The sequence below is a fragment of the Hippopotamus amphibius genome, chromosome 2 (assembly GCF_030028045.1).
Source record: "Hippopotamus amphibius kiboko isolate mHipAmp2 chromosome 2, mHipAmp2.hap2, whole genome shotgun sequence".
Lineage (NCBI taxonomy): Eukaryota > Metazoa > Chordata > Mammalia > Artiodactyla > Hippopotamidae > Hippopotamus > Hippopotamus amphibius.
The window spans coordinates 144852339-144973500 of NC_080187.1; the positions used below are offsets into that span (position 1 = coordinate 144852339).

Genomic DNA, 121162 nt, shown 5'->3' on the forward strand with positions numbered 1-121162 from the left:
AGTGAGAGGGGAGGAACAGGGGACACCTCAAAAGACATAGACCACCCCCCCACCACCACCCTGGGAACATGCAAGCCCTCAGCCTTTGAAAACTCTCGTCTGGAGAGAAGGGGGTCCTGGGATCGACTGAGATCAAACTGCATGAGCCTGGTAGACCGAGGGCCCAAAACGGAAATGTACTTGAATGAAGGGAAAATAGAGAGGGTGCTATTTCTTTCACTCCTGAGCTATGGATTGAGATTCACACCTCCTCCACATGTTTGGGAAAAGTCGGTTCTTTGCCAGGCAGAAACTTTGCCATGTGAATAATCTGCTGGAATAGCTCTGGAAAAATCTTTTCCGGTAGAATGAGTCTCTGAGGTTAGCTTTTCCCCCAACAGCCAGGAACACAAGCATATCCCCTCAGCTGCCTTCTGCTTAGAAGGCCAGCCCCGCAGAAGAAAAGTGCCTCTTGGGTTAAGAAAAGCTTCGGTATTGACCCCATCGAGGCAGATGGTGACCCGCTGGAGGGCAGATGACCCCTAAACACACCAAGCGTGGGCTGCCCTGAAGCAGGAACTGGAAACGCTGGCAACCCCTACTCCCACCCCACCGAAACCCTCACTCTGTTCCAAAGGCTTCTGTGCTTTAGTTCAGGAAGCTGCCCTGGAGAACATGAACCTACCCTCGGGGAGATCCAGAGTTTCCCAAGTATCCTAAGACACACAGGGCTTCTGAAAGATTTTTGTTGACTTAAAAACAGACACAAACATTTTACTGAACTATGTATTTCTACATATACAACTCTGTTACAACAAAATCAGGTAAAATCCATAAAGGTATACAAGTTTTTAAAGGAAAATATTTTTTCCCTTAAGTACAAAAAGATAATTTGCCAAATAACATCATACTGAAACACATAAAGCAAAAACCGTTAGAAACACGAGAGAAATAGAAACACGATAGCAGTGGGAGACCGACATACCTTCCTCAGTCTTTAATGAATCAGGTAAGCAACAAGCAATAACAGGATAATTAAGAAGGTCAAATTTAATACATGTAAATTGAATTTTGTTCCCTTCTGAGAACATAGCTTCTTTTCCAGTTTCCTGGGAATATTTATTAAAATTAAAAATTTATTAGGTCAGGTCCCAAGAAAACATCAATAAACTCCAAAATGCAGAAATTGTACAAGCCATACCCTCTTTGACAACAAGGCAGTAAAACTAGAAATTTATAAAGAATGTTAAAAACAACAAAAAGTATCAAACTATCCAGAAATTTAAAAGTATAATTTTAAGTAACTCTTAAGTAAAAAATAAAGTCAAACCTGAAATTACAAATTATCTGTAACTTAGAACACCATACCTAAAAATTTAAGGGATATGGATAAAGAAATATTCAGAAGAAAAGTCACGTAGCCTTATGAGCACTAGTAACCGTATCTACTATTAAACAGGAAAAATTTTAAATGGCATTCAACTTGAGGTGAAAAAATAATAAAATGAAGAAATTCATAAGAAAACAAACCAAAAAAAAATCATAAAATGGTAAAACAGTAAATTAAGATTTAAGTCTCAGAATAAAAAGGGGAAGCATGGACACAGAACGTCATGAATGAGAAAAGAAAATACAATAGTTCCAGGCTAGCAAATTTGAAAATCTTAACAGAATTATTATTTAGGAAGTTTAAATTGCCAAAAACTTACAGACTAGAAGGAAAGTTTAAAGAGACTAATGAGCATGGAATAACATTGAAAAAATTGTCAAAGAATTATTTCCTAAAAAGGCACTAGACTTGGACAGATTTATACATATTATAAAAACTTCAAGGAGCAAAAAATTCTGAACATTATTTAAACTGTTCCAGGCATAGAAAAAAAGAGAGCGTCTCAAGTTGTTTTTTTTTTTTAAGTTAACACAAGCGCAACACTGATACTTGACAAAGACAGCAGGAAAAAAAAAATTATACAACTATCCACCTTAACATTTGAAAAACTCCAAAATAATAAGAGCAAACCAAATCCAGAGTATTTTTCTTATTTTAAAGCTCTTACTATTATTATGCAAGTAATACAAGAGCCACGTAGAAAAATCAGAAAATACACATAAGAACGCAAAATAAAAGTCTACCATAAATCAACCCATCACAAATAACCACTGTAAACACTGAATGGAGATGTATATTGAAAGAATAACATACCATGACTAAATCAGGTTTTTCTACAAATGCAGAGGATCTGACATTAGCAAATCTATTAAAATTATTCATATTAAGTCATGATACAGAAAAACCATTTACCATCTTGAGAGATGTGAAAAAAAAGGCATTTAATAAAATTCCAACATTCATTACTGATAAAACTTGCAGCAAACTAGAAAGAGAAGGGTATAACTTTAATATCTAAATTCAAATATTAAGAAGATCTCATACTAAGAGTCAAATTTGCACTTCTGGAGAAACACTAGAGGTATTCTCTCCAAATAAAAAACATATATAAAGAAGAATGTACAATATCGGCACAATGTATATAGGTATTATTTACCGTTGTTCTAAAAGTGCTGGTCAATGTGATAAGGAAGTGAAATAAGATTATTAAAAATATGGAGGTAAAGTTATCATCACTACTCAGAACTATTATCTATATGAAAAAGGCAAAAGAATTAGCAACAACAACAAAACTATTAAAATGAAAGGAAATTCAGTAATTGGCTAGCTACAAAACAAACAAATAACCAATTGTCAAGTTAAACTAGTAAACAACCACAGAACTCTCTATGCAGAGTTAAGAAGAATGAGGTAGTTTGATATGCACTGACAGGAAGATGTCCAAGATCTGCTACCAAGTGAAAAATGCAAGCAGCAGAAGGGGCCTATCATATGGTCAAAATAGTAAAACATATTTTAGGAAAAAAAGATTTGAGGATTGTGAGTCAACTGCCGGCTGTTTACCTTGGGGGCAGACGGATTTTAGTTACAGGGGACTTTCAGTTTCTATATTATGTTGTTTCATAATGTTTACATTTCCATAGCTTTTATTTAATATTTTAAATCAAAAAAACCAATGGATCTAATTTTCATTAAAAAATAAGTAGTGGTGTACCTTTATACTAACAATAAGCAGTTGGAAACATAATGGACAAAAGAGCTCATGTACCATAGTAACCACAACTACAAAAAACTACCTATACTAGAAAAAATATACTGAGGAACATAATACTTTATAAAGCTATTGAAATGAAAGGTTAAATATTATGAAGATGTTAATTCTCTCTATAGTAACCTATAAATTTTACACAAGCCCATTTCCAATTCTTCTAAACGTTACAAAATGATCCCGAATTTCTTTTGGAAATACCAACATACAGAAAGTACCAAGACATTTTTGAAGACGTTTAATTAATGGGGACATTTAGTATAAATCTGAGATGACCAAACTATGTGGTACCACTGCCAGAATGTACACAATAGAGCACAATAGAAAGTTCAGAAGTACACTTAATGATATATAAAGATTGGATATATAGCGAAAATGGGATTTTGTATCAGTAGAGAAAGGATTGATTCCCCAATAAGTGATGTTGGGTAATTTAAAAAGCAAATTCCACATGGATCACAGATTTAATTGCTTAATCAAAACAATAAAAGTACAAGAATAAAATACTGGTGAAAATTCATACAACCTTACAACCTTGGAATCAGAATTGCAAAGATCTTCGAAAGCATGACAGCAAAGGCAGCCATCATAAAAGGAAAGGACGATTTGACTAAAAAACAATTTTTTTTTAGTCTAAGCCATACATGCAACTTTTTAAAAATAATATTTATAGGGAAAAAGAAAAATTCTTAGAAATCAATGAGACAGGTAAACACTTTGTGAGAAAACTGGCCAGAGAAAATGAATAGGTAAACGACAAAAGAATATAGTCTCATATATGTTGGCTAGTGAGGGTCACACTTTCATCAAAAAAATGCAGATCAAAACTAGCCCTCTGGCCCCCATGGTAACACCAGAGTGAAAGAGGGAGCTGGACATTCTCAGACATTGCTGGTGGGAATATAATTTGGTATCATCTTTCTGGAAGATTTGAGGCAAGATATATTAAAAGTCCCCAACGTGTGTGTACCTTTTTACTGTTAAGTCAGGAAATGTTATGCTGTGGTAACAAAATAACCCTGACATCCCAATAGTGTAACACAATGTTTATTCTATATTCACATTACATGTCCATGCAGGTGGGGGGGTGGGGGGCATGTCATGATGGGAGAAGCGGAGCTCTCCACGCAGTCACTCAGGGACCCAGGCTGACAGAAGCTCAAGCCTGGGACATCACCTCTTGTGGGGCAAGGCAACAGGGAGACTGCAGATCTGCACGGGGGCACCTCACAGTCTCAGCCTGGACGTTCCACATGTCACTTCTGCTCACACTTCACTGGCCAGAATTAGTACCAGGACCCTGAGTGACTATAGGGGCTGGAAAGTGGCATCTCCTGTGTGCCCAGGAGGGAGAGGAGAAGACGGAGCAGTGCTTGTACTGCCCATCACACTTCTGAGGCAGCAAGCCCCCACTTTAGAAAGTTATCCTAAGTAAATATTCTGAAAAGTTCATGAAGGTGTCAGAAGAAAGGATTTCATCATATCCTTGAGTACAACAGTATAAAACTGGAAACGACTTAGGTACCCAAGGTACAAACTACATAGGTGTTAAAAATGATGCTGTTATATATTTACTGACATAGAAATATATTCACAATATAGTGTTAAAAGGAAAAAAAAGCAAGTTACAAAACAGTAAAATATGTATAATAATGTATAATATGATTGTATCGCATGGAAATTGTAATAAAACAGATATAGATGCATAGAAAAAAGTCTGAAAAGATATGTACCAAAATGTTAACAGGGGTTATAATCAGATGGTGTAATAACGTGATTTTTTTTCTTTTCGCTCATCTGCAGCTTATTCTAAAAAAAAAAAATTATGTATTATTTTTGCACCAAAAAGGCCTTTAAAAAGGGGGGGGAAACAGTATTCTTGGGAGAGTCCACTTAACCACCTCATATTAATCATTAAATTCTTACACTTGATGCAAGAAATGCCTAATGGTCTGCCACACCATATGACATCGCTATAACAATTTATTTAAAATCAGGACTTTATATTAAAAGTGGTCCACAGGGTAAGAACAGTAATACATTCCCCACCTTCCCCACTGCTGCATATCATGGGACCTGTCAATCATCTGCCAAAACGTCCCACAGTCTGGACTCCATCGTGGTTTCTATGGGCTCCTGCCAGATGCACCGGGGGTCTCTGTGGCCTGGGGGGTGGGCACTCTTCACAAGGCTCTGCATTCGTCAAAGAGAGTAGGGCACTGTACAATTCCACTCAAAACAAAAGACCCACAAGCTCTTCTTCTCACAGGTGGATTCCAGAACATAGAACATCCCCACCAGGGTTATTAAAGACTCCTCTTAGCTATACATATACTTTGTAATTGAAAACCCTTCCTTGTTGTTTCTCTCGCATCTCCCTGCTGCTTCCTCCCCCAACACACACACACACACACACACACACACACACACACTCCAAAGTTCACTAGACCAACTGCCAAATTCTTACCATCATCACCTTCTTCCTGGCTGGTTAAAGAGGAACTGGAAAAACCCATATTCTTGAGATAGGTGTATGAAAAAGGCATGTAAAACAACACACATTTCTATACAGGGTTCCCTCTCCATGCCGTCACCCCCACCATCCCCAGAATATATATGTCTTTTGGGGAAACCATGTACTCAGAAATTAGGATTCTTTTAAACCATGCATGTCATTTAAAAATAAATGTGGACGTTGATGGGCAGGCTTCTAGTTTAAATCGCCCGTGCTTCAAACCCCAGTGACATTTCAAGTGAATAAAAGAATCATAGCTTTTAGAAGGACACACGGCGCAGAGCCACTTTCGGCAGTGAGCAGAGAGCCCAGTGGCTGGCTCTGTCTTCAAGGGCAGCCTCTGCCGAGCACCTCTTCTAAGTCCCATCATGGCTGCCTGCCTTCTAAGGGTGCACCTGGCCACACCAGCGGTCCCACGACGAGGCCCCTGGCACACCCTGTGGGTGGCTCTGGCTCTCACCCAGAGTGGCCCCTGATTTCTACAGAAAACGAATGTTTCCTATAGAAAAGGAGTCCTTTGACAATAGGCAGATGGTGATGCCTCTGAGCAGCACGTTCACTATACCCCACCCTTTATCGGATACGTTATGTCAAATGCAGTACATACTGGTCAGGCATCAGCCAACCACTGCCCAGGCTGTGCCCGTGGGCTGCCCGCGTCTAGAGATGTCCATGAGGAGCCTGCAGGATGGAGACCAACTGCCCGCTGTGGACAGTCCTTCCGGGGGCCGGTCAGGTCCCACACACCCTGCTCTAACCACTGGCCGGCCTGCTCCCTCCCCAGTGCTAGCTCCTGTCTGGGACGGGGCTGGGCAGTGACAGGCAATCCTGGCCGCACTCGCCAGCACTCTGTTTACTCTCTGCCGCCTTGGGGCCTTCTGCTTGTTTTGCACAAACTGCTCTGCCTCCCTGAAAGCCATCCATGAAGAACTCAAACTGACTGTGTCTCATCGATCTGGCCTTTCGGAGTGCTGACATCATTTTAACCAACAATCTTGGAAAGATCTCTGCAAAACCAGAATCATTCAAAAGTGGAACTTACTGCTGTAATGAATGTAAACATAATTCTGATTTGCTCATTTATAAGCTGTCATTCGCTAGGGACATATATTAAAACAGTATAACTGCAACGTGCTCTTATCAGGACACGAGATTTTTTTTTTCCTGGCACCCAAAGGTTACCAAAGGGAGAAGGGTGCATGACTCATAGAAAGTCAGTGGACCAGGGGTGCGTGACTCATAGAAAGTCAGTGGACCAGGGTGCAGGAGACCCGGATGCTAGCTCACGCTGCTGCTTACCAGCGGAGTGACTCTGAGTGAGTCACTTGTCTCTGCATCCTCTGCAAAACGGGGAGTGATCTCTGCCCTGCTCTCTCAACCAACAGAGGTCTAAAGTGACAGCACACAGGGAAGTGCGGAACGAAGGACGCACACAAGTTTCCGGGTCTTGTGTGGACGCTGGCTCTCTTTCAAGGTCTGACCACAGTGTTCCAGCCTGTCATTCGGGTGGTTTTCTATTCCCTGAGCATTAGGAAGACTTTATCTCCCCTCGCCGCTCTCAACTGTACCGTGTATCCAGTGGGTCTTTACTTGGAACGAAAGTCATTTTTAAGGATTATTATGGTTAAAGGATTCCAAATTTTATTTTGCTTCTTTTAGGTCCCGGGTTTCACAGATGCAAAGAGAGGGAGAAAAAAAAAAAAAGCTCATCAAGGTTCAGGCAGCCAGTCCTGGATATGTCAATTCAGGAGACATCCCTTGGAAATGAAGATGCAGTCCTGGCTCTGAATCCTCCAGCAGCACAACAGGGCTGGGGTGTCTATGAATGAAGGTTGCCTGCACTTGGCTTAAGATAACAACAGCCAAAGGGCATCAGTGCTGAGACCGGAGCTGGACGTCCTAATAAATGAGGGCCTGGCTCAAGGGAAACCGGGAGGAATTCAGCAGGTCATTCTCATCATATCCAAAAGCTGGCAGATAGGGCCAGCCTCTCGACAGACTGTCTAGGTTGTCCCAGGGCTCCCCCTAATTTTTTTTTAAAGAAAGTACATGAAGAAACGTTAAGATCTTTAGAGAAAAGCAGCAGAAGGAACTGAAAGTCCAGGGCTTCTGTAAAGGTGTGCTTTCCCTGCTGAACCCAGCTTAGCGTCCCTTTTAGAGGAGCCCCTAGTGCACTTAGCTCCGGAGCTGCACAGTTCAGAGCTGGCTGGGGCCGTGTAGTGTAGGGCTCGCAGCTCCTCACCTACCACCCACAAGGGCTCACCAAACTCTCCAACGATCGGGAAGCCGGGGTCATTGGTCTCGCCTGGACGGGGACACAGCAGCCCACCGTGGTAATGGCTCTCCTGCTGCCACTGTTTTCTGCAGCCACTGCTCCAGAACGTGCACGTGGCTTTGGCAACTCTGTCCTCTGATGAACACGTGCCCTGAGCGTGCTCCAGTCAGTCAAGACGGCGCCTTCTGGATGACTAAGCCGCCTCACAGATGGGGTGGTGGGCATTAGAAGACCCAAACTGAGGTTTCAGAACCCCGGTGTCCAATGCTCCTGGGCAGGGGGACTGGCCTGGTCTGAGAAGAATCCTCTGTAGCCCACTGCTGGGCCACGGGGCCGATTCACGGCCAGCCCAGTTCTCTGGTCTCCAGGTCAGTCGCGAGCTGCTACCACCGTCCCGAGAGCCATCTGGAGCTCTGGGGAAGGGGCAGGGCCAGCAATGCCCAATCGCAAATCAGCAGGAGGGCCGACCACGCTCTCCATTTCCGTCCACCTCCAGCCCAGTGAACTCCACCAAAGCTGCCCCACTCAGCCTGCTCGGTCTCCCCTGCGTTCCCTCTTTCCCCATCCCAGATAAGCCCTCCCTGCTCAGGGAGACGGTCTCGGCTACACAAAGGAGAGCAGCAGGACTTGTAAAGTCACCCTGGGGCCTAGGTCACATCCCTGTGTGCCCTGCCCACCTCCTCAGGCTATTTTATTGTTTACGGAAATTCAGCAGAGGGCATTTCTAACGTGTGAAAAAATCCTTCCAACGGGGGACGTTCTCTTCGTGGTTCTCAAAACAGGTAAGGGGGCACCAAAGCCTCCCCCTCCTTTAAAGGCATTTAGAAATGCCTATGGCCAGGGATTCAGACCATCTTGCCATGCATGGGGCAAACAAAATGCCCACCGGCCCTGCTGAGGAACTCAGTAAGCGAGGAGAGGCTTACAGCTCTGGTCCCTTCCTTAGCAGGAACTGGGGCAGGCAGGCCTGGGCACAACTCCTGTAAGGCCAAGGCTCAGCCACTCTGAGCCCACTCTCTCCCTCGTGGGCCTGTGTGATTTCTTTCTCCATTGTCTGAACACAACAGAGGATCCCACCCTAGACCCCAAGCCCTGGGGAGCCCCTATACCAGGGACAGTCAGTGGTCCTGGAATCCCCAGGCCACAGGCCTCACGCCTCGAGAGGAAAGGTGGTCTCAGTGTCAGAGGCCCCCCCCAGGGGCAGAGCACCGTGGATGGGCTCCTGGTGGTGGAGAGGGAGCTCGGACCAGCTCCTGCTGCTTCCACCGCCACCCTCCCGGCCTCAGGGCCACCTGAGTCAACCCATCCGTCTGACCACAAAGTCACATGCATGCCTGATAATGACCCGGTGCACCAGGATGGCGGACTGTCCAACACGGGCTTCATGGGGGGAGGCTGTGTGATGAAAACACTAAATTCTGTTCATACATTTAATTGAACAAATATTTATTAAGCACCTACTTTGTGCTAGGCACCCTCACTGTGTGCTGTCCCCACAGCACAGTAACCTGCCCAGAAATTAAAACCAAGAAAAGGAACATTGTCGCAACCCTACAAACTGGGAGGGTGGGTGGAAGTGGGCGGAGTGGACGCAGGCGATTCCCCTGCCAGAAAATGCCCCCACCAGAAACTTGTTTTCTCTCTTGGGACAAGTCTCTACTAAGTGGTTGTTTTAAAGCATCTCTATATATACTGAGAGGGGAGCTGCTATCACCATGCCCCATGCACTGGTGCCTGGTGGACATTCAAATACTCTGAACACTACTCAAAACAAGGAGTTGGAAAGGGTATTCACATTTGGATTAGAAAATACTTTTTTTTTTCCAGTTCGTATGGTTGCAACAGCCCTTAAGAAAGATATAAACATCCCTGCCCTGACTGCGTAAACATTTACGCAGGTAGACCTAGTCCTGGATTCCTGAGTCAGAATCATCCAGTTGTCCACGACCTCGCAAGGCCAGAGAAGAGAGGGGAGATTTCTATTCCGGAGAGGAGAGTGGACGGCACCCCTGATTTACAAACACGACAAACCGCGCCTGCATTTACAGAAGCCACGCGAGAGGGAGGACGTCCTAGTGCTACTCCATGTCACACACACCCTGGGGACTCACGCGTGGCCCTAGTTGTCGGCGCCCAGCTTGGAGAGGCTCCTGCGGAAGTCGTGCAGGTCGTCGATCTTCCCGTCCAGCACCTCCAAGAAGCTCTTCAGCTCCACCTTCAGGTGGCGCTGGCGGTACTTGCTCTCCTCCATGTCTGCCTTCAGGGACCGCACTTTGTCTTCCAGGTTCTGATTCTCTCTCTCTGCGGCCTGAAGCAAAAGGAGAGAGAAAGAAGGGTCTGGGGACAGAGCGGGAGGAGCCCCACTGAGACCGGTGACAGCCAGACTGTCCGATCCCCGTGGGCGGGCCTGCCTCCCTGGAGGTGTCAAGCTTCCCCTGGCATCAGGTGTGTGCCCCTCCTTCCTGCGGTTCACCAGCAGAGACGCCAACGGCCAGCATCTTGTCTTAAAATCCCACAGAGATGCCCCACAGAGAACAGAGAACTCTTGGCGTCCTGCCCAAGGGAACCTGGTGCTAAGTGACACTTTCACAAAGTGCCCAGCAGAGGAAGCCTGAAATCCCAGCCCATGGGGTTTTCAGCCCCAGGTCCAGGGTGGTCAGTAGAGGCCCCCTTTGGGTTCCATTCTGGGAGAGAGAGAGAAACAGCACAAATGGGAGAGTGACTTGCCCTCCCTGGTTCCACTGAGAAGGCGAGGCCTCCTTGGCCCCAGGCCAGCCTCTGGCTGTCAGAGAGGGAGGAATGGCCATGCCAGACACGGGGACAGTGGGTCTGTGCACCGTCTGTCCCGTGGTGTTGCCATGGAAATGTTCAAGCTCCCAATGGCGGGACCGCTGTGAGTCCTTACGTGAGGCTTCAGCCTTGCACTCTTCATATCAAATAAGAGCTTCCATCTTATGGGTATAAAACGAGATTGTCAGAATATGTGTACAGGAAACAGTTACTGAGGTTGCGTACCTGAACAAAATGCTCTAGAAGTGAGGAGAAACTCGGAGGTGAAGGATGACCTGAAAACGTTCCTTCTGTGGATCGGAAATCTGAGGCCAGCAAGGGCGGGTGGGGCGGGGGCGGGGGGAAGAGGGGTGCTGCTTGAGGTCAGTCCAAGGTCACTGGCTAGGGAGATGGAATAGCCCCTGGGTCTTAGGTTCTCAGCCCTTCCTTCCGTCCCCTGCTTCTCACCCTTCTGTGGGTCTGTAGGGACTTCTGTGGTCAGGAAACAGTCACCCACACTATGGTTACGCACAGGACACCTTCATACAAGCGGAAAACAACAAAAGACAAACACTGCTGAGCCTGCCCCTGGTGCGGCGGGGGGTGCAGAGCCGGCGCCTGGGATGGAGCTACACTGGCTTCTTAGGGAGACGAAGTCACTCTTCTTTACCAAGCCAGGCATGAAAGGGAGAGGCCTCGGAGAAACGGGTGACACGAGGAGTCCGAGAAGGGCATGGATGTGATCCCCGCCCTTACCTCTAACTTCTCCGAGACGTATTCACACTCTGACATGAGCTGAGGTATGATTTCACTTTGTTTTCGGAGGTCTATCAACTCCTAAAGGAGACAGAAATTGGAAAAAGAATGTGAACGCAAGTCGGATGAAACCCATTCTTGAAAACCCCCAACTTGTGCCTATAATAACGGAGGCGGCTTTTGGAACCTGTGTCGTCTGCGTGAATAACAGTGGCGATGATGTTATACTTAACACACATCAGGTAATTCTAAAGGCTGAGTACGTTCCATGCATTAAAGCATGAAGTGCGTACACCACCATGACAAGAGAAGTATGATTCCTACTTCACAGATGGGGAAACCAAGGCTGAGAGAGGACTGGTAACCTGCCCATGGTCTCCAGCCTCTGAGTACAGTAAGTCCCCTACTTAGGAGCCTTCAAGTTGCGAAATTTCAAAGATGCGAACGTGCATTCACATATTCAATCACATAAGTTAGTTCACGTGTCTGGCTACATTGTCACATGCGTGCATCCTCTACAACTGGTTGTGCTTTTGTGTACTTTACTGTATAGTACTGTATAGAGTGTAGTAGTACAGGATCTTTATTTCAAGCCCAGGATGTCTGGAAGCAAGTGTAAAAGCAGCGGTGAGGTAGCTGGTACTGCTCAGAAGCACCAGCTGTTGTGCTGTCCTGCACTTTGCAAGGCACTATACTTTAAGGTTTAAAATGTCTTATTTTTTGTGTCTGTTTTTTATGTATTATTTGTGTGAAAAGTATTATACCCCTATTACAGTATAGTACGATATAGCCGATTATGTTAGTTGGGTACCCAGGCTAACTCTGTTGGATTTATAAACACATTGGGCTTATAAACATGCTCTCGGAATGGAACCTGTTCGCATGCAGGGGACTTACTGTACTTAGCTGTCCTGTCCCCCAGAAAATAAATGACTGGGGGTTCTCGCTGCATTAATTTGACAGCAGAACTCAACTTCTAACGAGAGACTATCTACGAAAGTTTCCGAGTGTTTCTGTCAATGTTCAACTCCCTCTTGGATCTGAGTGACTGACTGCAGAATAAGCGCAATGAGGAGGCTGCAGAGGGTACAGGTCAGGCCTTTGCTCTGGACTACCTGTGCCTCGCTGTGGCTCTTGGCTCTGTCTCTGTGCTGATGTCTGGGCAGCTGCCAGGGCCGGTCACATGCCCCACAGCCAGCTGCCATGTCCTTGGGTGGAGGTCACCTGCCAAGGCCCAGGGGACCCCGACTGGCACCACTCAGAGCTCCACTACCCACCGTCTCCTTTTCTCGGAGTTCCGACTCCAGCTCCTCGATTCTTCTCTTCAACTGGGTAGTCTTCTCCTTCTCTCTGTTTATCTCACTGCACTGCTCTTCCAGCTCGTCAATCTTTAATAAATATCACGTTAAAGCAGGGATGCCAGTTTACTTTAGTCACTGAACAAAAGATCACCACAGCTCTTTTAAAACAAATCATAAATTAACCCACTTATAAATTTTTCCCTGTAGCTACAAACAAACTCCATGGGGCGCCCCCTGGACTGTTTGCCCCTACTGGCACAGGATGGCCTCACTTAATACCAACAAAGCCACAGAAGTCACAACACCTGGCTTCAGGATGCTCTGGGCTTCTGGTTTTCTCTCATGGTAACAGGACAGTAGCTTTAGGTTTGCTTTAAGGATCTATCATGTGGGCCAGATGTCCCATGAATCTATCTGCTTCTTTCTAGAATGATTTTCACATCATTGTGATCAGGCCCTAAATGATTCTCTTGCATTTCAAGGGTTTAAGCCAGCAGGGTAGAGCAACTCTGTGGGAAAGTGGCCACCAGATGCGACACGATGACATTTCAAACATTTTAAATCAAGATGACCTTTCTCCACAGATGCACGCAGAAGAGGCCTGGCCTGTGGGCCTCTTCCTGGAGAGATGACAAGTGCAGGCTGACTTGGCATATCCCAGAGGGCACCTTTCTCTCCTTCCCAAGCCTGACCTCCCCCCCACAAGGGATGCAAAGGCCTAAAAACCCTGGCACTGCTGTCTGACACTGGGCATTTCCCAGGGGCCAAAGCGTGGGTGCAGAGTGGACAGCAGGAGTGGAACCAACAAGTGACACAAGAGCACCATGTTGATGGGGTCCCCGCAAGCGGGCAGCAGCAGTCTTCAGGGTGGAGAGCACTAGATGGTCACCATGCGGACAAGTCTCAGAGGTGACCTGCACCAACCCTCAGGATCTGAACCTCCCCAGCCACAGGAGCTGCCAGAGATCCCACCAACGTGCACAGCCTGCCCTGGAAATCAAGTTCCCGGTGATTCCCATTCCAGGGACGCCGGCGCTCCTCTCGGGAAGCGCCCCACAACCCCGCTCTTTGGATCTTATGCTCAGATGCAAAGCGAGAAACTCAGCTCTTCGCTTGGAAAAAGAACAGGCGATCGATCCCTCTGGCAGGCAGATCTGCCCAGCCTCAGAAGGGAAGCTGCACAGTCAGCACTTGGCCTGCGCCCCTCACCGTCAGCACTTTATGAAAAAACGACATGAGGCAGTTTCACGTGCCACCTGCACCAAAGTAAGACGTGAAACGGGAGTGGTTTCGAGGGGCTCCACTCGGAATGGGGGGGGGGGGGCGGGTTATAAACAGGGACATGTGGGCGAAATCCTGCTTTTACAAATCACTGATGGCGGGGTAAAAGCGCTGACCAGAAAAACAGCACAGCAGCCCCAGGACCTCAACTGGGCACCCCAAAATGACCTTATCAACTCAGCCCAACTCCAGAGAGCGTGCTAATTAAAGGGAAGGGCGCGGGTGAATTCTGAAAAAATCAGAAAGCGAGGCTGTCAAGGTAGGCGGGCAGAGGGCACACGACGGGGGCCAGCAGGCACCTCGCACCTCCTCTCCTCTCTTCCTAACCCATAGTTTTAGAAATAGTGGTTTGCATGGAAGCAGGGTTTCTGAGCAATCGTGCTTCACCATTGCCTGAATGTGTTTTCTTCACTCACCCTCTGGATTCCTTTTCCCTACCAAAGATCACGGAACCACAGAAAATGCCAGAGGGAGGCCGCCCACAAAAGGCCAACCCACAGCTCGTATCAGAGGGTGCTTCTTGTGAGAGAGAATGCTCTCCCACTGATTTGTCTTCTCCTTCATGACAGCAATTTTAAAACTTGGTTCAGTACAAGTACTAAGTCAGCTCTGTGCACGGTGGCGTTCCCACTAAGGCAGGCAGGGAGACGGAGGGGAGGGCCAAGGGAGGGGCAGAGGGTCTTCCTCCTGCCCCTGGGACATGGGATGAAGGCCAAGTGGGAGGCGGGGGCGACAGGAAGGTCAGGGCCACCCTCGCCCCGCCCCCTGCAGGCCGCAGTCCCGCGCCCACCTTGCTACGGAGCCGGTCGTTCTCGTCGCGGCAGTGGGAGAACTGCCTCTTCCACTGCTCCACGCTGGCCGCTGACTCCTGCAGGGCGGTGGTCAGCCGGGCGTTGCTCTCCCGCAGGGTCTGCAGCTCCATCTCCCATTTCTTCACGTTGGCGGCGCTGTGGGGCGGGGGCCAGGCGGTGACTGGGAGGGTGGGTGCCGTCCACTCTGCGGCCCTGGGGAGGGGGACCCAGCCACCCCCCTCAGCCCATCCCTCGGGGCCACACCCTCTCCCGGCGGGGCCTCGGCGGCGAGGACCACATGCCAGTGGGCCTGGAGCCTCTGCAGTGGGAACATGCTGCCTTGCTGGGTGCTTTTCTCCAGGCATCGCTTTAGAAGAGAACAGAATTCTCAGAGAAGGAAGAGATGAAACTAGGAATGAACTCAGCCACACACAAGAAGGAAATCATGCCATTTGCAGCAACATGGCTGCAACTAGAGCTGATCATACTAAGTGAGGTCAGACAGAGAAAGACAAATACCATATGGTATCACTTACATGTGTAATCTAAAATACGACATGGATGAACATACCTACAAAGCAGAAACAGACTCACAGACATAGAGAATGGACTTGTGGTTGTAAAGGGGGAGAGGGGTTGGGGAGGGATTGATTGGGAGTTTGGGATTAGCAGATGCAAACTATTACATATAGTAATGGATAAAAGCAAGGTCCTACTGTACAGCACAGGGAACTATATTCAATACCGTGGGATAAACCATAACGGAAAAGAATATGAAAAAGAATTACATACACGTATAACTGAGTCACTTTGCTGTACAGCAGAAATCAACACAACACTGTAAATCAACTGTATTTCAATTTAAAAAAAAAAGAAAAAAAAAAAAGAAACTAAGAACGAAGCCACAGATTGAGGTAGAGACCACCGCCCCACCCCTGGCCCGCCACCTACTGACCCCTGGCCGTAGGACGGTTCTCTGCTGCCCCATGTCCAGCTCCTTCCTGAAGTAAGCCTCAGGGATGGATGTTCTGAAGTGCAAGGGTGGACCCTGGGCCCTCTGACACGCTCATGAAAGCTGTGGACTCTCTGACACGCTCATGAAAGCTGTGGACCCTTTCAACAATCCTGACACCCCCTCTCTGGAGCCCAATGACCCCAGGTTTAAACAAACAGCCTGGTTCCAGATTTGAGAGCTGAGGACTTGCGGGCAGAGGAGACAGGGGCCGGGAACCCCAAGGGCAGGACTGGGGTCCCCACCACACTGCGTGTGAGGCCGCCCTGGCCGACCCTAGGTCACCTGAGGTCTAAGGGACACCTCTAGGTTATCACCAAACCACATGATAATCTCTCATCTTCTGTGATCAGTGAAGTTGTAAAAAACAAACGAACTGGAATCAGGTTCCCCTCAGTTGCTGTTCCCATTCCCCGTTTCTTTTGTTTCCTTGCTTTGGAGCTCGATGGTCATTGCAGCACTATTTACAATAGCCAGGACATGGAAGCAACCTAGGTGTCCACTGACAGAGGAATGGATAGAGCTGTGGTACATGTGTACAATGGGATACTACTCAGCCATAAGAAGGAATGAAATTGGGTTATTTGCAGAGACATGGATGGACCTAGAGACTGTCATACAGAGTGAAGTGAGTCAGAAAGAGAAAGACAAATATCGTGCAACATCGCTCACATGTGGGATCTAGAAAAGTGGTACAGATGCATTTATTTACAAAGCAGAAATACAGACACAGACGTAGAGAACAAACGTATGGACACCAAGGGGGCAAGGGGGTGGTGGGATGAGTTGGGAGATTGGGACTGACATATATATGCTACCATGTATAAAACAGACAACTAATGAGAACCTACTGTCCAGCACAGGGAACTCTACCCAATGCTCGGTGCTGACCTAAATGGGAAGGAAATGTAAAAAAGAGGGGATAGGGAGGGGATATGGGGATATGTGTATAAATACAGCCGATTCACTTTGGTGTACCTCAAAAGCTGGTACAAGAGTGTAAAGCAATTATATTCCAATAAAGAGCTTAAAAAAAGGGGGGGGGGGATATATGTATACATCTAACTGATTCACTTTGCTGTATAGCAGAAATTAACACAATATTGTAAAGCAACTATACTCTGGTAAAAATGAAAACAAACAAGCAAACAAACCCTCAGACTTAGCCACTCGGGGTGGGGGGAAGGTTTCTGGCTTCTAATCAATATTGCTTGGCTGAGGAGAGTTCTGTCTCTAAAGGCTTCTTCTTCTTTTTTTTTTTTTAATTTTTTAAAAAGTAAATACAACTGTATTTTAATAATCTGCATTATCTTTCATCTGCCTCAAGGTTCTAGGAATATGACTGGAAAATATATACTTTTGGTTTCAAACACCACAGACTGAAAACATAGCAAAACATTATTAGGTGATTAATTTCAGAGTTGATGACTGAGAACTTGAGCTGATTTAGGGAAATGGCTTCACACCCATTCCTGTAATTCTCTCATCCATTAAACTGGGATTTAAAAACATACATTTTTAGGGGTGAAATGTTTTCATCCAGGCAGCCCACCGTGATTTAACCAAAAACAGTCCTCATGACCGCCCGATGAGTAACAGAGACTGGTCACAGTTTTGTCCTCTGAAGTACCTGACAAAACCCACAGTCCAAAGAAGGCGGCTGGATCTAAGGGTCCTACGTTCTTTCTGGAATTCCTAGGTCAAATCACAGGAATTAAGCTCCAAGCACTGGTCGGGCCGGCTGGGTTGCAGAGGTAGGCGCCCACCCTTCAGCTCCCGCTGTGGAACATGACTGGCTGCTTCTGGGAAGATTCCTGGAGAGACTACAGCTGCAGCCTTGAGTAAAGGCAGGCAGTGTGGGGTGGCAGAAAATTTCCCAGCTGTGTGGCCTTGGGCAAGGACTCACTGTACCACCTGGGACTCAGTTTCCTTATCTGTAAAATGGGGGAATTAATATGATAGAGCTCTTAAATGGGACAGCTCTAAGGAAAGCAGCTTTTCAGCCACAAGAGAGACTGGGGGAAGCCAGCCGAGTCCCCTGCACAGGTGAGCAGAATGACCCCAAAAGACAGCAGCTTTGAGGGTGCACATGGGGCCAGCCCACACCATGAGGTCCAACCCAGCCTTTGGGAAACAGGCCACATTCTCAAGATATGAAAACACAAGCACAGCTGGTGTAGTCATTAAAAGTTAAAATCTTGTTGCTATCATTATCAGGATTGTGTTAAATTTACAGATCAATTTAAGAAAAATTGACACTTTTTAAAATATCAAGGCTTCCTACCACGTCCCAACAGATTTTTTTCTATTTGTTAAATTGTTCATGTATGGCCCTCAAAATCATTTGAGCTTTCTTTGAGCTTTCTTCACAAAGATCCTGTACACTTCTTAAGTTTATTCCTATGTATTTTATGGTTCTAATTCATATTGTAAAGGAAATTTCTTCAAGTATATAGTCTATGTAATGTTTGTATATAGAAAAGCTATTGATTTTTGTGAGATTTTATATTTTTTAAAGATAATTTCTTAGGTTTTTGTATGTTTTTCTTGCATGTTCCAGACTCACTCTTATCACATATGAATAAATGATAAATTTGGCTTCTCAAAAAACAAAACAAAATGAAACATAAGCACAGGGGCGGGGAATTCCCTGGCAGTCCAGTGGTTAGGACTCGGCACTTCCACTACAGGGGGCATTGGTTCAATGGCACATGCCATGCTGCATGGCCAAAAAAAGGCTGATGTGGACAGAGAACAGCCACAAAGGCAGTTGTTCTTCCTTTGGCCAGGAGTCATGACTGAATGCCCGGAGCAGGACCCAGTCTCCCTTCCCAACTTCCTGAAACCCTGCCCAGTGGGAAAGGCTTCAGGGAAGTGTTGACCTTGGAAACAACAGCACCTGGATTTGAACACGCTCACCTCTGCGTCAGAGCAATCTTCAGCTTGTCGTTCTCGGACTTGAGGTGTGTGTCAGCAGGACCCGCACAAGAGGCCTTTTCATCGTCTGTCCCGTTGACGCTGGATGCCTGAGTGGAAGATAGGGTTTCACACCCAGATTCCTGGCCAGAGTGAATGACCTTCACACTTTATCACTTGTCCTCACAGCAGCAGCAAATCAGGCATAATGAGGAAATGCATGGTTATGAATATGGGAGAACCAAGGCATCCAACCAGAATGCAACAAAGACTAACAAGTCCACAGACTAATAACAAGATGATCCCTGGAGAGTCCACTTCGAGTCCAGAAAGTCTGTGCATTTTACTCACATGACAGCATCTGGGGCCATTACACGGAATCTTTTCACTCAAACTTTATAGATAAACCTAACAAGCTGGGATACCCAGTTTCCTTAAATATCACAGGACAGAAGCCACAGATTAAAAGGGGTGGGAGGTTTTAGGGACTTCCCTGGCAGTCCAGTGGTTAAGAAACTGTGCTTCCACTGTAGGAGGTACGGGTTCAATCCCTGGTTGGGGAACTAAGATCCCACATGCTGCAGGGCGCAGACAAAAAAAAAAGAAAGAAAAAAAAAGGGGAGGAGGAGGGTCTTATAATAAGAAACAGTGAATGAGTTAAGAGAAAAAGTATGAGAGCTGAGGTGACTTAAAAATCCTGGGGCTACAGAGAGATCAACTACTCATTTAAAAAAAACAAAACCAGGAATCAGATACGGGTGTCTGCTGTCTCCATGACTATTTAGTTTTGTTATGAATATTCTGAGATGTTTTCTGTAATAAGCCACACCACATGGAGGTGAAATCTCATCTGGTCTTGGATAAGATCTTAGAAAGATCTTATTTAGCCTCCAAGAAGCATAAAGGCAAAGGAAGGAACCATGAAGGGAACGACATATGACTAAATTTCTGCATCACAAAAAAGTGCCATAAATGATATTAGAATGTAAACGACAATGTGGGGGAAATATTTGCAGTGGATAATGAAAACAAAATGCTAATACCTTCCCTATATTAAAAAACTGTTAGAGTCCTCAACTTTTAGAGGGACACTCTGAAATATTTATGGATGAAATGATGTCTGAGATTTGATCTAAAATAAAGGTGGGGACTTCCCTGGTGGCGCAGTGGTTAAGAATCCACCTGCCAATGCGGGGGACATGGGTTTGATCCCTGAATTGGGAAGATCCCACATGCCATGGAGCAACTAAGCTCGTGCACCACAACTACTGAGCCTGCGCTCTAGAGCCTGAGCACCACAAGTACTGAGCTCACGCACCACAAGTACTGAAGCCTGAGCGCTCTAGGGCCCATGCTCCACAACAAGAGAAACCACCACAATAAGACGACTATGCACTGCAACAAAGAGTACCCCTCGCTTGCTGCAACTAGAGAAAGCCTGCATGCAGCAACGAAGACCCAACGCAGCCAAAAAACAAAAATAAAATAAATAAAATAAAGGTGGGGGGGGGGTCATAGATGAAGCAATTGGTCATAAATTCCTAATTGTTAAAGCTGACCTATGGATTCATGGGGATTCATTTACCCAATTCTGCCTAGTTCGGTACATGTTCAAGACTAGTCATGTTAAAAAATAAAGTTCCTGGAAATGAACACACAAAAAGGGAAAGGATATGCAACTGACATTTACATAAGAAGAAATACATAGATTCAATAAACAGAAAAATTTAATCTCACTAGTAAAGAAATACAAAATGAAAAAAGCCAATCAAATACATTTTTCTTCTGTCAAATCAACAAAGCTTTGTGGGTGAGGGTGTGGGAGGAAAAAGTGCTCTCATTCACTGCTGGTGGGAGTCAGAATTGTACTTTTCTGTAGGGATATTTGCAGTATGAGTCAAAAGCTCTCAAAACGTCCTACCCTTAACCCAATATTTCCATTTCAAGAACTTACCCTGCAGAAACCATCAAATGCACAAAAGGTGTGCAAGAATGTTTATCACAGTGGTATTCATATTAATGAAAATTAGAAACAATATAGATGTCTCAAATTACAGGAGGTTAATGGAACAAGTTGTGATACAAACACTGGAATACTAACTAGCCATTAAAATAGTTTTGAAAAGGGATATTTGAAAACACAAGGAAAGGATCATAACACACAACTTTTTAAAAAAAAGATTAAAAAGAATAATGCAAAAATATACTGGAAAACTATATTAGGAAGAAACACACCAAAACATTAACAAAATAGCTTTGGTTAGAATATAGGTAATTCTTATTCCCTCCTTTACAGTATGACATATTTTTAATTTCCTCAATAAATACATATTGCTTTCACTGTCAGAAAAAAACACACATTAAATGTTTTCGTAATTAGGTTGTTTAAAATCTTCAAGTATTTAGAAAACTTGGCCAAAGTAGTCACTCCCTAAGAGATTCGAAAAACCAAGCAATTGTATGATTCCTAAGAAAAAGAAAAAGAAAAATGTACAATGATCTCCGTATCTGGGGAAACATCAGGAAGATAAATAAACACTAAAGCTTAGAGACAAAAAGCCGTTTATATATAATTAATACATACCTATATAACAACATCTCCTGTGTATACTTCATTTTTTAAGGTTTAAAATACTTTTGGGGAGAAAATAAACATTAAAATAAAAACTTTATATGAAGAAATTCAGATATTAAAGATATCACCATAAATGGTATTCAGAAGATGGTATATTAGAAACTCTTTATATCATATGATATCACTTATATGTGGAGTCTAAAGAAATAGTACAAATGAACCTATCTACAAAACAGAAGTTGAGTCACAGATGTAGCAAACAAACTTGTGGTTACCAGGAGGGAAAGGGGGGTGATAAATTAGGAGATTGGGATTGACATACACACACTACTACATATAGAACAGACAATTAATAAGAACCTACTGAATAGCACAGGGAACTCTATCCAATACTCTGTAATGACCTATACGGGAAAATAATCTAAGAGTGGATATACGTATAACTGACTCACTTTGCTATACAGCAGAAACTAATACAACACTGTAAATCAACTATACTGCAATAAAAAATTAATTAAAAAGATTTTCCTTCATCTAATAAAAGAAAATTTAGCATTCAAAAAAAAAAAAAAAAAAAAAAAAAAACTCCTTAGACTGTGGACCATTTCAAGTGCCCAATTTTATAGATCCTCAGAGATTACTCAGTACAGTAATTAGACTGCTAAAATAACAGTATCATTTAGATGCTAGTAAAGATTATTTATAAAGATTCAGGAAAGTTCCTGTCCACTTGAAGTTTAATAAACATTCATTTCCATAAATCCATTGAGGCATCTTTTATATGATTCAGCTTCAGCTATCGCTGACAGTCAAGTCTAGGGTGTTGATCTTGACCGCTCAGGATGCCCATGCCTCCTGGTTCTCTTCCCAGCTGCCCCAACATCCATCCATGGCTGGCCCGGCCTGGCTATTCTCCACCCCAACTGCCTCCTCGCCAATCTTCACGTCTTCAGCTGCTCCCTGACTTCCTCACCACCCACATGCAACCCTGATGTCAGTTCCTGACCAGTAACCATAAAACGTCTCCAGTGTCTCCCCACTATCCAATAATAAGTTATTAAATAAGGAATGATCCATTAACAAAGAATTCCAGGTCCTTCACTATACCTCCAAGTGCATCTCTGTTCCTCCTACCACACACCTCATCCCCAGCCAGGCAGACTCCTGGCTGTCTTGCAATTAAGTCATGTGTATTCCTAACCCAGATCCCTGCTCCTACATCTCCTCATCTCTCCCTTTCCCTGTCTCTCCACACATGACTCTGTCACTAGGTCAAGGCTTCCGCCTACCACTACATATCCCAATCTTGACATCAGGAAGGCAGTTATTTTTATTTCAGGCTAAATTAGGTCCCTTTTAGTAAATTATTACACTTTTAAGTAGGTAGATGACTCAGTTCCTGGCAAAGCCACATTTCCTTTGGCTAAACCAGAGCTGCTGGAATATCACCTTCCACCTGACTTTGTTATAACAGGAAGACAGACGAGGACTCTCTGGCATTGATCAACTTTGCTCTGTCATGGGCACAGGTACCTGCATTCATCCAAGAGCATCCTTCACGCAGACCTCACCTCCCAACACAGAAAAAAAAACATGTCATCTTGGCAATGGTATTTAAACAGTGACCAGAGAACATCCCAGAGCAGGGACATGCATTAAAGCTGATCTCATCAAACGTTTTCCATCCTATATCACCACACCCTGAAAAATTCAAGAGTCTCATAAAAACATGTCACATCCATCTCACTGTGAGCAGGCTAATAGTTGAAAAAGCCTTCAAAATGCCCTACTGCGAAAATTTCCTATTTCTCGTCAAAAGTGATAGGGAGGGGCTTCCTAGGTGGCGCAGTGGTTGAGAATCCGCCTGCCAATGCAGAGGACACAGGTTTGATCCCTGCTCCAGGAAGATCCCACATGCCACGGAGCAACTAAGGCCGTGCGCCCAAAAAAAAAAAAAAAAAAAAAAAAGTGATAGGGAAAAAAAGAGTCTCAACCATTGATCACATTTATTTTACGGACAAATTACTTACTTGGGAATGATCGCTCGAGGTCTCGATTTTCTCCTGGGATTTGTCTCTGGCCAGTCTGGCAGCTTCTTTCACTTCCTGGAATTTCTCTGCAAACTGAACGTGAAGAAGAATTATTAGAGATTTCCTTAACCTGATACAGGGCTGATATTCAGAACTCACCCTTATTATTTTGCATTCATTTTAAGCCAATATATTCTGTATAAATCCAGAAGAAGGATTTTATTTGAGATTTAAAAGAAATGAATATAAGGAATGCTTTTTCCAAAAAAACCCCACTATTGGCCAAGGTCAGATCTGAATGAATTTCTAAGATACTGACAGACGTGCACATCTCCTCCCACTTGAAAAAAAAAAATCATGTCAAAGTATGGGCCAAACCTAAGGACCTAGGGAGGTACTGTGGTTAAGTGTCTGAGAGTATTCTGCCCCATCTTTCTGCTTCCTAAGTGTACCTAATTGGATCAGCCTAGGAACTAGATAGAGCATCACTTGGAATGTGAATATTATCCCAGAAGAGATTTTGTGCAGGCACCATAAAGACCTTTCAATCTTATTAGACATGAAAAGATGCAGCTTTTAAAAAGTATTGTCTTAAATGTTTTTGTGCCCCCGTATCAATTAAAAGTCAAACATGATTTGAAGAAAACGGTAATGCAAGTGGTTCTCAATAGACACCTCTGTGAATGGAGTCTGCCCATGCTGTGCTCAGGAAGGTGGGGGCTGGCTCGCTCCCCACAAGCATCTCAATCCTTCACCACCAGGCTCCCAAACCAAAAGCACTGTTTTTTACAGACCCTTCTTGTCCCTGTCAAGGTCTCTTTCTCTCATGGTCTTATTCAAAGTTGCTTATAAACTCGATTGGAAATGTCATCAGCCAGAGTCATGCTTATTCAGTCAACAAACATGGTCTAAGCACCACTCACACCTTCAGCAAACAAATATTTCCACCGTGAGCTGGGCCATGCCCTAAATTGGATGCTGGGGCATGAACACCGTGTGAGTATCAGATAGAGGGCCAGACGTGGGTAGCAGGAGATAGTGGCAAACAAGTCAGTAAGTAAAGACCTGCCAGGGACTTCCCTCATGGTCCAGTGGTAAAGAATCCATCCTGCAACACAGGGGACGCAGCCTCGATCCCTGGTAGGGGAACTAAGATCCCACATGCCATGGGGCAACTAAGCCCGCGCGCCACAACTACTGAGCCTGAGCGCCTCAACTAGGGAGAAGCCCGCACACCACAACAAAGACCCGACACAGCCAAAAATAAAAAATAAATAATAAAAAATAAATAAATAAAGCCCTGCCAGGCTTTGACAGAACAAGCTGCCTCTGGACGGAGCTTGGGGCCTCCATCCTGTCTGTCTCCTCCTACCTGACCCTGAACCTCTGGGATGACTCTCAACTCAACTCACAAACCTTCAGTTCCAAAGGGCCCTTCTCTCTTTGTCCCCCGACACCCACCACGGTGGTCCCTCCAGGTATCCTACAGTTTTACCTTGGGTGGACACACTTCCCCCACACCCTCCTCCCCCACACCCTCAGCATAGCTACATCTAGATGGTGGGGAGTGTAATGGCTTCTTAACACCCATTCTCTTGTTTGCTCCTCGCCACCCTCTGCAGGACAGAAATTCTTATTTATAGTTTCCTGATAAGAAAATGGAGTCTTAGAGAGGTGAAAATTTGCCCATGGTCACATGGCTAGTAAATAATAAACCTGACCTTGAGCCCAGGTCTCGTTTCCACACGATTATCCACACATCAGGTTACTTTCATGTGCCTACAGGAATGCCAGGAGTTTTGCCCACAGCAGTTGCTAAACATTTAATGACCGGATTTTCCATTTGCAAAGAGATGCCCTTACCTTAAAATAGGTTTGTACTCACTTCCTCTTTAAAAGAAAATTCTAAATGCTTTAACTCCAAAACAGGCCTCAGGACCCTTTAAGGCAAAAACAAAGCCTGAGGATTAGAATATCAGATTCTAATGGAATGAGGGGCCCTGGCAACAAGTTCTGATTTTACAGCTCTGCTCAGCTTCACCATTTAGCTGTTCTCCTTCTCAGTTACAAAGGGAGGCAAGGAACAAGTGTCACGCATATGTCAAAACACACATCCTTACAGGACCTCAAGGTGACAGCTCTACTACACAGTCAGACCTCGCTTTATCGCATTTCGCGGATACCTTGTTTTTTTAACAAATTGAAGTCTGGCGGCAACCCTGCATCGAGTGAGTCTATTGGCGCCATTTTTCCAACAGCGTTCTCTCACTTTGTGTCTCTGTGTCACATTTGGGTAGTTCTTGCAGTATTTTAAACTTTCACAGTGATCTGCAATCAGTGATCTTTGTTGTTACTACAATTCACTGAAGGCTCAGATGATGGTTAGCAATTTTTAGCCATAAAGTAATTTTCATTAAAGGTACGCCCATTGATGGTTTAGACATAATGCTGGTGCACACTTAATGGACTACAGTAGAGTGTAAATGTAACTTACATGCACTGGGAAACCAAAAAATTTGTGTAACTTGCTTTATTGCAAGATTTGCTTTATTGTGGTGGTCTGGAACCAAATCCACAATATCTCCAAGGTATGCCTGTGAACAGTAACAGCCTAAAACATCTCAGGAAAGGGGAAAAACAGACATGTATTCTCAACTCCTAGGGATGAGATAAGACAGGTAGTCAGGATGCACTGTCTTACTATGCACTCACAGCTGCCCTGAGGTCCTCTCACTACTGTCAGTATACAAATGGGACACAGATGGGTTTTGTAACTACCCAGGGTCACACTGGGACTGAGCACAGGCCATCTGATGCCAGTGCTGGACACTCCAGGGTCCTATGATTTCCCTGGTTAACTGCTACCTTAGCTAAGATGCCCAGCTCTGACCCTTAACAGCCTTTCAAGTGCACGCAAATGAACTGCCCTGAACCTTGGTTTCTTCATTTACGAAACGTGGATAATAATACAACCTCCATGCTTCACTGGAGGACAAGAGGTGGGTATATGACAGGGGTTCGACAGAGGGAAGCACAGCTTCTCTGGCCTTGATTGGACTTAAAACCGCAAACTTTAGTAAAAGAGCTCCACAAAAGGGTGAATTCACTCATTCAAAAATACTGCCTAGTTATCTCTATGTGCTAGGGACTGTGCTGGGAACACTGAAATACTTAAGAAAGACTTGGTTCCTGTCCTCAAAGGAATTCTGAGTCTGTAGAGGATTTTGTTTTATATTCAAATGGATGAAAATAAAAAGAATTTTTTTTTTCAGAAAATACACTTAAAATGTAATGAAGTAGCATAAGACCTATCAGATAAATTTTAGGTAAATAAATAATCATTTAAAAAGAGGTGGCAAAGTGGGAAAGCAGGGGGTTTTGGAGGGAATGAATTGGGAGATGGGGATTGCCATATATACATTACTAATGAGAAAAAAATATCAAATTGCACGCTTTAAATATATGCAGTTTAGGGACCTCCTAGGTAGCGCAGTGGTTAAGAGTCCAGCTGCTAATGTAAGGGACACGGGTTCAATCCCTGCTCCGGGAAGATCGCACATGCCTCAGGGCGGCTAGGCCCATGTGCCACAACTACTGAGCCTGCACTCTGGAGCCCGTGAGCCACGGCTATTGAGCCTGCATGCCACAACTACTGAAGCCCATGTGCCTAGAGCCCATGCTCTGCAGCAGGAGAAGCCACTGCAATGAGAAGCCCACACACAGAGCAGCCCCCGCTCTCTGCAACTAGAGAGGGCCCATGTGCAACAAAAAAGACCCAATGCAGCCAATAAATAAATAAAAATTAAAAAATTTATTAAAAAATTTAAAAAAATATATGCAGTTTATTGTACGTCAATTGTATCTCAAGAAAAGTTCTTTTTTTTTTCTAAGAACTTTTATTGAGATACAGTTAACAGACAATAAACAGCTTATATTTAGAGTGTACAATTTGGTATCCCCATCTACCAATTCACTCCCCACCAATCCTTCCTGCTTTCCCCACTTGGTGTCCATGTGTTTGTTCTCTACACCTGTGTCTCTATTTCTGCCTTGCATTTCCTCTTTCATAGTTGTTAGCATCTGCCTTATGTATTGAGATGCGCCTATATTGGGAGCATATATATTTATAATTGTTATCTCCTCTTTCTGGATTGATCCCTCAGTCTTTATGTAATGTCCTTTCTTGTCTCTTGTAACATTTTTTATTTTAATGTCTATTTTATCTGATATGACTATTGCTACTCCAGCTTTCTTTTGATTTTCATTTGCATGGAATATCTTTTTCCATCCCCTCACTTTCAGTCTGTATGTGTCCCTAGGTCTGAAGTGGGTCTCTTCGAGACAGCATATATATGGGTTTTGTTTTTGTATCCATTCAGCCAGTCTGTCTTTTGGGTGGTGCATTTAGTCCATTTACATTCAAGGTAATTATCAATATGTATGTCCCTATTACCATTCTCTCAATTGTTTTCTTTTTGTTTTTGTAGGTGCTTTTCTTCTCTTATGTTTCCCGCTTAGAGAAGTTCCTTTAGCATTTGTTGTAGGGCTGGTTTGGTGGTGCTGAATTCTCTTAGCTGTTGCTTGTCTGTAAAGCTTTTGATTTCTCCCTCAAATCTGAATGAGATCCTTGCTGGGTAGAGCATTCTTGATTGTAGCTTCTTACCTTTCATCACTTGAAATATATCATGCCACTCCCTTCTGGCTTGCAGAGTTTCTGCTGAGAAATCAGCTATTAACATTATGGGAGTTCCCTTGTATGTTATTTGTCGTTTTTCCCTTGTTGCTTTTAATAACATTTCTCTGTCTTTCATTTTTGTCAATTTGACTACTATATGTCTTGGCTTGTTTCTCCATGGGTTTATCCTGCCTAGGACTCTCTGCGCTTCCTGGACTTGGGTAGCTATTTCCTTTCCCATGTTTGGCAAGTTTTCAACTATAATCTCTTCCAATATTTTCTCGGGTCCTTTCTGTCTCTCTTCTCCTTCCGGGGCCCCTATAATGTGAATGTTGGTGTGTTTAACATTGTCCCAGAGGTCTCTTAGGCTGTCTTCAGTTCTTTTCATTCTTTTTTCTTTATTCTTTTCTGCATCAGTGATTTTCACCATTCTGTCTCCCAGGTCACTTATTCGCCCTTCTGCCTCAGTTAATCTGCTGTTGGTTCTTTCTAGTGTATTTTTCATTTCAATTATTGTGTTGCATATCTCTGCTTCTTTGCTCTTTACTTCTTCTAGGTCTTTGGTAAACTTTTCGATCTTTGCATCTAGTCTTTTTTCAAAGTCCTGGATCGTCTTCACCATCATTATTCTGAATTCTTTTTCTGGAAGGGTGCCTATCTCCTCTTCATTTAGTTGTTTTTCTGGGGTTTTATCCTGTCCCTTCATCTGGTACAAAGTCCTCTGCTTTTTCATCTTCTCTATCTTTCTGTGGCTGTGGTTTTCAGTTCCACAAGACGAAATACTGCTGATACTGCTTGATATTGCTGTCTGCCCTTTTGTGAAGGAAGCTATCTCAAGAAAAGTTCTTAAAGAAAAAAAAAAAAGAGGTGGCATTATAGGACTAGGCCCTACCATTTATATAAAAATTAGCTATGACAAAGGAGGAATCATACATTAATGGGGAAAATTATCCAAAATATGATTGTGATAATTTTGGTAACTGAGGGGAAATGAACTTAAATCCTTACACAAACCAGCAGCATGATAGATAAATGATGAGTTAAAGGGTAAGTATTTTTTAAAAAATCTCGATGCAAGCAGAGTTGAACATTCATCAAACTTCTGCTTGAGGGGTGAGAAGGTAATTTTCTAAACTTGGAAGAAATAAAAGAAAATACAAAAGTGACAGACTTGACTGCCTAACAATTTAAAGCTTTTGAATATAAAAAGAAAAAAACTAAATCAGAAGGGAAACAACAGCCTGGGGGAAATATCTGTAGCTAGGCTAGCACAACAGAAAAAGGGCCATTATCTTTAGCACAGAAAGAGTTTGTACAAATTGAAAAGGAAAATATGAAAACCCCAACAGATAAATAGCAAAATTCACGAATAAAAAGTACAATAAGTAAGCAACTTAAACAAAAGATCGTTCAGCCTTGCTGGAAATGCAAAGCAAAATAATGGGGCGCCGTTCCTTGCCTGCTAAATTAGCAAACGCTAAATACAATCATAATACCCAGTGCTGGCAAGGTACTCCTAGCAGCGTTGTGACTGGTCCAGCCCCACTGAGAAGCAATTTGGAACCATGTATCACAAGTGAGAAAAAAAATGTTCCTACCCACTGACCTAGTGATATCACTTCTGGGAAACTATTCTACAAAAATAATTGAGAACATGAAAAAAAAAAGAAAGTCTTCAATATAAAGACGTTAATCCTAGCATTATCTACAATCATGAAAAACTGGAAGCAATCCAGGCAGCCCCGGGAGAAGCATGGGAGCTTTCCACTCACAGCCTCCAACTGCTGGGAGAAAAGCAGTCCTCACTGAGCAAGGTGTCAGATGACCATCTTTTGGTGAAAAAGTCCCTCTCTCCAAGTCTTTTTTTTTTTTTTGGCTGCATTGGGTCTTTGTTGCTGGGCATGGGCTTTCTCTAGCTGTGGGGAGCAGGAGCTACTCTTCATTGCGGTGCACTGGCTTCTCACTGCGGTAGCTTCTCTTGTGGCAGAGCACGGGCTCTTAGGCGCGTGCGCTTCAGTAACTGCAGTACGCGGGCTCAGTAGTTGTGGTGCACAGGCTTAGTTGCTCCGAGGTATGTAGGATCTTCCCGGACCAGGGAGCAAACCCGTGTCCCCTGCATTGGCAGGTGGATTCTTAACCACTGTGCCACCAGAGAAGTCCCCCTCTCTCCAAGTCTTAACCTTTCTCATATTTCCTCCCTTATTATAAAAAAGCACATGTGCTTGTACATTTAGTAAGTATAGTCTAGGAAAAAAAATATTTTTTAAACCTATAGTCCTATTAACCACTGCATAAACTTCTGATTTTTTTCTATCTGTATGTATGCATCCACTACATATATTTTTTAAAAATAGAATATTGTACATCTGCTTTTTTTTTTAAAGAACTTTTACTGAGATGCAGTTAACATACAATAAACTGCATATATTTAGAGTGTACTATTTGGTATATCCCAATCTCCCAATTCATTTCCCCGCAACCCTCCCCGCTTTCCCCACTTGGTGTCCGTATGTTTGTTCTCTACATCTGTGTCTCTATTTCTGCCTTGCAAACTGGTTGATTTGTACCATTTTTCTATATTCCACATATATGTGTTAATATACGATATTTGTTTTTCTCTTTCTGACTCACTTCACTCTGTACGGCAGTCTCTAGGTCCATCCACGTCTCTACAAATGTCCCAGTTTCATTGCTTTTTACAGCTGAGTAATATTCCATTGTATATATGTACCACATCTTTTTTATCCATTCATCTGTTGATGGACATTTAGGTTGCTTCCATGTCCTGGCTATTGTACATAGTGCTGCAATGAACACTGGAGTGCATATGTCTTTTTGAATTATGGTGTTCTCTGGGTATATGCCCAGCAGTGGGATTGTTGGGTCATATGTACATCTGCTTTTATAGCTACTTTTGATATTAACAATATGACAATATTTCCATGAAGTTATATGATCTATTACATTATCTGAATTGCTGCACAATATTACCCTGAAGGATATACTGGAATTTATTTAACTAATTTCCTACGGCTTTGTGTTTTTGCTATTAAAAATGCTGCAAGGAAAATTCTTGTAGCTAATTCTCTGGACACAGTTACAATTATTTCCTTAAATAGATTCCTATAAATAAAACCCATGGATCAAAGGATATTCGAACCACAAAGGTTTCTGAATATATGCCAAATTCTTATGTCTTTACTTATTAGGATCATTTTCTATTGTTTTTAAATGTGTGGTAATACTTTTATAATCAAAACCAAAATGATCATCATTATATTATAATAGAAAATGAAAGGCTATTGTTTTATTTCATTTTTTGGGCCTTGGCCATTGAAGACCCTGTGGCAGACACTACCTATTTTGCTTATTCAAAATCCATTTCTTCTTTTCCCTTAGCTTAACAGAATCTCAACTTGTCTAGAGCAGGACATTTCCTAGGCGGTAGAGAATCAGAACTGATCTAAGCTGATCATGGTAACCCATTTCCCTGCCTTTTTTTTACCCCCCGAAGGTGGGTGTGGGAGGGTGGCCTAGGGACCCAAGACTGATAATGGAATCCCAAAAGAAATCTGCCAAGGGAGTTTACAGGGAAGCTGTGTGGTGCCACCCTCCTGCCACAAATGCAGATGTGATGGATAGAGCTTGAGAAGCCATTTTATCATCATGAGGAAAAGGACAATCAAAGAAACAAAACACATAGAGTCCTACACCCAACATCATGGAGCTACTGTACTAATGCTGACAATTGCCTGCCTCAGGACTTCTCTTTTGTATGAAAAGAATAAGCACTGTGATTAGTTCTTTGTTACTTGCAGCCAAAAACATTCTAACTAAAACATATCAAAAGAATGATCAATATCCCCCAATGAAAGACAAATTAGCCTTTTAAATCAGAAAAACAGGAGACAGGGCAGTATTCTCACAACTACACTGAGTTAATGAAGTGAGCACAAGAATATAAATCTGAATTAGAGATGAGAAAACTGAAATGGGTCAGGAATTCCCTGGTAATGCAGTGGTTAAGAATCCACCTGCCAATTCAGGGGACACAGGTTCAAGAACTGTTCCAGGAAGATCCCACATGCTGCAGAGCAACTAAGCCAGTGTGCCACAACTACTGAGCCTGCACTCTACAGCCCACCAGCCGCAACTACTGAGCCCACATGCCACAACTACTGAGCCCACACACCACAACTACTGAAGCCTGAGCACCCTAGGGCCTGCATGCCACAACTACTGAGCTCTCATGCTGCAACTACTGAAGCCAGCACACCTAAAGCCCGTGCTCCACAACAAGAAAAGCCACTGCACTAAGAAGCCCGTGCACTGCAATGCAGAGTAGCCCCTGCTTGCCACAACTGGAGAAAGCCTGTGCACAGCAACAAAGACCCAACGCAGCCAAAAAAAAAAAAAAAAAAAGAAATGGGTCAAAAGTAAATGCCACGTATGGGTCAGGGTTTAGATGGCTCAGTTACAAAGCACTAACAACTCCGCTGTCTGCCATGAGTGAGATGGAGCCAAACAACTCAAGGTCAGATGCCAGAAACCATCTAAACTTTAACAACTGGCTCATTCTTACACTTGGTTCTCCTTCCTTTGATCTCTTCAGAAGCCCTTCCTTTTTCTTTTTTTCCACTTAAAAAAAACACCCTTTATTTTATATTGGAGTGTCGCCAATAAACAATGCTGTGACAGCTTCAGGTGCACAGCAAAGCGACTCAGCCATACATGTATCCATTCTCCCCCAGACTCCCCTCCCATCCAGGCTGCCACACAACACTGAGCCAAGTTCCCTGTGCTATACAGTAGGTCCTTGTTGGTTATCTGTTTTAAATACAGGAGTGCGTACATGTCAATCCCAAACTCCCTGACTATCCCTTCCCCGCATGCTTCCCCCCTTCCCCCATAACCACAAGTTTGTTCTCTAAGCCTGTAAGTCTGTTTCTGTTTTGTAAATATGTTCATTTGTTTCATTTCTTTAGATTCTGCATATAAGTGATATCATACGATATTTCTCTTTCCCTGTCTGACTTCCTTCACTCAGTATGACAATCTCTAGGTCCATCCATGTTGCCGTAAATGGCATTATTTCATTCTCTTTAATGGCTAAGTAATATTCCGTTGTATATATGGACCACATCTTCTTTCTCCATTCCTCTGTTGATGGACATTTAGGTTGCTTCTATGTCTTGGCTATTGTAAACAGTGCTGCAATGAACACTGGGGTGCGTGTATCCTTTCGGACTACGTTTTTCTCCAGATACATGCCCAGGAGTGGGATTGCAGGGTCATACAGCAGCTCTATTTTTAGTTTTTAAGGAACCTCCATACTGTTCAGAACACACAAGTCCCCTTTCAACATGCTTCAGTAGGCTGAGGCAATATGCCCTCCCCAGTGGGTGGACAGAGTCCCAGCTTACCTCTGGGAATATGCAGCTCTTGTTATTTCGGAAAGCCTATATAAAGAGCAGAAAGTGTTCCTATAATACTTTTCGGATTTTGGTGTGACGTGGTCCTTATAATGGGAGCCGTAAAGACCAAGGTATCTATTTTCCTTCCGGGGGGTAAAAAAGAGAAGTGTGTATAAAGTGTTCTCACATGAAACTATCCACACTGGTGCTCCTTTTTCAGGCCTGGTTATAGTGTTTGATTGCCATATCCCCGTTCGGGTCTGCGGGTGGTTGCTCTGTGAAGTCGGGAATATTCAGCCACAGCCACCCCCTCAGCAACACGCCTCGGGAACCCGTGAGGGCGAAGTTCCTCTGTGCTAGCTAAGTGCCACTTGTCGAGACTGTCAGCCTCACTTCATGGTAATTTATCAGTGTGTGGTTAATCGTTCCCTTCAAAGAGAAGGGGAGAAGTTGATTCGAAACATTCTGAACAAAAGAGACATCTGAGGGCTTATTCGATACTTCTTCGTGACAACGGCAGGTCACGGTCACAGAGCAGGACTCCAACGCCGCTAGAGGAGACCAGGTGACTCGGGAAGACAGGGCACTCCTCCTTAATGATAGGACATTTTCTTCTGTCTGGGAAAAATTACACGTGGCCATGCCTGGAAGCACGCGCAGCCCAAGGTCTCTTCAGTTCTTGGAGGCACAAAGAATGGAACTTTAACGACTTGTTCTCAATTTTGTTCTGAGTTCTCCCTTATTTCAATTCTTTTCTTTGAAACATTACCCCTTTATCCTTCCTAGCTACTTTGTGTCCTCCAAAGATTGAAGAAATTGTTCCAGGCAGCTGAGAGTAACCCTCAAACCATCCTGGGCTTCCGTGAAGAACTCCAGCCCTGGGTGGGATCAGAGGCAGGTGGGCCCAGGTGGGCGCAGCCAGGACCCTGTCTCTGACGGAAGCCCCCATCTGACCCTCCTCAGCAGCCTGAGGCTCCCAGCCCTATCAGTCTGGATATGAGACACTAGGCAGGGGAGGCACTGCTCATCTTCTCCCCACCAGGTACTTCTTCAGAGGGAAAAGGCATTCAATCCCCACCAGCCACTTCAGACAGAGGTTCTGGTTAATTACTCTTTCAACAAATCACCACCACACGTGCTTCCACTTTATAGAAATTCTCTCCGACGCTCACAGAATCTGTTCCTCTTCCTCATTTCAGAAAATGGCATCACATCATCCAGCCATCACCACCCCCCAGTCTTCACCTCCCACATCCACTCACCAAGTTCTGCCAACTTAGCTCCTCAATATTTCTTAAATCTCTCCAACTCTTACGCAAACCCTCATCATCTCTGATCTGGACGGAAACAAGCTAATCTGTCTTGATGCCAGAAAAAAAAATCTACCTAAAATGCAAATCTGATCATTTTCTTTCTTGGCTTAAAATCTTTCACAGGCCATGATAAAGTCCAGAAACTCTGGCATGACATAGAAGGCCTTTCGACAGCTGGCCTCTATCAGCCTTACCCACCCCCAAAACCTGGGCACCCTGTTTGCAGCTTCCCTCACACAGTGTCAGGATTTTGCTTGCACTCTTCCTACTGTCTGGAGGATGATGGAAAAGGGAAATCCTCCCTGTGGCACAACTTGGAAAACCTCATTGTCCGGTGTGCACAGGAGAGGTGGCCTGGAGTTGGGATCTACATGGAACCCTGGGGAAACGGCGAAGGGCCTCGTTGCATGGGAGGGATTGGGAAGAAACGACGTGGGAAATGGCTACAACAATGGGCCCAAATAGAACCAGAGCCTGGAGATATTCACTTTCCCCACGAATGCTTGCAATGGACTGAAAGTCTGTATCTCCCTCAAATTCATATGTGGAAATCCTAACTCTCTGGAGCCCACATGGATGGGAATAGTGCTCTTATAAAAGAGACTGCAGAGAGCAGTCTTGCCCTCTTTTCATCATGTGAGGACACAATGAGAAGCTGACAGTCTGCACACTGGAAGAGGGCCTTCACCTAAATTTGACCGTGCTAGCACCCTGATTTCAGACTCCAGTCTGCAGAACTGTGACAGGCTCTTGTTTAAATACCCAGTCTATGGTATTTTGTTATAATAGCCTGAACAGACCAAGACAACGCTCTTCCGAAGCCTCCACCCTTCAGCAGAGAGAATCCTTAGAACCAGGGGCAGGAAGGCTGCTCTGTGGATACCCAGTCATTCTCTTTCACCAGGCAGCCTGGAACTTGCTTGAAAGGCTTATGGACACACTGGCCTTGGTGCCAGGGACAGAACGTGGTGTGGCCTTGACAATACCTACTCCTGCTCCCCATGGCCACCCTGACTTCTGGCCCCGCTGAGTATCAACTGCCAGCAATGGGGACCCGCCCTGAGGCCCCAATTCTGCATCATACTTCTAAGGGATCAGCCAGCTCCCCGGTGGAAAGCTAGTTACACTGGGCCCTTCCTCCAGAGCACTCAGTAATTTACCCTCACTAGAACAGACACTTACTATGAACTGTCATGCCCCCCAGCCCCACCACCCGCAGACTGACTTAATGCCTTCTGCACCACACAGCACCACCTCCAACCAACCAACTTCTCTGCAAGTGAAATGAAGCAAGGCCTACTCGCCACAGGATTCTTGATCCTCCCACGAACCTTATCAGCAGAAGCAGCAGGCCTTCTGGAACTCTGCTGTGCAGGCTGCTAGGACACCGTATCTCGCAGAGCCATGGGACGTGATGCTCGTCCTCAGAGCCGCAGTCCAGGGACTAAGGTATCAGGGATGGAGCTGACATCGCCCATGTTTATACCCAGGAGCTACCCGTAAGATTTCTTGCTTCCTGCCCCATGTTGCTGAGCCCTTATGATCTGGAGATTTTAGCACCCAGGAAAGGATGCTGCTACAAATAGGTGGCATAAGATGTGCAGAGTGCCACCAGCCCATTTTGGGTTTCTTGGGCTTCTAGGGAACAGCGTCCTCAGCAGCTACGGATGCAGAGAAGGACAGTCTGTGGGGCACCCCTTTTTAGGCGGCTTGTTTGTAGCTGGGTGCAGGGTGGCTGGAGGCCTCCTTAGAAATGTGCGCGTGTGTGTACGTATGTGGCGCACACACACTGGACAAACGAAAGGTGCATTTAACAAGTCCCTGCCGGGGTGGCGTCCTAACTCATCTTAATCCCCCTCTGTGATAACTGTCCTCAGTGTACACAGGAACCCAAGCATCCAAGTCTGTAATAAGCAGCTCTGTCAATTCCCCAGGCATCTGGAATTCTCAAGGCTCTCTGAAGATGGGACCACATTTCTGCATCCTCGGTGCCCAGCATGGTGTCAGCACAGCAGAAGCTCAATAAACACCTGCCCAGTAGTCAGTCAGATGGTCAAGGCAATGGTCTAGAACTCCTTTAGCAGAGATTCCCAAACCCAGCCTGGCTCCGGCCCTTCCTGGATTTTCAACTGTCTCTTGGATTCCTTAAGATACTCTGATATTCTTCCAATAAGTTCTTGTATCACATTAAGCAATCTTGCTTGTTTTTGTTTTGTTTTGTTTTTTCGCCTTGTCACAGCAAGCAGGATCTTAGTTCCCCAACCAGGGACAGAACTTGTGCCCTCTGCAGTGGAAGCACAGAGTCCTAACCACTGGACCACCAGGGAAGTCCCTAGGCAATCTTGTTTTTAACCAATACATTCTCAATACCTACACAGGGCTCCCCACCATCCTAAAAGGAAGCCTACTCTCCTAAAACAAGCTTCTGGCCCCTTCAATCGGCTGGGTGACGCCCCTCAGAGGTGGTCAGAGGTTTGTTTCCTCAGTCCTTGGGGTTCTCCAAGTCTGTGGTCAGTCATGCTCTGCTCCTCAACACCTTTCTAACCATCCACAGAGTGCATCCCAGACCCCTTGAACAATCAAAGCAAAGCTATGAACCCTCTCCTTAGAAAAAAAGCAACACACGCACACACAAAACACTGTGTGACATTTTAAGGGTTGCGGGGACTCCAGGTTGAGAACTTGTGATATTGTGATATATAAGAAATATATATCTTGTCTTCCTCCATGGTTCCTGGCTCACAGCTCCTGAGCAGTGAGAGCAATGGTAGCATCTTTTTTCATAATATTTGGTCTCTTGCCCTCAGTTCTGAGTTCAGAGCCATAAAGGTGAAATGCGTGTCTTGTTATTCATAACAAGCCCCCTTCCATCAAAACTAGGTTTATGTCAGTGAGGTGACTTTTGCAAAGAACCTAAGGATGGGGGCTGGATGCCACGGGAACCAATCATGAATAGAGGGGTGGACCCTTCGGTCCCTCCAGGGAGGGGAGAGGGCTGGAGGCTGAATCAATCACCAATGGTCAATGATGTAATCGATCATGCTTAGTTAATAAAGCCTCCATAAAACCCCAAAAGGATGGGGTTTGGAGAGCTTCTGGGTGGGCGAACACGTAGAGATCTGGGGAGAGTGACAGACTTCAGAGAGGGCGTGGAAGCTCTGTCCTTTCCCCATACCTTGCCCTATGCATCTCTTCCATCCAGCTGTTCCTGAGCTATACCCTTTTATTTTTTTTTTTTTTTTTTATACCCTTTTATGATAAACCAGTAACCTAGTAAGTAAATGTTTCTCTGAGTTCTATAAGCAGCTCTAGCAAATTAATTGAACCTTAGGAGGAGGTCACTGAAACCTCTGATCTGTAGCTGGTTAATCAGAAGCACAGGTGACACCTTGGGCTTACAACTGGAGTCTGAAGTAGAGGGGGGGATCTTGTAGGACTGAGCCCTTCACCTGTGGGATCAGACACTGCCTCCAGGTAGATTGTGTCAGAAGTGAGTTGCATTGTCGGACCCCAATTGGGGTCTGAGAACTGCTTGGTGCTTTGGAGAAACCTCCTGCCCTCTCACCAGCATGCGTGTTGGAAATTGGGAGCAGAAACCTTTTAGAACTCTTCCTAAGCATCACCTTACTCCCTGAGGGCTCCAACCCAGAGAGTCACTGACATTAATGGCTGTCAGAGACACCCTGGATGCAGGGAGCAGGGTGGACACCTGGGGAAGGAAATTCCGGCAAAGCTCCGTCCTGAGGCCGCACCCTCAGGCTGTGAAGCAGCATTGTTAGAGATGTTTCCCTTTGCCAAACAACGTCTCCATTTTCAAGGAACCTGCTATTTCTGCGAGGTCCTCTGGTTTGGCAGCCCTGCGGTGCCAGAAGGGCAGAAACTGAAGGCCAGAGAGGAATCTGCCCACCAGTGACAGCGCCGGATCCCCCAGCAGGCAACGACCTACCGAATGAGAAGAGCACCGGACACAGCACTCACGGCGCTGGGGGAAGGACCGCGTTACCTTTGTCAGCTGCTGCTCCGAGGAAAACCCCAAACCGAACACCGTGTTGGCTCTGCTGTCGGCCCACTGCCCAAACTTCTGCGACGTTTTGGTGAAGGTCATGTTGGGTGTGATTGTGCTGTTGATGATCACCTGCAGCAAAACGGCCCAAAGAGTCGACATGTAACCACTGAATTGCATACCAAAGTAACTCCTTAAAAAAATCCTATGCTGGCAAAGCTAGTACACAGAGCCTGTATCCCCACTGTTATATCTGGTCCTGAGTTCTTCCTCTTCTGGCACTTCCCACGCTGAGTCACGTACACACAACCATGATAAGGGGCAATTTCAGAGACTTAAAAACAGACAGTCGGCCTAAAATAAGATCTCACAAGTTATCGGTGGGAGAAAGTCTCTCCTAAGTGGAGGATAGTTTCCAAAACTGCTATTTATTTCCCCAAAGCTGTCGCGTATCCGATTGCCCTTAATGGCCAGCCACGTCACACATCCTCCGAAGAACCACGCTGCACACCTTTTTTACGTGCCTGGAGCCTCAGGGTCCAGCTCAAACCATTTAAAATCTCCATGAGCGATGGGGGCTTGCTGCTTCCCCGCGGCAAAGAAGAGGCACACTGCAACTGGGATCATTTGTGGAGGGTTAATTTATAGACCAATTGGGTAGGTGTGAGCTGGGTGTATGGACGGTGCAGGGACCCGGTGCTAGCTGCTGCCACCACTCCGTGGCTTTAAAGGAGGAGGGGGTGAAGAGGCTATGGGACATGGGAGGAGAGAGTCATGGAGCACAGGATGCCTTAACGAGAGAGGTGACCGTCTGTTGAGGGACACACCAGCACATGGTGACCTCACAGGAGGAGGAGCCAGCAGAAAAAAAAAGCCCTTGCCTCTGACATTCTGGTTTCCTGCCATTGGCCAAACCCAACCAGAAGCCAGAGGCCCCGTGGGCCCATTGATATCATTTGCAGGTCAGTTCCTCAGGGACCAGAGCAGAGTGAAGAAGAGTAGAGGATGAATGTGGAGGTAAAAAGATGTTCCAGCACATGGTACATTCATTCATTCAACAAACATTCACTGAACATTCACTATATGCCTGATATTCTGCTAACCAAAGACACAAACAGGAAGGAGTCAGGATTCCTGGTCTTCAAGTTGCAAGTCATCAGGAAAGGGAGAGACATGTAAGTAAACAATCACTAAACAACTGATCGTGTTACAAAGTATCAATAATAGGCTCACCTGGCAGAAATCCTTGGCAGACTGAATACTAAATATTAAATTACTAAAGACTAAGAAACTACTTACATCAGCTCATTTAAACCTTACAGGAAGCCTACAAGGTATGACTACCACCTTCATTTCACAGGAGAAACTGAGTTGGCAAGTAGCAAAGCCTAGAGATAAAACCCAGATTGTCTGACTTAGAGCCCTGTATTCTGAACTTCTGTATGACATGCTTCTCATGTTATACACGACAGCTCCTGTTCTTGCCCCGGCTATGAGAAGCTGATGCCTTCACTGCACTCCAGGTTGCTTTTCCTTCCTGTGCTAGTTCCTCTAATACCCAACTCTGTATGAGTTAAGACATTTTATCACATTTTTCAGATAACTGAATGCAACACTAGTAAAGAGCTCTGCCCGCTGTCACCAGACACTATCAGGAAATGGGGGCAGGGGAGTGAGGTGTGGAAAACGCAGATCTAAGGGCAAGTACAAAGGAAGGCGTCTGGGACCCCGAAAGCTGGCTGGGTTCTGGCTCAGCTCCAGGCAGGTCCGATGGAGTGGAACCAAGGCAGGCCGAGGGCAGGCATGTGGCTGGGAGCTGGATCAGAGTGGATCACATGATTCCAGGAAGCCAACCCTGATCACCTCTCAATTACCAGAATCCTGGGAGAGCAAAGCAATGACCAGACCCATCCAGAAACTTAATTCATTCTAAATCTTTCTGCTCCTTCACAACAGACCTGTGCCTCTAGGTCAGCCTCCACACTCCCTCCCTGAAGCCCCCTTGAAAGGCAGAGGACAGAGGCAGATACACCTCTGAAGCTTCTCCCAAACAGGTTGTCCCACTGTCAGTCAAGCTGGAAGAATGGTGATGCCCACTGGTCATCTTTAGATCACTTTAGATCTTAACAGTTCCTAAGGTAGTTCTTCAGTCTTTCATCTAATTCCCAGTTTTTTTCTTCAGATCGTTATTGGACTATAATCGCTTTACACTGTTGTGCCAGTTTCTGCTGTACAACAAAGTGAATCATCTGTATTTATACACATATCCCCATATCCCCTCCCTCTTGAGCCTCCTTCACACCCTCCCTATCTCACCCCTCTAGATCATCACCAAACGACAAGTTGATCTCCCTGTGTTATGCAGTAGTTTTCAAATAGTTACCTATTTCACATTTGGTAGTGTATATATGTCAATGCTACTCTCTCACTTCGTCCCAGCTTCCCCTTCCCCACCCCTCCGCTGTGACTTCAAGTCCGTTCTCTACATCTGTGTCTTAATTCTTGCCCTGCCACTAGGTTCATCAGTACCGTTTTTTTAGATTCCATATATATATATGCATTAGCATACGGTATTTATTTTTCTTTTTCTGAATAATACCCATTTTTACAGATGGGGAAACTGATGCTCAACAAGGTCCAATGACTTGTTCAAGGTCTTAAAACTAGTAACTCGTTAAAAAATATATAATATAAGGCAATAATTAACTAAATCTATATTTTATGCTTCTTGGGGGTTCAAGTTCTTAAATCTGTGGACTCATCAATTTTGGAAAATTCATCAGTTTTTGGAAGATTCTCAAACATTCTCTCTATGAATATGACTTCTGCTCCATTCTCTCTGCTCTCCTTCTGGGACTCCCATTACACGTATACTAGATCTTCTGTGTGTGTCCAGCATGATTTATATCCTTAACAGTTTTCACCCCCTGATTCTTGGGTTTCTCCATTTCAATTTGGGTATTTTTTATTGATCTTTCAGTTCACACATCTTGGCTACTGATATATCCAAACTACTGTTACACCTATCCATTGAGTTCTAAATTTCAGATTTTGTACATTTTTTAGTTCTAAAATGTCCATTTGATTCTTTAAAAAAAGTTCTAAGTTTCTGGGAATATCCTTCTTTTCATCTATTTTGCCCATTTTTTCCCTATATTTCCTTGAATATATAAATTATAGTTATTTTTAAATCCTTGATGCTAAGTCTAACATCTGGATTATCTTTGAATCTGCTTCTCTTACCTGGTTTTTGCCCTCTTGATTCTAGGCATCAATTTTGGTAATTTTTTTATTATATGATAGAAAATGGGTATAAAATTGTCAGGGCTCCACATGATTTTACCATCTATCAGACATCATTTTCCCTTTCCTCTGCTAGGCAAGTAGGGTAGACAGGGAATCCCTAACTCACTCAGGGACTAAGGGTCAGTTTCAGTTCCAGTTCCAGTTCCAGTAATGCTCAGCCTGCCTCTGGTTCACCCCTATTTTTAGAGTAGACCCTCCAAAGCTTTCAAGTGAGAGCCTGTTAGGTCTTTATCTGCTCTTCCCTGAAAGAAAGCAGGAGGTTCACTTCTGTCCATTACATGTTTTCAGCTTCGTCCTGTAGCCTTCCAAATTGACACATCTTCAAAATCTGGCAAACCCTGAAAGAGCAACTAGCCATGTATTTGGGGGCCACTCAAGTCTCCAATTTTGTCACTCAAGTTCCAAAATCTCTGCTGGTTTCTCTGTTCCCCAGATGTTGCCTTTCCCAGGAGCCAAGCCTGGCTTTTCAACACCTAGCTGCTCCTAGAATCAGTGAGTGCCCCAGGTGAAAAGGGTACGTAGATGCCCAGTGTCCACTCCCCATCCCCTCTGGGGCTTTTATGTCTTTACTATTCTCTTCTCAGACCCCTTGGCAGGTCTCTGCTTTCTGAGCACTGTAAATCTGAGAGAAATTTCACTCTGCCTTTCAGAAATGTCCAGTTTAACTCGTTACACTGGCACAGACTTGGAATTCAGCAAATGTCCTGAGGGGGTCTGAAGCCCCTTGAGTCTCCACTTTTGTCATGCTAGCCCCGTGCACTGCTAAATGTTTCCTCAGTGTGTCTTTCTCCCAGCAGTACTGCTGTATGTGAGCCAAGCCCCAATTGCAGGCAGCACCCGGCATTGACAAATGCTCCCAAGAGAGAAAAGAGCTGCTGCTTGTCATCTGTGAGTGGTCCTCACCTCTCTGGAATTTTAGTCCCTCTAGGCCTCATCATTTCTACAGTTCTCTGATGCCTTTAAATTGTGTTTATCCAGCTTTTTCTAGTTGCCGTCAGAAGGAGCACTGGCCTACTGGCTTCTACATACCTTACTCAAAAGCAGAAGTGCTGAATTATGGAGATGCGATTTACCATGTGTCTCGAGTGACATTTTTCTCTAATGTTTATGGGAAGCATGCAACGTCTCATAAGGTTGCTGTTCACATCAAGAAGCAAAACTGAACCCCAGCATGACAATATAGCTGATTAGTATGACTTCAAATGGGCAGCTAAAATTAGCTGCAGATATTCCTCACGTGCCCAGATTCCCCCAGGGCTCACTCTAAGCAGCGATTCCAGACCTCTCACCAACTGCACATCTCTTTCCTCCCCTCCTGTATCACATGTGTGTTGGCAGGCAGTGGAGGGTAGAGAGGTGTATTAGAACTCCCAGCCTATAATTTAGTCCTTCAAACCCATCCTACTTCATTTTTTCCAGTCTTAGGAGAGAAGCGTCCTTTCACCTGCCCAGAACTGAGCCTCAGTCCCCAAGGTCCCACCTCCTCACTGCCACCCCCAGGATGTCCCTCCTACCCATACAAATACACTAGGCGTTCACCCCCCACACATCCAGGGTAGACTTCCAGTCTTGCAGGACGTCTTCATCAAAACTTCACAGTGGGAGTGTCTTTGTCCTCTTCATTCCCTACTGACATGCCTGCTCTACCAGGACTGCTTTGATCCCAGTTCAGCATGGCTACCTCTCACTCTGTCACCGGCATCAAGGTGCCCGGGCATTTACCAAACACAACCTATAAGATCCCATGTGGGAAGACATTCTGGAACCTTTTTGAAACATTGAAAATGTTGAAGTATGTGGGCCGAGCGATGGGATTCAGAATGTCCTGCTTGAGCAGTGGAGGAGCTGAGGGTGCGGGGCGTGGAGACTAATATCACCCTGTTTGGTCCTGAAGGATGGCTGGTTAGCCAAAGACGGGTAAGATTCCTCAGAGGAGGAACAACCTAAGACAGGCACAGCCGCAGAGGGGCCAACAGGGGTGGTGCATAGAGCCTTCCTTGTATCACCTTGTTTGGCCCTGGAGGATGACTGGTTAGCCAGAGACGGGTAAGATTCCTCAAGGGAGGAACAACCTAAGACAGGCACAGTCGCAGAGGGGCCAACAGGGGTGGGGCACAGACCCCTAATATCTGAGAGAGGTCTCCTGCCCCCAGGGCTGTTTTGCTCTCCACCCCCAGCTCAAATCCACACCTGCTCAACTCGGACCCAGGAAGTAAACAAAGATAATTGCCTCAGTCATGTGAGGCCTTTGATTGTTTATGAGTGTAACCTGAGAATGTTAGCCCACGAACTCAATAAAAGCAGCCTGGGATGAGTCAGCAGGGCTCTTGATCCTAGAGGTCTTGAGTCCCCTGGTCCCATCTTTCTCTTCAGTCTGTGTCTGTGTCTTCTTCAAGCTTGCGGCACCCGTCACTCACCTCGAGTCGCCGAGCTGGTCTCGGCAATCCCACAAGCTGGAGGTCAGCCAGGAGGGAGAAAAAGGAAAGCCTGCTCCCTTTACTGTGCTGTGCTTGCAATCCCTCAGGCTGCTTCTCTGCAGACTGTGCAATGCCCTGGCTGTCTCCTAAAGGCTCACCAAAGGCTCTGGGACTTCTGGAACTTCCAAGACCCAGAAGGTGGAGGAGAGAGAAGAGAAGGAAAGCCATCATTCGCTCCTACAATATCCTTTACACTGCCATGACTCACCAGAGGTAGCTGGTCTGAACAATTTCAAGGTCATAGCAGTAAACCCATCTCTACAATTAGTGAGGCAACTGGCTGGCCATTCTCCCAGGAAATCCAGTGCACTGACCTTCTCAAGAGCAGCAAGACTGACAGCTGAGGCAATTCAGCTGTCAGAAAATGGTCAATCCCAGAACCTTCTTCCTTCATTTCCCACTAACATGGAAACTCCTGTGCTACCCTTGGCTCAGCCCACCAAGACCAAGTCCTCCTGAGAAGCTGGGCAGATCGAAGATTCTAAGGATACATTCCTTCTGGGTATGTTCCTCTTGGGTTCCCAAATCATTTCTGGCGAACGGCTCTTGCACCTGGAATCCACCTTACTGCCTGTTTCTCTTTCAGGCTCTGACTCATTTCCGACTTTTACCGTTCTCAGGCATGCATGGAGTGAAAGGTCACGTGAAAAGACCTCTTGTCTACTCTGGGTCTGCGATGGTGAGGGCCCAGTGTAGGTATGTGAGTGGGAGGGACATGCTAGGGGTGGGGGTAAGCAGATGGGACCCAAGCGGGGCTTAGTTCTAGGCAGGTGAACAGGCCCCTCTCTTGTGGGACTGGACAGAAGGAGGCAGGTTGAGCTTGACGGACATAAGTTACAAGCTCAATTTCACTAGTAGTGTGGAAACTGCGTTACCATTACTACTATATAGTCACCAAATTCAAAATACATCTGTTGATACCAAGGGTGGGGGTGAGGGTGGCAAAATCGCTTCGAAAACCAATGTGGCTTTCTCGGATAACGTTTAAAACGCACATTACCTGCCAGCCAACAATCCACTCCTAAGTATGTATCTGAGAGAAACCCTTGCCTAGGTACACCAGGAGAAATGCAAAAGGACGTTCCCAGTAGAACTGTTTGCAAACATAAATGTCCCCCACCAGCAGAATGGATAAACTATGGTATAGTCATACAATGAAATACTATCCATCAGTGAAAATTAATCAAATCTATAGCACGGATGACCACAAAAACCTAATGTTAAGTAAAAAAAAAAAAAAAAAAGTCACAAAAGAAGACATACAGTATAGGTCTCTGGTATGATTCTATTTATATAAAAATCAAAAACAAGCATAACTAAATAATATATTTAGGGCAAGCATCAATAATTATAGCCCTCAGGCCAAATCCAGCCTGTTTTTCTAAAGAAAGTTTTATTGGTACACAGCCACAGCCATTCATGTACATATTGGTCTCTGGCTATTTCCTTGCTATTGATACAAGAGAAAAGTTGAATGGCTGTGAAAGAGAATGTACAGCTCATAAGAAAATTACTATTAGGCCCTTTAGAGAAAAAGTTTGCCAACCTCTGGTTTAGGGATATATACACAGGTGGCAAAAGAATAAATTTGCCAACCTCTGGTTTAGGGATATATACACAGGTGGCAAAAGAATAAAGAAAGGCAAAGGAATGCTTAATATAAATTTCAAGAGAGTGGTAAGCTTTTACAGGGCAGATGGCAGGCGCCTATATTAGGGAGAGGCCCAGAAAGGGACTTCTGAAGGACTAGTAGAGGACGGACTTCCTGAGCTGGGTCCTGGGTACATGAGTGTTCACTTTATATCAGACATTAAATGGCACAGATAAACAGTTAAAAATAAAGCACACACAAAGCTATAACAAAGCTGTCACAGAGACTAATCCCCGGGGTGAGCAGAAGCTTGTGAAAAGAGAAAACAGTGTCCTGGGCGTGGGGACACTGGAAAACTGTGTTGGGGGCAGAGGAAGTGGCTGAACCTGTGGGTTCCGGCTTTAGGGCAAAGGGGGACTCAGCAGACTCTGGGGTCACGGGAGTGGAGGATGTCACCCAGCAGGAGGGGACAGAGGTTCAAGAGAAGAGGCCTGGGTAGAAGAGGACTTTAGGAGCATCAAGGCAGAGCCCAAGGAATGCAGGAGTGCAGAAGGCAGTCGGGACAGTCAGGAGGGAACAAGGAAGAATGAGGCCCTGGATGTGGAAAGAAAGGGCACATGTGGGTGTTCAACACAGCAGACCGACTCAGCAGGACCAGAACTGGTGCCTCCCTGGAGACTGGGGGGGTGGGGGGAGGGGAGGGCAGGGGAGTGCCCTTAGAAAGCGAAGCCCAAAAGGGTGACGGGGCTGCTTTAAAGCACAACTGTTAATGTGGGGTCCCGACCCCTGTGCCCACCCCCCTTCCACTTCTTTGTAAATTCTCTCTGAAACTTGCATGGAGAAAAAAAGACTCCCTAGTAAAAGACTCAGTTCCTGCAGATCACTGGAATCAACTTTTCAGAAAATGCACAGAACACATTCAATCAAGAGCTACTTGGAAGAAGCAAAAAGCTCATCTCCTCCAGTCTCTAGTCTGGCTTTGGACTTCCGAGGAAGCTGCTTGTCACAAAATGGGAGGCAGGCCCCTGGATTCCTCTTCAAGGCAAGTTGTCCCAAATCCAGGGAGACAGAAGCTGGAAGAACTTAAAAGTTTTCCACAAGAGGCTGGGAATGAAATTATAAGACTTGTTGCCTGCTTCCAGAAAAGGTATTAATAGATGCTTTTATTCTCTTTTTAAAATCACAGTCAGGGAAGAAAAGAAACCAACATTCATTGGAATCCTACCATGTGCTGAGAATCTTCCATACGTTTGCTCCCTTAAAAGAAGATGCTCTGTGTTTATCCAAAAGAGGAAACTAGGGACTTCCCTGGCAGTCCAGTGGCTAAGATTTCACCTTCCAATGTAGGGGGCCTGGGTTTGATCCCTGGTCTGGGAGCTAAGATCCTACATGCCTCATGGCCAAAAAACCGAAACATAAAACAGAAGCAATATTGTAACAAATTCAATAAAGATGGTCCACATCAAAAAACAAAAAAACCAAAAACAAAAGAGAACCTATAATGATGGGTGGAAGAGGGGACCCTGACTGTGTTCTTAAAAGCAATTTCACATTCCCAGAAGAAAATACCAAACAAGTCAGGGTTTCAGAGGCTTATATCCTTTGAATTGTCGTGATTAGGCAAAACACAGCGGATGCTGCTAAATATTTGTAGAATGGATGACCTCTACGGTCTCTTCCAATACAGGCTTCTGTGATCCTATAAATAGCTGAGAACCAAGGGCAGGAGAGCCATCCAGAGCACCCTGGAGAAACACCTGCTCCAGGCAGGTCTTGTCCACGGGCGCAGGCAATTTCTCATAAGGATGGCAATGATTAACTCAGTCTGCAAAGAGTGCCAACAGCACAATGAAATCAAGTGCTGCGATGGCTCAATTAACCAATGCTCTGGAAATAGAGTCCCTTTTTAATAGAGGTGGCTGTTCTGCGCAAAAACTCGCCATCAGTCACAGGCCTGTTGGTCGCGACTGTCGGTGATGTGCTAGCTCACGTCAGAGCTCCGGGAAGCTGGGAGGCGGGATGTGCCCTCGTGTGGCTCCCATCTGTCCATGCACAGGGCTGACCCTGCGTGACACTCTGAAGTTCTGGTCCTGGTTCCCTCTTGGTGGTGACCCTACTCTTGCCCACTGTCCATCCGTGGACACAGCACACCTCCTGCAGGCCTGGAAAGGATGTTGCTAGGCCTGACCTCATCACCCACCCACATCTATGGTGTTGCCCAGTCTAGCTTGATGCTGAGACTCCAAAGATGAGCCAGGCCCTCAAAGAGTTCAGTCTCCTGGTCGCCGCCACCCCACCCCTCCCCCGCCCCGCAAAATGGATCCACAAAACCCCCAGGCAATACTGGAGCTACGCACCACCGTACTCCCACCCACATCTGTCTTGAGCAGCAGCTGTGACTGACATGTGAAATACTTTCCCTGGAAGAAGGAAACACCTCAGTGTTTCAGGAAGAATGAAAAGGTCTGAGCACAGATTTTTCCTATAACGAGCAGCACCAATGGCTCTTGGGGGAAGGAGAGGGCTTCCCTGCACCCTTCCCCAAGTAGAGCACGACAAATGCTCGGACAGGGCAGAGACGCTTGCTGTGCCTGGTGTGGGACGACAGCTGCTATAGCTGCTGGCAGCACCTCCTTCCTTCACAGGGAGCCCATGCTCTGTGGGCTGCCCGCAGGTGACTCAGCAGCTGCGTCTTCTGTGGCCTCTGCTCACGACCACCTCCAAGTCCCTTCCATACCAGCAACCTGTTCCTGAAGCACATCTCCTTCCAGACCGTGGCAGCCTCCTGCCTTGGGAGGGATAGCTGGCCCAGAAGCACCAAGCAGAAGACTTGATTTGGCCAGGCCAGGAGAGAGAGGCAGGACTGGGGGCCCTAGAGCTGCCCAAGGTAGAGGTGCAGCCCATGGACCAAGACACAGCCCAAAAGCCTAAAAGCATCTGACCATCTGTCATCTTAGTTTGGATCACATTTGGAACCAAAGGCCTAAAACAAAGTGGGGTTGTCCCAATGTGGTGGAACACAAAGATGAGGACCCAGGGGCAGGGGTGGGATGCGGAGGGGCAACGGACAAGAGCCCTGGAACGGGCAGCACTGGCATCAGGTCAGCATACTGAGCCCTACTCCAGCCCCTAGGGCGGAAGCTGGGGCTGGGGGGTCAGGAACTCAGCCATGGGTGGGGAGGAGAAAGGTGTAGAAGACTGGGCGGTGGCAACAGCTGCTCCCACCCTGGGGAAATCACCATGCTGGGGTCCTTCTCCATGTCTCCCCTGACCTGTGAAGCAGCTGGAGGCACAGGGTCTGACGCAGACCTGGCCTGTTGGTTTTGCGCATTGCTGCTGAGCAGCTCCGGGAAAGGAGCAGCAGGGCTGAGGTGGTCTTGGGACCACTGTCTGGTATTCTGTGCTCCAGTTCTCAGAGCAGGACACACCCCCAACCTCGGCCCCAAGTGCCAGTCACAGTCACTAAAGGACGAAGGCTGGTCCCTACCCACTCCCTTGGGCCTTCGGCTCCACCACAGGATGCCCCCTTTTGTAGAACAAGGCCCTGTTACAGTGCCTGTGACCCGCTGGGTGGGCTCCTGGAATGCCAGGTGGTCAGGTGCCGTAGGAGGGGTGGCCAGAGATCTGGGGGTTCCACTGCTGGATTCCAGTGGCACCCCACAGCCTGGGTTCCCAAGTCCCACTTTTTTTTTTTTAAAGAACTTTTATTGAGATACAGTTAACAGAAAATAAACAGCTTATATTTAGAGTGTACAATTTGGTATCCCCATCTCCCAATTCATCCCCCCCCAACCCTCCCCGCTTTTCCCACTTGGTGTCCATGTGTTTGTTCTCTACACCTGTGTCTCTATTTCTGCCTTGCATTTCCTCTTTCATAGTTGTTAGCATTTGCCTTATGTATTGAGGTGCTCCTATATTGGGAGCATATATATGTATAATTATCTCCTCTTCTTGGATGGATGCCTTGATCTTTATGAAATGTCCTTTCTTGTCTCTTGTAACATTTTTTATTTTAAAGTCTATTTTATCTGATATGACTATTGCTACTCCAGCTTTCTTTTGATTTTCATTTGCATGGAATATCTTTTTCCATCCCCTCACTTTCAGTCTGTATGTGTCCCTAGGTCTGAAGTGGGTCTCTTTGAGACAGCATATATATGGGTCTTGTTTTTGTATCCATTCAGCCAGCCTGTGTCTTTTGGGTGGTGCATTTAGTCCATTTACATTCAAGGTAATTATTGATATGTATGTCCCTATTACCATTCTCTCAATTGTTTTCTTTTTGTTTTTGTAGGTGCTTTTCTTCTCTTATGTTTCCCGCTTAGAGAAGTTCCTTTAGCATTTGTTGTAGGGCTGGTTTGGTGATGCTGAATTCTCTTAGCTGTTGCTTGTCTGTAAAGCTTTTGATTTCTCCCTCAAATCTGAATGAGATCCTTGCTGGGTAGAGCATTCTTGATTGTAGGTTCTTCCCTTTCTTCACTTTAAATATATCATGCCACTCCCTTCTGGCTTGCAGAGTTTCTGCTGAGAAATCAGCTATTAACATTATGGGAGTTCCCTTGTATGTTATTTGTCGTTTTTCCCTTGTTGCTTTTATTAACATTTCTCTGTCTTTCATTTTTGTCAATTTGACTACTATATGTCTTGGCTTGTTTCTCCTTGGGTTTATCCTACCTGGGACTCTCTGCACTTCCTGGACTTGGGTAGCTATTTCCTTTCCCATGTTAGGCAAGTTTTCAACTATAATCTCTTCCAATATTTTCTCGGGTCCTTTCTCTCTCTCTTCTCCTTCTGGGGCCCCTATAATGCGAATGTTGGTGTGTTTAACATTGTCCCAGAGGTATCTTAGGCTGTCTTCAGTTCTTTTCATTCTTTTTTCTTTATTCTTTTCTGCATCAGTGATTTTCACCATTCTGTCTCCCAGGTCACTTATTCGCCCTTCTGCCTCAGTTAATCTGCTGTTGGTTCCTTCTAGTGTATTTTTCATTTCAATTATTGTGTTGCATATCTCTGTTTGTTTTTTCTTTAATTCTTCTAGGTCTTTGGTAAACTTTTCAATCTTTGCATCCAGCCTTTTTTCAAAGTCCTGGATCATCTTCACCATCATTATTCTGAATTCTTTTTCTGGAAGGGTGCCTATCTCCTCTTCATTTAGTTGTTTTTCTGGGGTTTTATCCTGTCCCTTCATCTGGTACAAAGTCCTCTGCTTTTTCATTTTCTCTATCTTTCTGTGGCTGTGGTTTTCAGTTCCACAAGACGAAATACTGCTGATACTGCTTGATACTGCTGTCTGCCCTCTTGTGGAGGAAGCTATCTAGGAGGCTGGTGCGTGCTTCCTGATGGGAGGGACTGATGGTGGGTAGGGATGGGTGGGCAGAGCTCAGTAAGACTTTAATCTGCTTGTCTGCTAATGGGTGGGGCTGTGTTCACACCTTGTTGGTTTGTTTGGCCTGAGGCTACTTAGCACTGGAGCTTATAGGCTCTTTGGTGGGGCTAATGGTGGACTCTGGGAGGGTTCACGCCAATGAGCACTCCCCAGAACCTCTGCTGCCAGTGCCCCTGTCTCCTCAGTGAGCCACAGCTGCCCCCCACCTCTGCAAGCAACCCTCCAACACCAGCAGGTAGGTCTGGTTCAGTCTCCTATGGGGTCACTGCTCCTTCCCCCTGGGTCCTGGTGAGCACATTTTTTTGTGTGCGCTCCAAGAGTGGAGTCTCTGTTTCCACCAGCCCTGTGGAGGTTCTGCAATCAAATCCTGCTGGCTTTCAAAGTCTGATTCTCTGGGGATTCCTCCTCCCGTTGCTGGACTCCCAGGTTGGCAGGCCTAACGTGGGGCTCAGAACCCTCACTTTAGTGGGTGGACTTCTGCAGTATAACTGTTCTCCAGCTTGTGAGTCACCCACCCAGCATTTATGGGATTTGATTTTAACATGATTGCGCCCCTCCTACCATCTCATTGCAGCTTCTCCTTTGTCTCTGGATGTGGGGTGTCTTTTTTAGTGAGTCCCAGTGTCTTTCTGTGGATGATTGTTTGGCATTTAGTTGTAATTCCAGTGCTCTTGCAAGAGGGAATGAGTACACGTCCTCCTACTCTGCCATCTTAATCCTATCTCTCTTTTTTTTAAATTATTTTTGCCTGCATCAGGTCTTAGCTGCGGCACATGGGATCTTTTGTTGCAGCACACGGGCTCTTCACTGTGATGTGCGGGTTTTCTTTTCTCTAGTTGTGGAACACAGGCTCCAGAGCACATGGGCTCTGTAGTTCACAGCACACAGCCTCTCTAGTTGAGGTACACAGGCTCAGTAGTTGTGGCGCGCAGGCTTGGTTGCTCTGCAGCATGTGGGATCTTAGTTCCCCAACCAGGGATGGAATCTGCATCCCCCACATTGCAGGATGAATTCTTTACCACTGGACCACCAGAGAAGCCCCCGATTCCCACTTTTGGATAACCTGATGGATCGCCCATCTGGGCCGGAACTAGCTCTATTCTGGAGCTGGGGGCTAGCCCACCCTCCTCCACCCGTCTGATTTCTCAGAGCTGGCTTGTTTGGCTCGGAACCCACCATGGTCACAGCCTTCAGGAGCTGCAGAGCTGTATGATGCAGTGCCTGACACACTGACAAATTACTCAAAGCCCAGCTAACAGGACTAAAGCACTTTCTCTAAGAAGTCATTTTATCTGTATTTAAGCCCACTCCATCCTCGGACACCTCAGCTGACAAAAGTGCAAACCCATCTCAAGGGATGGCAGATGAACTGACAGAATCTACAGATAAAAGCAAGCAACATCAGCTTGATTCACCACCCCTAGCAGAACATCCCGGCCAGAGTCAAGGAGATTCCAACTCAAAAGCACAGAGAAGGAAAGTGGTAATACAACTGCAGTATCACCACGTCGTCCAGAAGAAAAAAAATAAAGGCACCTTTCAGATATTCAATGCTCAAACACAAGGTGCCTACCTACTACGCGCCAGGCAGGTCCACATTTCCTGAATGCTCACCAGAACCCTGCCAAACTCGATCATCCTGCTTGCAGGGGAAGCCTGCTCCAGCTCAGAGGGTTGGGACCTGGTGTCCGAGGAACTGGGTTGCAGGCACCAGCCTGCCAAGCCTCACCGGCAGCGTGAACTCAGCCAGACACTGCCTCTCCTTGATCTCAGCCACAAAATGAAAACTTCTGGGGAGGAAGGGTTGTAGCAACCTGAAGGAAGAGAAAGAGGATCACGAGGCCAAGCTCCTATATCTGCAGTCTCCATGGTTCTGAGAGTACAAAGGAGGCCTTTAGAGAATATAGGCTAAAGGGAGAATTCTGCCTTAAGACAGAAGCCCCATCAGGAGATCCAGAGGTACCACAGGCTTTCACACCTTTCCTGGGGGATTGTCAGTGGAGGCTTCCCATGCCTCTTGCTCTGCGGTTGTGGGGCAGGGGGGTGAGGGGGTGGAGGGAGAAGCCCATAGCCAGGCCATATTCTACTACCCAGCCCCCACCCAACTCCCCAGGAATGCTGACCTAGCAGCAGACTGTAGGTGAGAGGAGGCCAGTCAGAAGGCTACTGCAATGGTCTGAGCAAGACTGTACCAGGACAAGAGTTACAGCCTTGAAACAAAGCATTAAGTATAAACTGAGACACTTGAAAGACAGATTTGTTTGACCGACTGAATAAGGAATGACTGTGCTTTTCTGTTTTTTCCTTCCTTCCTTCCTTCCTTCCTTTCCTTCGAGCAACAAGTGACTGGGAAATGGAAATGGAGAGATGGTCTAGGGAGTGAATAGGGGAATTCAGCCTCAGACACACTGAATTTCAGATGACAGCAGATAATCCACGTTAAAAATGTCCATGAGGATGAACACAGATTAAAGACAGTAAAGAAATTATAAAGCATCAAGTCTACTTTTTTCCTTTTATAAACCTGGTGATATGTCTATTGATATCCCTTCTTTATTCTGTTCCTATAATAATGTAGCAAGAAATACTGAGAGGGGCTTCCTAGGTGGCGCAGTGGTTAAGAATCCGCCTGCCAATGCAGAGGTCATGGGTTTGATCCCAGCTCCAGGAAGATCCCATATGCCGCGGAGCAACTAAGCCCGTGTGCCAAAAAAAAAAAAAAAAAAAAAACATTAAAAAAAAAAAAAAGAAATACTGAGAAAGACAGCAGAATAATGAAAACATCAGGAAAAAAAATTATTTCAAGAAATACTCCAAAACCACTGAATAAAATTCAACTCCCATGCCTAATAACACCGAAACCAGACGAGATATAATACCCAACGCTGTCGGAGGTGCAATAAACAGGCATTCTCATACATGCTGGAAGACAGAGCCCTTTGGAAAGCCATTTGGCAAAATCCACCAAGAGCCATAAAGCATTACTTTCTTGACCTGTAACACTACTTCCAGGAATCTATTCTAAGGAAATATCCAAAAGAAAGCAATAGGCTTGATGAACAAACGAGGGTATCTGTTTCATGAAGATGCGCATTATAATCGTAAACAATTGGAAGCCACTTCAGTATCCAACCATAAGGGGAGAGATTAAGGACATTATAGGCCCTTGGTGGAATTACTCAAATGGCATTAAAATGCTAGTTATGAAGACAGTGTGCTAACAGGATATCTTTTTTTTTCCCATTTGCCATACATTTAAATGAAAAAAGAAAAAAAGCGGGCTCTGTGATTGTAAAGACATTATGACAATAACATCTCTGTTAAGGTGGCAGGATTTGGAGTACACCCTTTTCCCTCCAATTTTCGAATGTATCGTATTGTTTTTGATGAAAAATAAGTGACTGGGAACGTTCAAGTGAGTTGGCGAGATGGTACCTTGGCTCCGTCCACACTGATGATCCGATAGCTGTTTCTTGTGACATCGTAGAAGTAGGAGACGGTGACGGCCTGCTTGCTCGCAGGCACCCAGTTCTTCTTGGTGTTGGGGTCGATCTGGAAGACGTGCGCTCGGGTGGTGAAGATGGGCTGTTCTCTGCAGGAGAAGAGACAGGCATGTGAGTTGATGGAACAAGGCTTTATATATAATTTATGATTTCTAAGCCGCCTAAGATTTTAATCATTTATGGGTGAAGATACATATGCATGAGAACAATTAAAATAAGAAAAGGCAAGAAAGGAGAAAAAAAAAAGAGACACCAGCAGAGTAGTTACTGAAACCCGACACCTCGAGGCTCCAGGGCAATTGGCCTAAGGAGCTATTTGCTTCAGACAACTCCTGGTGCAGTGTTTTTGCAATCCCTGTCAAGCGTCCTATTCTTTTTCTGACATCCTGTTGGCATTTTCAGGATTTTGCAACAGTCTTTTTTTTTTTTGCTGGGGGGGTGTGGATTCTCCAACAGTTTTAGGACTTTACAAACCACTTGTGACTTCATATTATATTTCTACTAAATACTCCTCAGATTTGCAGCATTTATGGACGATGCATTCATTCATAATTGACTGAGCCTTAAAGTTTTGTTTCCAACTTACACTCTTTGTGTTTTATGTAAAGTTCATCAAATCTCTTTTGCTATTCTTGCCTCTGAATAGTTGTTGCTTTTTCATTCACATGCCTGTAAATTCTTAATGCGATTATTAACCAAATTAGCACAGTGTCTATGTTTCTTTCTGTTGAATGAGGAACTAATTAGATCTTGACAATAAGCTTCAATAAGGCAAATGGATGAAAACTATAATGGATTTCACTGCATTTCGTGTTTTAAGGTACCTACTTCACAAAATAAATCACAGACGTATTACAAAATATAATTTTTTTTAATATAATTATTTTTGAATAAAGGGCCTCCAGGCAAACTGGCTCGAAAATCTTTTTGTGTTCCAAATCAGACAAAATAAGGGGGAAAAGCCACCAGGATGGAAAAATAATCCCATCGTTCATAAAATGCTACAGATTTAATAATTAATGAGTACTTATTAGAGATAAACAATTAAATCAAAATTAGAAAAATTAATTTTTTTAATCCTCACAATGTCAAAGAGATGACAAAAAAAGCATACGAGACCCAAGTGGAGACAAAAAATAAAATCAAAAGGAAAAAGTGAATTTTAAGTGTTCCAGTCTCTGGATGCAGTGGTTTTAGGCAAAGCTGTCTTTGAACCCCTCCTGGCTATAGAAGGTTCATTATTGGAAAGGAAGCTCTTTCTTAAGAGAGACTTTTCCAGAGAAAAGCAATTTACTGTGTATTTGAGCCTCATGCAAAGGATACTTAGTAACACCATGAATACCAGCATTCACCATCAACTGCTGTAAGTGAATGCAGAAACTTTTTCACGACTATTTCTCTGAATAAATAAAAGCCAAGAGCATGCTCCTCCTGCTAGCTCAATGCAGCTGTTTCTAGAGTCCAGCTTTCCAGAAGAACGGACACAGCCCAGCACCCGTAGCTCCCTGAATCTTCCTTGTAGGTCCCAGGAGCAGGGAAAGAGCCTCTGGGGTGTGGATCACTAGGACGTTTGTCTTCCCTCAACAGTGACCAAGTTCACCCACCCACTCAATCCTAAACCGACACCCTTCCAGCCACAGGGTGACAGATGTAGAGACAAAAGGAACATTCTCACTGTAATTTCCTGCATCTGTTGTCGAGAGGGGCCGGCCCACGGGGGAGCGTGTGTGTGCCCGTGAATACCAGCCCTCCTAACCAATCCACATGGGGAAGCCTAACATCTGCATCCTCCAGCTGTGCGACTGCAGCCCTGGCACCATGTTTTGCTCATCATCCAAGTTCAACACCATAAAAGAAAACACTTGCTCACATGGAATTCTTCTGCTTATTTAAGAGGAGGGAGCGATGGAAAGGGCAGGAACACAGAACAGGTTTTTAAAAGAATCGAATTATGCAATGTATACAAATAGCGAATCATTATGTTGTCCACTTGAAACTAAAATAAAGGTATATGTCAATTATACCTCAATTTAAAAAAAAGAATTGAATTACGCTAAAATCTCTGCCTCCCTTGCACAGAGCACTAACAAGCTGGGCGGGGACCCACGGTCAGGCAGGAGCCCTCCCAGGGGAAGGGGCCAGGCTTTCGGGTCTTCCCTGTGTCCTCCACACCGGTGAAGAGGGACTGCGTCTGGGTTTTAGGACCCTTAGACCAGTGTTTCCTAAACCTCTGATGGGCATTAGCTGGGGCATTTAGTAAAAATACAAGTTCCCAGGCCCCAACCTATTCCCGCAGGAACCTGGCCATCAGGGGAGGGGACAGGGTAGTTCTATTTTTAACAAGAGTTACAGGTGATTTTTTTATCCTCTAGGAAGCTGGGGAGATACTCACATTAGACATTATCAGATGATCCAGACATGATGGAAGAAGTCACCCCTACATCGCTCCTCCAGAAGGACAGAAACGACTCCAAAACATCCTCCCACAGCTCCAACAGAACAACAGAGGGACCAAGAACAGGATCTTTGGGGTGACTTCCCTGGTGGCGCAGTGGTGAAGACACGGTGCTCCCAACTCAGGGGCCTCGGGTTCGATCCCTGGTCAGAGAACTAGATCCCACGTGCATGCCGCAATGAAGAGTTTGCATGCCTCAACTAAGGAGCCTGCTTGCCACAACTAAGGTGCCCTTGAGTCACAACTAAGGAGCCCACCTGCCACAGCTAAGACCCGGTGCAACCAAATAAATTCGTTAATCAAAAAAAGAAAAAAACCCAGCATATTTGGGTGCAAAGGATGGGAGGAAGGGGCATGGAGAGGCAGAGGTGCCCTGGTCAGGTCAGAGGGCAGCCTGTGGTGGCCAAGCGTGACCTTCAGAAAGCATTCTGTGTCCCTGAGGCCTAAAGGATCGAGGAATTGAGGAAAGCAAGGTGGAGAGGGACAGAGGGGGAGAGGCAGGGAGACACGAGAAGGTGGTAGAGCTTTCTGACCACAGATAAGCAAAAGCCACAAGCCATCTGCTCGGCATGATTCAGGTCAAGGTGAGCATACAGACAAGAAGGGCCCCATCTCCAAATCTGTCCGCTCAGCTCTGGGGACCAACGCCATCACGGGACCCCAACCGAAAACGCAAGGGTGTTGGGAGAGCACAGTGGGCTCAGCTGGCCACACCCTCGGTGGCTGCAGCCCTGGTCTCCATGGTCAGGCCCCTGCAGGGGAAGTGGCTGCTCCAGTGTGGAGAGAGCACAGTGACCCAGGAAGGGAGCTACAGGGAGACCCGCTATCCCCATTCTGAGGGTGGGCACCACAGGAGGAGCCACGGCCCTTCTGAGGTCAAAGACCCGCGATCCTTAGGCCTGGGGACCTGCGCTAGGCAGGGCCAGCTTGGCGCAGCTTTGAGTCCAGGAAACTACACACAGTACTGGGATTTCCACATGAATAACTAAGTCCTTGGCCACTGGACAGTTCTCTTTTATCTTTCTAAAATTCAAAAATCTGTGTTGTATTAGAGGAGAGAAGGTAAGCACTTCCCTTGGAGAGGATGGAAGAGGCCCTTGGGCCTGACAACACACATACAGCGAAGGCACTGTCACCTACTTTGCGGCATCTAACCAGTTTTTTTCTTATATCAAACTGTGTGCTTTATGTGCATTGTATATCAATCGTATCCCAATACAGCGTTAAAAATAACTATCTGATTCTAAAGTACCACTGTGATGTATACTCTGTTAAAGGCACTGGCCATTTTCTTTTTCCCCTTTGAATCCTTATTCTCTGGTACAATGTCTTATATGTAATAAGTATGAAATAATTCCTCTTCAAATTGAATTAAGCCAGCTATAATCTTTCAGACCACAAACTGACAAAAACTGAAATGAAAAAGCAATAAAGTACTTGATATTCAAAAAATAAAATTTAAAAATCTAATGGTAAAGAAAAAGAAAAAAAAAAAGACAGGATGGAAAGAAAAGGCAGTTACTATTTAGCTAATATTTAGTTAATAGCCAGCTAGTGTTTACTGAGTATTTACCATCTGCCAGGCTTTACACATGACCTTTCATTTAGGGACCCAACGAGCCTATGGGGATGCAGGTGGGGAAACGGAGCTCAGAGAGGCTGAGAACCTGCCTGGGGTTACACAGTAAGTGGCAGATCTGAGCTTTGAAGTCACTTCTAAGTGACACGGACACCCTCCCTCTTAACCATTACACTCTTTTCCTAAAATAATAGCTTCCGCAGTAGGCGGCTTCTGATGTGACTCCTGTGATCCACTGTGTAATCCCCTCCCTGTGAACATGGGTGGGACCTGTGACTTACTTTTAACCAATAGAATATGGTGAAGGTGACAGGATATCACTTGTGTGAGCAGGTAACAGAGGACTGTGACTTCTGTCTTGCTAGCAGACTCCCTTGCCTGACTCTTGCTGGCTGAGCTGAAGCAAGGTGCCATGTTGGGAAGGGCCACCCCGCAGGAACTCCAGCCAGAGAGGGTGGCCAGAGAAGAACGCAGGCCCTCAGTCCAACATCCTTGAGGAAATGAAATTCTGCCAGCAACCGCTTAGAAGCTTATTTTTCCACACTCGAGCCTTCAGATGAGACCCCAGTCCTGGCTGCCACCTGGGTGACACCTCCTAAGAGACCCTGAAGCAGGGGGCCCAGCTAAGTCATTCCTGGGCTCCTGACCCACAGAAATGTGTTTTGCTTTAGGCTACGAAGTTTGTCGCGCTTGATTACACACTGATAGGTAACTAACATATTGACCTTCACAAAAAATTTACTGCACCCCAAGCAGACTATATATGTTCTCATTTAACCCTTTGGACAGAGCTGTGAGTGGGCAGCATTCTCCATATAGAAAATTGAGGGTCACAGGGTAATTTCAGGCAATGTGGACAGCAAATCCAATGTGGACAGCAAAGCCATACATCTTTATGAGCAAAATCAGAGTACAAACCTCACCACAAAATCCAGAAAAGCAGACCCCAACTTGGAAAGAGCACCTTGCCCTACCTGAGAAAGTGAAAGAGCTGGAACTAGGACACAGAATTCAGTTCCTATAAGTGTGCAAATCCGTATAAATAGAAAAATTCAAGAGAAGCAGAACTTTCCAAGCCAGGAGGCCACCTTTCCTTCCCAGCAGGGAAAAGCTGAAGAGAGTGCACATCAGAGAACAGAAACTACCTTCATACCCAATTTTATTCTCCTTCCTTTGGTGTTTGATGCTTAGGGAGTATATTTCAAATATACTCCCATTCCTTCTTCAGTGCTTTAAATAGAAAGCAGATGTTTCTGGATGGCAAAAACGTTTCTTTAGGCAGACAATATAACCTACTGTTCCCTTGCATGGTCTTTTTAGAGCTGAATAAACACCAATTGCTGCTTATTGAACACATTTTGGAACCTGACAGTAATTGTCCCCAAGAATAATTAGACACTGCGAAACATATGTATGTTTGGAATATGAAAACCACTCGGCAGAGAGACCACTCCCGCTTTGAATGATTTCTGGCTCCACGTGAAATGATTCTGCAAAGAACTGGCATGACTACTTTTTGTAGAAAAAAATATTTTAATTTATTATAATCCCTCACTTGCAATGCTCACCAGGCTTTTCCTGATAGGAACCTGTAAAACCTCATGATTCTTATTATTCCTGCTTCTATCTGATTTAATTAAAACAAACCATCCAGACACTATCTTACAGCCATTTTAAGCATGTTTCAAAGTCTCATAGGATGTCCTAATTAGTTTATCTGCCTTGAGTCTTGAATCCTTCCACACATCACTCGTACAGCACCAAGAGAAAGGTCCAGCCCAAACTTCGATGGGCACAGCACTGCCCACCCAGCTTCAAAGGCCTTCCCTGGCTCTATGCCCCACAGGACCAGCTCCAGGTGCATCAGAATGGTCCACAGGCCCCTAAGCACCTGGCCCTGCCCCTCGCCAGACAGGCTCTGCTGCTTTTCTGCTATCACGTCAAAAGCACCTGCATTTTCACACGACTGTGCACGTGTCCTTCACTGGGCTAAAATATCCTTCCCCTCTGACTGGCCTAATCCTTTGAGTCCTACCATAGCACCTTTTTTTTTTTTAAGATTTTTTTGATGTGGACCATTTTTAAAGTCTTTATTGAATTTGTTACAATATTGCTTCTGTTTTATGTTTTGGTTTTTTGACCCTGAGGCATGTGGGATCTTAGCTTCCAACCAGGGATCAAACCTGCACCCCCTGCATTGGAAGGCAAAGTCTTAACCACTGGACCACCAGGGAAGTCCCTACCATAGCATCTTGAGACATCTAATTTGTGCTCTCAGTATACAGACCCTGGACTGAGCGCCTGTAATGAGGAAACAGAAGTGTGGGCCAGCCAGGCTCTCAGCCCTCGCTCTAGATGGTCAACAGGCCCCTAGTTGGCAGGGTCAAATCCCCGAGCCTAGGAAAAAGATCTGGGGGAAAAGGAGATAAAGCACAAAAGGTTTTAGCACATTCTTTCATGCAAAGAACCTACCATACCGAAGAGTACACTGTAGTTCTACTTTTATACAAAATTCGCATAATAAAGTTATCATTATTTGCAGATAATAGGATCATACATCTAGAACACCCAAGGAAATCAATTGAAAAAGTGACTATGAATAGTGAAACCCATTATTGGGTGGGCTAGGTATAAATTCACTAATAAAAAATAAAATCAATAGCCTTTCTACAGATACAAACAACCAGGTAGACAATATAATGGATTTTAAAAGATCCTATTTATAGTAGCAGCCGAAAGGATACAATTTCCAGGAATCTATTTAAGAATTAAGCAAGACCTGTATGAAAAAGACAAACTTCTCAGGCATACAAAAGGAAAACTTTAATAAGTAAGACACCCTGTTCTTAAATGGGAAAAGTCAATACGAAGACGTCAATTACCCCTAAATTAATACATCCACTTAACAAAATACAAACATCAACTGAATTATTTTTAGAACTAGACAGGGTTATTCACGTGGAAAACTTAACATGAGAGGATAGCCAAGAAAATTCCAACGATGAAGAGCAATGAGGAGGTTTAGCCATAATTTAGCCAGATATTGAAATATATTATTATAAAGTTACAGCAAATGAAATGAAGCGGTATTAGCAAATAAACAGACAGACTAATGGAACAGAGCAGAATCTAGAAACAGAAGTCGAAGAAATTAAGTATATGATGTAGGCAGTATTACCCAGCAGTAAGGACACAGAAATCATTCCATAAACCCTGTTAGAACAATGGACCAGCAACTCTCTGAGGGAAATCTGCACCTGCTGGACCTTGGCCAGAAGTCCATCTTCTTGCCTGGTCTGAGTCCCTTCAAGTGGGTCACAGCAGACCCATTTTATTAAAGTGATTTCCACCTGCCTCAAAACTGCCCAGATTAACAAACCTGTTAAATAAGAGATATCATATAAGTCACATTTGTCACAAATCTTCCTACTCCACTGACTGGGGATTCCCTTTTTGGGTCACATTTACATCAGGGAACAGAATGAAGCAAGTACCCCTGATGAAGGCTGACAGGCTTTCTTGATGACACTCCCTTTATCGTAGAGGGCTTGACAGTTTTTCGGGAGCGCTCAGCCCATGTTCTCCTGCGGGTCTCCTGTGATGTGGATCTGACTAAGTTCTGGGACTGGTGCACAGGGTAAGGGCTGCCCCAGAGGGCCCATCAGGTCCACTGCCATGTGCTTTGGGAAAGGGTCTGCACTCTCGGAAAGGGGTGGTGGGTCCAGAGCAGTGGGTGAGGATCCCGATGGTCAGGACAGGGAGAGGCAGGATTTCAGAAAAGCAAATCTGTGATGGAAGGCAAGTATCTGCATGGGGGGGGGCGGGGGCTTCTCTGAGGATGCAGGATAGGTAAACATACGGTGGGAAGACGAGACCAAGGACAGGCTCAAGGGAGAAAACAAAACAAAACTCACCAGCAACACTGCCATACCAGCTCGTGTTCAAATGGCACCCTTCTACTCCTGCACAGAAACCTCCTCCCCCTCCTCCAAACATCTCCCTCTACCCCCAGCCCAGAGCCTAACAAGTCTTCTGGGTTTAGCAGATGAGGGGGAAATGACTCTGCAGATGTGAGAGGTGTGCTCGGAGACCAGCAAGTGCTACTTGTGGCTACAGGAGGGGATGGCAAGAGATGAGGCCTGGGGACTTCCCCGGGGGTCCAATGGCTAAGACTCTGCACTCCCAATGCAGGGGGCCCGTCTTCAATCCCTGGTCAGGGAACTAGATCCCGCATGCATGCCACAGCTACAGAGTTTGCATGCCACAACTAAGACGTCCGCATGCCACAACTAAAAGATCTTACATGCTGCAATGAAGACCCAGTGCAGCCTATTAAATGAATATTAAAAAAAAAAAAAAAAAAAAAAAGATGAGGCCTGAGGATGGGCTGAAGCCAGATAGCCATGGACTCTGAATGACACAGTAAGGAAATTGGTGTTTTATCTTGGGGTCTACTGTCTCCAACTGTGCTCTGTGGAAAATTTATGTCAAAGCTATTTTCTCTTCCAAATACAGTCCAAGAAACATATATGTAGGAAGAATGTTAAATGCACTTGGATAGTTGTTCTCATAATTATGGGATGTCACTGTTAAGTGTTTTCTACCCAAGACTGCTGGGAAATCACATGTGATGCACCAACGCCTGTCTTTTGAGCTGCACACAGGTGTGTGACCTGCACTTACAAACCAGCCACTGCATCAACAGGCACCTTCTATGCGTGAAGTTTCATCTATGGAAGGTATCTTATTTTAGGATTTCAACATATATTTGTGATTTTACTCTATATGCAGCATATTGAACATTTATACTAAAAAACTCATTCCACCCGAATCTATGGTGAGAAATGGGAGTTTTCAACCAAAAAGCAGAGTTTTCTGAGTCACATGCTGTGAACACCAAAAGCCAAGAATCAGAAAACATCCAAGTGATGGTTTCTAAAAAGCCATGTGGGCAAGCCGCCGAATCATAGTGACGAATGAGTCCCGGGACAGCAAATTCAAGAGAGTGCAGCATACTGCCGAAGGAGCAGTTTGTGCTCTTGCTTTTGCTGTAACACGTCTGTGCACAGAGATTTTCCTGTTACACTGCAACGCAAACAAAATATAGAAGGCTTTGTGCCATGTCTGCTATGAGGATATGACTTGGCAATATCATTCTTAATATTAAGCAGATACTATTTTCTTACAGGACTGGAAAAATAATGTTCTCAATTTTAAATGTTGAGGGCTTTTGTATTCATCTATAGTAAAAACAAAATGGGGAGAATGGGGAGTGATTGATAATGGATTCTGGGTTTCTTTGAGGATGGAAAAAATGCTCTACAATTAGATTGTGCTGATGACTGCACAAGCTCTGAATAAAGTAAATAAAAATCAATGAATTATATATTTTATATAAGTAAATTGTATGGTGCATAAGTTATATCTCAGTAAGGCTGTTAGTTTTTGAAGATCAAGGGTGGAAAAAGATAAGAGAGAAAAAAAGACTCAAGCTTTCTGGCTTGGGCAGCTGAGAGGAAATGTGCGTCATGACGAGTGGACCTTGCCTATGGACCATCTGGAAGAGATGTGAGAAGGCAAATGGGAGACTACCCTGGTGGCCAAGTGGTTAAGACTCTGCATTCCCACTGCAGGGGGCACGGGTTCAATCCCTGGTCAGGGAACTAGATCCCTCATGCCGCAACTAAAGATCCCGAGCGCCACAACCAAGACCCACTACAGCCAAATAAATATTTCTTTTTAAAAAGGCGGCAAACGAGACCCCTCTTTGGGGTGACTGCAAGGTTAGAAGACTAGACGGGGAACCCACTGCAGCAGCTAAGCAGAAATCATAGGTGGATGAAACCACTCAGGGAGAGCCCACAGGGGGAAGGGAGGAGAGGGACAACCCAGCTGGGGGCACCCAGGACAGGGGGAGGAAGAGAAGCCACCCTCAGAGATGAAGGGCAGGGGTCAGGAACGCAGCAGGGGAGACAGGAAAGAGCACTGGAACTGAGTCCTCGGGGTCGTTCGGGCTGACTGAGCTTTCTAAAAATCCACTTGGCTTCATAATCGAAAGACACCATGTAGCCCTCGCTTTATTGGGAAAGGAAAACAAAGTGATGGACATCTGAAATACATACCGAAACGACTTAACAGTCCTTATTTTGTGTCAGGAACATAGCAGTGTTTTGTTTTAGCTCCTTTCATGGCTCTTTCTATCAGAGACAAAGTTGAAAAGGAGGGCTGCTCCACAAAATCATGCTGCTTCTCTCTGTTAAGAGTAAGGTGGAGGACGTCCCTGGTGGTGCAGGGGTTAAGAATCCGCCTGCCAATGCAGGGGACAGGGGTTCAAGCCCTGGTCCGGGAGGATCCCACATGCTGCGGAGCAACTGAGCCTGCGAGCCACAACTACTGAGCACACATGCCACAACTACTGAAGACCGAGTGCCTGGTGCCTGTGCTCTGCAACAAGAGAAGCCACTGCAATGAGAAGCCCGTGCACCGCAACAAAGAGTAGCCCTCACTCAACACAACTAGAGAAAGCCTGAGCTGCAACAAAGACCCAATGCAGCCAATAAATTTAAAATAATTAATTAATTAATTTTAAAAAAAGAGTAAGGGGGAAACCAGTTCAGGAACAGTACATACTCCCTCGGAGTGACCTTGGCCAAGTCACTTCCCTCAGCATTAACAGAACCACTTCAAAGGACTGTTTAGATGAAATGTGATAATGTGTGCAAAGTCCTTTCTTTTTTTTTCTTTCTCTTTTCTTTTTTTTTTTTTTTTTCAAAATTTTTGGCCACACTGAACAGCATGTGGAATCTTAGTTCCCTGACCAGGGATTTTTTTTTTTTTTTTTTTGTACTTCAATAACATTTTTTTTTTTAAATTTATTTTTTTTTGGGGGGGTACACCAGGTTCAATCAACTGTTTTTATACACATATCCCCGTATTCCCTCCCTTCCTTGACGCCCCCGGCCTCGATTCCCCCCCACCCTCCCCATCCCAGTCCTCTAAGGCATCTTCCATCCTCGAGTTGGACTCCCTTTGTTATACAACAACTTCCCACTGACTATTTTACAGTTGGTAGTATATATATGTCTGTGCTACTCTCTCGCTTCTTCTCAGTTTCCCCTTCACCCCCTGCCCCCTCCCATACCTCGAGTTCTCCAGTCCATTCTCTGTATCTGGTTCCTTGTTCTTGTCACTGAGTTCATCAGTACCATTTTTAGATTCCGTATATGTGAGTTAGCATACAATATTTGTCCTTCTCTTTCTGACTTACTTCACTATGTATGACAGATTGTAGTTCTATCCACCTCATTACATATAGCTCCATCTCATCCCTTTTTATAGCTGAGTAATATTCCATTGTATATATATGCCACATCTTCTGTATCCATTCATTTGTTGATGGGCATTTAGGTTGCTTCCATGTCCTGGCTATTGTAAAGAGTGCTGCAATAAACATTATGGTACAAGTTTCTTTTGGGATTATGGTTTTCTTTGGGTATATGCTCAGGAGTGGGATTACTGGATCATATGGTAGTTCTATTTGTAGTTTTTTAAGGAACCTCCAAATTGTTTTCCATAGTGGCTGTACCAACTTACAGTCCCACCAACAGTGCAGGAGAGTTCCCTTTTCTCCACACCCTCTCCAACATTTGTTGTTTCCAGACTTTGTGATGATGGCCATTCTGATTGGTGTGAGGTGATACCTCATTGTGGCTTTGACTTGCATTTCTCTGATGATGAGTGATGTTGAGCATCTTTTCATGTGTTTGTTGGCCATCTGTATGTCTTCTTTCATGGATAATTTTTAAATTATTTTTATTGTGCTATAATTCAGATACCACAAAATTCATCCCTTTAAAGTGTACAGTTCAGTGGTTTTTTAGTTTATTCACAGAATTGTACAACCGTCACCACTATCTAATTTCAGAGCATTTTCATCACTCCCAAACCCCTCATTCACTAGCAGTCACTCCCATTCTCCCCCTCCTCCAGCCCCAGGCAACCCCTGATCTCCTCTCTGTCTCTATGGATTTGCCTGTTCTGGACATTTCACATACATGGAATCACAATATGTGGTTTTTTGTGTCTGGCTTTTTTTTTTTTTTTACTGAGCACAATGTTTTCAAAGTTTATCCATGATGTAGTATATATCAGTACTTCCTTTTTATAGCTGAATGTTAGCCCATTGTATGGATATACTACATTTCGTCTCTCCATTCATTAGTTGATGGACATCTGTACTGTTTCCACATTTTGGCTATTGTCATTAATGCTGCTATGAATATCTGTACACTAGGTTTATGTGGACATGTGTTTTCTCGGCTCTTGGGTTTATACCTAGGAGTGGAATAGTCATATGGTAACTCTATGTTTAACTTTTTGAGGAACAGCCAGGCTTATTTCCAAAGAGGATGCACCATTCCGCATTCCCACCAGCACTGTCTGAGAGTTCCAATGTGTCCGCATCCTTGCCAAAACTTGTTATTGTCTGTCCTTTCTATTATAGCCCTCCCAGTGGGCGTGAAGTGGAGGCTAACAGATACTTAGCACATCTCTAGCAGGACAATGGTGGACCTGACTGAAGGTGACCCACATCCTAGGTAGACAGACAGAATGTGTGCCCACTCTGGGCCTCCACTGTCTTTCTTGGGTTGCTGCTGAAAGACACATGAGGCTATTTCAGGGTCTCTTATTAACAGAATTTTTTAATGCTTTTATAAATATTGAAAACACAGAAAATGGAGAGAGAGGCAAGAAAGAAGTTCAGTAAATACCAAAGCACATGGTTTCTATGTAAGGCAACCTTGGGAGATACAAGCAAAGCTGTAGATTTTGGGTGGGCCATATTTCAAAGACTAGGAAGATGTTCTACTGGGCTCTGCCGTTCCCCACCTGTCTGGAGTGGCCTGGACAGAGTTGAAGCTCAGCATCCCTGCGGCCTGGGGAGAGGTGGTTTTAGAAGTCCCCAGTGCTTCAGGAGCACGTCCACTGTTCTTACTTTGCTTCCAAGCTACTCTGACCATCTCACAGAGGCTTGAGCTACAAGAAGAGAGCTCTGGATCCTTCCAGAACTTCTCTTGTGCAACGGAAGCCCCTTGGCTGCTCCCGGTCAATGGTGCCTGCTGGTAGAGACTGAGAGTCTGATCTGGTACCTACAGCCCAGAGCACCCCACCTTCCTGCCCCCATGTCTCAGCCACTGTCCTTGCTTCTGTGGTTTCATCCCAACAGCAGCTCTCCCTCAGGCTACTTGCCTCAAAGCCACAGAAGCCACTGATCAGAAGAGTGAACTACGACGGGCAGACAGTGGATTACACAGTCAAGCTCTGCACACCTTAGGAAACAGTTCTTGTCCCAGTCCTTCTGCCTGAATCCTTTTCTCTGGACTCCCAGGCCCAGGCTCCCCACATGGCAGAGTCCCTCAGCCTGGGGAGCCTCAGGTGCCATGTCTTTTGGTCATTTATTCAAAAAGTGTGCTGGGACTGTGGAAGACATTTTTCTCAAAAAGCTCAACACAGAACTACCATAAAGAACTGAAATCCAGGGCTCGAACACTTGTGCACTAATCTTCATGGCAGCGTTATTCACAGTGCCGAAAGGTGGAAACAACCCAAACGTCCACCAACAGATGAATGGATAAAGAGAATGGATTCTATACATATAATGGAATATATTATTCAGACTTAAAAAGGAATGAAATTTTGACATATATTACAACACGGATGAACCCTGAAAATACGATGCTAAGTGAAATAAGCCAGACACAAAAGGACAAATACTGTATGATTCCATTTGTATGAATCAGATAGCCAAATGCATAGAGACCGAGAGTAGAATGGTGATTACCAGGGGCTGGGAGCAGGAGAGGATGCGGTATTACTGCTTAATGAGTACAGAGCCTCTGTTTGGGACGATGAAAAAGTTCTGCAGATGGGCGTCAGTGACAGGCGCGTGATACTGTGAATGGTCTACATGCCACTCAACTGCGAATACACTTAGATGTGGTTAAAATGCTAAACTTTGGGATCTCCCTGGTGGTCCAATAATTAAGACTCTGTGCTTCCAATGCAGGGGGTGCGGGTTCGATCCATGGTCAGGGAATTTTTTTTTTTATGCTAAACTTTACGTTATGTATACTTTCCAACAAGAGCAGCAGAGTGTGCTGGGATGGAGTGGGCCTCAGGAGGATGAGGCAGGGAAGAGCAACCTTGAAGAACAGCTCAAAGGCACCAGGGGGAAAACTGCAAACGGTGTGCATTGTAATGGCAGGTGGAGCAGAGGTGGGCAAGCCTGGCAAGCGGGAGGGAAACCAATGAAGACGGCCAACACCACACCTGGGAGCGCAGAGCTTCAAGGAGGGAGCTGTCCAGAGCCTCAAGCGGCTCCGAGGATGCTGAGGACTGCAGAGGACCCACAGACACAAAAGTGTCCACAGCACTTAACAGCCAGTTGCACCTTCTCAGTAAAAAATCAACTGTGAACTAAAACAATGAGAGGCTTTTCAACATCAAACTGCAAAGACTAAAATACTTGCCTGCTGAAAAAGTTCTGGAGATGGATGGTGGTGATGACTGTACAACAACGTGAAAGCACTTAATACCAGTGATGTGCGCACTTAAAAATGGGCAAGATGCTACATCAGATGTTGTGTACATTTTACTGCAATAAAAAAAAAAAAAGATTAAAAAAAATCCAGCCTGCTAGAGTGGAATGCATCTGTCTCTTTTACACTATTAATGGGGTGTGACTGGACAGAACCCTCTGGGATGCAATTTATCATGGTGAATCAAAAGCCTTAAAACAGCATTCTCCTGGGACTTCCCTGGAGGTCCAGTGGTTAGCACTCTGAGTTTCCACTTCAGTCAGCATGGATTCAATCCCTAGTCGGGGAACTAAGATGCCGCATGTCACATGGACAAAACAAAATAAAACCGCATTTTCCTAAAGCCAACAACTCCACTTCTAGAAACCTGTTCAAGAGCAATAAATGAGGATGTGCAAAGGTACACAGGCAAAAGGACAGTCACTGAAGAGCTGTTTATTTTACACACATACACTCCTTGTAAATAATCCAAATGCTCCAAAGTGAGGGATTATTTAAATAAAGTATAATATACCCATGCAAGACATACCATTCAGCTTTTAAAAATTTTAGTATTTCCTAACACGGAAAGATGTTCTTTTTCCTTTACCCATTATGATTTATTCTCTACTTCCTTAAATTATAGTTCGATGACTGACACCCAGAAGTTACTGAATAAGGAGGCCAACACATGTCACTGAGTCCAGTCTGTGTTCCCTTTTCTCCTGCACAGACCCAGCTAGGCCTTGAAGGGCTTCAGTGTCACTTGAAATCTTTCTTCAGATAAAACAAAACAAAACAAGCAAACAAAAAAGAACTCACAGGTTCTAGAATTCCAACAAAAGATGGCCAACACCAGGACGACAGATGTTAGCAAGGACATACAGGATTAAAGTGAAAAGAGACAGTTACAAAAAGGCATCCCACTATGATCCCATTCTTATAAATATGCATACTAACATAAATATATATTCACTTAGCACATTACCTACTCTGCAGCTCCACAGGAGAGCTGTGCTGAGCGCTGGGAATACCCCAGGAACAAGACCACCACAGCCTCTGCCTCAAAATCCAGGGAGCTCTGGACCTACCTGTGTGTGCATAAGAAAGACCACGGAATGCTGACCACAGAGCTGGGGTTTTCTCTGCCAAGGGAGAGACGAGGGTTACTGAGTGCGTGCAAGGTGAAGACAGTGAGCCTTGCTACAACCTGAAATCGTGTCTGGGCAGGAGAGAGGCCAGTGTCGCTTGCTTCCCAACGTAGAGGTCAAGGGTAGAACCACCTGGACCAAATAAGCCAGGTGTGAGAGGATCGCAAACACCATGGCTGAGAAGGAAAGAGGTAGGTACTCTCAAGAACTTTATACAGCACGGTCCCTATAGTTAATATTACATTGTATACTCACCATTTTGTAAAGAGGGTAGATCTTCTGTTAAGTGTTCTTCTCACACACACAAATAATAAGCCAGGAGGGCAGGAGGAAACTTTTGGAGGGAATGGATTTGTTCATGGCACAGATCGTGGTGCTGGTTTCACAGGTATGTTCTTATCGCCACACTCATTAGGTTGTATACATCAAATATGTACAGTTTTTTGTACACCAATACAATAAACTGTTTTTTCTTTAAAAAAAAAAAATAGTTTAGACAGCAAGGGAACAGAAATGACAGAAGCTGCATGGGGATTTGGCACCAACAGAACTGAGACCCCAAGGTGCCCTCTTAGCGCCCAGGAGCTTGGCTGCGTATCTCCAAACCATGGGCTGCCCTGCAAAGAGCCAGAACCCTCATTTTTAGTGGTCGTTTGGGTTTGTTTCTAACTTACAGTTAATCCACTGGTTTCCAATCTAGTGACCAACAAGTAGCCATTTATTATTCATATCTTCCCTGTGGACCCCATTTATTGAAAGATTTTTTTACCTTCCAGGTCAAAAATTTATGAAAGAATAATTTGCTTTCTCACTTCTTTATTGACTGAAGTCACATACAATTGCCAAATAGCTTTCTAATCAGAAGGATTTCACCAAGGTGGCCTCAAGAATTGATAGGATTTCAGCCAAAAGGGAAGGCACATTATTTACCTGCCCAAGCAGCCTAAAGCAGAACAACTGCCCTTTGTCTTGGCGAAATAATGAAATAGCTTGAGCACCGGGTCCTATCCCGCCCACCCCCCAACCCCCAGCCCCCAGGCCCCTGGATGGGAACTGCTGAACAGCCATTTCCTTTGCACCCAAGGACATTGCACGTGACACCAAAGACACACGCAGGAAGGCACAAGCAGAGAGGACCTGCCCGCGTGAGGACAGCACCAAGTCCAGCACCACGTAAGGGAGAAGCAATGTGTTTAGCATTTAACATTACGAGGCTGAAACGCTGTATATCTTAAGGGAAGGAAACCTAGTAAATAAAAATAAATCCATTGTTCTGGAGCCACAGTGAGTTTCCTCTGACAGGCAGAAGTAATGCACCTCTCTCCAACTCCTTTTATTTGCTGCTGTCCCACACACACAGTAGGTCCAAAACATTTGCTGAACTAAACGATCTGGTTTTGATATAATGTGGAAATTATATCAGATGTGCCCAACAAGGCAAAAATTCCTTTCTGCTTTTTCCCACAATGTCAAGGGCGAACGTGTAACCAGCTCATCTGGTCCAAGAGCCCAGGTGTGGGGGCCCCAAAGCAGGCCTCCTTCAGTCCCAGGGAGTGTCCCTGGGACAGCTGGCGAGGCCAGAGCTCTATAGGACTGGACCCTACACTCCGTGGAGCAGCTCAGAGTCAGGGTCACAGAGAACACCTGGGCAGTGGATTCCCAAGGACACCCGGGACGGAGAGTAGGCAGGGCTGTTGCAGCCCTGCATCCTCCAAGCATCCAAGTCCAGACCTCTATCTATACTCTTAAAAGCCTGTCAAAAATCTAACACTTGGCCCTAGGGACAGAGAGATGAATGACGTGCTGTCCCAGACAGCACACCCTGGCAGTGACACTGAGTGAGCCGTGGGTGAAGGAAAAAACCAGCGCCTGAGGGTGCAGACCTGAGGGCTCAGGTACGGCAGCCAGAGGCCTTTGCCAGGGATCCTCCATCTGGTTGGGACAGTGCCTGTAAGCCATGGGACAGGACACCACAGGGCTCAGACTCCCCTCCTGCTGGGGGCTTATTTCCATATTCCCCTTGTATCACGCCCCACCGTAGCAGGGGCGCTGGGTGGTCCTTGGGGGCTCAAGTGCTTGTTCCCGAGTTCTTCTCCACACTCACTTCCACAGCTTCAAGAGCCGTCTCCGTGTGACGATGCCGAGAGGCCTGCCTCCAGCCCAGGGGTCTCTCCTGAACGCGGCACCCACGCCTTACCTCCCTGCAGCCCTATTTCAGGGGCTCCCACCTTCAGATCTGTCAGCACAGCAGAACCCCGGAGGCCTCATGCCAGCAGATGGCAGGAACATCTCTGGCCTCTGTCCACTCCCCTGCCGCTCAGGCCCTTAGCCTTCTTCCTAGCAGCGTCCTCAAGCAGGCCGCGGGTCTGCGGAGCCCCAGGTCTACACGGCACCGAACGCGGAGGGCATCCATCCATCACGGTGTGGCTCATAAAATCTCTGCACACCAACCCTGTCAATTCCAGAAAGAAGTGGCTTTTTTTCTCATGTGTACAAAGATGTCGTGGGGTTAAGAGGAAGCAGCTTGTCGACAAGGGGCTCGCCTCAACCCTCGGCTGCAGAGCAGAGCCTGGGACGCCTGGAGTGCCCGGGCCGGTCGCTTCTGAGCCTGAGCAGTCTCCTCCGTGTACCCATGAGCTGAACAAATATTTTCCACGCGTCCATGACATTAAGAAGATCGGGCAACTCTGACCTCGCTTACAACAACAGCCTCTCTCTGTTTCTGGATTTCTGTTGGCATATAAACGAGCTCAGGTTTCTCCCATGTGCACCAAACCTGTAAGGCTGCATGCCTGCCCCACCCAGCATCCCCTTCTGGCCATGGGCCTCTGCGCGGGGAAGCAGCACCAGGCTGCTCGCCAGACAGGATCCAGGAAGACCAAGGCCCAGTGCTGGAGTCAGCCTAGGTGAGCCATGGAACCACCTCCCTCCAGAGTCCTGCCGTCCCTCTTTCAGCTGGGGCAGCTCCCCCCATGTGCACATTCAGTTCTTCAACTCTCCCCACAATGAGGCTTCATGGGTCAAAATGACCTCAGACTCCAGCATTAAGTACAAAAAACAAAGTCAAAGAGTCAACCAGGAATTAAATGGCATGTCCAGTACCAGGAAGAGTTCAGTCAATACATTACCACAAGACAGCACTATGTCACCATTTAAAAAGAGAACATTATTATGACTAGATAAATACTGTTCCCTGCAGAGCCAAGAAATGTGCCGGGAATTGTTTCCTTCTGCACAGTTCCAATGTCAAGAGCCAGTGCTCCTCAAAGGGAAAAGTTCCCAGCATCCAGGTCAAAGAGAAGCTTCTCCTCCCCAGCACTCTCCCCGCTGTCCAAAGCAGGCGCTATCTTAGCGTGTTTCACATTCGGATCACAACACGCTTGTGGTCGCTTTTACTTTTCGTGGTTTTCCTATTGCCTTCTTTTTTCTACTGAGAAAAGAAACACAGCTCACCTTCCTATACCCCTAGTGTCTTCCAGCTCCTTGTTCATTCTGGACATTTCCTGGAACCCATTCCAGTCTCTGTCCTGGAGATATTATTCTTGGAGCCAATGGCTTCCAGTTCTAATTCGGACCGGGTGCATCTGAGGCCCACTCACAGCTGTCTGTCTGGAAGTTCTTTTCTCTAGGCTCCCAGAAGCTACCAATTCTCTTTCTGCCCCCAACTGCTTCCTTCATAGGCTTCACCCTTGTTTGGCTGGTGCAGACCCTCAGAATGAGTGGGAGGTAAACTTTTAAGTCCTTGCGTACCCTCAACTGCCTTCACGTTCCCCCTGACACTTGATGAGTTTGGCTGGGTGTATTTGCTTCCTAGGGCTACAAATGACCACTAACTGGGTGGCTTAAAACAACAGGATCAGGACTTCTCTGGTGGTCCAGTGGGTGGGACGCTGTGCTTCCAATGCAGGGGGCACTGGTCAGAGAGCTAAGATCCCACATGCCTTGGGGCCAAAAAGCAAAACATAAAACAGAAGCAATATTGTAACAAATTCAGTAAACACTTAAAAAACAAACAAACAAACAAACAAGCCAGGATCTTATCCTCTCACAGTGTGGAGGCCAGAAGTCTGAAATCAGTTTCACTGGGCTAAAACCAAGGTATCAGGAAGGCTGAGCTCTCTCCAAAGATTTGAGGGGAGAATCCAACTCCTGGCCTTTCCAGCTTCGAAGGCTGCATTCCTTGACCTCTCCCTCCATCTTCAAATCTCTCTCTGCTGAGGTCTTCATGTCCCCATCTCTCTTCTGTCTGTGCGTAGGAAATCTCCTTCGGCCTCTCCCTCATAAGGACACGTGTGATTGCATCTGGGCCCATGCAATAATCCACGATAATCCCCTCATCTCAAGATCCTCCCCTTAATCACATCTAGAGACCTTTTTATCTTATAAGGTAACACAGGTTCCAGAGATTAGGGCCTGAAATCTATGGGCAACATTTTTCAGTCTACTATACAGGATATAAATTTTTTTTCCAATGGTTAAAGAATTATTTTCCCTCGGAGCCTTGAAGGCCTGGCTTTACTATTGATTGTCTTGCATCTGTGTTATGTGATTAGACGTTTATTTTGCTGGCTCTTCCTCTTCCTGATTCCTCAATGTTAGAGCACTCCACGTCCCTCCCTAGCTGATCTCACCAGGTAGGTACCATGGCTTCAAACACCATCCAATGACCCCGGATCCACGCCAGACCAAGGAAGGCTTTATTCTAGAAGGCCAGCACCCACTCTCCCAGCCTTGCCTCTGCCAGCGAAGTTCATCTGTCTTCATTTTCCCCTGAGACCTTCCATGAAAGTCCCAGCTTTCAGCACACGTCTCATTCCTGCCCTGGGATGGACCTGCAGGCTTCGTTAAGAGGCTCTCTGGGGCTCTGCGGGGCAGACTGGCCCCCTCCACTCGGGCCCACTGGGCTCTGGGCTCCTCTGCTACATTTCTGACATGGCCATACCTCCACCTGCTTTCCATCATCCAGAAATTTGTTGCAATCTCTCAGCTGCTGCTAATTCCCTCCCATTCACTTTGCTGTCATAGGATTATACTTTTAATAATCTCTTTATTATCATTTTAATGGGTTCTGGGGAGGAAAGGTAGAAAGAAGCACATGTGCTGAATCCTCCATCTTGAACTCTACATTAATCTCATTAACTTTTCAGTTATAACTTGCATATGCTTCAAAGATAACAGACGTTCTATTCTAAGCCCCTTGTCCGTGGGCTCCTACTGGTGGGAAGTGGGGATGGCGGGGTTCAGGCTCGCATCCCAGCTTGTCACCTCCCGCCCACCTCTGACAGGCATAGACCCTCCTTGTCTGAGCACCGCTGCCCCGGACACAGATCTACCAGTGCAAGTTACGGGACTGGCAAGCTGCATGTGGGTTTCCTCTTTCCAGGATTTTTTTTTTTAAGCATACTTCTGTGGCCTTCCCTCTAATGCCAGCATACATGCACTGGGATATGAAATGAAGAGAAGGGACAACTTTAAATGGGGAGCATCTTTTGCAGATTCCATCAGCCCAAGAGAACCTTTTTACTCAAAAGCAAAGCCCGCATGATACATCCCTGCCTTACAAAGGCTCAAGTTTAAAAATAAACACGGGCATTTGAAGGAGCATAAAAATAGTTTGTGTCCGCGGCTCCACAGAGCCCCACGGCACTAGGTGTATGCTGGCCCCGCAGGAGCTGAGAGAGGCCACGTTCAATCGAAAGTCAGCCCTTGTGGACCTCAAACAAGCTCTACACGAGTAAAGGGAGCCTTTTTGTGCTGGATTCCCTTGTACTACAGAGTGTCAACTGCACCCCATTCAGACCGACCACAGGTGTCTGCCCTGTCTAGCTATTCATACAAGGGCTGTGAAGGCAGCCCCCGGAACCCACATCCAAGAGCTCACCCAGCCTTTGTCTCCTCCTGACGTCGTGGCCTCCTCCCCATCAATCCCTGTACCAACCTACAGGATTAACAAAACAGAAGTACCTGCTCACCCCTACCTGTGCCTTCAGAGGTGCTGTGCCTTCCCCCGGAATGCCCATTGTTCCGGTCACCCCCACTACCCAGCTCCCCCCCCCCCACACACTGGTCAGAATCCCACCGTCTTTCAAGGCAAAGTGCCCATCAGTCACCTCTTCCATCAGAGGCACCTGGGTCCACCACCCGAGCAGATTCTCTCCCCGAAGCTCAGCTTCTGTGTCTCCTTTGTACCCTTCGTATTATTCTGCCTTGTCTTTGGGTAGCTATAGGTATGCTGTACCCCCCAAATTGGGCTGTCAGCCCCCCTGGGTAGGAATCTGGTCTTCATTTCCAGAGGCCCTGCAGCACCTTGATAGAGGAAGCACGTGAAGTTGTGGCCAGAGCTTTGAGTGAACCTGTCACAGGGGGCCCAGAGGGACCAGCCACCAGCCAGTGTGACCCTGTGAAATTCCACAGGGAAAACAAGCAGATCTTTGTTGGACAGCAGTGGGAACCCCTCGCTACGGCAGAACTGCTAGGTAATGTTCTCCTCTCAGGCACACATACACACGCACACACACGCACACACACGCAGGCACACACATGCACGCACACAGCGTGCAGAGATGCGCTGACCCTCTCAGCTCCAGGCTGCACCAGGACAGCCGGAGGCCCAGCTTATGCTTCCACCAGCAACTCCTCCCTTTACCCCAGGTGCTGCACAAATGACCTTTCCCAATGCTCCCTGCCTGGCCTGAAGAAAGCACAGCTCTACTGGGGTGAGCTCAAGGGTCAGGACTATGTGCTATGTGCCATGTCACAGCCAGAGCCTGGAACCCAGAAAACATGTCTTAACAAAGGGGTGAGGGAATTCCCTGGAGGTCCAGGGGTTAGGACGCAGCACGTTCACTGCCGTGGCCCTGGTCGAGGAACTAAGATCCTGCAAGCCTCACGGTGCAGCCAAAACACAAAACAAAACAAAACAAAAAAAACAAAGGGGTGAGAGAGAAGGGTGCACAGAGAGAGAGAACAAAAGTGTCAGAGCAAAGACTCAGTCAAGTTCTATTTACACTTTGTTAGGTTTGGAAGGAAATGTGCAGAGCATAGGTAGGTCTGCCGTAGACAGAAATAAGTGACTATTAGAAGAATGACATGTTTTCCTATCACTCTGTGCTCTGGTCATGATGAATCGGATGGGGGCTATTTATCATACTGGACCTTCTACAGGTTATTCTCCCTTGTGGAAAAGGTCTGATACTCGACTTTTAGCAGAACCAGGCAGCCAGCAGGTGTCCAGACAGTTGGCGCCTACATGTGCCCGGAACAGCCTGTGCTCCTTCCCATACACCAAGGACACACTGCTCGTCCCCTCCAAAGGCCCAGATGGCCTGTGTGCAGACTTCTCCCCACTTCATTTTTATCTTCTCCAGGTGCCCTGTGTCAAGCTTCCATCCTCAGATTCATGGCTTCCGTGCACATTCACATCTTCAGTGCAATTCGTGTGCCTCTCCTAAAGGATTTGTTTTTAAATAGGAAATGCCTTTCCATGTCCCACAGCAATGCTGAGATCCACTCACCAGGCCTTGGCAGTGGAAAAGGTACTTCCTAGAGGTTCTGGCACGTATTGGTCACCTGCCGGAGTCTGGCATTGGGCTGGGCGCTGACAGACATAGCTCACCTCATTTTCCCAGCAACCTTGAGAACCAGTGTCTGTGTCTTCATTTAACAGAGGAAGACAGAGGGAAAAGATTAAGCAACTCGCCCAAGGGCACACGAAGTTATCAGGTGGGAGTCACCTGGGTCATCTAAACCCGACACACCTTTCAGGCTCCCTTCCCACTTGTTCTGTGAGGCCCCACACCTGTGTTCCCTGACCCTCCTCCCCAGGCCACCTCCCCCACCACCATGTCCAGGCAGAAGCCCTCCTGAGGACCTCAGCAGCTCTCTGGGCAAACAGGTTCATCCTTATCCATCTCTTACCAAGGCTGTCATCCTAGAGCTTAAGGAATAATCAGAAATCCAAATCCTGCTCACCAGTAGCATCTCCACAGCCTTTCCCAAAGTTTCCACAGTCAGCAGAAATCCCAGAAAATACCTCCTGAGTTCCCCAAACCTTCAGGTTCCCGCCCAAAGGTTCATAACTATTAAAGGTGCCTCTGGGGCCTGTTGGGACTATGCTGATGAACCAACCACCAGACAGTAAGATGGGACAGCAGGCAGCAGCTGGCCCACCTGGTGCTTCAACAGCTGGCCTCCTGGGGGGCCACAGAGAATCTCCATCTGGCCCATCTGGGTCTCTCTGCAGCCACCAGTCACCCAAACAGGTCTCTTCCTATCACAGCACTAAACAACTAACTCAGGAAATCCCCCTTTCTCTCCAGTTCCTTGTCCGCATTCACCCCCGACCCGTGAGGCAGGCCTCCTCCTGACCATGTAGGCATAGAGAGTTCGTGTTCCCTCCTGCCCTCTTCTGGACCACATCTACCCACCCACCACCCTCTTAAATAGCACTTCCTCTGAGAAGCTAAGACTCTGCACCAAATTATTTACCTTTTTTAATTAAAAAAATGTTTTTCTATGTGGACCATTTTTAAAGTCTTTATTGAATCTGTTACAATATTGCTTCTGTTTTTTAAATTTTTTTTAGTTGGCTCTTATTTATTTATTTATTTATTTTTGGCTGTGTAGGGTCTTAGTTGCGGCAAGCACATGGGGTCTTCACACGGGATGGCGGCTTTCTCTCTCTAGTGGTGGGGCACATGCTCCAGAGCACATGGGTTCCATAGCTTGCTGCAGGCAGGCTCAGTATTTGTGGCACACAGGCTTAGCTGCCCCACGGTATGTGGGATCTTAGTTCCCCGACCAGGGGTCGAACCCGCATCCCCTGCATTGGAAGGCCAAGTCGTAACCACTGGACAACCAGGGAAGTCTCTACACCCAATTTCAATATGTGGGTTTTCCCCCACACCACCAAGCAACTCTCCGAGACACCAGCTGGGTGTCCTACAATTCGACTCAATTCTGATAGAGAGAGCACCTGGAAGAGAGCATTGGATCCCACAGGTTACAAGTTCAGTCAGCCCCACAAGACTCCCTCCCAACCCCATTTCACATGTCAATCACAAGTCCAGTTACCACCTTAGGGACCAGCTGGCTATGGGTTCACGGCCCCAACAGTTTGATTCATTTGCTAGGGCAGTTCACAGAATGCAGAGACACATTTTACTCACTAGATCACTGGTATACGATGAAAGAATACAGGAACAGCCAGGTGGAAGAGACATAGAGAGAGATATAGGAAAAGGACTCAGAGCATCCCTGCTCTCTCTGAACACCACTCGCTCCAAATCCCCATGTGTTCACCAACCAGGAAGCTCTCCGAACCCTGACCTTTTGGGTTTTTATGGAGGTTTCCTTACAGAGGCATGACTGATTACATCACTGGCAATTGATTCAACATCCACTCCCTCTCCCTTTCCCAGAGGTGGGGGAGAGGGTGGCCTGAAGTTCCAAACCTCTAATCACAAGGTTGGGCCCCCATCCTTAGGTGCTTTCTAAGTATCCTCATTAACATAACAAGACACCTTTGGGGCCCTCCCGCAGGAAATTCCAAGGGTTTGAGGAGCTCTGTGCCAGGAACAGGACAAAGACCAAGTATATATTTCTTATTATAAATCACAATTATTACAGAAGGCTTCCCCAGCCTCTCCCTTCCAGGCCAGACACCCCTATGATCTGCCCTCGTTGCACCCTGTACCTCTCCTGCAGAGCACTTTTCACAGCTGGATGACCAGGCTCCTGGCCACCCACTCCAGACCACCCTCTTCCCTCCAAGTCCCCAGTCTTCAACTCTTGTCATCAGACTCTGTCATCCTCTACCCCTCACTGCTGCTATCAGCCACCAGCCCCAGGGTCAGTCCCTCTCGTCTCTTGTTGATTTTAGCTCCTGGGTCACAGGCCCTCTCCTACATGACTCCTGTCCTGATTCTCAGTTATTTTGATCCACACATACGTGATCCTTCCAACTGGCCTTCCATTGCCTGAACCTTCCTCAGCCTCTCCTACTCCCTGTCATTTATCAGTCACTCCAAAGCCATCTCTGATCTTCATTCCATGCACCCCACTCTCGGCACCTGGCACCCACTCACCCACCCCGCCCAGCTCCTACTCCCAAGCACCTTCACCTGCTCCACTACTCACGGCACGCATCGCGGCTCATATGCCATAACACTTACTTCTTTGCCTTCGTTTGATGTACCGTGTGTCTGGTGTGCGTGCAAGCATCACAAAGGCAGGGATTCTGGTCTGTCTGGTTCACCGCACGCAGCACCTGGTACACCAGATACTCAACAAATGCGTGTTGGATGAATGAATTTTAGTTATCTTTGTAATTATTCAATATCCATTTCCCCTGCTACTGTAAGCTCTACAAGGACAGAGGCCAAACTCATCTCAGTTTCCCCTGGAAGTACTCAGTAAACACTGGGTTGGCCGAAAAGTTCATTCAGGTTTTTCCGCTCTACAGAAAAACCTGGATGAACTTTTCGGCCCAACCCAGTGTTACTTAATTGAGGGAATGGAGGAGCAAAGTTTGGATTTAAGGACTGCATTGCTGGGCTAAACCTGCTGCTTGCAAGGGCAACCTCCACCTGTACTGCTTGGATGCAGCTCTGTCCCCACTGGCTGCCACCTGAATACAGGTGACCTAAATAAAGCCCAAGCACGAAGCATCAGAAGCCCTTAGACACGAAGATCTGAGCACATACAGTGCTTTCTGCTGCTGCCATGCAAATATTTGATCCCATGGATGTGGGAGAAACTGATTTTACCTGCTGCCAAGAATAGTTTCAGAGGCTGCCTGAAAAAATTCACTCTAAAAACAGATGACCTAGAAGACCCTCAACCGTGAACGTCCTCCCAGCAAAAAAACACTTAACAAGATCCCATCTAGGTTTCAGATCATAATTTCAGTCTGTGACTTCCTCTTCAAGCTGCACTCATGACTCGCTAGGTTAGTTTAACCATTCATGGGTAAGATATTTGCTCTAGAAAAACAGACATATAAATAAACCAAACAATTTTCGTAAGAATCACAAAGAGAACCAAATTTCACTACTTCAGACTTAGTCTGACCTCTCACCTAGGAAGGAGGGGCTTGAAAACCACCCCCTTTTATAGAGATAAAGTGCTGACCGGGAAACCAGTCCTGAAAATCACATCACTCAAGCACCTTCCCGCTCCAGTTCCTGACAGGCGGGTGCTTCTATTACAGCCGGGAGAGCCTCAGCTATAGCAAAGCAGCCACAACACCTGGGAAAAAAAAGAGTTCCCATGCATCTTTGAGACAGACAATGCAGGCAATCACCTAAACCCCTGGCAAGTGTGGGCAAGATACTGATTCACAGCCAAAAAGCAGGTGAGAGCAATGTGGGCTTTGGCGAGCTTACCACCCTACTCTGTGTCAAGATTAATATCGATAACTCATCTGATATAGACCCAGCCTGACAGGTTTACTTATTGGAGACTTAGATTCCTATTACGTGATCAGAACAATCTCTTAACAGATGTGACTGCAACATACAACTCAACAAGACCAAAGAATTAAGTCATTCCGAGAACCTCTACTGAAATCTGAGAAAAAGGACCAGCGAGAAACTGGAAGAGACAAGGATGAGAAAAGGAAGACCAAGGAATGGCTCGGCAGACCCAGGGTGAAAGAAATCTGTAGAAAACTCAGCTGTGTTCCGGCAACCTCCCCACAAGAACATGCCTCTCACAAACAATCTGCTTCATACCTCTCCAGAAGAGGAGAGGAAACAAGAAGCAGCACCTGGTGCGGAGCCCCCGTTCCTATCTCACGGATGTGAAATGCCCGGGATGCTAAAAAATCACCGCCGTCGCCAGCCATGCACAACCAGTTTTGTGCGTTGGCTGCTCTACTATCCTCTGCCAGCCTACAGGAGGAAAAGCAAGGCTTACAGAAGGATGCTCCTTCAGATGGAAGCAGCACTAAAAGCACTTTGAATCAAGATGAATGGGAAACCATTCCAATAGACACATTTTAGATTAAAGAAACAAAGAAAGAAAAGAAAAAGAAAACTTAGCAGCATGAATAGCCATGTGTTCACACCAGTGTAAATAACTGCTTTTAACCCCTGCCCTTTGGAAGGTGTGCTAACAGAGCTCCCTTAAACACATCTCTTTTCTTTTAGACCTCAAGTTGTACTTTCGAAACAAAGATTGTTTTTGTCATGGAATTGTAGAAGTCTCAGACAACAGGTATAACCACCAGCCCACTCAGCGTCCTGGCTATGTGACGTTAACCAAGTAACTTAACCTCTCTGAACTCATTTCCTTATCCATAAAACATGAAGCATAAATGAAATAATGCCTATAGATAATCAACAAATATTACTTCCTTTCCTTCCGGCAGAAGTCAATCTTCTACAGAATCCAAGTAAGACACCACAATGACTGGCGTGACCTATGTCTATCCAGCACACCATTCTGTGGCGTCACAGATAGAGAGCCTGTGAAATTCCAGAACAGGAAGACAGCCAGGAAATAATCGGCCAGTTCTGAGATGCCACCACGGATCCTGAGGGTCATCTGCCAGAAGATAAAGTAGCCCTCTCTTCCCTGCACAGAGTCTCCAGAAATTTCCACCAAGTACACACAGAAACCAGTGCCAATACTATAGTGGCTGGGAGGATGCAGACGTGGCCCGAGGCCATGGTCATCTCACGTGGTCAGTCACGTGGCCGTGAAGGGACAAATAAGACCAACTAAGAATTCACGGGGCTGCTACAAAACAGTTGATGGATGCAGCCTCTCAGGGGAAAACCTGCATTATATCACATGACACCTTCATCCGCTTTCGTGACATTTCCAGGGTTGTGCCAATTTCACCAACTGCTTGAAAGGCAGCTGTTTGAAGCTGCATCCATTTCTCTCAGGCATCCGCCCAAGCTCTCCCCTTGAAAGAGAGGCTCCCAGAGGTACAGTGTGACCAGTCCTGGGCCACTCTCAGTGTACTCTACTTAATTATTCAAGGAATGAGGCATTGTTTCCTTTGTGGGCAAAGCTTTCAGAATATTTAAAATTCATGGGAGAAGCCAAGGAGTGGCTTTTTTTAGCTCCCTCCCTTGAAGCAAGTGATATGGCTTTCAATTAGGTTGTGGGATTCCAATTCCAATTTTCCAGAATATTCCATCCTTGGTGAAACATGCCTGCTTAAAAAAAAAAGAAAAAAGAAAAAAAGAAAGGAGGAAGCTGTGACAAAAGCCAAACTCGATTGATCATCAGTTTTGCCCCATGGGAGTCACTTTCAAATCTAGTGGATCAGATTCTGTTGGTGCCAAAGTCAGGGAGGAGCCCAGCTATCGCTCGGGAACATGCTGGGTGCAGGGAGGTGCAGGCCCCCAGGAGACAAAGCTCTGCTCAACCCCAGGCCCAGTTCAGCGCTAGTCTTGCCCAACTCCACATCCTGGAAGAGATGCCACAGGCCAACTAGGTGGGCACCTGAAGGGCCCACGAAGGTGGGCTCACAGCCCCAGATGAGACATGGGAAGGGGCTAGGCACACCCCAAGGCAATGCCTAATGAACATGTCCCCACACCACAGAGGGGTCAACTGAGGCCCCAGGACGGATGGAGGGCCCACTCCCTAAGAGGACAGTTAATGCACTGTCTCCAGAAAGGCAGGCAGGTTTCCAGGGGATCTCTGCACCTCAGAGCTGCACACCTGAGCACCTGCAGGGGCTTCATCTCTCCCAGCAAAGCTCAGCCCACAACATGGTCTCCCTGAGGATGAGGAAAGCCTGGCGATGCCCAGAGTTGTGTGCTCCTCAGAATAAGAAGGTTCGGACAAAGCTTCTGGAGCCGTCACAGGCCACCTCCTTCTGTCCCTGCCCTGTGTACACCCCACCTGTGACGGGTGCTGTCAGGCTCCCTCAGACACCCACCCAGCTGCCTGTGCCTCCCTCCCACTGGTCCGAGTTCCCCCAGACATGTCCACAAGAGCAATCCCCCTCCCCCAGTGGCAGTGGTCATCTGCATGGAAAGAGCTCTCTTCTCTCCCTACCTCTTAGCCCACATTCTCCCTTCTCTAAGCTGAACACGCTCAAATCCTTTAAACAAGTGGTTCAAATCTCTTCTGGGTAAAGGACCCCTTTGAAAATCTGATAAAAAAACTACATCCATCCTCACTAGAAAAGTACATACAGATACGATGCTCCATACAGGTTGTTCACAGACCCCTGAACTGCATGTAGGGATTTCATTTTAAGAAAGCTTCCTTCAGGGACTTCCCTGGTGGTCTAGTGGGTAAGACTCTGCGCTCCCAATGCAGGGGGCCCAGGTTCAATCCCTGGTCAGGGAACTAGATCCCTCATGCATGCCACAACTAAGAAGCCCGTATGCCACAACTAAAGATCCCATATGCTGCAGCTAAGACCCGGCACAGCCAAAATAAGTAATAAATAAATATCAAAAAAAAAAAAGAGAAACCTTCCTTCAAATCATCCTCAGGAAACATGTGGGCAGACTCCTCCCATTTTGCTCTCCCTCCTAAATTGGATGAACTCTGGCACCCAGGACCAAATACAACATTCTAGATGCAGAGTGAAGCAGATCCACCACCTTTATTACAGCTATCTCATATTTCACTGAGGTCTTCAAAGTTTTAGCCAGCCTTTGAGACAACCACACCACCTGGGCTGACTCACGTGGAACTCACCATCAACTCTAAATCCCCAAGTCTTTCACTTGCTCGGAAAGATCTGCCCCTTTACTTCCCACCCCTTTACCTCGGGTAGAGCCAGGAGACCACACCCTCCGAGTCACCCAGCATCATCCAGGCTCTTGGTCCTCCCTGCTCTGTGCGTCCCCAAATTGGAATCAGTCCTTTACTCCTCCCTACACTCTCAAATCCTCTGTGGCCTCACTGAAGTCCCTGAAAGATCATGGGGCACCAGCAGTCCAGCCAGAACATTCCCTTCACCTTCATGCCTTAACTGACACTAGACTGAGGAGAGCACTCCCCGCACCACACGCAGCCAGTCCGCTTCTCTCACCTCCCACAAAAGCAGAACACGAGCAGAGACAGGCGATTGGTGTCCATGTGGCCTCCCCAGTGTGTGGCTCTCTCCATGCCCTTGGAGGCGAGGCCATTCCAGCCACCTGCCTCCCCCCCCCCCCCCCCCACCAACCCTCACTAGCCTCCAAGTGTTTCCGGCTCTGAGCCCAGCTTCTTTCCCCACCCGTATCCTGTCACCACCAGCATCCACACGGATAAACCTCAAACCCCTGGACTCAGCCCCTTAACCTCCTGCAGTCCAATGCTGTCTTCCCCACGCCCTTCAGTGACTTCCCTTTCTTCCTTGAATGACCCATACCCTTCCCACGGGCTATCACTGTTCCAAACCCTGTGGGCATACCCTGCCCCCCAGCCTGATGCGTCCTGCCATCTGCCTCCTCCCTGCCCACATCTAAGCAACTGGGCAACATCACAAAACTGGGTGGATAGGTTTCGCTTTAAACGCATGGTCTCTGACCTCCAACTGTCGCTCTGCAAAGGCCCACAGAGCCTGGGTTTCTCTGGGAGGCGTGCCACCTGCTCCCAACTTCACACCTTCTTCTTCTCCTCAAACTTCCCACACCTGGTCCTCCACCCTTGCTCTGAGCTGATAACCCTGCCTCAAACGTCATGGAGAAAACAGGAGCCTTGGACTGCAACTTGTGCATCTCCCACCCGACCCAGACCTGCCGCTATCTGCTCCCACTGTGGTCCCCTTCCCTCCTTCCCAGGAGAGGGTGCCTCCCTCTCCCCGCTCCAAGGGACAGTCCTTCCCCTGATGCCCCGAACCCCACACCCGTCATCTCCTCAAGGCCTGGGCCCCTCTGTCACCCCACTTCTCTTGGACAGCATTCCTGCCAGCATCTACACATGCTGGAGTTCTCCTGTCTCAAGCACCTTCTCCCTTTATCCGCAGCCTCTTGTGTCATACTGTCTTATTTCTCTGCTCCCTGAACAGTCAACTTCTTGAAGAAGTGGTCCACGCATCCCCCATGCAACCCCCGTCCCAGCCTCCCATTCGCCTTCCAGCCCACCTGACGCCTGGCCCCACCTCACCCCGCCACTGGCTGGGCTCAGGTCAGGGCCGTCGGTGGCCCCCACGCCCCCCGGTCTCCGCAGCGCTGGACACTGACGCCTGAGCCCTCCTCCTGGAGACAAGGCCTCAGCTCCCCCTCCCTCCGCAGGCGCGCCTCCTCCGCCTGCCTCGCTGGCTTCTCCTCCTCTACCACCCCCTCGACAGTGGGTGCTCCTGGGCCCTCTCCTCCTCTGCCTACCCTCCCGATCCACCGCGACCTCGCCCAGTCCACCTGCAGTCTGACCTCTGCTGAGCCCAAGCTGTGCATGAGCCACTGCCTTCTGCCCAGCGCCGCTCACCACGTCAAGCTTGACAGGATGTGGGTACTTGACCTTGACTCCCCCGCCTCCACACCCAACCGGCTCCTTCTGCAGGCTTCCCCCGACACCTACTAGTTGCTTAACCCCCAAACCAAAGGGGTCCTCTTTATGTCCTGCCTCTCCCTTATCCTTACCCCATATCCAATGCCTCTGTAAGTTTTAACAAATCCACCTCCAAGCCATCTGTGGAATCCGCCCACGTCTCACCCTCCTCTCTGCAACCTTAGGCTTAGCCAGCATCCTCTTTGAACTGGAACCCAGGAACTCTGTCCCTTCTCCTTGCTTCAGGTCTCGTGCTCTTCCATCCACTCTCCACAGAGCACCAGAGAAGTCTTCTTAAAACTTAGGGAGGGCCCTGTCGCAGGCCTATTAAAACTCTTCAGTCTTGGTTTTCCCTGGTGGTCCAGTGGTTGAGATTCCGTGCTTCCAATGCAGGAGACACGGTTCGATCCCTAGTCTCAGAACTAAGATCCTACATGCCACGCAGTGCAGCCAAAAAATAAAATAAAATAAAAAACTATTAAAAAAAAAAAAACCTTCAGTCTTATCCAATCTCATGGCATCTCAGATAAAAACCATAGTCCATGCCACAGCCTAGGAGGTCCCATTCGCCCTCATCCCTGCCTACTTCTCTCCAACCCCAGACTGGGCGCCCTCCCCTCGCGCGCCCCCAGCCAGCCCCACAGGTCTGATTTCAATTTCTCAAACATTCTGGACAGCTCCTTCCCACGCTGGGTCTGTACACCTGCTCCTCCCTCCACCTGGGATGGTCTGCCCCTGTTCTTCACATGATGTAGCAGCTTAAATGTCACCTCTTCAGAGGCAGCTCACAAACATGCGTTCTAACGTCGGTCTCAGCCCTTGCTTCTTTCCCTCATGGCACTGAGCACGGCTTGCAGTTACTTTATTTGTGGATGCTTTCAAGAGATTTTTTTGTTGGTGGTGGGGAGGGGAGGGCTGGGAGTGGGCCGAGACAGGTGGAATCTGTCTTCATCACCGGAATATAAATTCCATGGGAATAAAAGGGACCATGTCTGATTTAAATCATGAAATGTTAATATTTCAGAAAATTTGGTTAAAAATACATTAAAATTTATTTCACCTGTTTCTTTTGCTTTTTTAGTGGACAATAGAGCATGTAAAATTACATATGTGGCCTTCATATTTCTACTGGACTGTGCTGGTCTGGTTGGCAAGGGTTGGGGGGAAGCAGATTATGATACTATGTCGATATAACATTGTATTATAATCAAACGTTTTATGTGATAAACAATTTAGTGGGGTACAGGCCAAGTATTCAGGCACGCAGAAGGCAGGTAGGTCAGGCTAGGTCAGAGCAGGCTTGACACGCCAAACTAATGAGGATGAAGTCATGAGTCACTGCTACTTAGCTGGACGCCCCGTAGCTTACACCAACTACCCAATACCTGTGCAGATTGGAAGGCCAACACTGGAACAGCAGAGGATGTGTTTCAACATGGTTACATAGCACATGTCCTGAGGCCCTTCCCATTCCCAGGCCTCTGTGAAGGGATCCGTAGTCTAGATAGTCTTGTCTGCGTAAGACTCAGTGCTCTCATGCCGTCCCTTCCCCTTCTCATACTTAAGAGAACTAGACTCATGAAAAGACACAAGGTTTTGTTATGGTCTGGTTTTCCTGACCATCTCAACTTTGGGCCACTGTAAGACTGGGGCGGGGCGGGGTGGGGCAAGGAGAGAGTGCTGTGCGGAGTGTGCTGAGGCACTCAGCCCATCTTCCCCGGGACACGCGCTACGTCAGATGGTGCGGGAGAGGGCACAGACAAGCCACCCGCACCCTGCCTCTGCCCTCGTCGAGCGGACCCTCTGGGTCACCACATTAATGTTCATTCTCTCCGAGAGATTATCTGCTCCATGGAGCAGGGACATCCACTCCTCACAGAGGTTAATAAACTTACAGATCTCATTACTCAGAGAGGTCATGCTGGCAGGAATTTTAATGTATTTTTTAGAAAAGGTCTGGAAGAATTATTAACAACAGAACAATGACTGGCTACTCAGAGAAGCAAGGGCAGAAAGGTGACTGATGGGGATGAAGCAGGCTCTCCCCTCCTCCCACACAGTGCTCCCTACAGCCGTGGACAGGAAAACACTTGGAGTCCACCCAGGGTGGCCTCTCTGCCTGCCCACCATCTGGGTCTGGGACTGCTTGCCTCTGCTCCTGCCCCCAGGTCACCTGGCGTGTTGGCAAGTAGTCTATCTGTGGTAACTGGAATCTTTACAAACTCACACTCTTGAATCTTCAACGGGCCCCTCAAGATTGCTCAAAAATCGGTATCTGCCCCAGCTAACTCCCTGCCCCAATGCCTATAATCAAATCATTTCCTCTTTTCCTGATCTACTGCCTGGTTCTCAGATCAGTTCCTGAGCTCACACTGAGAAGGAAAAGCCAGTCGACCCAGCTCCCTCATTTCCCTTTCCACCACAGCCTCAAAATGCCTCCATACCTGAACCTTGCCTGGTCTCTACGGTGATCCTCCCAGACTAGAGCTCTTGTTTAGTTTCCTCCTGCCTCCAGCCTCACTGTGCCAACCTCGTTGCCTCTCATCTTTCTCTAATACCTTCAATCTCCTCCTCTTCTTTCCCCTCAGCCTCCCAACACGCTCGACTTTATGAAATAAAAATCAGCCTTCCTTCTACCCTGACTCACCCTCAAGCTCACCTTCATCTTCAGCCAGACTTCTCTATTCCCCTACCACACACTCACTCCTTAAATCACTGCACATGGATTTATGCCTTCACAGTCAGCTGAAGCTGCTCTTAAAATCCATCAGTGCCCTAACACTCCCACCCCCACGGGGGTATTTGACAGCCTGCACCTTGGGTCCCCACCCAGCTTTCTAAGGCTTTCACCCCTGTTGAGTACACCTCCCTTTTCAGCCTCCTCACCCTTGGCTTCCGCGACACCTCTCTCCTCCAGCCCTCCTCCAATATCATCACCTCTAAGTCACACCCACCAGTTTCTTTCCCTTCTCTTCAACTGTCATCCTTTCCCAGAGTTCCATCTTCACCTTCTTGACCCACACTCTCCTTGGCTGATCAAATCCGTCTCAGAGGTGATGGCTCTCAAATCTGTACCTCTGATTCTATCCTAATTGCTAAGTGCTAAAGCTGAATTTCTACTGATGGAGGCCACTCCATATGACCCACCACAAGTGCAGATTCACCATAATCACCCCAGACTAAACTCTCACCAATTCCCTCCCCCAAACTGCATCTCCTCTTGTGTTCCCAATCTTGGTCAACAGCACCTCTATTCACTCAGCCACACAGTTTAGAAATATCTCAATTGCTGACAACCCCACCTATCCCTTTCTCTCATTCCAACAATCAAAGGTTGTGGGTCCACCTCCCACATGACTCTCAGGGCATCTTTGGCCTCCAGAAAGTGCATCTGAAGAACATGGATTCTGCTCTCAAATAGGCTTGAGCTTGGTTTCCAACTCTGCCACTTCCTGGCTGCGAGCTTGAACAGATTACTGAAGCTCTCAAGCCCAGTTTCTCCAGCTATGAAAGTGAGGGTTGTTGGGAGAACTAAATGAGATGCTGTATAGACACTCTCTGCATAGTAACTCCAGCCCACTAAGTTCTCATTAAATAACAGTTTGTGTCCCAACTTAGCAACTCTATAGGAAAGACATTCAAGCTTTCTACCTCTCATCTCCAGCAAGGTACCTTATATATATTTTTCTATTTTATTGTATTATATATGTTCCTAGAAGCTGCCTCAGATCCAGTACAGAACACGGCAAGGTTTACATTATATAAATCTGTCCCACATCTGCATTCTGCTCTCAACATTTCTCGTTTGGAGAAATGTGGCTAGTTCCTATGAGGTCTCTTTCTTCCAAAACTCTGTGCTCCCAATTCAGGGGGCCCTGGTTCAATCCCTGATTAGGGAATTAGATCCCAACATGCTGCAACTAAGACTTGGTGCAGCCAAATAAATAAATAAATATTAAAAAAAAAAAAAAAGAATGCTCCAATCTCTTAACTTTCTGAGCTACCCTTCATTACCATCTCTGGAATAATTTTCTTAATACAAGTAACATTCTTCTCTTCAAAACTGAAAGTGTTCCCTCATTACCTATAGACTGAAATCCAAATTCCGTGGGATACAGCATGTTTCTGCCTCCTACCCCAAGTCACCTCTTCCTCTCTGAGCCCACTGCCTGCCACTGCCCAGGGGGTCAGGCCTCACCCTTTGGTACCAAGACTAACTGCTCCCCCCACCTCCAGCCTCACCTATGGCTGGCTCCCTGGCACCCATGGGATGAGGTCCCAACCACTTGGCACAAAGGCCTATCCTTCATGTCTAAACCTTCCTGACCCCTTCTCCATACTCACTGTGTACTTCACATTCTTTCTCACCTCCCTACCCACTAATAACAGCGAACACACATCACAATGTGCATTTCATTTAATCCTCACGACCACAACTATGACATTGGTACTATGATCATTCCCATTTCACAGATGAAGAAACTGAAGCTCAAAGAAGGTCAGTATCTTGCTCCAAGTCATACAGCCAGAAAATAGCCAAGCCAGGCCTGAGTCCAAGGTCTCTATTCTTGACCTCCATACTCCACTGCCTCCTATCTCTCCATCTAAACGACTCCCCTTGCCTTGCCATTCTGTCTGCCTGGGAAACTCCTACTCATCCTTCAAGACTCAGTTCTGAGGTTACCTCCCTCAAGCAGCCTTCTCTAACTTCTTGCAGAGTTAAACAGTTCATCCTTGTTCATATTTCAATAAAAGGGCTTATCTCATTGCCCTAATTTGCTGCCCACCATCCATCTCCCTCAGGAGGGCAGGGATGCTGTTCTAACAGCCTCTGTCCTAACAACCTCTGTCCTCCTGGGGCCTGGCCCAGAGAAGGTGCTCAAGAGCTAGGGGGTGGCCATTGGTCAAAGGGTTAAGAAAGCTACAGGAGCTGATGAACAGATGAAGAGGGATCAGAAAAGAGTCGAGAGCCACATAAGTGGGTGGGCATCAGAGACATGAGACCCTGAAACCAACTACTGTCTAGTCCGCATGGCCCCTGGCCCCATATCCTCCCATGTCAGTCCATTAGGTAATGTTTGGTTGATGCCCACCTCCCCGCTAGACTGCAAGCATCATGGGGCCATGGATGTTCACCACTGTGTTCGCTCCCAGCACCTACAACAGTGCCTGACACAAGGCAGATGGCCACGATTTCTTGAAGGAATAACTGAATGAAAATACAATGAAGGGTTCCCTAACCAGCAACACAAATCCCTAGTCTGATGCCCACATTGGGGAGAAACTCCTTGGTTTTGTTTTTTGGTTGTTTTTTTTTTGTCCACACTTGCACCCGCCTCATGAAAGCAACTGGTTGGTAGACTGGTTTTCTTCTTGGGATGGGCAGGTCAGCTTCCTGACCTTCTTGGCCGCTGGCTGGTAACATGTCTCCACCCACACAACACGAGATGCTTAATGATATGAGCGAGAGCTTCAGAGGGCAAACCAGATATTCTCTGGGTCCCCTGATGACAGGGAACCAACTCTGACAGTACCCAGGACCGGAAGTGAGCAGCGGAGGACGCAGGGAGTGCCCAAGAGGATTAAAGATGAAAAATGGACATTCCCAACCATGTACTCCAAAAGGTACCTCAGGAGTCACCTGCCAACCTCCCACCCAAAACAGAAATGACCGTAATGATTACGGTGAACTTGGCCACCACTGATGAGTACTTATGTGTCAGACATTGTGCTAAATGCTTTACACACATTCTTCTCTTTAATCCTCTCAGTCCTTTGAGAGATGAAGACAGTGAAGCTCAGAGAGAGAAACTGACTTGTCCAAGCTCACACAGCCAGGCAGGGGGGGCTGGGGTCTGTACTGACCATCCTCCCCCTGACAGGTGGCCTTCTGTGACAATGGCCTCATTTTTCTGAGGCAACCAGTTTCATCTTCAGTCCACTCGGAGGGGTTCGAGAGCTCATCCTCAAGACAGACTGAGCTGAAATCAAACTCCACCAGGAGCTCCGCTTCCTGCCCTTTGGAACCTCCCAGGACAGGCTCCATTCCCCTTCCTCAGGAGGACCTGTTCTCCGTCACCCCTCTCTCCCAGGACAACAGAAACCAAAGCAACTCTCCTGTTCTCCATGTATCTGAACAACCCCAATTAAAAGCTTTCCCAATTAAAAATCCCAAAAGGGATCCAATGCCCGGGCAGCAGGGTCTGCAACATTCCTCACTAATTGGATCCCTGTGGACAACCCCTACCCCGCAACCCACAGACAAGATGTCCCCCAGAGCACAAAGGGAGGAAGGAAGACAAAGGGCTGGCTGGGCGGTCTTGTCCCTCACTGGTGATCTGGACCAAGACTTCCCCAGGACAAGGCAACAGAAGAGGGCCTGTCAGAGCCCCTCCAGTAGCTGGCACCCAGCCTCAAGTTGGCTGCGAGGCACCTGGGCACTAAAAGTTCTCGTACTGCATGGCCCTCAAGCTAACTGCTTTGGCTGGTAGCAGTGCCTTACCCTAAGCGTTTCTGCACGGGTTGGGGGCGCCACGTTCCCCAATTCCTCAGAAGAAGACCATCAACCAGGCTTGTGAATAAAAAATGTGATTTTTTTTTTAAATCTCTAGTCGTTGACAAATGTCTAAATGTGTTCCCCACACACATATTTTTATTCTAACAAGCTAATTTGAAATATAATTTAAATAAATTCTACCAGAATGATACCATATGACTAACAACGCCCGGCGGCAGAACTACTGGAGGCTTCATCATACATTCAGCAGAGGTTTCCAACCTGACACTCTTCCCACACAACGCACACCCCACTAGGAAACCGGCTCCCGCTGCCAGCGCGCACCTCCAAGCCTATAAATACTCGGGGGCAGCTTGTGTGTGCAATACCTAGAAGTGCAGCCACAGAACACACGGCGGGTGGGGACCAGCATCTCCAACCCCATGCAAATTAGAAGCTTTTTGCCCCGATTCCTCTCGAGGCCGCTTTTTGCTTATTTTTCATACCAGAAAACACACACACACACAACAAAGTCTAACTCTCAAGATCCACAAGGTACACCTGAGCGTTCTAATATTTTGAAAAATGCTTTTTCTCTATTGTAAATCTGTTTGGGAGCTGCTGTTCACGTCACGTTTGACAAAGGTGAAGGAAGTTTTTCTTTTCAAAGGGAAAAGGCGCTCCCATCCCCACTCCATATGCCAAAAGGAAGTCTTTTTCTAAAGGTTTTAGCTGCCAATGCTGGCTAAGGTAACATGTCACAGGATTTATCCAGGTGTGTGTGTGTGATTTTAATTGCCTGACAAGCGAAGCAGGGACCATACTGTCCTTCCTGTATGTCTGTCCCTGCCAGTCCCCTCACGGAGGGAAGCCTCTCTGCAGGAGGAGCCTGACACCCACCAGACAAAGGGCTTTGCAGCAGAAGGGGCACCCAGTGGTGGGCATGGGTGCTTTCTGCTTGTAGAGAGCCTTCTCCTCCAGGTCTTAAAGCAGAATTACTCTGCTCTGGTATTTCCAAACAAGCAGAAACAGTTTGAGCAGCTGGGTCCTGGTCCACCAACCACCCTTAGCAACAAAGGCGAATCCTTGGTGTTCTTACTAAGATTCACTAAGGAGGGTGACTCATTCAAAATTACACAGTCACCGCAAATTACCCAATGTTAATTGTGATCTTGGTCTCCTTTACCATTCCTTTCCTTCAGTAATTCATTTAAAGCAAACAATTGCTTTAAAAGATTATCAAAATGTCGTTTTTATTGTTTAAATTATACCCTGCCTTGTTCTAGAAAGGACTTAGGCAGGTTTGCAAAGATGTATAAAACTCAGCAAAATGACAAATCAGAAGTAGGTTTGGATTTAAATGATGATGTATATTTATAGTTATTGGCATGGAAAGATGTCCATTCAAGGTATTTTAAGTTGAAAAACTTATGTTACAAAACAGATGTATGATATTATTCCATTTTGATAAAAATATACTTGTTTTATGTAGACATATACCTAGACACAGAGGCATATATATCCCAATACATGGAAAAAAGTCTGCAAAGACAGACGTCAATTGCCGCTGGAGGTTATCCCTGCAATGTGGGATGACAAGTAATTTACACTTCCTTCTTTATGCTGTCATGTTTTAGTAGGAACATGTAACATTTTTATAATTAGAAAAAAGGAAAGCTATTTTACATTTTGTTAAAAAGAAAAAGAGGGGGGTAGATGAGAAAGGGTGGAGGCAAAACAAGAGCAGGGCCATACAACTGAATAAAGGTAAAGAATGAGGTCTGATAAATTTGCTCAGGGTAACCACACATCTGTCTCTTAAGTTCCCCAGGAGCCGTTACAGAAAAGAAACCTAATAATTTACACAGATGACTGAGTCCATTGAACAAAAACAAACCACCTGCTCTGCTCTGGGACCTCCTTCAAGGGACTGTGTACAAGCAGCAAATGTGCCCCCAATTCCATCTTAAAACCTTCAAGGCCAGGGGTTTCAGGATTGTTTCCAACAAGAATGATGGCATCTTCCCAAAGTGAAAGTCAACCCAAAGTGAGTATTCATATATTCCTATTCACTCATTCGTTCAGTACATATCTACTTAGTATCTACCCCATGCTAAGTACTGTGTATTTTTCCAACTCTGACACTCAGAGTGACACTAGGGCCATCTAAATAACAAGGGTGATCCTAATGCTAATAGTTCCCCTAAGCATCTCCCCATAGTGCACTGGGGCATCTTTCCTAAGGTCCCCAGATAGTCCCTCTGACACTCAATGGATTACAACATTTTGTTTAAACTCACACATAAAGCTGGTACTTGTATATGTGGCTTATCTCCTCTTCCTAAAATATACACTCCACAAGGGCAGGAACTAACTAGTAGGTCTGCTCATCCTGGATCCCCTGTAGACTCTCCAACTGCCTTACAGATGAAGAGGTGGAGCGAACCTCAGGAGGTCAAGTTTTAAAAACCCACAACACGAGAATTCCCTGGCGGTCCAGTGGTTAGGACTCCACACTTTCACTGCTGTGGGCCAGGGTTCAATCTCTGGTTGAGGAACTAAGATCTTGCAAGCCACGCTGTGCGGCCAAAAATAAATTTTAAAAAACTCACCAGAGGACTAAGAGAAGACAGGTTTCCTCAATATACCTGAGACTATGATCTTAGTTAGCATGAACCCCAAAGAAAAGTCTGCAATTTGTAGAAACTACATAATGAGGTCTGATTCAGGAGGAGTGGAAAATGAGAGGAGAAGGAGTGCTCATCAGAAAAAAGCCAATGGGTATAGATTACCAAAAGGAGGCCCGTGGTGTCAGATAACCAAGATTGGTACATTGCAACATAATCTTGGCTGGACAAAACAAATGAGTGTAAACTAAAGCCAAACAGAAATACAGTAGATGTTGTTTGTAAACACTGACAAAATCATCCAAAAGTCACAACAGCAGACAAGCTGGCTTTTCTGTTAGCCTTCTGCAGGCGGGTAAAAAGATAATTTACAACCCCAATGCTCGGATGACAGCCGACAGCCTGAAAATTAACCCAAGTCACAATAAAAGCTAAATGGCTTACTTTAGCATTAAAAGAAATCTGCATCCGAATGTGATTTCTTTCTCTCTTGGCCCTTGCAACTCTCAATTAAACATGCTATATAAAAAGTAATGCAAAAATTATCACAACATCCAGGCCAGCATCCAAGCAAGGCTGCCCACAACATTCAAGCATTAACTCAATCAAAAATTTTACTGGGAACCTATTAGGTGCTAGACACTGTGCTAGCTGTTGGGATTCACTGGTGAAAAACACAAGACCCTATCCTCTCGGGATGCTACTGGGGAAGGCAGATGATAAACAAGTAGGCAGAACCCCAACAACTGCAGGTGTGCTGTGGTGAGCAACTGTGGGAACAAAGTGTGGCTACGTCAGCACGTAACAGGGGTGGTCAGGAAAGACCCGGAGCAGCTGGTCCTGACGTCCAAGTGCCAAGGATGAGAAGAAGGAAGGTATCTGCAGAGCCAGGGCAAGAGCGTTCCAGACAGAGGGAAGGGAAGAGCAAGTTCAAAGATCACCCCCCGCCCCACTCCCAGGCAGGGTAAGAAAAGAAAGGAGGGCAGTGGCTGGTGTTAGCAGAAGGCAGTGAGGGACAGCCCGAGTGGCTGGGAAGGTGGGGCACAGGCCAGCCCCTTGTCGGCTGGAGGGTGTTTAAGAGTGATGTGACCTAACTGAAAAGCAGATCACCCAGACTTCCATGTGAAGAATGGACTGGAGGTGCCCCGGAGTGGAAGCTGGGGGCCTGTTAGGTGGCTAGTCCAGGAAAGAGGTGACAGTTGCCAGGATTAGAGTAGGAGCCATGACTCTAGGGACCTCTCTAGGGTGAGAGGTCCTCAGATTATATCCTACAAGTAGAACCCCCAGGACGCACTGACAGCCTGGATGTTGGGGGTGAAGGAGAGAAGAATCAAGGATGAGTCTCACAAGTGGGTGAATGGTGGGGCCATGGACTGGGATGGGGAAGACAGAGGGAAAGAGAGATTGCGAAGGAATATCAAGAGCTCCATGCATGGATGACAGCAGGAAGCCCTGAGAAAGAGCTGTGTTAGAAATACAAACACGGGAGTCACCAGCATAAAGATAGTATTTAAAGCCATGGGGAGATGGGGTTGGGGTGGAACAACATTACCTAGGAAGAGAGTGTTGACAGTGAAGAAGAACCAGGACCAGTCCCTAGGCAACCCCATCATTCTGAGGTCAGACAGAAGAGCAACCAGCAGGGAGACAGAAGAGGAGCCGCCAGAAGGCAAGAGGAAACCCAGAAGAGTGTGGTGGCAAGGAGGAGGGAGTGGCCACGGGAGAGGAAAGCTGCTGAGAAGGGGAGGAAGACTATAACAGAGATCTGGCGATATGCAGGTCATGAGACCCGGCAGTTCTGGTGAAGAAGTGGGGACAGACTGTAGACTGTGAAGGGCTAACAAATGGTAAGCTAAGGAAATGAATGGAGACAGTGGGTTTGGACACCTTTTTTGAGATGCTTTCAGGTGAAGGGGAGCAAAGAAGTGGAACAGAAGGAGGACAGGGATGTTCCCTGGTGATGCAGTGGTTAAGAATCTGCCTGCCAATGCAGGGGACGCAGGTTTGACCCCTGGTGCAGGAAGATCCCACGTGCCGCAGACCAACTAAGCCCATGAGCCACAACTACTGAGCCTACATGCCACAACTACTAAAGCCCGCATGCCTAGAGCCTGTGCTCTGCAACAAGAGAAGCCACTGCAATGAGAAGCCCACGTACTGCAACAAAGAGTAGGCCCTGTTTGCCGCAACTAGAGAAAGCCCATGCACAGCAACAAAGACCCAACACACCCAAAAATAAATACGAGGGTGAGTCAAAAATTATCCGCACTCTAGTGTGCGGATAATTTTTGACTCACTCTCGTAAATAAATAAAATGTTTAAAAATTCCTTTAGAAGAAGGAGGGGGATGTAAAACGAGAGATGCTAAAGCTATGCTGTTCAATACTGCGGCCACTAGCCACTGGTGGCTATTTAAACTTGAATTAAAAATTCAGGTCCTCAGTCGCACTAGCCACATTTCAAGTGCCCCAGAGCCACCTATGGCTGGTAGCAACCATACTGGACCATGCAGATACAGAACATTTCCATCAGTGTGGAATGTTCTATTGGACAGCACTGAACTAAAGCATGTTTGCACACTGATGGGAAAGACCCTGGAGAGAGAGGGAGGTGAGAGAATAAGAAATGATCCCTGACAAGGTGACAGGGGATGGGATGGATGATCTTCCAAGAGGGGAGAATCTCTGGTAGCACAACAGGTGGGAAGGAAAACACAGGGGCAGCTGCACACAGGACTGTAAGCACGGCAGGAAGATGAGGCTCTTCCCTGGATTGCGGCTATATTTTGTCAATGAAAAGGCAGGCAGAGGGAGAGAGAAGTCTGAGCAGGGGAGAAGATATGAAGCAGCCTCCCTGGGTAGTGAGAACACAAACTTACCGGGGAAACCACACACTTAATGCAAAATACTTCTCAGAAGAGAAGCGGGGAATGGCAGCAAACATCTGAATGAGGAAAAGCATCTCACCTGGGGAAAGAGTTTTGTTTTTCTCCCCTTAATCTTGGTCATGTCTACACAGTAGAGCCATGACAAAGCTGTAGGATCACAGTAAGATTTTCTACTGGCTGCCCTCCCTTGGTTCATCCCCCTCCATCCTACTCAACTCTCGGAAAGGATGACATTGGTTCTATTTTCGGTTAAAATGGCTCCCTCCACCCTCCTCTGTGTGAACTGCTTACCCAGCTCTTAGCTGCATCTCAACTTACAGCCATGGTTTGTATGTTCACATAAGTTATAGAAGAGGTGGATATATTAAAAATGGCAGGAGGAGGTAGGAGTTACAAATCAACCCTTACCTACAAGAAGTGAGTAACAGACATTCATCAGATGATGTTAAAATTACATGAAAGGCATATTCAGTGTTTAAACAAAATCCCCAAGCTACTCTTCCCTGCTTCTCTACAAACAAAAATTATTTTCTGACATTTTCTTTAAGCTTTTATGAGTAAACACTTTCATTTCCACAGAACTATTTGATTTCAACCACAGAGTTTCAATATTTGTTTTTGATCATGCAAGTGTGTTGGGTTGGTTTTGTGTTGGCTGAGGGGAGGGGGACAGCGAGCGTTAAAATTACCAGATCCCTTTTATCTTCCATTTTGAGACCTACATTTGCCAACTCCTTCTTCCCATACATTTTTTTTAAAGTATGAAATCTGAGAGCCTCAAAGGTTCCCACCACACAAAGAGCAGCCCTTTCATAGCCAACCAAGAGGTCACTGGAAATGTTACAGAAAAACTACTTCCCAGCCAGGGAGCCTCTGGTAAAATCACTCGCAGCTTCTGTATGTGTGAAACCTGGATTGACACCAGTGTCTTAAGCAAATCTTCTGGCTCCTCTCTGTCCCCCCCTGACCTGCTCCTGTTGGTCTGGAGTTCTCACACTTCCCTGCCCAAAATTCTTCTTGGCCTCCCTCTGGTTCCTCCAAACACTTTACAGACCCCATAGATAAAATTCATGGGGTAAAACGACTCCAGAAACTTACTTGGAGCTTACTCCAAGCAAGGAGTAAGGCGCAACAGAGCCACTGACCGAGGGAGCTGGGTCAGGCTACCAGGACAACCCTTATCCTTTCCACTCCTACCAACCCCGTACAGGAAAGCAAGCTCTCTAACCCACCCAGCAGAAGTCTTTGGGTCTTGAGAAGGGCTGTCTGAAGGGCGCTAAGCTCAGCAGCAGGGGACATAGAGACTCAGGAACTCTGGCTCACTTACCCACACCCCACCCCCAAGCCCACGGTCAGGCTACGACTTCCCCTTCTGCAGATGCGTTCAGCGTCCTTCTACAAACACTCATCAGCTGCCTGCCCAACCTGGGAGAAGTCACCCAACCACTTCAGGCCTCAGTTTCTTTATCTGTAAAATGGGAATAATAACCGTTCCCTGAATATTCACAGCACATCATCAATATGGGCTCCCATCGGGTGAGCAGATGTAAAGAGTTCATTGTTATTAGCACAGCAGCTCCCTGACTCACAGCGCCGACTGCTCAGAGAGACGCCAAGCAGAAATCAATCCTGCTTTTTAAATTACTTTATATACTCAGAAGCATTACTCACTTCGACAGAGCACTTCAACTTCTCTCCTGAGCATCTACTCAGTTGTTTCAAAGATTGAAGCCTTACCTACATATCCTCATTCATCTCAAAGCAGACTCAAAGTCCACTATTGCTACGCTGGGGGTTATTATTAATTGGTGTGTTCCCTTTCCAGGAAAACTTCCATTTCCATTTTGTTTGTACTAAACCCAATCGTGGAGAAAAGCAAACTGCTTCTTAGACTCCCAAACACAGGCCCTGGAGTGGATAGCTCCCGGAGCGAGGGGACCGCGGAATGGCCGAAGCACGGAGGCCGGCCAGGGTGCCTGTCCCTGCCCGGTCCCCGCCCCCCCCCCCCCCCCCCCGCCTCGGAGGGGAAAGGCCACAGGCGCGGGGCTTAGAGTCCGCGCCCAGGCCGGGGTGCCCCTGCCGGGTGTCCGCGCGCCGGAGCGGAGGGCGCGGGGTCGGGCGGCGCCAGGCTCTCAGGAGCCGGGGGCGCGCTGCCTCCAGGCTCCGGCGCGGGGCGCAGGGGCCGGCTCGCTCGGTGGGCTCCGAGCCGGGGAACGCGAGCCGCGGCCCCGCAGTGCCTCCGGGGTTGCGCGCGCGCGGGGCGCGCGCCGCGCGGGCTCACTCACCCCATCTCCGGCGCTGCTCCGGCGGCCGCTCCGACGGGGCCTCTCGCGTTCGCTCTCCGCCCGCTCTGCAGCCGCTCCCCGCGCGACACATGCGGCGGCCCGTGCGCGCCCGGCTCAGCCCCGGCGCCGCTCCATTCTGCGGGGCTGCGCGGCTGCCGCTGCCGCCGCCGCCACCAGGCGCGGGCGGGCGGGGGCTGGGCCGCCGGGGGCTGGGCGGCCGCGCTCGGGCGGCGCCCGCCCCGCCCCGCTCCCCCCGCCCGGCTCCTTACGTAACCTCGTGGCCCCCGGGGCCGCGGCGCCCAGCCGAGGGGCGGGGGGCGCGGCCGTGTGTGCGGCGTCCCCCGGCGCCGCCCCGCGGTCGCCTCCCGCCTCCCGCCTCCCGGGCAGCCCACCCCCCCTTCTCTTTGAGATTCGGCATTGGCGCGCCCCCTCCCCATGCTCACCCCGGGGCTTGGCGCAGTGCCGCAAGCAAGCATTCAGCCTGCGGGACCGTGAGTCCCGCTCGCAGCAGGAGGGGACTCGGGGCGACCCTTAGTTTGCAGATGCTGGAATGACGCCCCAGGAGAGGAAGTGATTTGCCCAAGGTCACACATTCAGATCTGAGCTCAAGGTCTTCAGAATCTGAGATGGGCACGGCCGTGTTCCTCCTTGTAGCCCCCTTTCATCTTGCCGTCCACCACCACGTGGGTGGCTCAGGGTACCCCCACCATGAAATTCTGGAAGCCAACAGGTCAGGGAGGATCCCACAACCCGCAGCAGGTGTTCTGGGCTCCTCCCCCGGGTAAAGACGAGATGGGGGCTCCCAACTAGAGCATAATCGCTTTCCAGGAGGCTTAATTAACTTGGTTTAGAGCAAGGGAAATTGAGATGGTAAAAGTGGAGCTTGAAGAGCAGTCTCTTAATCCCTGTTGCACGTATGAGGTCCTGATCCCCTACTAAAGGCCGGCACTGGGACTCACCTAACCTTCATTCCCTCTCTGGGCCTTTCAGAGGATCATTTTCTGCTGAGAGCATACTGCCCACCTGAGCCTGGGCAGGATTTCTTTACTCAGGACAGTAAAAAAGTCAAGGAACAAGCATTTGGAGCAGGGCCACCACCCCAACCCTACCCTCATGTCTCCTGGCACCACCACTTTACCTGCTAACCTTCAGAGTCTCCTCGTGGGGCTAGTGACCCCCAATGAGTAATGTTCTCAGTTACAAGTCTGGTCATATTACTCTTCTTAAAATGCTCCAGTGGCTTCCTTCCCACTGTCCTTGGGATGAAGACAAGATTCTGCACATGCCTACACGACATGTACCCCCATTACCCCTTCCAGTCTTTTCTTCTCTTATTCTCTCCCCTTGCTTTCTGCATTGCAGCCAGGGGGCCATCCTCCCTTCACCCCATGCTACTCTCTCAGTCTGGGAAGATTTTGTCCTCTCTTGTCTCTGACACCCCAACCCCCCTGCTTAGTCAATTCCTGCTCATTTTCAGATCTCAATTAAACTGTCGCTTCCTTGTGGAACCTTTACCTAATGCCTCAGACAAGACTTGTACTTTTCTTCACTGCACTTATTCTTTGTAATATATATTTGTGAAATTATTAATTTTATATATCTCCCAGGTAAATCTGCACACTCTATGAAGCCATATTTTTTTGGCCATCATTGCATCTCCAGTGCCTAGAACTGTGCCTGAAAGTCCTCCATAAATATTTGTTGAATGAATGAATTAGTGAATGGGCCAGGCCGCAGATACACAGAATTGGCCGGGGTCTATAAGCACAGGTAAGTCTGTTTAGAGGCAGGACTGGATAAGCATTTGGTCCTGGAGGAAACTTATCAAAAGCTGAATTCCAGAGACCAGGTGAAGCTGGTTAGGGGTGGGGGTGCGGGCTCCTGGCAGTGTCAAAGGGAGAGGTCAGCAGAAGGAAGAGAAATGGCAGAACTGGACTCAGCTAGAGTAGGAGTACCAGAAGATAGATTCACAGTGCACTTGGGCCAAGTAGTGTCCCAAAGCCTGAATGGGAGTTTCCTTTTGCTCCACGGATGGGAAGGGCGCACCCAAGTTACCTTGGGAAGACGTGGTGAGGCCAAACAGGTGGGGCTGGTGAATCACTTGGGCTGCTTCATGCAGTCAGCCGAAAGCAGGGCAGTGCTGGAGGTGTGAGCCCAGGTGAAGTTAAATACTCCAAGATTAAAGTGGCTGTCACTTTGGGCAGAGGCTTCCCTACGGGCAGAGGGTGGATCAGGCAAGATTTGGAAATGGATGTGCCTCCTCTCCTCCAATTTCGGGCTGCTGTCCCTGTGGGGGGTGGCCTCCACTCGTCTCCTTCAACCCAACTCCAGGCCCAGGTGGGGTCCTGCCTCTCAGGAGCTTTCTCAGACACCTGAAGCCTTGTCTAAGCTTCCAGTCCTTGCCAGCAGTATTTCACCATCTTGGAATCTTCCCTAGAGAAAGGCCACTTAATTTCCCTATTAGTGCCTCCCCCCTCCATTGAAGCCAACACAGTCTCCCTTTTTCTGTGGAAAATCTCCCATCAGCATGGCCTTCATGGGCCCAGTTGTCAAGGGAAATGATTGGTGAAGTCTCTTCTTTCAAGAGGCCTGCAGATAAGGGGAGAGATTCAATGCTGGCTGGAGGTTAAGACAAGGCCAAGGAGAGTCTTTTTAGGCCAAGAGACTTGAGGATCCTTTAAGGCTGAGCAAGAGGAGCAGATGAAGATGTGAGAAGAAAGGGGGAGGCCCTGGGGAAAGTGGAAGAGGATGGGGTCCAGGCCCAGGCGGAGGCATTGGTCTTGGAGTGAGGAGGACAGTCAAGAGGGGAAGGTGAGAGAGGTGGAGGGATCCCTTGCCTGGGGAGTTCCTTTTTCTAAAGGAAGCAAGGACACCTACTGAACGTGCATTGGAGAGAGGAGGTGGGGTAGAAGCCACATTTGAAACAACAGCCTTGGGAAAATGAAAACTGGCATTTGGATAGACTCAGAGTTGGGAATGAGCAGGGCAGAGATGTCCCCAGAAGTCTGGGAGGCCAGACCTTGACCAGCACAACCTCGGGGACATGGAATTCCTGCCATTCTGTGTGGGCAGCAGAGGTTCCAGAATCTGATCGCCAGGCACGGATAGTTGGTCTGAGGGACATTCTGCACTCTAACAGGGGCAAATCAGATAACCATGGATGGCTCACCAGAGAGCTATACAAGCCTGCAAAGCTAAGGAAACAGGGAGTGGCTCCACGTGTGTCCTTTCTCTTTATTGCCAACCAGTTCTCCCAAGCAACCCTGGCAGGAAAGCACTGTGTACCCTCTGTGCCTAAGAGGGTGACATTCCACATCTCTGGCTTGTTCTCTCTCAAAAGCTAGCTCCTGGAGAAATGGCTGAGTGCAGTCTGGGGCAGGGTAAATACAAAAACAGCAGAAAGCATCTTGTAGTACCAGAAAATAAGGAGGTACTCAAAAAAACGAAGGGATGGGGGGTATGTAGAAGGGATACAGGAGCTAACTGAAAGAGCTCCCAATGACCAAGGCTGGAACAATTTGAGCAATGCAATCAATAACATTGTACAGCATTATAATGCAAAATACAGAATAAATACACGCGTCCATACCGATGTAAATTATTAAACAAGTTGGGAAGAGACACATCTTCCCTACAGAATAATCTCAAATAATATGTGTAGATACTCGCCCTTCCAGGAGGTAATGTTTAACACCCCACTCCTCCACCTCCTTGAGAGAGTAGGCTGGCCTTCGTTGTCCTAGTGCTTTGCTTAGAAAGAATAGAGACTGGAAAGTGGAAAACAGTAACTCTACAGTGGAAAAGCCTGCCAGACACTACCTTGACCAAGTAATTGACGTTAACACCACTAGTGATAAGCCATGTGGGTATCACATACCCTCTGATAGGATGTGATGAGAAGCATACTTCACCTGTATGTTATTTTTTCCCCTAAGCCCACAGCCCAGTCTAATCATGAGAAGCACACCAGATGGATCCACATCGAGGGACATTCTACAAAATACCTGATCAGTATTCTTCCAAACTGTCAAGGTCATGATAAGTAAGGAAAGACTGAGAAACTGTCACACACCAGAGGAGACTAAAGTGACATGATGATTTACTAAATACTGTATTAGATCCTGGAAGAGAAAGAAGAAAAATCTGTGAAATCCAAATAAAGTCTGGAGTTTAGTTAATAATAATGTATTTAGGGTTAGGGTTTGGTTCCTTCCTTATGCCACATGTTCTGTGGTGATGTCAGATGTTAACAATGGGGGTGGAACTTCCCTGGTGGTCCAGTGGTTAAGACTCCATGCTCCCAATACAGGGGGCCCGGGTTTGATCCCTGGTCAGGAAATTAAATCCTGCATGCCACAACTAAAGATCCCACATGATGCAACTGACCGGGCACGGCCAAATACATAAATAAATATTAAAAACAAAAACAATGGGGGAAACAGGGTGGGGGTACATGGGAACTCTCTGTAGTGTCTTTACAATCTTTCTGTAAATCTAAAATTAGCCCCAAATAAAAAGTTTATTAAAAAAGAAAGTAGCATTTAACCAGAATCCTCCAAGCAACCTAATCACTAATCATGTAAGAAAGGTGAACATGTGGAGCACTGAACAAGTAACTCACCAGGTAATGCCTGGGACTTGAACTTGTTTGCATAACTCCAAAAGCAAGACATCAAAATCTTTGCTTTTCCATTTTTTTTATTGCAACCCACAGTAAGCCACTGCAGCCCAGTACATGCTTCAACTTTATCTACAGTTATACCTATACAAAATGGAAACAAAAATTATATATATTAGTGAAAGTTACACAAAACAATTCTTATCTACTCACCTGCAAAGCATTCAGACATTTTCCATTCCATTCTATTTTTAAAAGAAATGCTGCTGACAACCCACTAAATTGATTTCAAAACCTGTAATCCACATATAGCTTTTCTTTCAACAGCAAAATTAGGATCACCGTGTATATGTATAATATTATTAATGTGTTCAGGTTTCTGATATTGCTGATCCAGGGACTTGAACATTTTTTTAAATTTCTAACCATTCTCTCAACTGCATATGAAACAAGTATCTTTAAAGCCATTAATTAAATGGATAACTAGCAGGTATTTTGCAGCTATTAGATTATATTTGTGATAGCATTTGTACTATATTTCTATATGGTAACATAGAAAAACATTTCTTTCAACAAACATTGGTCACCTCCTATGTGTCTGGTACTATGCTAAGCATTAGGGACAAAGTGCTCAGCAAAAGAGACTCAGTGCATCTATCATGGAACAATAAGAGTGGGTGAAAATATTAAATAATCACAAACATATAAACTGTGATCTGTGTGAATAAAAGGGTCCTAATGTAGGTTGAGAGGGGTGGTCAGGAATAGCGTCTTTGAAGAAACATTTAAAAAGAGGCCTGGGGGCTTCCCTGGTAGCACAGTGGTTAAGAATCTGCCTTCCAATGCAGGGGACACGAGTTCAATGCCTGGTCTGGGAAGACCCCACATGCCACAGAGCAACTAAGCCCGTGCACCACAACTACTGAGCCTGCTCTCTAGAGCCCGTGAGCCACAACTATTGAGCACCGCAATGAAGAGTAGCCCCCATCTCTCCGCAACTATAGAAAGCCCATGCGCAGCAATGAAGACCAAACGCAGCCAATATAAATAAATAAATACATACATTTATTAAAAAACAAAAAAAAAGGCCTGGGACTTCCCTGGCTGTCCAGTGGTTAAGACTCCGTGTTTCCACTTCGGGGATGGAGGTGCGTGCAGGGGGTACAGGTTTAATCCCTGGTTGGGGAAGTTCTGCATGCACGTCGTGAGGCCAAAAAGAAAAAAAAAAGACAAAGTTAATAAACTAAATGCCCATCATATGAAGTGAGAAGAGAATAAAAGAATATAAACCCACATAAATAGATTTAAAAAAAGAAAAAAAAAAGAGGCCTGAAGAACAGAGGCATGAGCCAGGAGAGTGTGGAAGGAAGAGGTCCAAGGCAGAGGAGACTGCAGAGGCACTGAGATGGTGGAAAACTGGGAAGTTTTGAGGAACTGCAAGGTTAGTATGGTTAGAATGCAATGAGTTTAGCAAGGCATGAGATGAGGTGGGAGAGGTACACGAGGCCCTGGGGTAGGGTTAAAGATTCGGGATTTATCCAACGAATCCCAACCACACTGACAGATTGGGGGATGCCATGATCTGGTTTACATTTTTTTTTTTTGGCTGCACCACGCTGGCATAAGGGATCTTAGTTCCCCGACTAGGGATTGAACCCGCGCCCCCTGCAGGGGACGCTCAGAGTCTTAATCACACAACCGCCATCCCCTGGTTTACATTTTTTAAAGCTCACTCTGGCTACTGCGAGGAAAAGAGATAAGAAGGAGACAAGAGTGAACGTAGGGAGACCAATTAAGAGGCTCTAGCAGAAGCCCAGACAAAAGATAAGGGTAGAGATGAAGGGAAGTGGATTACAGATCAGAGAGGTAATATTTTGGAGGTAGACTCAACAGGACTTGGTAATGGATTGGGTGTGTATTATGATATAAAGTTAAATTCAGAAAATAATCTATGTTATTATATTCACTGTGCTGTGACTATAATTAGGTAAAAACTATCAGTATGCATGGATAAGGCTTGGAAGTATAGAAAATGAAAAGTTTGATTTGTTGGGACAGCAGAAGGAACATAGGGTAAAAGCACAAACATTGGAGACAGACAGGCTTGGCCTGTGTCACAGCTCTGCCACGGACTATCTCTGTGATGTTGGGCAAGATTTTTGATCTCTCTGAGCCTCAGTTCTCTCATCTGTAAAATGGGGATACCTCATTGGAGTGTTAGGAAGATGAAATGAGAAAACATATAAAGTGCTTATTAGCTCAGTCCTTGGTATAGTACGTTCTGAATACATTATAAATATTATTATTATTACTGGCTATCATGGTGGAACTGGGGTGAAATTTCATTCTTTATTGTGACTAAATTAATGCTGTTATAATGGTATTTATATAGTCAGTAATTTAAAATTTAGTAGAGTCAGTCTGAGGATTCTGAAACTGTATGGAAACAGCTCATGCCTTTCCTGCCCAGTAACATTTTGCTAACCTGTGTCCAAAGCTCTTCATAGCTTCAGGATTTCTCTGCAGGGCACCTGAGGGTCAGAGAAGGCTATGGGCCGTCTCTTGAAGATGCCAGCCCCAGTCCCTATGTTTCCAATCTAGCTGAGGGTCTGCTCTTGGAGAGATGAGCTCTAAATGGTTTCCAACATCCCAACTGTCCTCTACTCTTCTCATCCAGGGCTCTCCTAAGTCTATCTGTCCTAGATGGCTCTGAGGATTCTGAAAGCATTCATTCATTTATTTAACTTTAACTTAGCACCTATTCTTACATAGACTGAGGAGGAATCTATGTCCTTAAACAACCTAATGAGCAAAATATAATGTAACCAAGGTATGGATAAAGTCCCATGAGATATTTTTAAATTAACCTTTATTGGAATATAGTTGCTTTACAATGTTGTGTTAGTTTCTGCTGTACAGCAAAGTGACTCAGCTATACATATATATAGATCCCCTCTTTTTTGGATTTTCTTCCCATTTAGGTCACCACAGAGCATTGAGTAGAGTTCCCTGTGCTATACAATAGGTTCTCATTAGAGTTCCATGAGATACTGAGTTTATCTGGGGAAGGCTTCAAAAAGGGGACATCTCAGCTGGATCTTAAAGGATGTATGGGAGGGAAGGCCAATTCCTGTAAATAGACTAGCACATGCTAAGGTATGGGGCATTTTAGGGCATGACTTGCGTAGGGAATGACAGGGAATGTCCACGTGTTTAGCTCAATAGTGTGTGGTAGGAAGCAGCTAGGCATGAAACGTAAGTTGGTACCACATTGTGAAAGACCTCAGGCGCATGTTAAGGAGTTTGGACTTGATTCTGAGGGCCACAGGGAGCTAATGAAAGTTTTGAAGTAGAAGGCTGGTATGATCAGATTAGCATTTTACATTCTCTAGCATCAGTAGGGAGAATGGTCCAGAGAGGCAAAGGCTGGAGGCAAGAGAAGTTTGTTAGGAGGATCTAGGTGAAGTTTCAGACAAGGCCAGAAAAGGAAAGGAAGTGTCTTGTTTGTTTGTTTTTTAAAATAAACTGCATATATTTAAAGTGTACAATTTGATTTTTTTTCTTATTAGTAATGTATATATGGCAATCCCAATTTTTTTAATAATTAATTTTTATTGGAGTATAGTTACTTACAATATTGTGTTAGTTTCTACTGTACAGCAGTGTACATTTGTAGAGACATGGATGGAGCTAGAGACTGTCATACAGAGTGAAGTAAGTCAGAAAAACAAATATCATATATTAACGCATATTTGTGGACTCTAGAAAAATGATACAGATGAACCGGTTTGCAAGGCAAAAATAGAGACACAGATGTAGGGAACAAACTTATGGACACCAAGGGGGGAAAGAGGGGGGTGGGATGAATTGGGAGATTGGGATTAACATATATACACTAATATGTATAGAATACATAAATAATGAGAACCTGCTGTATAGCACAGGGGACTCCACTTCGCTGTACAGCAGAAACTAACACAGCATCGTAAAACAACTATACCCCAATAAAAAAATGTTTAAAGTAAACAAAAAAACAATTTTTATTGGAGTATAGTTGCTTTACAATTTTGTGTTACTTTCTGCTGTATAGCAAAGTGAGTCAGCTATACATATATGTACATCTCCTCTTTTTTTGGATTTCCTTCCCATTTAGGTCACCACAGAAGAAGAGGAAGTGTCTTGATCAGCCTCCAGTAAGGGATGGGAGCCTGGATGAGGAGGGAGGAACCAGGGATCTCCTGTGATGCAAAGCCCTGGGATGCAGCTACTGGACAGAGGGGTCAATCATCAAACAACCCAACAGCCTTGAGGAGAGGCTGGACCTCACTGGCTGCCTCCCCGAAGAATTTAACTGCAAGAGGCAAAAATGGAAATGACCACATGGGCAGCAGAGTCAGCTGCGCGTGCCCCCCGGGTCATCCAGGTCATGCTGCTCCGCTGTCCTGAACTAGCTCACTGATTATCCCTTTACTGCTCCTTTGGGATGTGTCAACAGATGAGTCTCCCCGACTAGACGGTGATCTTCCAGGGCAGGGTCCCTCCCTGAGTTTTCCTTGCTCTGTTTGGGCATCCCCAGACAAGTTCTCTTCTTGGCTCTAGTCGCACATTCGTATGTAGCAAGAAATGAGCAAATTCCCAAACAACTCAAACCAAAGTCCCAGAATTGAGTTGCACTATGCCTGACTGGCCTGCCTTGGGGCATTGTCCCATGCCTGAGCTAGTCACTGTGGCCAGGAGGATGAAATGCGCTTGCTGCCTTATTCTGGGTCACATGCAGCTCTGGAGTGAGGTGTAGAGGCAGCTTCTCGCAGAAGGCCATGGACTGGGAATAGAACTGGAGTAGACACCCAAAGGAAAATCAAGGGTTAGGAAAATCAAAGTATACGGATACAGGACGCGCCCCAAAATAATAGATGCCCACTCTCAGCATGCAGTTGTATGTGTTTCCCTGTGCCAGGTACAGTGTAGATGGATGAATTGTTGGATGAAAGATAGTGAAGGACATAGTAGCGTCATTCCAAGTTAAGCTGCTATTCATGGAGAAGAACTTGAAAGGGCCAGGCTAGAGAGCTGGAGAGGGGGCATAATTCTGAGACCCCCAAGGCAGAGAGAGTGGAAATAGATGCTTTAAACCAGTCATTCAAAACCTTGGCTGAGGATTAAAATCACCTGGAGAGCCGTGACAAAATGCCAGTGCCAGGGTCCCACCTCCAGAGAGAATGATTTAATTGGTTTGGTTGGTGCCCAGGCATCAGTGATCCTCCCCAGGTGGTTCCAGTGTGCAGCCAAGTGTGCCAGCCACTGCTCTAAGCCTCATAGTGCCCAAAAGAAGAGGATGTGAGACCCAGAGCCCCAGGAGCTTGGGAACTGGTAGGGACAAAAAGGAACACACTCTCCCTAGCTCACTGGCTATGCTTTCTTGAGACTTAGGACTCCTAAGGGGAACTAAGAAACCCAAGAAATTTGTGGAGCCAAGGAGGTGCTGTACCTCCTCCAAGCACAGGGCAGATGGCATCAATTCTAAAGCCTGCTAGATGCCTCTGAGAGGGGCTGTACTTGTATGGATAAATTGCCTCTGATTGGCAGCAGCAGCAGCACACAGAGGTGCCTGTTTGTATCTGGAACAGCTGGGATGGGGCAGGCTCGGACAGGTGAGGTGAGATCCTGGAGTCATGTCTGAGGTAGACACAAGGCTGAGGACGAATTAAGAAGATGGTGGAGTCATGTGTGGCACTGAGGTTTCCAACTCGAGATGTCCACGCAGTGACACGTCTCCAGGATACGTGGAATCCTGGAGGGAGAGAAGCAGCAGCGAGCGAATCAGAGAGGAGAGATGATAGCGCAATCTTGGACATGCTGAGATGCAGAATACTGAGGAACAAACAAGAGGAGACGTCCAATAGGCAGTTAGATATGGCAGGCATAGAGCTGGGAGGGCAGATTTGGGAGCCATTAGCAAGACAATATCTGAACACAGGAAGAACAGGTCGTGGGAGCAGAGGTGGGATGCAGGAAGGTAGGGGGTGGAGGGAAAGAGAGCCTGTGAGGATGCAAGAGTGGCCATTAGCAGTGCCCGGGGGCCATTCTGTTCTAGATGTGGATCCACCCCCTTTTAGCTGGATTTAGCTGAATCAAATATCTTCTCTTTTAAAAAATGTCATAACTCTTCACCAGAAAACTAAGAGCAGAACAAAGACAAACAAACAAAAAGCAAATAATACAGAATAGAAACAAGTGGGTTTTCAGTTCGTTTCAATGTAGCAAATATTTACAGAACGCCTACTATGTGCCAGACCTGCCCCAGATGGCTCGGCTGGCATGCTGAGCTTATCAGACACAGCCCCACTCCCACCCTCTTCCCCAGCCCCATCTGGGAGGCCACTGTAGCTTGGGTTCCTAGCATCTTTGCCTCCAATAAAGTTCGGCTCATCCACCAATTATTCTAAGTGAGATCCCCCTGCAAATCTGGGGTCCTCCTTGTAAATAACTTTTCTGAAAGTCACCTGTTTCATATCAGCTGCCCAGCAGGTATGGCTCTGGCTGGTCCACAAATCCCTTGACCATTCTGCTCCCAAGCCCATCTCCAGCTCTTTCCCAGCTCCTGCACAAGGCAGAGATGCATGATCGGGCAGTTGGCCCAGAAGTGAGTACACCTTTTCTGGTCATTTCTAACCATCTCTCCAACAGCTCACCCCTCAGGGGTCTCCAAGAGTTTCCTTTCGGTAACTTCACAGTAATAATACCAGAATATTTAGTAGAAAATCACTTTGAATCAAGACAGTACCTCTCTACTCACTCAAAGCAAGAGGCTGGTTGATCCTTCACAGTTACCAGCCACCTGCAGAGACTTCTCCTTTCACCATTTTACCTGGGATTCCTCATCACCTCATTCCCCCAGCAAACACGGCCCATGCCCGAGTTGGTCAGCAGTGTGAGGGCTGCCTCTCTGACAGACCTTTCCCTTTAGGAACCTGCTTTCTATTGGATCTGATCTATTGTTCTCCTCGCACACACCATCTCTTTCATTGTCGTAATTCTCCAATCTACTAATTCTTTACCTCTTTCAAAACTAGCACAAAGTGTTTGGTCTATTTTACTCAATTATTCCTTTAAATTCATGTGCTCCTTTACATTTGCTGGTTTACCACTTTGTAAATGTCTTTCTCAGTTGGTTTTAGGGTGTATTGTTGCCTGAACAAGTTTTTTTTCCCAGTTGTGGTAAAATATACACAACAATTCACCATTTTCATAGTTTTTCATTGAAGTATAGTTGATTTACAATATTCTGTTGGTTTCCAGTGTACAGCAAAGTGATTCAGTGATGTGTGTGTGTGTGTGTGTGTGTGTGTGTGTGTATTTTTTTTTAATTCTTTTCCAATATAGGTTGTTACAAGATATTGAATATTGTTCCCTGTGCTATACAGTAAATCCTTGTTGTTTATTTTATATATGGTAATATGTATCTGTTAATCCCATATTCCTAATTTATCTCCCCCCCTTCCCCTTTGGTAACCATAAGTTTGTTTTCTATGTCTGTGAGCCTGTTAGTTTTGTAAATAAATTCATTTGTACTGATTTTTAGATTCTACATATAAGTGATATCATATAATATTTGTCTTTGTCTGATTTACTTCACTTAGTATGATAATCTCTAGGTTCATCCATTCTGCTGCAAATTGCATTATTTCATTCTTTTTTTTTTTTTTTGGCTGAGTAATATTCCATTGTAGTGTGTGTGTGTGTGTGTGTATATACATACATATATATCACATCTTTTTCCATTCATCTGTCAATGGACACAGGTTGCTTCCATGTTTTGGCTATTGTAAATAGTGCTGCAATGAACATTGGGGTGCATGTATCTTTTCAACTTAGAGTTTTTGTCCTCTCCAGATATATGCCCAGAAGTGGGATTGCTGAATCATATGGTAACTCTATTTTTAGTTTTTTTAAGGAATGTCCATACTGTTTTCCACAGTGGCTACACCAATTTATCAATACATTCCCATCAGCAGTGTAGGAGGGCTCCCTTTTCTCCACACCCTCTCCAGCATTTATTATTTGCAGATTTTTTGATGATAGCGATTCTGACTGATGTGAGGTGATACCTCATTGTAGCATTTTCATCATTTTTAAGTGTACAGTTCAGTGGCATTATGTACAATCACACTGTTGTGCAACCATCACCACCATCCCTCTCCAGCAATTTTTCTTTATCCCAATCCAAACATGTCCCAGAAAGTAGACATGTTTAATTTACTTTTTATGCCTAGTTCTGCACATAGTATATGTTCCAAAAATACTCCTAGCTAATTAGAGATAATATGAAAGAGGAGGTTTGGGAATTCCCTAGCGGTCCAGTGGTTAGGACCCCACCCTCTCACTGCTGAGGGCCCAGGTTCCACCCCTGATCAGGGAACTAGAGCCCATAAGCTGTGCAGCAAGGCCAAAAAAAAAACAAAAAAAGGAAGGTTTCATATAAAAGGCACCAAATGGGCACCAACAGCCCACCAAACCACCTCTTTTAAAAGTAATTCTTATTAATACAAAAGGGGTAATAATAACCCAAGAAAAGTAAGAAAAACATATACACTTACTCCAGCTGGGGCCCAACAACAGGCTATGACCTGGCCTCAGCCAGAGGGGCTAGAAGCCCAAAGCCACCGAAAAAAACGAAGATGAGGAGGAGAAGGTCCTGGCCATCGCTTCTGAGAGAACACAAGACCCTTGTGAAATCCCAAGTCAGACCAAAAATCAAATTGACCGTGTAAGGGCAGAAAGCTTTCCCCTTCTTCCCTTCTAGGTTCTTTGGCTGCTCTAATTATTTAAATTGACAAAAAACAGATGAACCAGAGAAAAATTTCATACATATGGGAGCCCCAAAGACATGAGACCCAAAGACACCCAGGCAATTGAGGCTTCCGTGCGATTCTGAGCTAAGGAGAAGGGAGTCGGGTCAGGGGCTTCAAAGGGGAGGAAGACAAACCACAGGAAGATGAGAAGAGCACATGTTGAGTAAACAAATGTTTGCCATGCCATGCAGGTAAGCCCTTCTGATACAAAAAGTTATCTTTGGTATTAGCTCTCTTCCTGGTACGTGCCCTCTGTTTAAACTCTTTTAGTTGGGTAAGGGAAAGTAAACAGCTCTTCTGAGTCTGTTGGGCCTTGACTGTCTTCAGCTCAAAATAATCCACATGCCAAAGTGGCATATTTGGGGATGGCATATTCTGTTCCTCCTCAGTAGGAAACAAAAGCACTTGGAGGAATGGACTGAGCCCATTGCTACTGAGCAAGATCCCTTGAACAACTAGAGCAGTGTTCTCCAAACTCATCATATAGATCACTCAGCATATTTACTGAACATACTGATTTAGTATTTCTGGGGTAAGGTATGGAAATCTGCATGTTTAATAAGTACCTGGAGTGATATTTATGAAAGGCAAATTTGGGAAAGAATGAACTAGGGGGAGGCCAACATAGCTGCCTGAGGCTGTGTAGGTAAAGGCTCCCGGCCAGACTTTATGTTTTCAGAAGCTACTGAGACTACTTTCCCAAGCCCTTGCAGGTTCAGTGGACCCCAAGACCCCCATGGGTCTGCTGCCTCTGCTCACTTGGCCCTTCCTCCCCCGATATTCTCCAAGCAAGGCCCATATGCTGCCTCTTCTACCTCTACTGCCTAAGACCTCAGATGATCCCAAGTTCTGGCAGCCCTGTCCCTGTCCCCTGGCTTGGTTCCCCACAGTGGATGGATGACAATGAGATGTAGTCCCAATTTAGAACAAAGAGTCAGGTATTCATGGGCCAGGTATTAATTAGGGAGTGACTATAGATAGCTGGTGACATCATATCCTACCTTTAGACCGAGCTGGGTCATTGCATGGAAATAAGTCAGGAAGCTTATATCTACCAAATCCAAGGTCAGTTGTTTACAGAGGGAGACACTGGATACCAGCTACAGTGTCTGAGCTGAAATTTCACCTTGAGGCCCTTTTGCTACAAGCCTGGGAGGCTCATTCACGTTGTGGTTGCTCCAGTGGGTCCCCGCCTACATACAGTGCAACCACAACGTGACATCCCCCCCACCCCAACAACTACCCCATGGTAGAATGAGTCAGAGCGGGTTATGGCAAAATGGGCTAAAAACTCAGAAGTGTCTTCCTCTTAATAAAGTTGGTAAGGCTTTAATCAAAACACAATTTCTGAAACAGCGCCTCGTTACTGTCACTCCAGAAAGTTACATAAAGCAGTCTTTCCATGGAATATCAACAGGTGTTATGTAGCTGGGAAAGTTTCCATATTCCATAGGTTTGGGAAATACTGGGCTAAACAAATTGAAATAGGTTTCTTTACTGGCTTTGTATTTTCTTTTTAAAGAAGTTTTAATATGTCAATGTAGATTCAGGAAACTCTAATAAGTGAATACAGTGCACTGTATTTCCTAAATTAAATTAATTTAACAATGAAACCTTAAGTAGTATTCCAAAGGACATATTTTTGGGAAATGCTAACATAAAGGATATTGTTAGAAACAGACCCACAGACATAGAAAACAAACTTATGGTTACCAAAGGGGAAAAGGTGGGGGGTGGGGATAAATTAGGAGTTTGGGATCAATATATACACACTACTATATATAAAATAGATAACCAACAAGGACCTACTGTATAGCACAGGGAACTATACTCAATATTTTGTAATAACCTATATGTATATGTATAACTGAATCACTGTGCTGTATACCTTAAACTAACACAATATTGTAAATCAACTATACTTCAATAAAAAAAGACTAGAAAAAAAATTTTAAGAAAAAAAATACCAAAATAAAATAAAGGATACTGTTACCCAGAGCCAGCTTGACCTATAAGAAATAAGCAGTTGCTAGTTTGCTTTATCTCAGGTGAATCTCTCCTCCCTCAGAGGTACTGGTCTATGTAACCACAAAAATCACTTCTTAGTGCTAAGCAGTAAAGCATAGTGGTTAAGTAAGCAGGCTGTTTGGAGTTTTATTTGGGCTCCCCCACTTATTAACCTGAGGCGTGTTACCTAACTTTCCTGTGCCTCAAGTTTCTCCATCTGTAAATTGGGTGAATGGGTACCTCCTCTTGAAGGTATTGGTGAGCGTTAAAGACACACATTGAGCAGCTTTGTTAAACAGCAGAGGCATTGTCTCCTGAAGGAGGGCTGGTCCTCCGACCCACTTCTGGGCTTGACTTTCCAGCAGGTAAACTAGTGGTCACTGTAGAGGGTATGGCACACGTGGCAATGGGAGTATAGGAGAACTGAGGGGTGAAGGAAAGGGTAAGAATACACTGAAGAGAGATATTAGGTTAAAACTCAGAGCAACCGGGAGGCAATATGGAGGAACAGGCCAGGGTGATGGGCCCAGGATGAAGGCAAGGGTTGACTAAAATGTAGCGGAAAAGGAAAACTGAAAAATCAAATCACTTAGGACAAAACAGAAACAGAGTTACAGATGTAGAAAACAAACGTATGGTTACCGGGGGAGGGGGGGTAAATTGGGAGATTGGGATTGACATATACACACTACCATACATAAAATAGATAACTAATAAGGACCTATTGTATAGAACAGGGAACTCTACTCAATACTGCAGAAGCCTATGTGGGGAAAAAATCTTAAAAAGAGTGGATATATGTATATGCATAACTGATTCACTTTGCTGTACACCTGAAATGAACACAACATTGTAAATTAACTATACTCCAATAAAAATTTTTTTAAAATCAAATCAAGCTTGAAACAGGCTATATAGAAATATGTACTTATGTGGGTCAACCAATGCATTATAAACACAAAAGAGAGAAGAAAGTTGGGGAGGAGAAAGAAAAGAATTTCTTATAAGTCAGTGTTAGCTGTAACCTGGGATACCCTAGAGTACCCCATCGCTCCCTGACTCTCTAATACTAGTGTGGACAATGTGGAAAAGTTAAATGTACTAAGGAGTCTCCAGAGCAAGAAGGAGGGTCAGGCTGAACCTAGTAAATAAAGATGGGAATTGTTAAGATACTAATAACCAAGAGGGAGAATGAAGAGGTTCTTGCTGCTGAGTTCCATTGCTAAACTGGGGCCTCTCAAATTAGGGTTTCAGTCATCTCACTGGCATTTCATGACTGACATCTACTGCCACACAGCACTGTGGGCCACAGCAGGCAAAGGAGTTCATCAGAAACTCTTTAGAAAATGTTTGAGTAGGAATGGAACTTTAATAGCATCTTGTCCAACTTCAGTCATCTTCAGATAAGAAACTTTAACTTCCTCCAGATCTCATTATGGCTAAGAATGAACTTACCAGGTCAGTTCTGGGAAAAGGAAATTGGTCTCTTTAAAACCACAAAGCAACAAGTCAGTTCTAAAGAGGACATTTGTGAGGCAATATGGGAAATGTGAACACTGCTCTTTGATGATATTCAGGATATGTAAGTTAATTTTTTAGGTTGATAATGCATTGTTTTTTTTTTTAAAGTCATTAGCTTTTAGAGATACATAATGAAATATCTGCAAATTGCTTTAAAATAATCCAGATGGTTGTAGAGGACAAGTGTTCAGCTATAAATGGAGTTAGATTTGCCATGAGTTGCTAATTGTTGAAGCTCAGTGGTAGGTATGTGGGGTTCATTACACTGTTCTACTTTTGTATAAGTTTGGAATTTTCAATTAGAAACTTCAGAAAGAGGGACTTCCCTGGTGATTCAGTGAGTAAGACTTCGCGCTAATGCAGGGGACCTGTGTTCTATCTCTGGTTGGGGAACTAGATCCTACATGCATGCTGCAACTAAGAGTTCACATTCTGCAACTAAGAAGTCTGCATACCACAACTAAGAAGTCCGCATGCCGGAATTAAGACCTGGTGCAGCCTAAATAAATAAATAAATAAATAAATATTAAAAAAAAAACTTCACAAAGCAGAGCTAGCTCATTGCACAGAAGGGCCATCTGATACAAACCTGTAAATATAATAGGCATTTTATTCATTCATTCACTTATTAAAATATATATATATATAATTATGATAAAATTCTTGTAACATAAAATTCACCATTTTAACCATTTTAAAGTGTACAATTTAGGGGCATTTTGTACATTCATAATGTTGTGCAACCATGACCACTCTTCACTTCCAGAGTGTTTTTTATTATTCCAAAAGGAAAGCCCATACCCAGCTAAGTAGTCACTCCCCATTCCCTCTTCCTCCTAGCCCCCAGCTGCCACTAATCTGCTTTTGGTCTCTGCAGATTTGCATATACTGGATATTTCAAGTAAAGTCAATATATTTTTTTAATTTGTTTTATTTATTTATTTTTATCACTAAAACATTCAACAGGGTTAAAAGTCAAAAGGTACAAAAGTGTTTGCAGTGAAAAGCTTTCCTCCCATCTTTCTTCCCCCAGCATACAGTTCCCTTTTCGGAGGCATTCAGTTTTTTATACATCCTTCCAGACAGTAAAAGTTCCTTTCCCCCTTCTCTACCCAAATGGCAGTATTTTATACATGCTGATTTGCAGTTGGCCTTTTTTTCATTCTATAACAGAACAAAAAGACCTCCCTCCTTCTTTCTACAGCTGCATAGTATTCCATTATTTCACACCGCTTTATGTACTGTGGTAAGTGCTTTGGGGTTACAGATAAGAATAAAATATGGTCCTTTCCTCAGGCAGCTCAGAGTCTAGAAAGTACTTTGAGAAGAGGGGAAAGGCAAACTAAGGGTTCAGCTTCAAGGCTGATGATCATCTCAGCTATCTCCACAGCCATACACTTGGAAGGGAAATGAGAGACCCAAACTGAAGGGTTCTGAGAAATCTTTGGGGATTAGCTAGGTGTGGCTGCAAAGGTGACAGCAAACTGCTGTCTCTCTTCCACCTTCCTCTGTAAAACAAAATTGATCATCTCACTTGTTTCCTCTTTTACTTCTTTCCTGATTAGAAAAGAAAGGGATTCTCATGGGGGAATTTAGAAAGTGCATAGAGAAGCAGAAAATATCCACAGTTTTGTGTAAGCATTTTTAATAGCTGCTTAAAGCTGCACTGCATTGATACACCATAACTTACTAAATTATCTCTCCATTCACTTCTGCATTTTAGAGATCCAGGAACCAAAGCCACAACAGATGTTTATTTTAAGGAAACAAGGGACATCTAAGTGTATACACTACATGAGACAGGTAAGAGAGTTGGAATCAGATATGCATATTTGAAAATTATCTCTAGGAAATTGAAACTGTACTAACGAATAATCTTAGGGAGGATGCAGGGCTAGAAAGAAAAGAACAGTAGCTAATAGCTCAGACTTGAGGGATTTCTACAATTACTGGATAGTAAAAATAAAAATAAAGAGCACTGCAAGTGAAATAGAGGAACATTCACTTAAACAGAATGGAACCTCCGTATCCTCGACAACCACAGAAGATGCCTGCCAAACATATGCAATAAATGCTTGTTGAATTGAAATGAACAGGCAGCCTGATGAAAAGGGATCTGGGATGTCCAATGGGGGATGGAACAGGACTCATGCACAAAATATACTGATGCCTAAACACAGTCAGAGCCATACACCATAACTGAGGGTCAAAGGCTCCAGCATATAAGTGGCAGCGGAAGTCACAGGAATAAATACAATTCACAGGAAAAGCATGGGGAATGAGAAGAGGCCAAGGGTTGAGTCCTGGGCACACTGACCTCAGAGAGAGTAGTGTCATGGCAGCCAAGAGTTTTGAGCAAGACCTCCTCAACCTCAGACCAGAAACTCTTCCTGCCTGAGGCAAGGGGAGGACAGGGCTGTCAGGAGGGCCTGGGAACCTTTATGAGAATCTACATCAGCAGAGGATCTGAGAGGGCCCAAGACAAGGGGAAGCCTGTTTGGGGGCCTGAGAAGAGGTCCCTCTCACCAGGGACCGTAGCACTAGGGCTCTGACAGATGGACAGGGCTCTTCTTTCCCTAACAATATAATTTTCCCGGAAGATGGACCTAATAATGTGCCTTATGCTACCATC

General features: G+C 46.0%; 1 protein-coding gene, 2 non-coding genes and 1 pseudogene across 4 annotated transcripts; 3 read left to right on the forward strand and 1 right to left on the reverse strand.

The window, feature by feature from the left end:
* Positions 1 to 751: 751 nt before the first annotated feature.
* HOMER2 (homer scaffold protein 2) lies at positions 752 to 101736 on the reverse strand. 2 transcript variants are annotated; one of them, XM_057719979.1, is made up of 10 exons: positions 101533 to 101723; positions 54959 to 55115; positions 38764 to 38895; positions 23359 to 23451; positions 18757 to 18863; positions 14825 to 14981; positions 12730 to 12840; positions 11453 to 11533; positions 10039 to 10235; positions 752 to 5330 (listed from the first exon to the last, which is right to left on the reverse strand). In XM_057719979.1, the coding sequence occupies exons 1-9, from the start codon at positions 101535 to 101537 to the stop codon at positions 10047 to 10049; spliced, it is 1032 nt and encodes a 343-aa protein (XP_057575962.1). In that variant the 5' UTR covers positions 101538 to 101723; the 3' UTR covers positions 752 to 5330; positions 10039 to 10046. The 2 variants fall into 2 exon arrangements, with proteins under 2 accessions (XP_057575962.1, XP_057575961.1); XM_057719978.1 differs by having other exon boundaries at positions 752 to 10235; positions 101533 to 101736.
* Positions 58522 to 58647, forward strand: LOC130847264 (U6atac minor spliceosomal RNA). The gene has a single exon (XR_009052047.1). It is a non-coding gene; the product is annotated as a U6atac minor spliceosomal RNA (small nuclear RNA).
* LOC130844013 (40S ribosomal protein S27-like) lies at positions 82492 to 82738 on the forward strand (annotated as a pseudogene).
* On the forward strand, positions 85032 to 85104 carry TRNAG-CCC (transfer RNA glycine (anticodon CCC)). Its single transcript has one exon. It is a non-coding gene; the product is annotated as a tRNA-Gly (tRNA).
* Positions 101737 to 121162: the final 19426 nt, after the last annotated feature.

Coding starts and splice junctions, on each gene's coding strand:
- HOMER2 (XM_057719978.1), bottom strand. Junction 12,841..14,824: donor ACGACCGGCTCCGTAGCAAG/GTGGGCGCGGGA, acceptor TATTTATTAAAG/ATTGACGAGCTGGAAGAGCA. Junction 11,534..12,729: donor AACTCCGAGAAAAGGAGACG/GTGGGTAGTGGA, acceptor TGTCTCCTTTAG/GAGTTGATAGACCTCCGAAA.